Source organism: Anabrus simplex, chromosome 9, assembly GCF_040414725.1.
Source record: "Anabrus simplex isolate iqAnaSimp1 chromosome 9, ASM4041472v1, whole genome shotgun sequence".
Classification (NCBI taxonomy): Eukaryota; Metazoa; Arthropoda; class Insecta; order Orthoptera; family Tettigoniidae; genus Anabrus; species Anabrus simplex.
Genome location: NC_090273.1, coordinates 11,216,842 through 11,326,893, shown reverse-complemented (window position 1 = coordinate 11,326,893; position 110,052 = coordinate 11,216,842). Strand labels below are relative to the sequence as shown.

General features: G+C 40.7%; 2 protein-coding genes across 4 annotated transcripts in view; one reads left to right on the top strand and one right to left on the bottom strand.

Annotated features, from left to right (window-relative positions):
• Window positions 1–2,720, bottom strand: part of LOC136881031 (uncharacterized) — a 5,218-nt gene extending 2,498 nt beyond the window's left edge. The window contains exons 1-2 of the mRNA XM_067153629.2: window positions 2,492–2,720; window positions 1,537–1,758 (exon numbers count right to left, since the gene is read on the bottom strand). Coding sequence (XP_067009730.2) covers window positions 1,537–1,758; window positions 2,492–2,647 — 378 coding nt within the window. The 5' untranslated portion in view covers window positions 2,648–2,720. The remainder of the gene's footprint in view (window positions 1–1,536; window positions 1,759–2,491) is intronic.
• A 35,238-nt stretch (window positions 2,721–37,958) lies between these two features.
• On the top strand, window positions 37,959–86,536 carry LOC136881054 (mitochondrial basic amino acids transporter). 3 transcript variants are annotated; one of them, XM_067153655.2, is made up of 6 exons: window positions 37,960–38,533; window positions 57,578–57,747; window positions 64,245–64,288; window positions 80,436–80,519; window positions 83,129–83,380; window positions 84,049–86,536. In XM_067153655.2, the coding sequence occupies exons 2-6, from the start codon at window positions 57,714–57,716 to the stop codon at window positions 84,919–84,921; spliced, it is 1,287 nt and encodes a 428-aa protein (XP_067009756.1). In that variant the 5' UTR covers window positions 37,960–38,533; window positions 57,578–57,713; the 3' UTR covers window positions 84,922–86,536. The 3 variants fall into 3 exon arrangements, with proteins under 3 accessions (XP_067009758.1, XP_067009756.1, XP_067009757.1); XM_067153657.2 differs by lacking the exon at window positions 83,129–83,380 and having other exon boundaries at window positions 37,959–38,533; XM_067153656.2 differs by lacking the exon at window positions 57,578–57,747 and having other exon boundaries at window positions 37,962–38,533.
• Window positions 86,537–110,052: the final 23,516 nt, after the last annotated feature.

The window sequence follows — 110,052 nt, the reverse complement described above, 5'->3', positions numbered from 1 at the left end:
GTGTGAATGGAAGAATTTACGACGGAGGTGTAATTGAACAAACAGTATTTTACAATAAACTGAAAAATAAATCTTTATATATTCCTGGTCTGCAACGGCTGAATAATTCAGGTAAAATCCTCAACTATGTGTTTGTAGGCGACGAAGCATTTGCCTTGACTTCAACTTTTTTAAGCCCTTTTAATCAAAGAGAGTCAACAAATGAGCGTACAACATTCAATTATCGTTTATCAAGAGCAAGGCGCACTGCAGAAAATGCGTTTGGCATATTTGCATCGAGATTTAGAATTTTTCAAAACAGTATTAATTTGAAACTTGAAAATATAGAAATGGTCGCTATGACGTGCTGCGTGCTTCGTAACTTTTATTGAGAAGAAAATGTTCTACCACCCTACACACCAATCGGAAGCTTGGACTCTGAAGACTCTGTAAGGAATACACGCCAGAGAACAAATGAATAAGAGATCACCGAGGCTTATCCTGTGCGGAATGGAGCGAGGCCATGACAGCTAATGTGTGCGCCGTCCGCTCCGTGCCGGGAAGGTCCCAGGACAACACCCTCTGTCGGCGTTGCCACAGAGAGCACGAAACTCTTGCCCATGTCCTGGGTGCCTGTCCTCACGGGGAGGTATTGAGAAATTCCCGCCATCATACAATACGACACATGATCGCGATCTCGCTGAGGGATCACGGTTTCACGGTGCACGAAGAGGTCTCTGGCCTAGCTACCGGCGGGAGTAACAGGCGTATTGACATGATAGCCTTTCAACCAGCTAGCAAGCAAGGACTAATCTAGATCCCACAATACGCTTCGAGTCGCACGTTGGCCAGGCCAAAGAGGTGGACGCCGAGAAGAATTCGATTTACCAGCCAATCGTGAACTACTATAAAGATAAATATCACCTAGACAGTATTTCCGTCCATGGACTCAAGATCGGAGCTCGAGGCACAATCCCTAAATCTCTTGTACAGGTATGTGATTCTCTCGGTCTCAACCGGACACGACTTCACGACAGCGCTATCGCCGCAATACGAGGTTCAGTAACCATACTCCGCAACCATCTATATAACATTTGAAGAACCATACATCATGCCATATTCCAAATTCGTTCCAAACTTATTCCTGAGCCTTGTGGTGGGTATTTCTATCTGACATACTAGCAAACTTAGAAGACAAAATACTGTGTAGTTGTTATACTTTGTCCTTGTGGTAGCCTCCTCATGGGGGAAGTTGTATTAATAATAATAATAAATTAGGCTCACAATCATTAGTGTTAAGAACAGGTGATGCTGATCTAGCTGATATAGAAAGAGGACATTACAAAAGTAGTTCCAGGGATGCAAAGAAGACTAGAGAAGAGTTTTTGGCTTATTTCGATAATGAAGGCAGCGTTCCCTGGCAGAGCAGAATGTGTAATGTAAATAATAGATAAATATCTTCAATAGTGAAGACAGTTTTTACCGACAGATTGGACTAGGCCTATGTGAAATGCAGTAATAAACTTATTCAAAAAAGTATTCTGTTACAACACGTACCTCAAAAATTGTTTCTTCAACATTGGAGATTGGTATTCGAGGGGTGTCTTGGTCATCAACAAACTCCAGTAGGTTGTAGTACCACAAGGTAGGTACATACACGTCTTCTGTGTTGCTACCTGCCTTCAGTGAGTCCTTGACCTTCTTCTTTTCTTTGCGGTAGGAACTACGTAATGAATTGACTTTCTTTGTCACTGAAGCTCTGTCGGCGCTTGGTTCTATCTGTAAAGTTAAAATGGGGAAGAAATGTTAGTAGTGACCACCAGCCCACGGAACTGACCTGATTAGAAAAACCGTCTTATAATGAATTAACGGATGTACTATTTTACTTCAATATGTGCCGCACATTTTATGCAACTGAAAATGTGTAACAAAACTAAATTTAATTTATATTTTATATCTTTCTTTCTTAATCTGCTCACCCTCCAGGGCTGGTTTTTCCCTCGGACTCAGCGAGGGATCCCACCTCTACCACCTCAAGGGCAGTGTCCTTGGGTCGGGGATACAACTGGGGGGAATGACCAGTACCTCGCCCAGGCGGCCTCACCTGCTATGCTGAACAGGCGCCTTGGTGGGGATGGGAAGATTGGAAGGGATAGACAAGGAAGAGGGAAGGAAGCGGCCGTGGCCTTGAGTTAAGTACCATCCCGGCATTTGCCTGGAGAAGAAGTGGGAAACCACGGAAAACCACTTCCAGGATGGCTGAGGTGGGAATCGAACCCACCTCTACTCAGTTGACTTCCCGAGGCTGAGTGGACCCCGTTCCAGCCCTCGTACCAAATTTCGTGGCAGAGTCGGGAATCGAAACCGGGCCTCCAGGGGTGGCAGCTAATCACACTAACCACTACATCACAGAGGCGGACTATTGTATATACACCATTTCTAAAACTGAATATTACAAAAATGCATTTGACTGTTCATTCTGAATATATAACATGGAAAGAATCCTACTTACCTCTTTTAATTTGTCTATCATTTTGTCGTATGCAGCATTCTTTTTATTCCTGTCATAATATTCCTTGGATTTTAGTTTCCAAAGAGATGGCAGAGACTTGTACAACTCGATAAATTCCGCAATAAACTGTTTTGAACAATTTCTTACATCTGACATTATTGTTTAGGCTACACCTACCCGCACTGGAAAGTACTTCGTGTTTTAAGGCGCGGCGTGAGCTAACCTGTCACTTCACTGCACAACATACTGCAACGTTTACGCAAGCCGCGCTTCTTGGCTTGCATGAGCTGCCGTCTTCCCGTACAAGCTTTCCGCTGCAAACCGGTTTGCACAAGTATGCTCCAAGTAAAGCATGCGCGTGTGGACGGCCCTGAGGCAGTGTTGCCAACTTAGTTTTTTCCCCTCTAAATCTAGCTTTTTTCATCCAACGTGCATCATGCGATGTGGCGTTGTGGTTCCCCATTTATGAACGCAGACTTTCTCTCTCTGTGTTTAATGTTTAATTTAATATGTTAATATTATAAAAATGTACCGGTAGTTAATGTGTTCATAAACCTGTGTTGTATTATAACGAAGACTCTACATAAAGGGGCTTTTCAGCCTCAGTGACATGTAAATCATCAATAAATTAAAATTCAAATTTAAAAAAGAATATCTCTCTCCCTATGTTCCCTTCTTGTATGATGTGGTAGCAATCTCGTAGTCATGATACAGACGCACCACTGATCCAGCGGGAATATGGAATGTGCCTTTATGATGTAATATTATGACATCCCTTCTCATCCTTTAACTTTACTATCGTCCAATAACCTCATAAAACTACCTTACTTATGCCTGGATCCTCGATTTCATCCATCCTATCCGACCGCCCTTGATCAACCCTTGTTCTTTTCCGACCACGACGGACGTAAAAGAAACTGTAAAAAGAAAAGAAAATTGGGTTGGCAACACTGCCCTGAAGAAGTGGACAGAGAAGTTTATCTTCTAGGGATACGATGGGCTGGACTGTATACGAATATGATATTTCAGACTCTAATTTCACTCCAACAATCGTGTTTCTTTCATATTTTGCTGTCTCTGTGTCTCTGTTTTCAGAGAGACCTTCCTTTGTTTACTGTGCGAATTATCTTTTCGACATATTCGAAAGGAACATAGGTAGTCTTCACTTACATCATTAAAAAAGACTCATAAAGAGGCTTGACATCAATACTTTCCTCGGAAGACATTTGCACGACTGTAATTCATCCTCCAGATTTTCAGTAATGGTGGCGTCTTCAAGTATCTTGATCAAACTGAAAACAGTTTGGAATTTATATTTCTTTCACGTGATGAAGGCGTTAATTTAATGTGGTGTAAAAAAACTCTAACACCTTATTTGTGTCAATTCTCATTGTGTAAGGTACAAACACAAACGCACAATCTCAAGAAGACACTAATTACAAATCACACAACATACACGTAAACAACAGTGAGACAGTATGCTATTATAGGCAGGGATTCCGGATCCGCGGTATGCTGGTCTTTGGTCCAATGGATGCCGAATTCGCTTTCTGGCCGGGTCGGGGATTTTAGCTTTCATTAGTTAATTCTTATGGCTCGGGGGCAGGGTGTTTGTGCTGCCTTCAACATTATAATTCATCTTGGGTAGGGCCCTCATCCTTAGAGACGCGCAGGTCACCTATACAGGCATCTTCGGAGGCCAAACGCCTGTAAGGTGGTGGTGACCATTGTTTCAAGAGGAAGTACAACTATGGAACCATCATCCATATACCACTAATCAGAGAAGAAAAATGGAAGAGATCCGACACTTCGAAAAATGAAGATATCGGCCAAAGAAAGACAAGGGCCTCGAAGGATGTGAAAATGAAAGACTCCCTAGGCCTCCACACGTAATACCGTCTGCGTCGAAAAAGAACAAGTCGGCGAAGGGTCGTCGGATAGGATAGGTGAAAGCGACGAGCCTGGCACAAGTAAGTGGAAGCAATGCCAAGACTCAGCTAAGGGCTTTGTGGTCGCCAACCCACGCTCCCTGGGGCCCCTTTTAGTCGCCTCTTACGACAGGCAGGGGTTACCGTGGGTGATATTCTACCGCTCCCACCCAGAAGGGTATTAAAACCTGTAACTGCTTATGTGCAGCGAGCGAGTCAGTAAGGGCAGCTAGAATTTGCGTTATTGCCATGTTGTGGACCATTTATACCTGTTTGATATAAATACCTGCCAGCTGACAGATTCAAAGAGGCTGTCACATATCAAATGACTGCTTGTACGTCATGTACGACAGATGGTCCAAGCCTCCCCTTGCGAGTTGTGTGCATAGGACGTGTCCCATTGATCAGCAGTGTGTGTGTATGCTCGTGACGGAGATGCTGCAGTCAGCTGCTTGCCACATAACTTTAGAGCTGGGGTCTTCAAATAGCGGACTCTAGTCCGGATCCGGATCCCGATGTCTTTTCACTCAATCAGACATCAATGATCTACATTATGAAGGGCTTATTTCCAAAGTGACGCAACTCTACTTTTTTCGGATTTCAATCTGAACGTGGGGATGTATTCCCACAATAGTTCTTTGTCATGTGGAAACGTATTTATTTCCACAGTGACGCTACTCCCCGCTGTTTTTATTTCCATAGTGCCGCAACTCCACCCGACCAGCGCCTCCTAGAGAACAAGGCCTGGCAATACGATTCGTAACGTCACGCGACTGGGCACAGCGCGAGTGGATAGTATGTATGTTTAGTCCGTCAGCGATTCCGCTGGTGGGATCCCCAACAGCTCTGCCATCAGCTGTCATAGATGGCCTAGGCATCACTGAAGAGGCGTACTAGGGAAATGAGGAGTGAGGTAGTTTCCCGTTGCCTTCCTCACGAGTGGATAGTAGATGAAACTAATTCCTTACAATACGCTGGTTAAATTACATTCTACGAATATTCTTTCCCGTAGGCGCGCATATCCGAAGCGAAATTAGTAATATACCGTAATAATTAGGAAGGGCAATTAAAAATGCAAAAAATAATACAGTTTTTTAAGAGTCTTATAATACTGAACACTTTATTAATATGCTTATATGACACTTTCTTTCGTATATTTGAGAGTAAAAATGATCAGTTCCTTTTACAAAACTCGCCATAAGACCTCTCCGTGTCGGTGCGACGTAAAGCCGCTAGCAAAAAAAAACAACAACTTTTACAAAACTGAACTTGCTGATGAAAGATCAAAAACATGTAAGTACAGCAAAAGGTATTAAATAAAAATAATAACCTACCTTACTTACAGTAGGAGAGCCTCTGTGGCTCAGACGGCAGCGCGTCGACCTCTCACCGCTGGATACTGTGGTTCAAATCCCGGTCACTCCATGTGAGATTTGTGCTGGACAAAGCAAAGGGGGGACAGGTTTTTCTCCGGGTACTCCGGTTTTCCCTGTCATCTTTCATTCCAGCAACACTCTCCATTATCATTTCATAGCATCTATCAGCCATTAATAAATCACTTTGGGAGTGGCGACCCCATCGTACTAATAGCCTATATCTGCTTCATTCATTCCATCCCTGACCCAGTCAAAGACTGGAAAACAGGTTGTAGGTTTTCATTTTTTTTCATTCACTTACAGTAGCAGTCCAGGAAATACAAGCTGTAATGCTCAGTGTTGTCGGTCATGAAAACAGGTAAACATTTTTTTTTTTTTACAGTAGAAGCCTAACATAAATTAAGGGGGTGAAGAGCTCACAAAATTTGGCTGTTATTCAAAGAGAATGATTACAGTACATGCCAACAATAGTTTGTTCATCAAGTCATCAAAATTATATTCGCATTCCCTAGTGTATATAAATGTACTCATATGATTTTGAACCCTGATTCAGATAACCAGAACAGGGGAAAAATTGAAGTTACTCTGGAAATAAAACAACTTATTAAAATATATGAACTTAAATTTGAAAAGTAGCATGCCAATTCTGATAACATTTGAACTGACCTTCACCCAGACATTTTCTGAAATTGTTTTCAATTTAGCTTCACCAGGTTGCTTAAAACTGAAATGGACATGAGGTGAACATGACATAAGAAAATATAAAAGGAAATCTCTATGAACATTAATTGTTAAAATCCTAAAAAAACATATTAAGAACTTGCATCCCTGCCATTACATTAATAAAAATGTAGCAGAACACACATTGAACTATTCATGTCATGCTTTATGAACCAGCTGCATTGTATAGATATGACACACATGAGATCAATTAATTAATTAATCCCCAATTTTTCACAGATGCATGTTACATTCATTACATGCAACAACAAAAGCTGGAAGAAGTACTTTCTCCAAGAGAAAATTCATAACCAAAGTGTGAATAGGCTATAATGCTGGAAGAGGAAATTCATAATTGAATTCACAATTACCGGTACTCAAACAGGAATGTTTACTACTGAAGGAACTTACAGTGATTAACCCTGAATTCAGAGTTTACACATTCCCTTTCCGGGGTATTTGTGGATCGCAGAGGTGAAAGAAGGTGCCAGGATGAATGGGTCTAACTACAATGTCAAGAATAGAATTTAAAACTTAAAGTGAAGGTTATATTTTTAGACACCAAAATTGACAGTTTTTACAAGTAGCAAACGTTAAATAAGATTGGTAAAATATACAAGATTCAGAATCTTAACACCTTGGGCTTTAAGCCCCTAGCTTTACATTTCCTGAGTTACATGCTCAAGTTTACAAAAATCACAAACTTACTCAAGGGCAGAAATCCCACTAATTCATGGAGCACTTGCTCTGAAAATTACAACACCTAGCCTTCCAGAGGCATTCTGAAATCTCACTTTGAAAAAGAGCTAACAGGCTCTCAGTTTCTCCTAGCCTATTCAAGGCAATATTAGAAAATTACAATCACTCGCCATCAAGACACAACTTACAAATTTGAAACAAGGGTATCTCGTACCCAACCTATTGGGCCTTTGCGGAAAAGAACAGGTTAAGTAAATGGACCGAAACACAAATTGAATGGAGCTGTGCACTTGCACTCCTAGATATGAACTCTTAAAACCTAAAGGGCACTAGGCTGATGAAGCAGAGGATATTCCCAAACTACTGAGGTGACTCATATAGAAATAACTTTAATACATGGCAGAAACGAAAGATCACAAAAATGTGGCAGTTGAAGATTTTATGAAGTTATTACATTAGCCGGCAGAAAGTTACATTTTTAGAAAAGAAGGTTACATGGTTAACAATTTCGGACCTTTCCCTCGGGTTAAACTGTGGAGCTAGCAAGAAATAAAGATGTTATGTGGCCATTACCTTATAGAAGTTCTGGCAGCTGACGAAGAGGCCTCCCGCCTCCTGCTTGACACACACACTCAGTAAGATGACGATCAATTGGCCAAGAGACGTGAAAATCCGCAGTTTATAAACCCTCGGGGAAAGTTCGAGACCATTCAAGATTAAACTAGCCACCCCCTCTCATTTTATTGGGTAATTTAAAAATTACACTCAAAATCGAAGAAAAAGACTGTGATTGGTAGAAAATTAATTGCAGAAATTAGGGATTGGCTGGATTCAAACTGGTGGAAAGAAAAGATAAATATTGCCAACCCAAAAATAAATGAACATCAATTAGTAAAAAAAACCTTATGAATACAAAACTTCTTTAAATCAAAAGTTCTTTCACTTTGCACCAGGGTGCATGATCATAGTTTTTAGCAGTGACATCTATGGAAGAATGTCCAAACTTCTTGATGAATGGCAAACAAAACAAGTAGAAATACAGTCAGTTCAGGAAACTTCACAATAACAAAATTACGGTACATCATATTTTAGTGGTGACATCTTCTGAGTAAATTTATAAGTTAGTCTAGATTCAATTTCACTGTTTCACCAGTAGAGGAGTTCTTTTAGGCGCTAGATTTAAATGCACGGCATTAGGGTGTACCTCCTGGTACAGAATTCATAGAGGTTCATCAACTCAGTAATTAATAATAGCAATGTACTGAAAACATGAGAAAGCCTCAGCTTACCACAGAAAAAAGAAAAGGATGTTTAATGATTTTGTAGGATATGTGCCACCAAGGTAATGAACCGTATTTGTTAAATGACAGAATACCTGTTTAACATAAAAGGTGCCCTCTCAAATGTAACATCACTCCCTGAAAAATGACACCTGGCAATAAATACGATAAAATAAAAGTGCTCTTGTGTTATTACTGTATTCTCTTCTAAAGAAACTACTATGGAAAACAGAGCTACTAAATTTGGCAATATGTCAAGAAGTACATCTGGTACTGTAGATACAGAGTCCTTGTTGCCCAAAATATTAAAGAATAGCTAAATAAACTTCTAAATATTGTCACATTATCAACATAATAAATAATATGGCATGTACAAAATTAAAATACAACCCCCTCAGCTTACATACTCAAGTATTCCACAAGCATACCACAAGTTCAATAATACCATACCCATACCAGGTAGGAATTAAACCCACCCCAGCATAAGCAATTCTTGTATTGGATGATAATATTGTTGCAAAACAAGGAGCACAATTACCACAGTTTTGAGTGATGGAACACTTGTGTTGCCACAGGTGCTCAAACACTTGTTACCAATTCAAACAATAATATTGCTATTCTTAAATTAACAAAGGCAACCAAACATTGCACTGAGAGATTTAGTAGTCAGTATTACTTTTTATCATAAGTAGTAAAAGTACCGTATGAAGTATATGAGATGAAGTTATAACAATTTTGTGTTGTCATTAACACAAGAACTGAAAAATCTTGTAAGACCTAAATTGCCTGCCATGAGACACAAAGCTAGCAAATAACAACACACCAATATAAATGCAAGTTTTTCTAGTTTAGAAAATACTCTATTTACTACTATCAGTGTGGGATAGGCTTTTTCTTGATTAAAATGAAGTAAACACACTGTTCCTTTTCAATGCAGTTCCAGTCTTGTTTTACAGATATTGAACTTAATTTTTCTTTAAATTCCTAAAAAAAAAAAAAAAAAAAAAAAAAAAAAAAAAAAAAAAAAAAAAAACAGTACTGATATGAGCTTTATAGGTCTCTGAATTTTGAGCAAGAGCCTTGGCCAAACTTTCATTGTCTACTCGACAACGTCTATCATCTGGAGCTTCTCGGTGGGCAGATGTGGTATGAGACAAGTACTCTGGGCAGTTTGGAAACTGACAAGGAACAGCTCCTAAAACGTTTAGACCAAATTAGAATGTATTCACCTAGATATAAATGCTCTCATCTATTAATTCATGGGACCACTTACTTCACAGGACCATATCATGTCTTAGATATATCTGGTTGATTTTCATGTAAGGAGACAGAGAATGTCATTGAGTCAATGTAATTTACAATAATTATACAGAACCTAACATAATTGCAATAAACACAATAACATTGCTGTCTAGCCTGAACTAAAGATATTAACCCACACTAAGAGGTTTATTCCCTCATGCAATATAATAAATAGAACTGCCTCACTTACAGTTAAGGGTTTAGCACAGTAGGAGTACATGAAAGCCAATACCTTACATGCCTTCATAATTTTGGCCCTATAAGTTTTCCCAGAATATCACTATACCCACAACAGTAGTCCTATAAAGTAAGGTGAAAACTCAGCACATCCCAAACTAAATGTAATAACTCGTAAATTCAATACAACAAATGCTTAAATCAGTAAGATATAAATCACCCCACAAAAATCTAGTATTTCATTTATAAATAGCAAAGATATAAGAGACCTATCCACAAACTTTTCACAAGCCTTGGATGAGATAAAGGTGCAGTCAATAATTTCCCATTTCTCTCATCATACATGCTGGTCGTCCATTCAACCTCATGAGTTTTGAAATGGAGGTCGCACACCTACAACACAGGGCTCCATTTCAAGGACCATTCCACAACTTAAGTCATTGAATGATCAAAATCAGATATAATATACTAATAACTAAGACTTACCTTTGCATTTTTGGAAGGAACAAAATCATCGTCAGATGGAAACGAGAAAACACTCACTTTAGGGCCAGTGCGATAATTGCCCTTACAAATTGGAACACTGCATTTCTGAGGCATCGTTATTCATAATTTGAAAAACAGTGATTGCAATTCACAACAACACACCATTAAAAATAAACTCAGTTCTAACCTCACGTGGCAGCCATGCCGGCACTTTAAACACAATTTATTAATATTAACAATTTATAAGTACTAACACCTTTAACTGAACTTACACTAATAGGAATATTAAGCGAGTGTTAACACACAAGACTCGATTAAGATTAATATGATCGATGAAAAACGCACATAACAGCGAAACGCATCCAAATACACCAAACGGCAACAAGGTAACTGAGTTACTGGCATGCCCAGTTGGACATACGTTATCAGCTACTCTCATTCGTGTTGCCAGGCCTTGTTCTCTAGGAGGTGCTGACCCGAGCAATAGCCTGGGCACGCACATCACATGACTGCAGTTTAGAATTGTGTAGACCTAATTCTTGTGTATTACTTTCGGTTTTCAGTAATTAACAGCTATTTTCATTCTGTTAGGGTGTTGTAGAAAAAAATTTGTGCATCTAAGTAGTATTGTAGTGTAGTAGTAGCTTGTATTAATTACCTTGTTGTTGTGTGATCTTTGTGAACTATCCAAGGCAATATTTCTTTCCTTTCATTCTTATTTTACACAGAATAAGTTATTTTATTTCTTTTTCTTCACATCATTCCGTAAATAATGGCTAAGGAGTGCAAATTTAGCAACTGTGGGTGTGGCCAGGCATTAAGGAGTATGAGGGAGGAGTTGGAGAGTTTGAGGGAGATAATAAGGATTCTCTCAGAGGACAGGAAGGAAAGTAGGCCTCCCTCAAATAATGTACAGGATACAGTAGGTGTAAAGGAGGGAGGGGAAGGAAATGGGGGAATTGTAGAAGACAGGTGGTCTAGTGTTTTAAGGGGAAGGAGATTGCAGGATAAGGGCTCTATTCAGGACCAGAATTCAGGACAGATGTCTGCGAGAAATCGGTACGAGTCACTGCAGATGGAACAACCGAAGGAAACTGTTGCTGAGATGCATGAAAGTAGGAGGAAGGGAAAAGGTAGGAAAGGAAAATGTAGTGTAGTGGAAAGGAAAAGACAGGTGGAACAGGGTCATGGGAGGGAGAAAAGGGAGAAGGAAGTACAGTAGATTCTGCAGCAGTGAAAGAAGGCAGGGCTGACCAGGAGGGGAGGGGATCAAAAGAGGTGGGTAGGGTTGAGGCTCTGGTCATGGGGGAGTCCATTGTTAGACATGTGGGGAAAGTGTGTGGAGGAAAGGAAACCAGGGTAGAGTGTTATCCAGGAATTAGGTTGAGGCAGATGTTGAGGAAAGTAGAAGAGAGGGAGGAGGGAATGGAGAAGGTGGTAGTGTTTCATGTTGGTACTACCAACGTAAGGCAAGAAGGTATAAGTACCAACATAGCTGGGGATGTGTGGGATCTGGTAAATGCAGCACGGATGAAGTTTAAGGAAGCGGAGATTGTTATCAGTGGAATACTATGTAGGAGGGATACTGACTGGAAGGTGATTGGGGATTTAAATGAGACTATGGAGTGGGTATGTGGGGAAACTGGGGGTGAGATTTCTAGATACTAATAGGCGTAGGTAGGAGACAGGGATCTGTGCTTAGATGGCCTTCACTTAAACCGCAGTGGTACATGTAAGTTAGTAAACTTGTTTAGAAGGGTTATAGGCAGGTACATTCAGGGAAATGGGGTGGCCTAGGGAGCGGTGTTAAGCGAACAGGGAACTGGAAATCAAGTAGTGATGACATAAAAATGTTTAGTGCTCAACTGTAGAAGCATTGTAAACAAAGGAATCAAATTAAGTAATTTAATAGATATATACTTACCAGATATTGTAATAGGAGTTGAATCATGGCTGAGAAATGATATAATGGATGCCGAAATATTCTCACGGAACTGGAGTGTGTATCGTAGATATAGGATAGGAATGGTAGGAGGGGGAGTATTCATTCTGGTGAAAGCAGATATCTTGGATTCTGGAGGTCAAATGGACTGTATCGCGATTGACCTGTCTAAAGCATTTGATAGGGTGGATCGTGGGAGACTACTGGCAAAAATGAGTGCAATTGGACTAGACAAAAGAGTGACTGAATGGGTTGCTATATTTCTAGAAAATAGATCTCAGAGAATTAGAGTAGTTGAAGCTTTACCTGACCCTGTAATAATTAAGAGGGGAATTCCTCAAGGCAGTATTATCGGACCTTTATGTTTTCTTATATATATAAATGATATGAGTAAAGGAGTGGAATCGGAGGTAAGGCTTTTTGTGGATGATGTTATTCTCTATAGAGTGATAAATAAGTTACAAAATTGTGAGCAACTGCAACGTGATCTCAAAAATGTTGTGAGATGGACAGCAGGCAATGGTATGTTGATAAACGGGGTTAAAAGTCAGGTTGTGAGTTTTACAACTAGGAAAAGTCCTCTCAGTTTTAATTACTGCGTTGATGGGGTGAAAGTTCCTTTTGGGGATCATTGTAAGTATCTAGGTGTTAATATAAGGAAAGATCTTCATTGGGGTACTCACATAAATGGGATTGTAAATAAAGGGTACAGATCTCTGCACATGGTTATGAGAGTGTTTAGGGGTTGTAGTAAGGATGTAAAGGAGAGGGCATATAAGTCTCTGGTAAGACCCCAACTAGAGTATGGTTCCAGTGTATGGGACCCTCACCAGGATTACCTGATTCAAGAACTGGAAAAAATCCAAAGAAAAGCAGCTCGATTTGTTCTGGGCGATTTCCGACAAAAGAGTAGCGTTACAAAAATGTTGCAATGTTTGGGTTGGGAAGAATTGAGAGAAAGAAGAAGAGCTGCTCGACTAAGTGGTATGTTTACAAGTGATGAAAATCATTTTTCGTCCGTATTGAAAGTTTCATAAACTGTATATAGGATAATATTTTTTGTTTATTTCCACCTATTCAATACATTACAAGATGTTGGCATGTTTTAAAGTAAATGCCAACATCTTGTAATGTATTGAATAGGTGGAAATAAACAAAAAATATTATCCTATATACAGTTTAAGTGGTATGTTCCGGGCTGTCAGCGGAGAGATGGCGTGGAATGATATTAGTAGACGAATAAGTTTGAATGGCGTTTATAAAAGTAGGAAAGATCACAATATGAAGATAAAGTTGGAATTCAAGAGGACAAACTGGGGCAAATATTCATTTATAGGAAGGGGAGTTAGGGATTGGAATAACTTACCAAGAGAGATGTTCAATAAATTTCCAATTTCTTTGAAATCATTTAGGAAAAGGCTAGGAAAACAACAAATAGGGAATCTGCCACCTGGGTGACTGCCCTAAATCCAGATCAGTATTGATTGATTGATTGATTGAAAGAAGAATTTGTAAGCTACAGAAAAGTTAAGGATGAAAAACATGAAATTCTGGGTGTAAGGATCATCTCTATAGATAATAGGCAACTTGATGTCTTTGGAGTGTACAGTCCGGGAAAGGGCAGCGCTGATGCTGATTCAGAATTATTTGATAAGATAATCAGCTATTTTGGAAATGATACGGAAAGGAATGTGATAGTAGCAGGTGATCTCAATTTACCAAATGTCAATTGGGAAGGTAATGCAAACAACATGAAGCATGAACAACAAATGGCAAATAAGTTAATATGGGAAGGGCAGCTGATTCAGAAAGTGATGGAACCAACTGGAGGGAAGAATATTCTGGATGTGGTGCTGGTGAAACCAGATGAGCTCTGTAGAGAAACCAAAGTAATAGATGGTATTAGTGATCACGAAGCTGTTTTTGTGGTAATTAAAAATAAATGAGAAAGAAAGGAAGATATAAAATTAGGACTATTAGGCAGTACCATATGGCTGACAAAACAAGCATGAGTGTTTTTTTAAATAAGTAACTATGATCAGTGGAAAATGGTAAATCAATATGTAAACAGACTCTGAGTTGGGTTTAAGCAATTATTGAGGAATGTGAAAATATGTTTGTACCTTTAAAGGAGGTAAGGAATGGTAAAGATCTACAGTACTATATTATAACAGAGAATAAAGAGACTAAGAAGGAGGTGCAGGTTGGAAAGAAATAGAGTTAGAAATGGCTGTGGAAGTAAGGAAAAATTGAAGGATCTTACTAGGAAACTGAATCTAGCAAAGAAGTCAGCTAAGGGTAACATGATGGCAGGCATAATTGGGGCCATACAAAATTTAGTGAAAAATGGAAGAGTATGTATAGGTACTTTAAGGCTGAAACAGGTTCCAAGATGAACATTCCAGGAATCATTAATGAACAAGGAGAGTGTGTATACGAGGATCTTGAAAAGGCAGAAGTATTCAGTCAGCAGTATGTAAAGATTGTTGGTTACAAGGATAACATCCAGATAGAGGAGGTGACTAATACTAAAGAAGTATTCAAATTTACCTATGACAACAATGACATTTACAGTAAGATACAAAAGTTGAAAACTAGAAAAGCAGCTGGAATTGATGAGATTTCTGGGGATATACTAAAGGCAATGGGTTGGGATATAGTACCATATCTGAAGTACTTATTTGATTATTGTTTGGTTGAAGGAGCTATGCCAAATGAAAGGAGAGTTGCTATAGTAGCCCCTGTGTATAAAGGAAAGGGTGATAGACATAAAGCTGAAAATTACAGGCCAGTCAGTTTGACATGCATTGTATGTAAGCTTTGGGAAAGCATTCTTTCTGATTATATTAGACATGTTTGCAAAATTAATGACTGGTTCATAGAAGGCAGTTTGGGTTTAGGAAAGGTTATTCGACTGAAGCCCAACTTGCAGGATTCCAGCAAGATAACTTATAGCAGATATCTTGGATTCAGGGATTCAGGAGGTCAAATGGACTGTATCGTGTTTGACCTGTCTAAAGCATTTGATAGGGTGGATCATGGGAGACTACTGGCAAAAATGAGTGCAATTGGACTTGACAAAAGAGTGACTGAATGGGTGGCTCTGTTTCTGGAAAATAGAACTCAGAGAATTAGAGTAGGTGAAGCTTTATCTGTCCCTGTAATAATTAAGAGGGAAATTCCTCAAGGCAGTATTATCGGACCTTTATATGTTTTCTTACATATATCAATGATATGTGTAAAGAAGTGGAATCAGATTTAAAGCTTTTTGCAGATGATGTTATTCTGTACAGAGTAATAAATAGGTTACGAGATTTTGATCAATTGCAAAATGACCTCGATAATGTTGTGAGATGGACGGTGGGCAATGGTATGATGATAAACGGGATGATAAACTTGCACAAATTTTGTACGTGTATGCTGACAATATTAAAGACAACACATGTGCTTGAAAGTATGTTTATGAATTTTGTGAAAAATATTTTCAGATCCTATGTAGATTTGCCACACATGCACTACCTGAAAGCTAGAAGTTCTAAATCTTTACTCTTCACACTTATTTCCTTCTTATAAATAAATTTAACATAGTAGCATTATATGTATATTTGTTTGTTTGTTTGTTTGTTTGTTTGTTTGTTTGTTTGTTTGTTTGTTTGTTTGTTTGTTTGTTTGTTTGTTTGCTTGCTTGCTTGTTTGTTTGTTGGGTATTCAGCCCAAAGGCTGGTTTGATCCTCCACAGCTCCACCATTAGCTGTCAGAGATAGCCTGGGCATCACTGAAGAGGTTTACTAGGGAAATGAGGAGTGATGCAGTTTCCTGTTGCTTTCCTCATCGAACATATCAGTCTGCCAAGCCCACTGCAATCCATACATCAACTGACCGAGCGACATTTTTTAACCATTCATAACAAGGAGTGTCTGCATAAGGAATGGTATTAAAGTACTAACATCGCTCATACCTCAGTCAGTTTCATGTTCATGTTGTCAAAGCCAAGGATAAGACTGAGACAAATCACTGAACGTTAACAGATTTATTCTAGCCCATACCAGAAGACATAGTGCACTGTAAATGCTAGGTTTTGCCAGCAAAGGCAAATAGTGGCACTACATTCTAAACACTCAAATTTTGAACTTGGTACGGACAGAATAAATGCTGCCTCTTGACAATCTTCCATTCCATACTTTCTTTTCAACACTGAATGAATGAATGAATGAATGAATGAATGAATGAATGAATGAATGAATGAACGAACGAACGAACGAACGAACGAATCAATCAATCAATCAATCAATCAATCAATCAATCAATCAATCAATCAATCAATCAATCAATCAATCAATCAATCAATCAATCAATCAATCAATCAATCAATCAATCAATCAATCAATCAATCAATCAATCAATTATCACTGATCTGCATGCAGGGCTCAGAGGCAGATTCCCTATCAGCTATTTAAATGATTTCGAAGAATTTGGAGGTTTATCGAACATTTCTCGTGTTACGTGGATTTGCCCCAATTTGTCCTCTCGACCGTTCGTTCATCTGCTGTGATCGCGGATATCAAAGTCCTTAGTGTCAACACGTATACATCTTGACAACGTACTTTACACGATACACAATATCGTGTGTCCAAGAATTGAAGGAGGAAGATAAGGCTCCAAGTGGGAGTGGATTGTTGAATCCGCTACTGCATTAATTTTCATGACTGATGACAGGTTGTAAACTCGCAGAATACCAGATACTGGTCGGTAAACAATTTCTATATCATAAACGAGGCGCCTTTTCACGATAAAAGCAATGGGAGTATGGTATGCTGTGTCTGCAAGTCGTATTGTGGGTCCCATGTTTTTTGAAGAACAGTAAACACTGATGCGTATTTGCGAATTTTACACACAGTTGACTCCCCATGAACGCTCGTACGCTATCTTTCAACAGTCTGGAACAACCTGCCGCACACTTCACGCGAATCAATCTCACAAATTCATGAAAGATCCGCCGAAGAAGAGACTGTCAGCAAATAATTGTGGACGCCTCGATCGTTCGTTCAGCATAGCAGGTGAGGCCGCCTGGGTGTGGTACTGGTCTTCCTTTCCAGTTGTATCCCCCGACTCAAAGTCTGACGCTCCAGGACAATACCCTTGAGGCGGTAGAGGTGGGATCCCTCGTTGAGTCCGAGGGATAAACCAACCCTGGTGGATAAACGGATTAAGAAATAAAGAACTAAATAATAATACGATCTAGAACATAACTCACTCAGGAGGAAACTAAAAGACCACCCGGGTTTTCAAGAAAGGCCAAAGTTGAAGATGGGAAAGACGTGGGCAAAGAACAAAGCCCAGAGAAGACAGTGGTCCATAGCAGGCCGATGCGAACAAACAATAATAAAAATAATAATACGTTGATAGCAACGGTCGCTCATCTTCTTTAGGTGTGGTCTAAAACATCGAGGTGGAGTCGTAAAAGTATTCTCATAATTCCTGTGTATCTGTTCCGGTTAGTAGAAACTAAAAGAGCAAGGTACCACACCGGTTAAAAATAAAACTACGCGCTAGCATTCCAAGTTTGGACTACGGTGGGATTTGAACCCAGTCCGACGATATTCGCTGCCCTGTCCAGCGCTTTCATTTAACAAGTACAGCAGAGCTAATACGATCAGTTAGCATCTGTTTGTGAGGCAAACTCGGACTACTAATTGGTGTACTGTATGGACCATCGCTGCTCCATCCCTAGGGCTGCTATTACATTGTCAAGGAAAGTTAACTTTTATTTATTTATTTATTTATTTATTTATTTATTTATTTATTTATTTATTTATTTATTATACATGCCGGCCCCGCAGTGTAGGGGTACCGTGCCTGCTTCTTACCCGGAGGTCCCGGGTTCTATTCCCGGCCAGGCCAGCGACTTTTACGTGGATCTAAGGGCTGGTTAACTCAGATTACGTGATTGCAACTGAGGAGCTATTTGACGGTGAGATAGCGGGCCCGGTCAAGAGAGCCAAGAATAACGGCCGAAAGGATTCGTCGTGCCTACCACACGACAACTCGTAATCTGCAGGCCTTCGGGCTGAGCAGCGGTCGCTTGGCAGGCCAAGGCCTTTCGGGGCTGTTGCACCATGCGGCTATTTATTATACATGTTATATGGTTATATTAAATGAAAGGAAAGAACAACTTAATATTAAATTAACTTCAATGGAAGCCCTTGAAAAAAGAAAGTCTTTGCTATATGAACTAATAATATACCGTACTTGTCTTCAGTAGCATGATATAAAGAATCGAAAACAATATTACACATATTCAGTAACATAAGCACATAATTTAACAAGGTACTTACTGACAATTTTAAACCGGGCGAGTTGGCCGTGTGGTTAGGGGCGCATGCCTGTGAGCTTGCATCCGGGAGATAGTGGGTTCGAATCCTACCGGCAGCCCTGAAGATGGTTTTCCGTGGTTTTCCACTTTCACACCAGGCAAGTGCTGGGGCTGTACCTTAATTAAGGCCACAGCTGCTTTCTTCTCACTCCCAGGCCTTTCCTATCCCATCGTCACCATAAGAATTATCTGTGTCGGTGTGACGTAAAGCAAACTGCAAATTGAAAAAAAAATCAACTTGTATTATTTCTATAACATGATGGTAGTGATGTTATGGAAGATGATAACGGTGCGGTAGATGGTATCAGTAGAAACAAGGAAGGGGACTAAAGCTATGAGATGGCCCTATTAGGAAAGAGTTCCTGGAGGAACGGTAGATTATCACAGCCAATGTGTGGTGTGGCCCCGTCTTGCTAAAATACTTGCTGCTCAAAATTCAAACCTCTGAACTCAACAAAAATCCTGTAAATTGGCAATCAAGCGCATAAGGACGTGCCGGTAAACAGTGATAGTCTCACCAGTATCATTTTCAATGAAATTCGGACTTCATATTGCTGTTCATACGGCGACTTTTTCCCTGCAGGTACTCTTCAGGCTTCTCCCACACAACAAATCTGATGTTTTGCTTGTTTACATGGCACTCATGTGCCAGTGCTGGGTTCATCCTCATAGAGACAGGCCTGTGCACGGACATCGGACCGACACTCTCACTGCTTGTGCTGATGTGGGGTCTTGCTGAATGTCCCTCGTTATGATCCTTCACGGACCCTGTTTGGCGGAAGACTTCCAACCAACACAGGATAGTTCTCTTTGGTGCTGCAGGTCTCGGGAAATTGTACTGGAAAGCGGTTGTCACGAATTTCCGGGAAGACCCACCATTGTGTCCTGTCCCTTACCTTCAGAAATAGCTGCCGGTGTGGATCAGTGGTACACTGTCGGCCTCTGGATCCCAAGAAAGCGGGTTCAAACCCGGCAGGAGTAGTCGGATTTTTGAAGGGCGGAAAAAAGTCCATTCGACATTTCATATTGTACGATGTCGGCATGTAAAAGATCTCTGCTGACATACTGTATTTGGTGTTTACCCGACAAAATTCATTAAATCTCGGTTTACTCGGTCTGCCATCTAGTGGGCCTAGAGTAAAACGGAACGTCGAAATTGACGAGCTCACAGCCAGATGGCGTCAAATTGAAATGTCTACACTCGGTAGCTGAGGCCATACGATGATTATTATTATTATTATTTACTTCAGAAATAGTATTCGACGCCCCATACGCGTTCCAGGATGGTATACTGGGGAATGTCGCAGTCACCCATCTCTCCTATGATAAATAAATAAATAAATAAATAAATAAATAAATAAATAAATAAATAAATAAATAAATAAATCCACAGACCGTAAGTTACCTCATGTTGTTAAAAACATGAACTCAGTTTCAAGTACCTTCGTTTAGAAACATCTAGGATATTCATGTGACACCCCATTGAAGGTTCTGGGACCGACTGATAGGCCTAAGCAAAACTTTAGTTTGGCTGTAACTTGTGCCAATGGGAACGCAAAAATCCTGCACCAGACAAAGGATTCCAACATACAGAGTGGGACTTGTTCAAATGAAGGATATTCGCAAACAACAGTTTCCTCTTAGAATATGGCTACTTCTCCATCAGATAGCTTCTCAGTTGTGATCACGTAGCGGAGTGGACCTCGAACCAACCGTCAGATCCAATTAAACATCCCTGACCTGGTCGGAAATTGAACCTGGGGCCTACGTTTAATAAGCAGGCACGCTAGCGTTCCACCGCAGTATTATCATGCAGTGTTCAATTTATAACCAGTGGCAGTTCATGCCATTTTACTCTGGCAGGGCTGTGCCGCCTTCTCTTTTCCCTCACTGATCACGATATTTTCACATTAATAATAATACTATTATTATTATTATTATTATTATTATTATTATTATTATTATTATTATTATTATTATTATAACACGCAGTTACCTATATATGGCAGATGCCGCCCACCCTCATCGGAGGGTCTGCCTTACAAGGGCTGCAATCGGCTAGTAATAGTAATAGCCACACGAAATTATAATAATAATAATTATTATTATTAACACCGAGCTCGATAGCTGCAGTCGCTTAAGGGCGACCAGTATCCAGTAATCGGGAGATAGTGGGTTCGAGTCCCACTGTCGGCAGCCCTGAAGATGGTTTTCTGTGGTTTCCCATTTTCACACCAGGCAAGTGCCGGGGCTGTACCTTAATTAAGGCCACGGCCAATTCCTTCCACTTCCTAGGCCTTTCCTATCCCATCGTCGCCATAAGACCTATCTGTGTCGGTGCGACGTAAAGCAAATAGCAAATAATAATAATAATAATAATAATAATAATAATAATAATAATAATAATAATAATAATAATAATAATAATAATTCGATTACACTTGCTGAATAGAAATATGCACTACAACATTAATTAATTAACTACACTACAATGGCATTTGTGCACACACATTAACAGACTAACAGCGAATGCAATGTCGACTAGTATGGCACTGCACTGTTTCACAATCACAAGTAATAACAACAACATCAACGGAAACAAATAAATATTGCACTCCCGAATTTCTCTCTCCGTGCTCAAATTTTAAAGCATGACAATGTATTTAACAATTTGACCACCCTACAAATCGTACCGTCATCTTATGGTTACATTTTGAATATTTTAGTTTCTTTATAGAACTGAATTGTTTAAATAGCACAATGGAATTAATTGTTTTGTAAAATGTTTCGGAATTAAAACCTAATAACAACGCGGGAGAAAATGCTTTGGTGCATGTAAAGTGGTTGGCGTGTTGCTGAGGGCTCCGCCGTTCAGCGCTTACACCCGCCGGCACTGTTCCTTCCCCTGACAAGCCCATATCGTCCTTCCAGGCTCCTCCCGCACCCCGCATACTTGCTGAGTCTAGCTACCTACTGAGGGCTCTCCTCCCACAGTCCACGCGCCTCAAGTCTTATAGGATACTTGCTGGACAGCAGCCAATCTAAACGTGTCATATTGCTAATCTTCTTCTTGGCCTTTTTATGACTGGGGGTCATCTGAAAATTTGCGTTACGGAAGTTAGCGTTATGGAAATGTAACCCTCGCGACCATGCAGGCTAAGTCTAATGGCTGATGGTCAGCCGTTGGTCGATGGCCATGCCCGGGAGACAGATTTATGATCATTTGCTTTGCGCAAAGAGAAAGGTAGTTTCTTCTTCTCAATTTATTGGGTTCGGCACACGACGTGGATTTGGACAAACTATACGACAGGGTGCCTTTCCTGACGCGATAATAATAATAATCTAAATATATAAAGCGCTAACATGTATTGAACCCTTTAGGTCCTTATTGAGGGATACCTACCTTCTTTACCTATCAGCAAAGTTCATGAGATCTGTCTCTTGGGTCGTTTCGGGTTCTTCGTCACTTGCTGAGGTAAAGGTAGGGTTCATTAATTCTAATCTATCTACTGGAATGAAAGGTCTGTTTAAAAAAATTCCTATTTATTCAGGAAATTCTGAAGCAATCTATCACTGGTATCATAGAAGTCAATTGTGTCCCCTGGACACCACAATCATTTTTACATAAATGTCAGAACACTGGTGTGAGATTTTAACGTAATTGCCTGATGGGCATTCTTACTAGAAACCACTGTCTCAATTATTTATCATTTAAGAAAGGAAAATCTGGAAATCCTTAAATTCGGCTTCCATGTGAGACCACATGTACCATCATAGTGATTCGTTATGGTCCAGCCCTCGTAACACGAATTCTGGACTCTGGTTATAATTAAGGCCGTCCAATCGGTGTGTGCCACACAGTGGTTCTACGGCATGGACCCTTAATTGAATCGATGTGACCTGCGTCTATGTCATGGACCGACATCTAATCTTCTAAGTTACTTTAAAGTCATTGTGGATGATGACCGCAAGGAAATGATGCTACAATGGCATATGGCCCTAATCTAAGTCACTGAGGTTGATGACCCCCTGACCATCCAAGTTTCTAGGCTGAAGGCTAAACACAATTAAGTTACATCGGTTGATGACCAAAGTTTCCACTTTACTATCCCCAGCACATTCACTGCTCAATCAATCAAAGTTCAATAATTACAACAATAGCAATGCTCACAAACTTTGTGGCAGTAAAATCCATTTCCTTCGGATATGTCCCTTTAATCTTTACTTTTTATTTTTAATATTCCCCAGACAACAAACTAAAATTTCCAGAATGCATCTCCAAGTTATTCGCTTGATTAAAGTTATTTCAAATGCGGTTTCACTGAATTTAATAATTTAATAAATTTAAATGATTTAACGAATATTAACAAACAACAAATTTTATCTCCGCGGACTCTGGTTTCCTCACAAATTTCTACGCAGCTGTGATGTAAATTCAATATTGCGATGTTTATCTGGCTGGAAAAGAATTTGTTACATCATTCATGTCCAGCTATATATCTCATCTCGTGATATCATGCTTAAAAATCTAATCTAATCCTAACCGTTTAACACTTGGATATCCTAATAATCTACGTACAAACCAAACAACTCGCCATATAATTACGATGTCATATCTCGTCATTACCATTATGAATTTTGCACACCCCTCACAGACAAATCGATCATCACGACCATCGCTCTATATTTTGGACAACCCTGAAATTGGGTTACTCTGTTCCTTATACTCAAAGTTCATGGTTTCAAATGTTCATTACGTCCCCAATTACAGTATTTCACAATACTTAGATCATTACCGGCTATGAATTTTCAACTAAATCCAGCATTTTAACATATCCCCTGGCCGAGAATACAGTACAATCTCAACTCCACTCCTATTCCCGTTATTATCCCCGCTGTCCGCTTAGGTCTCTCACCCCATGTTCGCTTGGCAGTTACAGGAACCACCTGGTTTATTCACAGATGACTAACTTCTCAAAATGCTCCCTTTAAACTCTGCCGACATGATTCAACAAATACGATATTCTAACCAACAAAATGCACAGATATGCTTCAAGATGCCCACACTAATTATACGCGTCGCCAATTATACCGCTATGGATTTCTATGAATTTCTTTCCATTCCCAACATTATAAAATATTCCTCGGGCTATCATATCCCGGCTTCAATGACAGGACTCTAACCTGATTCGCACATCTCATCTCAACTCATATAAAACACTCCTCGGGCTCTGTATCCCGGCTTCAATGACAGGTCCAACCTGATTCACAAAACTAACCTCTGTTTCCCAGCTCCACAATTATCATCGACAAAGAACTGGAATAAAATCCTCACTAGAAATACCGACGTATAATATCGCACAATGCATTAATCATGAATAACTTCGCATAAATGATATCGTATTTAATAACTTGATTTTTACGAGAAATGACTGAAACATTCTACTAGATCTTTTATTGTCAGTCAGACACAGATGGGCATTAAATAAAAACGTTTCTCTCCGTGACCAAATTCATCACCCTAGGTTCTTATCCGACAGCGCGCTTCCACTCGATTGAAAATGAGTGACCATGGATTATTATTATTAACGTCAAATTGCAGTCAGAAGAATTTTACGTCGAATGAACATCTTACTTTGCCATCACAAAATATAGGCAGTACACTCACACGGATGACGATCTACATTGGACGTGATATCACTTCCGAACCCTATTCAATAACTTTTTACAACATTATATGGCACTCGCAAGACTTCAAAAATTTATCCAAGTGGAAAATAAAACAAATGACTCTTTTAGTCGTACTCTCACATTTACAAAACTTAGTAGGGCGACCACTGCGTCGTATATCCCCATGCAAATACACTTTTAGAAATCACGATACGAGATATAAGAGGTAGTAAGATGGAAAGTCACATTACCTTATGTAGTCACACCATTGTTCGTCATAGGGCTCACCTGCGACCCTGGCATTTTATTTAGCCATTTTTACATTCATGGCTGTACATATCATTGTGTTTCTTCAGGTTTCCTGGAATAAAGCATAAAAAAAAAGAAAATACCCTTCACTTGATTGCTTGAACGCACACGATGGATTATAATTACTCCCGCACACGAATTACTTAATCACATTAGAATATTTCAGTACTTTGACCGTCCTATCTGATACACTTATTTCTCTCAAGAAAACTATCTCCCCATGGAGTCAAGACTTAGCCACACTGGCTAAAATCCGCAGTCGAACTCAGTCTACTTTCGTTGGCTTGATTTCGCAGAGCAGCTCAACAATTTTCGTCCGCTTTGTATCACAAATGCCGGAGAAGGAAGCTTCGTCATGGCGTCCCTTCATATTTATAGCAGTTACCCCCTCTCTTCGGATCTCTCACTTTGCCGCCAAGAAAATTTCTCTAAATTTTCTGACTTACCTAAACTGTAATTTCAAGAGTTTTGAAAGTGACTACATGCTTGCTACATTTCTGACGGTAGTGTTCATGGACATTTAAAAATTTTACGGGTTCGATTTGTGAGATGATTGACCTCCTTTGATAGGCACTATATTTTTTTGACTTGGCGTGGTCACGCCGTGTACACGCGCTTTGAAATAGTTCATAAAGATGACTTGAGATTCTTCCGCCGTCGACACGTGTGGTTGACGTCACGTACCCCAGAGCGTGGGACCGAAGGTAATCACCCCCTCGTCACGTGTCAAATCCATGCTATCAAGAATCCAACTTTTAATTTAATTGTTATATAATGCATAATGTTCTTAGGGCACAAAGGTCATGGGTTCATATTTCCCCCAAGACACGAATTCCTTTCGCACAGTGACAAGGAATTTCCTTTAAATACTCCAGATGGCGAAATTTCTAATTTTGACGTCTGATGAAACATGACCTTTGAATGTAAATTCCTTTCTTCTTTCTTATGCAGTTGTTCATCTTCTGGTGTACGGATACTGGTTGATGCCTTCAGCTTCCTGGTAGTTCTTGGTTGCTTGGAGAGTTCGGGGTTGCGGAGTAGATATCCAGTGAATTGTAGTTGACTTATTGGAAGTTAGGTGGTTTGTCCTTCCAACTTCTCGACGAACTTGCATTCACATCGAAATGCGAAGTTTCTGGGTTCAAATCCCTGTCCTCATTACTATCGTTGTCACTGACTTTCTTCATTTTTGCAGGTGGTTTACCGTTCTTCTTCTTCATCATTCTCCTCATCTCCTTCATTTTAGCAGCTGGCTGACCCTTCTTCTTCATCATCATCCTCATCTTCACTTTAGCAGCTGGCTTACTCTTCTTCTTCATCATCATCCCCAGGTTCTTCATTTTAGCAGCTGCTTTACACATCTTCTTCGCATTTGCTTTAGCCTTTCTTGACGGACTATAATCCTCATCACTGGCATCGTCGTCTGAATTTTCGTCCCTCTCATCACTGCTGCTTTTCTTAGGCCTCTTCTTCTTATTGGCACCAAATCGTTTAGGTTTTGCTTTTCCCTCTTCAGACCCATGCCATAGATCCGAATGTCTGGATTTGTAATTATTCCACCTTCTATCGGCTTCATTTCCATAACGGCGTCTGCGTCTTTGGCAAGAATTTTCTCGACATCGACCCTGGTTCCTCCTACATGGATCACGGCGTCTATTCCACTTTCCGTACAGGTAGCTAGGCTGTTCCACGTTCTTACTATCCTGGTTTAGTATGGTTTCAAACCCTTGCCCATTATTCTCTTGTATGACTGCCTGCGAAACATCCCTATCCGGTCTACTCTCTTCGATATGGTTTGCGCCATTCACTTGGTTTTCCACATGCTTAGTTACTTGTGGCGCTGATTTAGGAGACTCCATGTTAGTAAAATATTCAAGTAGACGGGCGAATATAACCTCCACTGTTTCTAACTTCTTGTTCGAGTCTTTCGCATCCGCCTTTATATTTTCACTTGGTTCCTTCAAGTCTGCCTGTACCTCCTCAATACTCCTAGGCGTTTCTTCCTGAGTCGTACCTAAATTTCTTATATCCTCTTCAACCTCTGTCTTCAGATTGGCCCTAGGCTCAGCTTGATCTGACATCAACTGCTTATGTAGATCTCTACTTCCGTTGACGTGCCTATCGAGGTCTCCTCTAATTATGTCCTGATTTTCATTAAGAACACGATGTAGCTCGCGAGTTTCTATAAACTGCTGATTTATTTCATGTTTAAAGTCACCAATGTCCTTCCTAATATCAACGCTAGCTTCCTTACAACTATCCTGCGTGTCCTGCACTTTAATGTCAACATTTTGAACAACTTCCTTCATACCTTTTAATTCTACATCTGCACTGTCTAATTTATTGTCCATTGTTCCTACGACTTCCTTCATACCTTTTAATTCGACATCCGCACTATCTAATTTATTGTCCACTGTCTCTAGCTTATTATCCAACCTTACACCCATAGATTTAATACTCTCACTTAAGTCCTTGATCATTTGGTACAACGGCCCTTGGGCCAATTCTCCCTCCTGCATAAACATACTGTATTTAACAGAAAACGATAGGTCATCGGTGAGCCCGAGACTTCAACGGCGTATAATACGACTACAACGATAAACATCACAACATCCTCCTATCTAACACATCACACTGTTAATGCAATATTCTCTAAAATTTTATTTAATGAAATGTGAAATTCAATGTTCACTCGATCAAAGTGATCAGCCAAAACACTCAAACCAGTATTCAAAAATTTGGGAAATTACACTAACACACTTAAATTATACCTTTCATTCAGTAGATAAATTATTCTCATAGTGGTATCTCCTAGCCTTACTCATCGGGCGTTTATCTATTTCTTCGAGTTCACTCTCAACTCTGGCGCACGATTTTATCATCCATAATGTGGCATAGCCTCAACATTATTTCTCTTTTCCTCTAGTACATGATTTTTCCAAAATATCGTTATCGTTATCGTGACTTAGGTTCCCTCATCGTTATCGTGACTTATGCCCCATCGTTGGTGCGACATTTTACTGAACCCTTTAGGTCCTTATTGAGGGATACCTACCTTCTTTACCTATCAGCAAAGTTCATGAGATCTGTCTCTTGGGTCGTTTCGGGTTCTTCGTCACTTGCTGAGGTAAAGGTAGGGTTCATTAATTCTAATCTATCTACTGGAATGAAAGGTCTGTTTAAAAAAAATCCTATTTATTCAGGAAATTCTGAAGCAATCTATCACTGGTATCATAGAAGTCAATTGTGTCCCCTGGACACCACAATCATTTTTACATAAATGTCAGAACACTGGTGTGAGATTTTAACGTAATTGCCTGATGGGCATTCTTACTAGAAACCACTGTCTCAATTATTTATCATTTAAGAAAGGAAAATCTGGAAATCCTTAAATTCGGCTTCCATGTGAGACCACATGTACCATCATAGTGATTCGTTATGGTCCAGCCCTCGTAACACGAATTCTGGACTCTGGTTATAATTAAGGCCGTCCAATCGATGTGTGCCACACAGTGGTTCTACGGCATGGACCCTTAATTGAATCGATGTGACCTGCGTCTATGTCATGGACCGACATCTAATCTTCTAAGTTACTTTAAAGTCATTGTGGATGATGACCGCAAGGAAATGATGCTACAATGGCATATGGCCCTAATCTAAGTCACTGAGGTTGATGACCCCCTGACCATCCAAGTTTCTAGGCTGAAGGCTAAACACAATTAAGTTACATCGGTTGATGACCAAAGTTTCCACTTTACTATCCCCAGCACATTCACTGCTCAATCAATCAAAGTTCAATAATTACAACAATAGCAATGCTCACAAACTTTGTGGCAGTAAAATCCATTTCCTTCGGATATGTCCCTTTAATCTTTACTTTTTATTTTTAATATTCCCCAGACAACAAACTAAAATTTCCAGAATGCATCTCCAAGTTATTCGCTTGATTAAAGTTATTTCAAATGCGGTTTCACTGAATTTAATAATTTAATAAATTTAAATGATTTAACGAATATTAACAAACAACAAATTTTATCTCCGCGGACTCTGGTTTCCTCACAAATTTCTACGCAGCTGTGATGTAAATTCAATATTGCGATGTTTATCTGGCTGGAAAAGAATTTGTTACATCATTCATGTCCAGCTATATATCTCATCTCGTGATATCATGCTTAAAAATCTAATCTAATCCTAACCGTTTAACACTTGGATATCCTAATAATCTACGTACAAATCAAACAACTCGCCATATAATTACGATGTCATATCTCGTCATTACCATTATGAATTTTGCACACCCCTCACAGACAAATCGATCATCACGACCATCGCTCTATATTTTGGACAACCCTGAAATTGGGTTACTCTGTTCCTTATACTCAAAGTTCATGGTTTCAAATGTTCATTACGTCCCCAATTACAGTATTTCACAATACTTAGATCATTACCGGCTATGAATTTTCAACTAAATCCAGCATTTTAACATATCCCCTGGCCGAGAATACAGTACAATCTCAACTCCACTCCTATTCCCGTTATTATCCCCGCTGTCCGCTTAGGTCTCTCACCCCATGTTCGCTTGGCAGTTACAGGAACCACCTGGTTTATTCACAGATGACTAACTTCTCAAAATGCTCCCTTTAAACTCTGCCGACATGATTCAACAAATACGATATTCTAACCAACAAAATGCACAGATATGCTTCAAGATGCCCACACTAATTATACGCGTCGCCAATTATACCGCTATGGATTTCTATGAATTTCTTTCCATTCCCAACATTATAAAATATTCCTCGGGCTATCATATCCCGGCTTCAATGACAGGACTCTAACCTGATTCGCACATCTCATCTCAACTCATATAAAACACTCCTCGGGCTCTGTATCCCGGCTTCAATGACAGGTCCAACCTGATTCACAAAACTAACCTCTGTTTCCCAGCTCCACAATTATCATCGACAAAGAACTGGAATAAAATCCTCACTAGAAATACCGACGTATAATATCGCACAATGCATTAATCATGAATAACTTCGCATAAATGATATCGTATTTAATAACTTGATTTTTACGAGAAATGACTGAAACATTCTACTAGATCTTTTATTGTCAGTCAGACACAGTTTAAAATGGGCATTAAATAAAAACGTTTCTCTCCGTGACCAAATTCATCACCCTAGGTTCTTATCCGACAGCGCGCTTCCACTCGATTGAAAATGAGTGACCATGGATTATTATTATTAACGTCAAATTGCAGTCAGAAGAATTTTACGTCGAATGAACATCTTACTTTGACATCACAAAATATAGGCAGTACACTCACACGGATGACGATCTACATTGGACGTGATATCACTTCCGAACCCTATTCAATAACTTTTTACAACATTATATGGCACTCGCAAGACTTCAAAAATTTATCCAAGTGGAAAATAAAACAAATGACTCGTTTAGTCGTTCTCTCACATTTACAAAACTTAGTAGGGCGACCACTGCGTCGTATATCCCCATGCAAATACACTTTTAGAAATCACGATACGAGATATAAGAGGTAGTAAGATGGAAAGTCACATTACCTTATGTAGTCACACCATTGTTCGTCATAGGGCTCACCTGCGACCCTGGCATTTTATTTAGCCATTTTTACATTCATGGCTGTACATATCATTGTGTTTCTTCAGGTTTCCTGGAATAAAGCATAAAAAAAAAGAAAATACCCTTCACTTGATTGCTTGAACGCACACGATGGATTATAATTACTCCCGCACACGAATTACTTAATCACATTAGAATATTTCAGTACTTTGACCGTCCTATCTGATACACTTATTTCTCTCAAGAAAACTATCTCCCCATGGAGTCAAGACTTAGCCACACTGGCTAAAATCCGCAGTCGAACTCAGTCTACTTTCGTTGGTTTGATTTCGCAGAGCAGCTCAACAATTTTCGTCCGCTTTGTATCACAAATGCCGGAGAAGGAAGCTTCGTCATGGCGTCCCTTCATATTTATAGCAGTTACCCCCTCTCTTCGGATCTCTCCCTTTGCCGCCAAGAAAATTTCTCTAAATTTTCTGACTTACCTAAACTGTAATTTCAAGAGTTTTGAAAGTGACTACATGCTTGCTACATTTCTGACGGTAGTGTTCATGGACATTTAAAAATTTTACGGGTTCGATTTGTGAGATGATTGACCTCCTTTGATAGGCACTATATTTTTTTGACTTGGCGTGGTCACGCCGTGTACACGCGCTTTGAAATAGTTCATAAAGATGACTTGAGATTCTTCCGCCGTCGACACGTGTGGTTGACGTCACGTACCCCAGAGCGTGGGACCGAAGGTAATCACCCCCTCGTCACGTGTCAAATCCATGCTATCAAGAATCCAACTTTTAATTTAATTGTTATATAATGCATAATGTTCTTAGGGCACAAAGGTCATGGGTTCAGTATATTTCACAAAACTCAAGTTGTTATACCAGAGGGCGTTAAAATGTGCGGTTTGTACCAAAATCTTCCAAATCGCCTGAATAGTACAGGAAAAATCTTAGCATTTCTTGAAAAGTCAAACGGAAATATATTTATTTTATGTAATTAATTTAATTACAAAGTCGCGCCATGATTGGACAGTTTGTCGCTAGGCGACAGCGCCTTACTCAGTATCATGATAGTCCGGTAAGAAATATAGAAGGATGGGAACACGCCGCCATGTTTTATGAAGTCCTAGGAGGGAATTCATTGCCTATTATTTGGAAACAGCGATCCAACATGCCGTGTTCGAGATGTACTTTCACGTAAGTATGCAACTCATTGCCTGGTATTGAAAACAGCATGAATTGATATGTCCTGCATTCAAGTAAATTATGACATACATTTTCATTACACCATTATTTGTTCATTTCTTCATCATTAGATTTTTTCAACGATATAATTATAATTCTTATCATGCTATTCTCTTTTTAATATGAAAAACTCAGTCATTTCATTTTATTTTTCAGAATTTTGAGAAAATTTACAAAAATGCCACCGAAAAGGAACACAAGCGAGACTCGCGTAGCAATGAAATCATGCAAATAAATATTTAGGCCTATGTAAGCAAGTAGAAATAGGTCAGCCTCTGTGGTGTAGTGGTTAGTGTGATTAGCTGCCGCCCTCGGAGTCCCGGGTTCGATTTCCGGCTCTGCCACGAAATTTGAAAAGTGGTATGAGGGCTGGAACGGGGTCCACTCAGCCTCGGGAGGTCAAACGAGTAGAGGTGGGTTCGATTCCCACCTCAGCCATCCTGGAAGTAGTTTTCCGTGGTTTCCCTAGTTCTCCTTCAGGCAAATGCCGGGATGGTAGGTAGCTTAAGGCCACGGCCGCTTCCTTCCCTCTTCCTTGTCCATCCCTTCCGAACTTCTCATCTCCCCACAAGGCCCCTGTTGAGCATAGCAGGTGAGGCCGCCTGGGAGAGGTACTGGTCATTCTCCGCAGTTTTATCCCCCGACCCAATGTTTCACGCTTCAGGACACTGCCCTTGAGGCGGTAGAGGTGGTATCTCTCACTGACTTCGAGCGAAAAACCAACCCTGGAGGGTAAACAGATAAAGATAGAAAGACATGGAAATAGTTTGATCAAATAACAGACGTAGGAATCTAGAAAACAGAGCATATTTATAGTAATTATTTCTTTGTTTTGTAGGTGAAATTACAAGTAAATGAAATAAGAAAAAATGTAAATAAAACAATCAAAAATAACGGAGGAAAATGTTAATAAAAATTACATATAGTCTAATTAAATTTAAAACAAATTTTATTTACTGAGGCGTAGCAGCGCACACCGGGTATTTCCTGTGGCTATTGTGGGAGTTTTTGTAGTGGAGAATAGTGTTGTGAGGACAGTACAAGCATCCAGTCCCCGAGTCAGGGGAAATCACCGGGAATGGAACCCGGGGCCCACTGAACCGAAGGTGACTACGTTGAGAGCTGGACACTGGATGGAGTGATAACAGAAGAAGATGAATCAGTTGAAGCAATTCCCATGATACAATATGAGACTGGTACGACAATTTATTGGTGCTTCTGATGATCTGGCAACGTCTGTAAGTTCATTGTTCGGGTTCGTGCACGGGACATACTACGATTAACGAGTGTCTCGCAAGAATTAAGCGTAGTAGGGTCATGCCATTAATATATCTAGTGTTGTAAAGGGGAGTTAGGGATTGGAAAAAAATAACTTACCAAGGTAGATGTTCAATGAATTTCCAGTTTTTTTTGTGATCATTTAAGAAAAGGCTAGGAGAACAACAGATAGGGAATCTGCCACCTGGGCGACTGCTCTAAATGCAGATCAGTAGTGATTGATTGATTGATTGATTGATTGATTGATTGATTGATTGATTGATTGATTGATTGATTGGTGGCTCAGTCGGTTGGGGCGCTGGTCTTCTGACCCCAACTTGGCAGGTTCGATCGTGGCTCAGTCCGGTGGTACTTGAAGGTGCTCAAATACGTGAGCCTCGTGTCACTAGATTTACTGGCACGTAAAAGAACTCATGCGGGACAACCTTCCGTCACCTCGGCGTCTACGAGAAACTGTGAAAGTAGTTAGTGGAACGTAAAGCAAATAACATTATTAGAACAACAATATCTTGGCATACAGTATACATAGCATTATTTGAACCTGTTTTGTCTCCCACTTCATACGCCACTACCGAGAGCGTTTTGCTGTAATGCGTGAAATATGAACTGACGATCTGCAGCACCCGTCGTTGACGAGACAATCACCACCTACTCTCCGCCAAAATTCAGGAAGACTGTTTTACTCGGGGCGAAGCAGTAATCCCATCTGAGATCAGTGGGAGCAGAACAGACAAATTACATCACAACAATGGTCAATGTAATGTTATTGTTGATCAGTTTTATAGATTATAGATATCAATCAATCAATCAATCAATCAATCAATCAATCAATCAATCAATCAATCAATCAATCAATCAATCAATCAATCAATCAATCAATCAATCAATCAATCAATCAATCAATCAATCAATCAATCAATCAATCAATCAATCAATCAATCAATCAATCAATCAATCAATCAATCAATCAATCAATCAATCAATCAATCAATCAATCAATCAATCAATCAATCAATCAATCAATCAATCAATCAATCAATAACTACTGATCTGCATTTAGGGCAGTCACCCAGGTGGCAGATTCCCTATCTGTTGTTTTTCTAGCTTTTTCATGATCACAAAGAAACTGGAAATTTATTGAGCATCTCCCTTGGTAAGTTATTCCAATCCCTAACTCCCCTTCCTATAAACGAATATTTGCCCCAATTTGTCCTCTTGAATTCCCGCTCTATCTTCATGTTGTGATCTTTCCTACTTTTAAAGACACCATCCAAACTTATTCGTCTACTGCTGTCATTCCACTCCATCTCTCCCCTGACAGCTCGAAACATACCACTTAAATCGAGCAGCTCGTCTCCCAAGTCTTTCCAGCCCAAACCTTGCAACATTTTTGTAACGCTACTCCTCTGTCGCAAATCACCCAGAAAAAATCGAACTGCTTTTCTTAGGATTTTTTCCAGTTCTTGAATCAAGTAATCCTGGTGAGGGTCTCATACACTGGAGCCATACTCTAGTTGGGGTCTTACCAGAGACTTATATGCCCTCTCCTTTACATCCTTACTACAACCCCTAAATACCCTCATAACCATGTGCAAAGATCTGTACCCTTTATTAACAATCATATTATGTGATTACCCCAATGAAGATCTTTCATTATATTAACGCCTAGGTACTTACAATGATCCCCAAAAAAGAACTTTCAACCCATCAACGCAGTAATTAAAACTTGGAGGACTTTTCCTAGTTGTGAAACTCACAACCTGACTTTTAACCCCGTTTATCATCATATCATTGCCTACTGTCCATTTCACAACACTATCGAGGTCATTTTGCAGTTGCTCACAAGCTTGTAACTTATTTATTACTCTGTACAGAATAACAACATCTGCAAACAGCCGTATCTCTGATTCCACTTCTTTACACATATCATTGATATATATAAGAACACATAAAGATCTAATAATACTGCTTTGAGGAATTCCCCTCTTAATTATTACAGAGAAATTAAAGCTTCGCCTACTGTAATTCTCTGAGTTTTATTTTCTAGAAATATAGCCACCCATTCAGTCACTCCTTTGTCAAGTCCAATTGCACTAATTTTTGCCAGTAGTCTCCCATGATCTATCCTATCGAATGCCTTAGATAGGTAAATCGCAATACAGTCCATTTGACCTCCTGAATCCAGGATATCTGCCATATCTTGCTGGAATCCTACAAATTGAGCTTCAGTGGAATAACCTTTCCTAAACCCAAACTGTCTTCTGTCAAACCAGTTATTAATTTCGCAAACATGTCTAATATACTCAGAAAGAATGCTTTCCCAAAGCTTATATTCAATACATGTCAAACTGACTGCCCTGTAACTTTCAGCTTTATGTCTATCACACTTTCCTTTATATACAGGAGCTACTATAGCAACTCTCCATTCATTTGGTAAAGTTCCTTCTTGCAAACAATAATCAAACAAGTGCTTCAGATATTGTACTATATCCCAACCCATTGTCTTTAGTATATCACTCGAAATCTTATCAATTCCAGATGCTTTTCTAGTTTTCAACTTTTGTATCTTACTGTAAATGTCATTGTTGTCATAGGTAAATTTGAATACTTCTTTAGTATTACTCACCTACTCTATCTGGACATTGTCCTTGTAACCAACAATCTTTACATACTGCTGACTGAATACTCCTGCCTTTTGAAGATCCTCGCATACACACTCCCCTTGTTCATTAATGATTCCTGGAATATCCTTTTTGGAATCTGTTTCTGCCTTAAAGTACCTATACATACTCTTCCATTTTTCACTAAATTTTGTATGGCCGCCAATTATGCTTGCCATCATGTTATCGTCCGCCTCTGTGGTGTAGTGGTTAGCGTGATTAGCTGCCACCCCCGGAGGTCCGGGTTCGATTCACGGCTCTGCCACGAAATTTGAAAAGTGGTACGAGGGCTGGAACGAGGTCCACTCAGCCTCGGGAGGTCAACTGAGTAGAGGTGGGTTCGATTCCCACCTCAGCCATCCTGGAAGTGGTTTTCCGTGGTTTCCCACTTCTCCTCCAGGCAAATGCCGGGATGGTACCTAACATAAGGCCACGGCCGCTTCCTTCCCTCTTCCTTGTCTATTCCTTCCAATCTTCCCCATCCCCCGCAAGGCCCCTCTTCAGCATAGCAGGTGAGGCCGCCTGGGCAAGATACTGGTCATTCTCCCCAGTTGTATCCACCGACCAAGAGTCTGAAGCTCCAAGACACTGCCCTTGAGGCGGTAGAGGTGGGATCCCTCGCTCAGTCCGAGGGAAACACCGAACCTGGAGGGTAAACAGATGATGATGATGATGATGATGATGATCATGTTATCCTTAGCTGACTTCTTTGCTAGATTCAATTTCCTAGTAAGTTCCTTCAATTTCTCCTTACTTCCACAGCCATTTCTAACTCTATTTCTTTCCAACCTGCACCTCCTTCTTAGTCTCTTTATTCTCTGTTATAAGATAGTACTGTAGATCTTTACCATTTCTTACCACCTTTAAAGGTACAAACCTATTTTCACATTTCTCAACAATTGCTTTAAACCTATCCCAGAGCCTGTTAATATTTTTATTTACCTTTTTCCACTGATCATAGTTACTTTTTCTCATGACTCTGTGATATTAGAGCATCTAATGTAAAGGTCCGTCCTTCTTTCTTGACTCCCTGCCGGGCTGAGTGGCTCAGGCGGTTGAGGCGCTGGCCTTCTGACCCTAACTTGGCAGGTTCGACGCTGGCTCAGTCCGGTGGTATTCGAAGCTGCTCGAATAGGTCAGCCCCGTGTCGGTAGATTTACTGGCACGTGAAAGAACTCCTGCCGGACACAATTCCGGCACCTCTGCGGCTCCGAAAACAGACAAAGTAGATAGTGGAGCGTACAAGCAATGATCTTATTATTTATTCTGACTCCCTCTTGTCTTATTTTCGTTCCTTTACGAGTTTTGCTCACTTTTTATAATCATCTTCACAATTTTCCATGTCGATGCGGACCAATGGCCGCTGGTTTTACAAAAACCTTCGCCAGTTAACATGACTGAACAATATTTCCATGTTAACAATGGTCGGCCTTCATATGGGCGAGTTGGCCGCGAGGTTACGGGCGCGCGACTGTAAGTTTGCATTCGGCGGATAGAGGGTTCGAACCCCACAGTCGGCAGCCCTGAAGATGGTTTTCCGTGGTTCCCCATTTTCACACTAGGCAAATGCTGGGGCTGTACCTTAATTAAGGCCACGGTCGTTTCCTTCCCACTCCTAGATCTTTGCTCTCCCATAGCCGCCATAAGACCTATAAGATTTATATCCTAGACTGTAGTGTTTTTACATACCGATTTTAATTAACTTTTGTTCATTCAATTTCTCGTGATTTGGCGTTGATATGGACTTAACAAAAAACCCGAAATTCACGAATATCTCTGTTATCGTAGCCGGTACGGTAAAAATGTATAAGACAAAAATGATAGGAAATGTAATTATATATAACTTTAGTTATGTAGTATGTATCGATAGGTCCACAAATAACATCGATATCTGAGAATAAAATGTGAGGCCTTCCCTGAAACTGCCATTTCACTCAGCGTGATTAGATTATAATGCCTCCTCCAAATTGACATATCGATTTTGATAAATTCTCTTCAGCCAGTTTCTCGTGACGCTCTTACATACATACATACATACATACATACATACATACATACAGACAGACAGACAGACAGACAGACAGACATGATGAAAGATTAAACAGCGCATTTACTTGTTACTGTTGACAAGACCGATACAGAAATATCATTCTTTTCAAATTCTAAGCAATGTACAGACCTTTCGGGGTCAAGTATGAAGTCGCATAGGCTATGTATGTGGCTGGTGTGAGTCAACAGGACACTCTAGAAGGCGCCAGAACTATGCTAATCTAATTATTGTATTAGAAACGTGAGCTAACAAGGTTGGTGTTTAATTGGTCCCCACTGAGCAGAGTGTTTGTTGCTATCTGTGCTGTACAGAGTTCAGGCTGTATCACAGCAAATTGATCGAGTGCCAACCTTTTTGGAAACTGCGATAACACGCGTTGATCTTTACCAAGGTTATGGAGACCTCGTACAGGGTGAGTGAAACTTCTCCAGCCAGTGAAGACGGGTCGTGCTTTCTCTGGGCAGGCAAAGAACAGCTCATTGCAGACGGACCGCACTCCAATCCTGGTAACAGCAACACAGAAGAAGAAGACGCCGAAAAGGAAACAACCACCTTTTGGTCCATATTCAACCTGACTTCATTTATACAAGATAAACTGACTAAGAAGGGAAAAGGCTATATTCCGCTTAAAGAACGCAAGAAGAACACGACGCTCGATTGAACAGCACAGCAATGCATTTCTACAAGTCAGATTTCTTGTAAATAATTATAAAAATATTTACGTAAATTATTTTTTTTAGAATCATCACTGATATACCTTTGCTGGAAGAGACTCGCCAAGTAAGATATTAGGTTTACATTTTTTAAAATTGTAATATATTTAGCGACACAGAGCGACTGTAGGAGTGAAGAGGGAAGCCATCAACTTGTGGACAGCAGCATCAACAAGACCGAGAAGAATACCTTCAAGTTGGAATATCTTGAAGTTGGCTGGTGGCGTGGAAAATGAGGTAAGCAACTTAAAATTCTTATTTAATTAGCGATTCAGTATCGTTGTTAAAAATGCAATATCTGACAGAGTTAATTTTAAGTTGATTTGTTGAGATTTCTCTTAAGAGCTTGGGATATTATGATGTATTCATTCTGCGGACATATTCTTCTTCCACCGCGGGTGTACTTGACCAGGATGCCCGACGGATGTATTCACTATTGCGTGCGTTAGTGTAGTGTGTCACCGAGTAAAATCCCAGGCCCGACCGGGGATCGAACCCGGGACCCTCTGAAACGAAGGCCACAATGGCCATAAAGCCAAGGAGACGGATGGATTCGGTACCGTTCTTAGAGTGCAGTTCTTGCCAGGAAGTTCAGTTTAAGTTCATTTGTTGATGTTTCATTTATCCGCTTGTCATAACCCCGCGAATATATTGCTTGAATAAATCCTGTCTGACAATGAAGTGGCTCTGACCTTGAAAAACATCCTTCTATTGACGTGAGAAACAAGACGGCATTTCTGACATATTCTGAGTCGACCGCGCGAGTTAGCCGTGCGCGTAGAGGCACGCGGCTGTGAGCTTGCAGCCGGGAGATAGTAGGCTCGAATCCCACTATCGGCAGCCCTGAAAATGGTTTTCCGTGGTTTCCCATTTTCACACCAGGCAAATGCTGGGGCTGTACCTTAATTAAGGCCACGGCCGCTTCCTTCCAACTCCTAGGCCTTTCCTACCCCATCGTCGCCATAAGACCTATCTGTGTCGGCGCGACGTAAAGCCCCTAGCAAAAAAAAAAAGTTCTGAGTCGTGCACTCTCTTGCGCCTAAAAGCGGGTACGTGTAAAGCATATTTCTTATAACTGCAAAACTACTGGAAATATTTTAACCAAACTTCATATTTACCATCCCCCTGGCCAAAGGTAGCTTTTAAGGTCCATAGCATTTCATATACCTGGAGTGGACTGGCGCTTTATACGAAACCGAAGCAGTGATTTTGCTCTCCCACAAAATATAACAGACCAACCTGGATGGGAATCCATTTCTAAAACGTTTTACTCATGTGCACTCTTTGATAGGATGATTAATAAGGAAGATATTTGATTACTTCTGAAAAAAAAAAAGACCACTACAACATGAATTAAGGAAAGGAAGGATATGGAAAGGTTAAGCATCTTGGAAGACCAGCTGTTAGAAAGGAATACGTTTAGGAACACACTGCAGAATTTGGAAGGTGTTCAAGCCGCAGGAAGAACTAGGAAGACCGGAAGAGCCTGGACAGATGAACAACGGAAGCAGGCCAGCGAACGCATGAAGGAGTATTGGACACAGAGAAAACTCTGCACGAAGAGAAAGAAATAAAGTTGTAGCGTGATCCTTAGTGGTGCATTCGCTTGTAAAAAAAAAAAAAAAGGAAGATATCATTAACGGACGGTTTTACAGGCTAAGTCCCGTGGACATAGCCCAAAATGTGTTGCACGTGGAGCAGATTCTTTATTTATATAAATAATATCGTAACGACGGTGTGTCTGTGCATTGACTATTATAGCGAAATTTTCATTGCTATCCGTTTCAGGTGTAGTAATGACCATCTGCATATTTTTTAGCTTTGGTGTTTGTCTGTTTGTCTGAGTTCTTATAACTTGAAAACTACTAAATGTATTTCTACGAAACTTAATATTTAGAATCCACTTGTCGTTGGGTAGGTTTTAGGGCCAATATTGCTTCTAAATCCTTGAAGTGACTGGGGGTTTGTACGAAACCGAGAGCTTGATTTTACACTCCCACAAAATATACATGACCAACCTTAATAGAAAATTACCAGCCTTAATGGAAATCAATTTCTAAAAAGTTTTTTTTCTCATGTGCACCTTTTCGATACGAGGATAACAAGGGAGTTATCATTAATGGACTGTTTTACAGGCTGTCATGTCCTTTCAAGTTCTGTTAAATGGTTTAATTAAAGAGCCATTTTAGTCTTTTCGATAGAACAGATAATAAAGAGAGGTTATCGTCAACATTGGTTTTACGAGTCTTCAGCCACTGCGCTACACCAGGTTTCAGATGAACAACCGAGAAATAGGGAGAATTACGCACAGCTTCGGACCAGGACTGTGTCGTTCAATAAACTCTGTGATCCACCCCATTATGCCTCCACTTTGTTCAGCTTGATCGTACTTCACGTTCTTTTGTAGAAGAATATCAGTTTAACTTGCCGTATTAAACGTTTCAATATAGGCATGTAACTTCGCAGAAATTGATGAAGGTAGCGCGAAATCGGTTACCAATTTTCGTGCGAAGAACGGGTATATAGGCTGGTAAGCCCTAAAACAGTTCAAATAGTGAAAATAGGCACCATTGTGTGATATAAGCCCTGCTAACGGAGGGTGTTATCAACATTCGATGTAAGCAAGAGTTTCATGTTCTATGATCATACGTTCTGTTCCTGTGTATCTTCCAGTTGTATAAAATGAGTTCTAACGTGGGAATAACGAGTTTGCTGACTCATGTCATGTGCCCTCAAAGTGGCTCTGTGATCCCAGCTTGGCAAGTTCCATCCTGGCTCAGTCCGCTGGTATTTGAAGGTGCTCAAATACGTCAGCCTCGTGTCGGCAGATTTACTGACACGTAAAACAACTCATGCAGGACTAAATTCCGGCACCTCGGCGTCTCCGAAAATCTTAAAAATGTAGTTAGTGGGACGTAAAGCGAATAACATTATTATTATTATTATTGTTACACACTGTACAGCGCTGCAGCAAAACTACCTACCACACATAAATTAATAGGCCTATAAATGCTTTTGTAGTCCTCAATTACAAAAAGAAAAAAATGAACTCGAAATTTTCCAGAATTCTCCTTATTGTTAGTTAATGTTGAGAAACGAGAGAATAATTCTGTCGGCCACATCAGATAGAATATAGTCAATTAACAGAAATCTGGATTGTTTGAAACCTGTCAAAAGACATTAAATATGCAATTATACTCCAAATAGGCACCAACACCTGAAATAGGCACAGCCAACGAATTCTTCCTAAAAAGAGGCTGAAACGGATTTATATATTAAAAGCCTACGTTTCTGTACACAGTAATAAAATAACCAAACTCGCATCTCGAACTCATAACTTATTGTTACAGGATTTGTTCAAACTTGAATGTCTATTCACTGAAATTAAAGCATTACACTGTTCGATGTTCATCGCATATACTGTGGCTTAGTACAAGACGAACAGGTGAGTTTTGTCTTCCAATCCTTCACCCGGCGACATACGGAGCGCCTCTTCTTCCGAGCTAGTGCCTCATGGAAGTGATGGAACCAACGAGAGGGAAGAATATCCTGGACGTGGTGCTGGTAAAACCAGATGAGCTCTATAGAGAAACCGAAGTAATAGATGGCATTAGTGACCACGAAGCTGTTTTCGTGGTAGTTAAAAATAAATGTGATAGAAAGGAAGGTCTTAAAAGTAGCACTATTAGGCAGTACCATATGGCTGATAAAACAGACATGAGAGAGAAAGTAACTATAATCCTTAATAATAATTTCATGTGGCTATTTCTAGCCTGGTGCAGCCCTTGTAAGGCAGACCCTCCGATGAGGGTGGGCGGCATCTGCCGTGTGTAGGTAGCTGCGTGTTACTGTGTTGGAGGATAGTGTTCTGTGTGGGGTGTGAGTTGTAGGGATGTTGGGGACAGCACAAACACCCAGCCCCAGAGCCACTGGAATTAACCAATGGAGGTTAAAATCCCCGACCCGGCCGGGAATCGAACCCGGAACCCTCTGAACCGAAGGCCAGTACGCTGACCATTCAGCCAACGAGTCGGACACTATGATCGGTGCGAAACGGTAAATACAAATGCAAACAGACTCTGGGATGGGTTTAAAGCAATTGTTGAGGAATGTGAAAACAGGATTATACCTTTAAGGGTGGTAAGGAATGGTAAAGACCCACCTTATTATAATAGAGAGATAAAGAGACTAAGAAGGAGGTGCAGATTGGAAAGAAATAGAGTTAGACATGGCTGTGGAAGTAAGGAGAAATTGAAGGAACTTACTAGGAAATTGAATCTTGCAATGAAGTCAGCTAAGGATAACATGATGGCAAGCATAATTGGCAGTCATACAAATTTTAGTGAAAAATGGAAGGGTATGTATAGGTACTTTAAGGAAGAAGCAGGTTCCAAGAACGACATTCCAGGAATCATCAATGAAAAAGGGGAGTGTGTACGTGAGGATCTTCAAAATGCAGAAGTATTCAGTCAGCAGTATGTAAAGATTGTTGGTTACAAGGATGATGTCCAGATAGAGGAGGTGACTAAAGAACTAATATTTACATACGATCACAATGACATTTACAATAACATAAAAAAGTTGAAAACTAGAAAAGCAGCTGGAATTGACAAGATTTCTGGAAATATATTAAAAACAATGGGTTGGAATATAGTACCATATGTGAAATATTTATTTGATTTTGTTTGCATGAAGGAGCTATACCAAATGAATGGAGAGTTGCTATAGTATCCCCTGTGTATAAAGGAAAGGGTGATATACATAAAGCTGAAAATTATAGGCCAGTAAGTTTGACGTGTGTTACACGTAAGACTTGCGAAGACATTTTTTCTCATTATATTAGACATGTTTGCGAAATTAATAACTGGTTCGATAGAAGGTAGTTCAGGTTTAGGAAAGGTTACTCCACTGAAGCTCAACTTGTAGGATTCCAGCAAGATATAGAAGATATTTTGGATTCAGGAGGTCAAATGGACTGTATGGCGATTGACCTGTCTAAAGCATTTGGCAAAAATGAGAGCAATTGGACTAGACAAAAGAGTGACTGAATGGGTTGCTATATTTCTAGAAAATAGATCTCAGAGAATTAGAGTAGGTGAAGCTTTATCTGAACTTGTAATAATTAAGAGGGGAATTCCTCAAGGCAGTATTATTATTAGACCTTTATGTGTTCTTATATATGTAAATGATATGAGTAAAGAAATGCAGTCAGAGATAAGGATTTTTGCGGATGATGTTATTCTGTATAGAGTATTAAATGAGTTACAAGATTGTGAGCAACTGCTAAATACCTTGATAGTGTTGTGAGATGGACAGCAGGCAATGGTATGATGATACACGGGGTTAAAAGTCAGGTTGTGATTTTCACACATAGTAAAAGTCTTGTCAGTTTTAATTACTGCGTTGATGGGGGTGAAAGTTCGTTATGGGGATCACTGGAAGTACCTAGGTGTTAATATAAGGAAAGATATTCATTGGGGTAATCACATAAATGTGATTGTAAATAAAGGGTACAGATCTCTGCACATGGTTATGAGGGTGTTTAGGGGTTGTAGTAAGGATGTGAAGGAGAGGGCATATAAGTCTCTGGTAAGACCCCAACTAGAGTATGGTTCCAGTGTATGGGACCCTCAACAGGATTACTTGATTCAAGAACTGGAAAAAAATCCAAAGAAATGGAGCTCGATTTGTTCTGGGCGATTTCCGACAAAAGAGTAGCGTTACAAAAATGTTGCAAAGTTTGGGTTTGGAAGATTTGGGAAAAAGAAGACGAGCTGCTCGACTAAGTGGTATGTTCCGATCTGTCAGCGGTAAGATGGTGTGGAATGACATTAGTAGACGAATAAGTTTGAGTGGTGTCTTTAAAAGTAGGAAAATTCACAATATGAAGATAAAGTTGAAATTCAAGAGGACAAACTAGGCAAATATTCGTTTATAGGAAGGGGAGTTGGGATTGGAATAACTTATCAAGAGAGATGTTCAATAAATTTCCAATTTCTTTGCAATCAATTAAGGCTAGGAAAATAACAGATAGGGAATCTGGCACCTGGGCGACTGTCCAAAATGTAGATCAGTATTGATTGATTGATTGATTTATTTATTGATTGATTGATTACTGACCTAAAAATGTTAGAAATATGCAATCATTTATGACCTAAAATGTATTAAGACATGAGAATAAATGTGACTTTTTGCTCACATTTTCGAAATCTTGTTGCTGTTTAAATCAACATTATATTGAAAATAAACTTTTAAACATTCAATAATAATAAATAAGTAATAATATTAATTTTGTTATTACATTTTGAATTTATTGAATTTCTCATTCCAGAGGTAACTCTCGACTCTGCGCAGAACAAAATAAATGTCAGATTTTGATGGTCGATCAGAAAGAATTTCAATAGAAAATTGCATATATTTTAAAGTTTTCAAACAGCTTCTGTTTTCACGCAACATTGACTCGTAACGGGAAAAGAGACCGCTCAACATCGCAGAGTGTTACTGGGCTATGTTTGAAATACGTCTAAGAGTTCGATTGAGGCTCACTATTGTGTCTCTTTCTATACAGCTAACCCTTCTAATGCACATAAATATGTGTTTCTAAGGAAAATAATTGTAAGCAATTACAGACAACAATTAAGAGATGTGGAAAGTGCGTACCAGCATAGCACATGAAGCACTATGTTCAAAACACTGGTACCCGCCGTCATACTGAACCCCGGATGCGCTGATGCGGAAGACAGTGATCAGCCAATGACGTTACAGGTCCGCTTGTATTCTCTGGGGTCATTCTAATGTTCTTATCAGGGTTAAAGTGAATGGCGCAAGAAGTCGTACAGAAAGAGGAGAGAATTATATCTAAAGAGGATGTGCGCTTCCAGTGCCAGATTTGTAATATTTGGGCCCCCTGCCAAACTTAATTAAAGAGCCCCCTACACTGGAAGAATTTTGTTAACGGAAATATCAAGTAACTAGGCCTATATGTGTTTTATTTAATTATTCAGTGTTTATGTTAATATTTAAAATTCATATTAGGATTTCTCTGTACATTAGACAATATTAACAAATAACAGCACCGGGGTTAGGGGCGTGCGGCTGTGAGCTTGCATCCGGGAGTTACTGGGTTCGAATCCCACTGTCGGCAGCCCTGAAGATGGTTTCCCGTGGTTTCCCATTTTCACTCGAGGCAAATGCTGGGGCCCTACCTTAATTAAGGCCACAGCCGGTTCTTTACAACTCCTAGTCCTTTCCTGTCCCATCGTCGCCATAAGATCTATCTGTGTCAATGCGACGTAAAATAACCTGGCACTAAAAGGAAACACCATCTATACTGATTTTAGAAGACATCAAAAATTCGTTTATTTTCTTGTTGTACGTTTTGATAGCAGCTCCACTTGTGTCAACAAATGCTACATGAAATGTTATAGAAGAGGAACGGAAAAGACGTGGAGAAGTCCACTTCACAACCAGAATGGTCGACATACGTAGCTTGTCGTCCAGGAAAAATAAGCCGGAATTATCCCAAATGATCGATATAATCTTCGTCCGGACAAGTTGGCAGTCGGAAACAATCGAAGCTAACGAAAAGCCGTTAATATTAACCCGCTAGAAAATCTTGAAGCGTTTGCTGCCTCAGCCGACATCTGTCTGGTGCCGTGGCAGGGCGTCTGTTCTTAGCCGGAGCTCCAGGGTTGCTTCCCGGCCCGCCCGCAGGAAGGGTGAAACAGAGTTCACTTGTGGTGGTGGTCATAACACAAGGATCACTCCCTTGGTATCACGAGCAAGAGAACAAGAGTTCATCACGGGAGATCGGATAGGTAGCACATGTATATGGCAGACTCAGCTATAGGAGCCGTGGTCGCTAACGCACCCCCAGCCACTGTACGTCACATTACTCAGCAACCTTTCGTGCTTAAAACATTTATTATTTGTGAATCCTAACAACGGTTTTGTACGGTAGCTTTCTAGTTAGGAGCACATCTGGAGCTACATGAGGGTCACTTGTCGACTGAGTAGGTACGTTCTCTATTCATCTACATCACATGCTTCAGGATTTGTCAGTTTCTGGATACAACTTCTCAGCCCATTTACAGTATTCTCGAAAACGTTTCTACAGAGATAAAAATTATCGATGATGATGATTGTATTCTATTATTCTCGAATGTTCGCGTGGTTCCAGTATAAAGCAGCCTTATCGCTGACTGCGTCAACATATTCACGTTGCGTTTCTACGGGGCAAACTGGAGAATGGTTCGGGTGATCCAGATTCTGACAAGCACCGCGGTCAGAGGCATCATTTTTACGGGCTTTACGTCGCACCGGCACAGATAAGTCTTATGGCGACGATGGGATAGGAAAGGCCTAGGAGTTGGAAGGAAGAGGCCGTGGCCTTAATTAAGGTACAGCCCCAGCATTGCCCTGGTGTGAAAATGGGGAAACCACGGAAAACCATCTTCAGGGCTGCCGACAGTGGGATTCGAACCCACGATCTCCCGGATGCAAGCTCACAGCCGTGCGCCTGTACGCGCACGGCCAACTGGCCCGGTAAATGCAGATCATTGATGACTGATTGATTGACACAGTGATCGCGTCGACTTCATAGGTGCGAAGACTTATATGGGGCGGACAGTGCTGTGTTGTTCGTACGTCAACGGGCTATCTAAGGTCATTTCTAAATGCTTGGGTATGCTGCAACAAACTCCGAAACCAGTTATTACTCACTCAGTCCGGACTAAGATATGGGCGGTTCAGTGGAACTGTTAGTGGTCAACATATGACTTGCGTTTATTTCACAACGCGAGCTGCTGCGCCAGTGAAGAGTCAACTCGACACTGGTTGCCATGTCGCGTGGCTCACCGGCTGGAAGAAGCGGCCTTGCTCTTCAACATCACAGGTCGGGGAGCGATTATCTTCTCATGCCACTACAGTCGTGCTGGGCCTTGGCTTACCAAGCAATCACTGATCAGCCCAAAGGCCTGCAGATTACGAGGTGTCGCGTGGTCAGCGTAACATTTACCCTCGGCTCTTATAATTCGCTTTCATGACCGGAACCGCTAAGTCACCGTCAGATAACTCCTCAATCATTGTTCTCAATTGTTCTCGGACCAGTACTGAAATGCAGGTGAAAATCCCTGACTTGGCCTAGAATCGAAACAGGGACCAGCCCACTACAATCACAGAAGACAGTCTCGATGAGGAAGTTTCGTTGCCACATCGACAGGTAATCTCTACGAGGACTAGTCATTTCTTTGGTTTTACTTTCATCATTACGTATTCCACGCAACAAAAAATCACCTTAATCGTAATCATGAATATTTGACACTCCAGACCACTGTTTCCGAATATTATTATCGTTATTTCAAATGGTATTTAGTTTAAAAGTACTGCAGATACAATCATCAGTCCACATGCTTTGTCGATCCTCACATAGCAGGTTATGTAGGTTAAGAAATAGCAAAATCCGATCGAAATACAACAGTGAGGCATATTAGGTATGATGAAGTGTGAGCTTCTGACTGACCCTACACTTTCACAGCCGTGTACCATACCTCAGCACCCTCCGGAGAGGCCTGGTGCAGGTCTTTCGAGTTGACCCGCACGTCTGTGAGGATGGGATCCTACCTGAAGACGGCACAAACACCCATCCCCGAGCCATAGGAATTAACCAAATAAAGTTAAATTCTCCAACCCGACAGGCGATCGAATTATGGGCTCCTTGGACCATACGGCAGTATGCTAACATGCAGTCGAGACTTCGGTAGAAGCTACATTTCGCTCTGGTGACAGATGCAGCAAAGATACTGCATTCACTAAGACATAGCAGCAGTCGGAGGTAGACGATAGAACTAAAAAATATGGGACACTTTCACAAGCACCTCAATTAGATAAAAAAATAAAATAGTAAATGGTCCGTGATATTAGCAACAGATTATTCGTATACATATAATACATTGATAAAGGCCATGTCCGCCTCTGTGGTGTAGTGATTAGTGCGATTAGATGCCACCCCCGGAGCCCCGGGTTCGATTCCCAGCTCTGCCATGAAATTTGAAAAGTGGTACGAGGGCTGGAACGGGGTCCACTCAGCCTCGGGAGGTCAACTGAGTAGAGGTGTGTTCGATTCCCACCTCAGCCATCCTGGAAGTGGTTTTCCGTGGTTTCCCACTTCTCCTCCAGGCAAATGCCGGGATGGTACCTAACTTAAGGCCACGGCCGCTTCCTTCCCTCTTCCTTGTCTGTCCCTTCCAATCTTCCCATCCTCCCGCGAGGCCCCTGTTGAGCATAGCAGGTGAGGCCGCCTGGGCGAGGTACTGGTCATCCTCCCCAGTTGTATCCCCGACCCAGAGACTGAAGCTCCAGGACACTGCCCTTGAGGCGGTAGAGGTGGGATCCCTCGCTGAGTCCGAGGGAAAAACCGACTCTGGAGGGTAAACTGATAAAGGTGAAGAAGAAGAAGAACAAGCGCGTTATGGTATGCCGCAATTCGTAAATCAGAATTCATCCATTCTGATGTCATCATGCCGTCTGTTTGCTAAAAATATATTTATTTTTAATAGCACTTCTATATAGAGCGGTTGTCTTGTGAGCTCATACGTTAGCCTCGAAGGAGCGTTCTTTTTATGCCAAGCAAAGAACTTTTTTAAGATGCATGTCCTTCACTCTTTCTAGTGTAGCTAGGTTATCCCTCGATAGGTGTTATCAGATAATGTCTGAGGCGTATGTCATGATGGGGTCTGTTTGTACGTAGACTTTTTCTTTTAGCAGCATGTAAGTTATTAGGAACTCTCTGTCATCTGGTGAATATATTTGGAAGTTGGTAAAGGTTAGAGAATCAAAGAGTATCTAGCAGGGTATAGTATTCTTCCGTGACCAGAGGAAGTGTGTACTCTCTGGCTTGACAGGTAGTAATCAAACATGGCTGCATGCAATGGCATTACTAAAAATGAAAATCACATAACATATCAGAATATTAATGAAAGTGTAAGTCGCTTAGCAACCTGCGAGTTAGGGTGAGCCTACGGCTGCAATTATTGGAGATGTCATTTTATGATTTTATGTTATGATTACCGGTACTCAAAGTTGGCGGAGTTAGAGACCTATCAATATCTCATGATTGATCGACAGGTAATTCCGGAGAGATTAAAACAAAAATGAAGCAAATAGGTCCAGTAGAACGGATGGGAGGATTTGCCAAAGCTGTTTTCTGTAAAATATACAGTTCGATTCAGCAGCCCCTTCCAATATCGTTTGCTGCAGTCCAACTAACGTACACATGGTTATAGAGGTTCTATTTCCGTGCAAAGTACTGTATGATACCGTACTAATGTTCACTGAGCACATTTTACACACGATTCTGAATGTTATATCATCCGTTCGCAAAACATGACGCCTTGAAATCATGTAGCAACGTCCTTTTACCATGTAAATATGTTAATGTGTCGTGCCTCGTGACCGGGTGTAACGAAGAGGGGAATCAATGCATAAAACTAGGTAACAGTGCAGTAATTAATGGGTTAAACACCGAACAGGATTGCGTATGTAATCTGCTCTCGTCGTACTATCAGCGTGTTTCCAACAGTGTAGCGTAGGGGATGTGGTTAGGCGTTTGTCTAGCAATCGACGGAATCCTGCATCGTTCGAATATTTTTGCATCCGCATGATATTTGAATACGTAAACACAGGGCCACGTTTGCCACATTCAAACAGTAGAATAACGCTGTTATTCATCTTGTGACCTGCACATACTCCGTTGGTTAGGTCCTGAATGTACTGCAATCTCTGCTGTCATTCAGCATGTTTTCCACAGAGGAATACGTTGACATGCTCCTGATTTATAGGGAAGCAAGACAATACACGTGCGAGGCACCACGTCTGAACTAGGAACGGTATCCCGACAGGCGATACCCGGCTGCTACGACATACCGCCGTGTTGAAAGACGCTTCAGCCGCAAGACGATCTATTGGACACCGGGCTCGAATGTGCATAAACCAAAACGGTCATCACATCGAGCATTTGCTGCGATAAAACATTGTCAGGGCAGTTGTGTTCCTATTATTTACGGTCTGTATGTATCCGGCCTGCTAACTAATCGGCCCTTCTTAGGGCCACAAACACATTCATTCACACACAATTTGCATGAAAGCGTGTATTGAACTTACATTGCGTGCGGTACGTATTAAACAAATATTTGAAAAATTTGTCACCTTCGCCCCGGACTCGAGCCTCCCACGTGACATGCAAACCCGCTCCGCCACGTCTTTACTAGCTACACTACGGTTGCGTACGGCGCACTGGGCAGCTTATAGCAGGTAGGCCTATTAGATTTACTGCGGTCACAATATCAATTTAGTGTTTCGCCAGCGTGTCAGGTTCATATGATTTAGAAGGCACACGCATGTCTTCCAGTGTTTAGTACGAGTATAACATTACGGCGTCCTATCATGGTGAGTCGGTAAACACCAAGATATCCGGTTGTGTTGTCTGAGCATACCGGCGGGACAGATGTTTTCAGGAGGGAATTAATATTGTGAGTTGCATAAAACTATATTGGAAGGGGCGGCTGAATCACGCTGTATAGATTTTGGTAATATTAGCACATTTGTTTAATTATATTGAGTAATCCAATCTGAGGCCGCCTGGGCGAGGTACTGGTCATCCTCCCCAGTTTCATCTCCCGACCCAGAGTCTGAAGCTCCAAGACACTGTCCTTGAGGCGATAGAAGTGGGATCCCTCGCCGAGTCCGACGGAAAAAACGACCCTGGAGGGTAAACAGATAAAGAAGAAGAAGAGTAATCCAATCGACTGAATAATAATAATAATAATAATAATAATAATAATAATAATAATAATAATAATAATAATAATAATAATAATAATAATAATAATAATAATAATAATTATTATTATTGTGTCCGCCTCTGTGGTGTAGTGGTTAGCGTGATTAGCTGCCACCCCCGGAGGTCCGGGTTCGATTCCCAGCTCTGCCACGAAATTTGAAAAGTGGCACGAGGGCTGGAACGGGGTCCATTCAGCCTCGGTAGGTCAACTGAGTAGAGGTGGGTTCAATTCCCACCTCAGCCATCCTGGAAGTGGTTTTCCGTGGTTTCCTCACTTCTCTTCCAGGCAAATGCCGGGATGGTACCTTACTTAAGGCCACGGCCGCTTCCTTCCCTCTTTCTTGTCTATCCCTTCCAATCTTCCCATTCCCAACCAAGACACCTGTTCAGTATAGCAGGTGAGGCCGCCTGGGCGAGGTACTGGTCATTCACCCCAGTTATATCCCCCCGATCCGATGTCTGAAGCTCCAGGACACTGCCCTTGAGGCGGTAGAGGTGGGATCCCTCGCTGAGTCCGAGGGAAAAACCGAACCTGGGGGGTAAACAGATGATGATGATGTGCATCCCTTACTTTTGCCGAAACTCATTTTAACGTCTCAATAAACTCAAAAAGACAGTGTAAAACTTCCCTTTGGAAAAATCCAATGGCCATAAATATGTATTTCAATAAATGAAATTCAAATTCGAAAGACAGAGGTAGGATTCAGTGCATCAAAAAGATGGGGAAACCCGTTTGCTAGAGGTATGACGAGGTGAGGATTCTTTCATAAAAGAGCCTTCTATATGTTTCTCACTCATGACCATCCATCAAAACTTCACATCACAGCCTGCACACATTTTGTATCGCTAATTTCAGATGACCCCCAGCCATAAGACATATTCATGTAAAAATCTCACATTTACTTCCAACGTGGTACATTGATTAATTATATACCGGATGAGTCAGCCACGCCTGACGTTTCTGCTTTTAGGCATCCCAACGAACGTCAGTGGGGGTGATGGTCGATTTTCCTTTGCCGTTCACCAAGCTACAGTCGCCTTTAAAGCACTTTCTGCGTCATCACTGCACGACTTTTGCAAAAACATCTATGCGACAGGTATTTGCACAATACATCAAACTGTCATACGGTTATGTCAAATGTAAGTGTCAATTACAAGCTTTCGATTGGTTATGAAACTATCGCTAAAAGCGATGGCATACTGTGTGCGAGTTCGTGAAGCGGGACGTAGTTTTACGCCAAGTACGCTTTCTGATAACTTGCACACAACAGTTAACGTGGTGCAGTGGACTAACCACAGACGTGTTCATGCATGTTGCGTTGGTAGGTGGGTTCGAGTCCAACGAGCGATAAATATTTTTATTCATATTTTAAATTTGAGAATCAAATAATAGGCCATTCGTGCCACATTCGACCAATAGCACGCATGTTGAATGTGTAGTGGCCTGACACTTTGTGTAGTTTAGCAGTCCTGGTCATTTCTTCGCTATGTATTCAACAGATGAGTATGTTGCCATGTTCCTCATCTACGGTGAAGCTCCGAAAACCGTAAAAATAGTTAGTGGGACGTAAAGCAAATATCATTTTTATCTACGGTGAAGCAAGACAGAACGCACAGGAAGCACGGGGCCTGCACCAGGAAAAAAATCCACACATACAACAACCAAACCCAAATACGTTTTGGAGGGTGGAGTGATGTTTGCGTGTAACTTCGTCACTTTCTCGAACAGGTCCTGTTAGAGAGACACCAGTTACGTCCGGTGAAATTGCTGAGATGGTTTTGGACACTTTCCGGGAGAATCCTCACACGAGTGCCCGGGCAGTAGCACAACAGGCCAACATCAACCAGTCGTCTGTTATAAGGATATTGCATTCCAGCTTTTTCGTCCGTTTCACCTGCAACTACATCAAGAACTCCTCGGACGATATTTCGAAACTCGTGTTGATACTGACGCATATGGCAAATGATCGAGCGTTTGTATCTCACATTTTATTTTGGGACGAGGCACGACTTCATAATAATGGCTCTGTGAATCGTCATAATGTGCACTACTGGAGTAATGCAGGCAGCATTTCAGGTACGATGGTGAGTAAATGTCTGGTGTGGTATACTGGGTGGTTACCTAATTGGACCATATTTCTTTGAGGATCATATGATAGGAGCCCGGTGCCTACAGTTTCTTCAAGACCAACTACCATTGCTGCTAGAGGATGTGCCCCTGGGTGAGCATGTAATCATGTGGTATCAACACGACGGAGCTCCCCCTCACAGTCAGCAAATATTCGCTACTAGCTGGATGTTGCACATCCCGGTCGATGGTTTGGAAGGGGAGGACCTGTCACCTGGCCTGCTAGATCGCCTAGCTATGACGCCACGACGGTCTAGTGAGTAGGTTTTGAGAAAGCCTACTAGATGAACTACTACTTCCGCTTCACACATGTTTTCTATCAGTATGCCATCGTTTTTAGCGTTCATTTCATACCCTACTGAAAGCTCATAATTGGCGCGTACTTTTTACATAACCGTATGACAGTTTGATGCATTGTCTAAATGCCTGTCGCATACGGTACATGTTTTTGCAACGGTATTGGTGCAGTGAGTGATTAAAGGCGATTGTTGCTTGGTATACGGCAAAGGAGAATAACTGTATCTTATTCTGTACTCGTTGGTTTTAATGGGGGGGGGGGGGGGGGAGCATAAATTGGGAACAGTGGCGGTAGAGCAAGGAAGATAACATAATAATTAGGTGGGGGCAGGCGTGCGAGGAGCTTATAGTCATTTAGCTTGCACACGGGGCTATTTGGAGCCGAGGTTAACGATTTAGTTTGTGGTGAACATCTGACAACCAGAGCCATCTGATAGCTCTTTCACAAAGGCTCTGTAATTACCGCTGTACTATCACGATGAGGTGAACGACCACCTTTGTTCATATTAACACCTTTTGCTGTATCCGACTCGTGCCACACTCTCATGTTTCTAAAGCCGTAAAACCCGGCACCGTCAAACATAGGATTGAACGTATCCTCGTTACGTGTGCAATCACTAGAGACTTTCAGATGAAAACTGTGTATATTCGGTTAACCATTTATCTCTAGGCTGACCAATTTTTACAGGGAGGAAAATGCTAACGGTTTTCATGAATATACAGTATGTGCAGAATATGTTCTCTTTAACTATGAACCGGCACAAACATGCCAAGACAAATTGTATTTTATTATCCAACTGAACTCACTCCAATTTAGAGGAACTTCCACTTATCCCAAGCAGTGTTTCCAACACCTGAAAATGAGCAGTAGCTAAAACTGTTTGCCAAAATGGCCAGAAATGGCTAAATATATGAAGATACTCACAAATAGTCGCTATATGCATAGCGTAAGTGTAAGACAGTGTAAGTTCACGCATACACAAAACTTTTAAGTTTAACAGTTGAGGGAGAAGGAGAAAAAATCATAAACGTAACGGTACAGTGATCCCTCCTCTGAAGCACTTTGTGTAGCCGTTTATTTTGTAAGCTTCACTTCTTTCAAGAAATAGAAGAACTTCCAACGGGACTTCATATGAAAGCACTTTTCCATACGGCTTAGCCAAAAGCTGACACTCTTGTTTCGTCTTGTGCGATGAATGCACGCTCGACTTCTACATTTCAATGAAGCAAAGTTTGGGCCGAAAGAGCAAACGGGACCAATTCTAAATAGGCAGTTTTTACTGCAGCATCTTTATGCTTATCAAATTCTAGCCTGAATTCAGTCGTGGAGGACCTATTTTTCGTGCGTCGACCTCCTTTTGCCACTACTTGCACCATATGTTATGAGCCTGCGTGTAACTGTACTTGCGGAAGTGTAAAGTGTTGAATGTGAGGAGAGGAACTTTAGGGACGACACAAACACCCAGTCCCCAGGCCAGGGATGTAAATCATTCACAATTAAAAACCCTTGACCCGGCCGGGAATCGAACCCGGGGCCGCCGGGTGACAGGCGGACGCGTTGCCCCCTACACCACGGGGCCGGACAGGACCTATTTACCCACTTAAGAATATTCGTCCACTGACTTCCAGACCTAAGTATGTGGCATGTTCTTTAACTGTTTTTAAGCATTCACACCTAGCAGTGACATTTTTCAGAGGACTTCGAAGTTGTTAAGCAGTCATTAGAACTACTTGTTAATGTACACACTTTCTATTATATTCTCCTTGGTATCTTCTCCTTCTTCTTCTTTACCCTCCAGAGTCGGTTTTTCCCTCGGACTCAGATAGGGATCCCACCTCTACCGCCTCAAGGGCAGTGTCCTGCAGCTTCAGACTCTGGGTCGGGGGATACAACCGGGGAGAACGACCAGTACATCGCCCAGGTGGCCTCACCTGCTGTGCTGAACAGGGGCCTTGTGGGGGGATGGAAGATTGGAAGGGATAGACAAGGAAAAGGGAAGGAAGCGGCCGTGGCCTTAAGTTAGGTACCATCCCGGTATTTGCCTGGAGGAGAAGTGGAAAATCACGGAAAAACACTTCCAGGATGGCTGATGTGGGAATCGAAGCCGCCTCTACTCAGTTGACCTCAGGAGACTGAGTGGACCCCGTTCCAGCCCTCGAACCACTTTTCAAAATTCGTGACAGAGCCGGAAATCGAACCCGGCAGAGAGACACACAGGCATCTAGTTTATGTCAACTCAACAATTAACGATTAATGAAACCCTGCTTAAAAAGTAAAATACTATTGTTGACACTTATAAGACAATGTCACAATTGAGGTCCAAGTTAATTTGTAGGGAAGATTATTCCGGCGGGGAAGTTAAGTCATTACTAGATCAACTCCTTCCAAACCTTCACATTTAAAGTGAAATCTACACTAAAGTGCTGTTCAAATGCTGTTTAGGGGCCGATGACCTTCGATGTTGGGCCCCTTAAAACAACAAGCATCATCATCGTCATCATCATCATCATCATCATCATCATCAAATGCTGCAATAAATTATCTGGAAAAGTTTATGACTTCAGTGATAATAATTTTTTAAGATACTAGAGGTTTTGCATTTGAAAGATGTTACATTTTCTGGTTTTGAAAGAATGATTCATTCTTTGAAATTGACTGAAATTTCTGCAGCTTTTTATTTCGATAGCTTTTATGAAGAAATTTTTTCCCATAACATTGAATTACATGATGTGGGAGCTAACTATCCCTGTATTGATAGCGATAGTGATCGGAGTTGTAATGTGAACTCTTACTGGCATTTAAAAAATCTGGCAACCCTAGGCCACTCTGTTATAACGAAAGGCGGTATTTAAGTCCGAAGAAAACCAGCTGCTGTGGATTCGAAGAACTGATATAGATCTTATCTGACTCTCCTTCGTGTTCAATTGTCTCAAAACAATGCGTTTTCTTCTGTCTGCTGAACGCTAGACAGTGTAGTGTAGTATGCATTCGTGCGTGCAGTCACCCAAATGTAAGTGGAGACCAACGAGGGTAGACTGTTGGAGAGCAGTTAGTTGGAACAAGTTTATGAAAGACTGCCAAAGTGTTGGGCGCATCGAGACCAACATCATCCAAAGAGCCGATGGCATACACAACTAGTGTTAAAACATCATCAGGGAAGAAAAATGGTGCACGACAACCAATAGTCAGTGATGGGGATCGACGAATAAGAGGATCGTCACAAGGATCAGTAGAGCTAATGTGACATCAGAACTCAGTGAGCATCTCGAACAATGTGGTTCTGCAATCACAGTCCACAGCGAACTGCACAAACTGAACGTCTTCGGATAAGTGTCAATCACCAAACCTCACCACCAAGGACCTATGGTGACACATTGACCAGCGATGATTTAGAAGGGAATAATATGATCATTTCCAACAACAGGTTAGGTTCATGTACGGCAAACGCCCTAGAAGCTTATGCGTCGTACTGCCGATGGTGCGGGCTAAATTTGATGATATTCCGTTGGTCCTCTTAAAGGACGAATTACGGTCAAGGAATTTGTGGCCTTCAGGTGACCAAGTGCATCCTGTTGTACAGATGTTGTTCCCTAACAGGTCCCACTACTAGGTCTGTTGAAGAGTGTTTTGTCGAACACCTCCCTTGCACCGCCAAATGAGCCGACTTGAACATTATCGAACGTCTGTGGGAACAGGTAATCTGGTACAGATGTCCTCTCAGTCAACGCTAACGGAACTAGAAGCTGCACTGCATGACGAATAGTACCAGTACCAGATTCCTCTGAATCAATCACGACATCCACTTTTGGAGGAATACGACAGCTAAAGATGGCCCAATGACAGTTCTTTAAGGTGATTCCGTTATTTTGATAACCATCCGCTATCTTATTCTAAGTACGTTTCTCTTTATGTCCATCAGAATAGTTTAACTGTACTACTGCATAACAGATGTCGTGTAAATTAAAATGGATTCATTGAAAAAGGAAGGTGAAGTTGATCGTTGCATTTTTCTTCCAGCTTTGGAGAACAACTGTTACGTGTCGCTCCTGTGTGGAGTGCGTGCCGCGCCACCTTGCCCAAAGTATCAACCGTAGTCCGTTACTCGGAAGAGACACCGTGGTGAGACCCCGCAGCAATCCGCACCCTTCACGACATGGCACTCGACTTCTTTGCAGGATGTGTTGGAGGTACGTTGGCTAATTTTATTGCAATCTACTGAACAAAGTGCACAGTCATAGACCGAAATTTAACATTTTGGGAAAATGAAAATTGATACTTAGCGCGTACGCATGTTACAATTGTGACTGCACAAAATAGAGTTGGCCACTAGAAAAATATATCCTTGTTCTGGTCCATAGTCTCATTGACTCCTTGGAGTGAGGGATGCCGTTATGTAGTACTTCGCCATCGTGTTGAACAAGGTTGCCTGCAGTGTTGGAACGTGTCCGGCAACCAATGAGGGGGCGTGTTCAGGCGCATGATGGACGCTTTGAGGACTTGTACTAGAACTCAGCATCCCTGCGACATGGCGTGTTCCAAGTAAAATCCCCTACACACGACAGAATCTTCTGGGTAGTTGGGACATTAAATCGGGTGCTGCTCTCTAGTTGACCCTATCTAGCACTAGGCTAGGAAAACACAGGTCAACATGGCTCCTTCATTTTCTAAGTTTAAAAAGTAGGATTGTCAGTCGATACGAAAGAGGAAATATTGGGCTAAAAAGTAGTTATTACAGAGAAGCAAAAATTAATCGTACAAATATTATTAAAGAACTAACCATTCGATTTTAGGAACTGGATAATGACACTTTCAATGAAATGCTCTGTAAAGTTAGGAGATAAAGATATAGAGCAAGTAAGTGCTTTCAAACATTTGGGAAGCACAATAACGGAAGATAATTGTGAGATGCAAACAGGAGGTAAAAACTCGTATCGCAATTGCCAAGGAGGCACTTAATAAGAAGAGGAGGCTTCTTTGTGGGAGCTGAGACATGGACGTGGAGGAAAGAGGACATTTGGTGGAGGATGGAGGAGATAGAGCAGCTGACGAGGTGCCGAGAAGAGTGAGGGAAGAGAGAGAAGAGGTGATTGTTTACTGATGGATGCTAGGGAAGGAAGAAGAGGAAGCAGAAGATTCCAGATGATTGATAGCATAAGAATAGAATCCAATTATGAGAAAAGGAAGAGGGTAGCAGGAGTCAGGATTGCATGGAGACGTGCCCTAGGGCAGAACACTACTGATGATGATCCGCCCGGAACATCCTGTACAAATCTGGATGTTAGTCTGTTTATCTTTCTTTCACGCAATTACTTAAACGATCGAGCTCAAATTTGGCAAGTTTATTGCTGTACTTTGATTAAAAAATCTACTATTTACTATCAAGTTGTCTCTTAAGGGGGCCTTGCAGGTAAAGAAAATGTGAAGTCAGATGAAAGTGAGTGCCTGCGACCATTACAAGTGAGATGGAGCTTATCAAGTGCGGTTAGAAATCAGTTTGTATGCAACTCTAACAGTTTTCTAGGAGTAATTTCCCTGCTTGGGCTGATGTTATATTCGATGAGTGGTTTGAGTCATGCAGCCATCAGCTTGTATTCGGGAGATAGTGGTTCAAGTCCCATTGTCGGGAGCCCTGAAGATGGTTCTCCGTCGTTTGCCATTTTCCACCAGACAAACGCTGGAGCTGTACCTTAATTAACGCCACGGCTGGTTCCTTGCCACTCCTAAACCTATCCTGCCTGTGTCGGTGCGACTTAAAGGAAAGTGAAAAAATAAAGTTAAGATAAAAAGTAAATTAAAGGAAGTCGAGTAGCGATATGAGACTCAGCTAGGGTCTGTGCTGGGCTGCAACGTGGACTGTGTTAGGCTTTGGTGTCTTACGTAATATCATCTCTTGAACCAGTGCTCCTTTGTCGTCATCTTGGCTACCAGCTGACAGAACAACGTCCTTTAACGTGAGTAATGGTGGTGGTGGTGATTATTGTTTTAAGAGGAAGTAAAACTATGCAACCATCCTCTATATAGCACTAACCAGAGAGAAAAATGGAGGGGTCCGACACTTCGAAAAATGAAGGTATCGGCCAAAGGAAGACAAAGGCCACGAAGGGCATGAAAATGAAAGACTCCCTAGGCCTCCATACGTAATGCCGTCGGGGTCGGAAAAGAACAAGAGTTGATCAAGGGAGGTCGGATAGGACAATGAAATGAAATGTCGTATGGCTTTTAGTGCCGGGATATCCTCAGTTCGCCAGGTGCAGGTCTTTCTATTTGACACCCGTAGGCGACCTGCGCGTCGTGATGAGGATGAAATGAGGATGAAGACAACACACACACCCAGCCCCCGTGTCATTGGAATTAACCAATTACGGTTAAAATCCCCGACCCGGCCTGGAATCGAACCCGGGACCCTCTACACCGAAGGCCAGTACGCTGACCGTTCAGCCAACGAGTCGGACTCGGATAGGACAGATGAAAGTGAGGAGCCTGGCACAAGTAAGCGGAAGCAATGCCAGTAACAGCGAAAGGCCCCGTGGTCGCCAACCCACGCTCCCAAGTTCAGAGCCCCTGCGGCCCCTTTTAGTCGCCTCTTACGACAGGCAAGGGATACCGTGGGTGTTATTCTACCGCCCCCCGCCCACAGGGGGTTCCGTCAACGTGAAATGAACAACTGTTTAAATAGATCCAGGACACGATTGCAGAAATTAGGAGGAGGGGGTGTTGGCTGTTTTAAGCGTGTGTCGACAGGTGTGGCACAAGTGGTTACTTGTTCCCAGGGCAGTGGGCTCGATCCCGGATGAAACTGTGGAGGAGTTTAAACATTACAGATTCGTTAATACTAACTTCCAGCTAGTGATTTAGTAGGTGTATTTTTTGTGGATGTTCACCTTCCTTAAAGATCTACATACACTCGTATAAATATGGTCGCTCTCCACTTCACACACGCAGGCATACGGGGACTGGATGAGTGGCAGCATTACGTACAAATACAAGAACATCCACTGTCTGTGTAGCCTCTACTGTTGGTTTCTGAGCACCGGAGTTAAATTTTGATGAGGGTATCTTCCCCCTCTCAGGCAAGGCATCTCAGCATCTGGTCAGTACAGATTTCCATGAGGGCTTCTTTCTCCAGGATCGGGCGAAATTTGCTGCCGATCTTCGTTCCTTGAGCTGAGATGTTGAGTTCAACTTCTGAGAAAATATCTGCGGAGGGTATGGCTATCCTGCCTAGATCTGGTGAATGACTTCTAGTTTGTTTGTGTCAATGAATTCCATTAAAAAAAAGCTCTAATGGGGGCATTCTTCTGCAGTGTGCTCGTTAATATTTGCAAAGCAAAAATTACTGTGCAAAACTCTGACCACATTCAAATCATTCAATTCTTGCAATCCAGAATCAGCTGGCAAGTCTGTGAATGGTCTCTGTTCGTCATCAGCTATCACAGACAGTCTAGCCGGGTTGAGTGGCTGGTCTTCTGACCGCAACTTGGCAGGTTCGATCCTGGCTCAGTTCGGTGGTATTTGAAGGTGCACACATACGTCAGCCTCGTGTTGGTATATTTACTGGCACGTAAAAGAACTCCTGTGGGACTAAATTCCGGCACCTCGGCGTATCCGAAAACCGTAAAAGTAGCTAGTGGGACGTAAGGCCAATAACATTCTTCTTCTTCTTCTCCTTCTTCTTATTACAGTCTACGCGTAACAAAGCCGTGTAATGCTGAGACAAGGAGTTTCTCATTGCCTTCGTCACTGGTGCTGTGTCTGCCAAGGACACTGGAAAGCACAATCATAGCATTGAAAACAGGGAGTGCCTACATAACGAATGTCATTACTCGTATCGCTCGTACCTCAGTCATGTTCAGATCGTCAAAGCCAAGGATGAGACTGAACAACTTTATTCCAGCCCCAGCAACTCCGTACGTTGAATCATCAGCGAAGTTCGTGTACGCAGTCCACTATGAAAACGATAACGGCTGAGTTATGACTGTCCGCAAAATATTTTATTATTTATCGTGGAACGCCTTACATTTAGCTGTTTTGAATCGTTAATAATAATAATAATAATAATAATAATAATAATAATAATAATAATAATAATAATAATAATAATAATAATAATAACCTGCAAATTTCCACTACATTTGTGTTGTTTAAACTAAATAAAGTGATTCAACGCTGACGCCATGCCGCGTAGATCTCTTCTACTCGCTACGCTGATATGATCAATTTGAAAATCTAATTCTTCTCTTCCTCTCACATAAGGAATGATGGCAAATTTGTAATGGGTATAAAGTATTTTGCAAGTGTATGAGGTTTCACTGAACATACGTATTTTGAACATGCATTGTTTTGGACCCATGCTCACGCGCTAAGTGAGAAAAAGACAATCTGTTGGAAATATGCCCTGAAAATGTTCACAAATAACTGACGTCCCACTCATTTCTCAGAACTATACCATGTTATGAACTTGTAAATTTCGTCACTACCTGGTGAGTTGGTCGTGCGGTCAGGGGCGCGCAGCTATCAGCTTGCATCCGGGAGATAGTGGGTTCGAACCCCACTGTCGGCAGCCCTGATGATGGTTTTCCGTGGTTACCCATTTTCACACGAGGCGAATGCCAAGGCCTTTCCTATCCCATTGTCGCCATGAGACCTATCTGTGATGGTGCGACGTAAAACAAGTCGTAAAAAATAAAAATACAATTCTTGTCACTGTTTCCTGTATAAAACCTAATCATTATATTGTCGTATTGTCACCATTTCACGTGTCAAACTTGCTCAGTTATGTGGACTTGCGGACATTATTGTCATCACCGCTTTTCTTTTCTTTTGAACATTCTTTTACTTACTCCCTTTCCTTCCATGTACAGCCTGGCTTCTGAGTTATCTCTCTTGAGATTCCAACAATAGTCAGCAAGGATTTTGATGATCCGGCATCCTTGATGTCTATTATCGACCTCCCTTAAATCTTTATGGAACCTTTCACCCTGTTGTTCATTTAAAAAGCTCAGATTGTCATGTGAACTTTCAGACTGTAAGCATTTTACACAACACAACTTTCTATCAAGAAAATAAATGAAAATATTGATATCATCCATATAATTTGTTGATCTGAACAAAACTACCGTATAAATAAGTCAGCATCAAAGAGTCGGTACCTGCTCGGAGTGTTCAGGACAGAGGGTGATGCATTCATCGCAGACTAATGTAATAAATGTCTATTTATCGTATGGCTTTTAGTGCCGAGACTGTTCTTGTTTACTTGACGCTCATGGGCGACTTTTGCGTCAAGATATGAGATGATGATGAGGCTGTGACAGGGTGAAACCCAGTGTTGGCACGTAGCCTACTACTGTGGGGTCTGCTCAAAGCTTTATGTCTCCATCGGACGGATGTGCCCTCACTCCATCTGAACACTTGGAACTGATTTAGACACGCGATCTAATGATTAGAAATTATATACCATCGCCTTTTCTACTCCACCGGCCAACATTCCGGGACCACGGCTTGGACACCAAACGTTAATACGTGCTTGCTTGTGTTCCAAGATAAGGAGCAACAATATGCTGGTCAAATGGTGGTGGTGGTTTTAAAAACAACCATCCTCTATTAACACTAATCAGACCGAGCTCGATAGCTGCAGTCGCTTAATTGCCGCCAGTATCCAGTATTCGGGAGATAGTGGGTTCGAACCCCACTGTCGGCAGCCCTGAAGGTGGTTTCCCATTTTCACACCAGGAAAATGCTGGGGCTGTACCTAATTTAGGCCACGGCCGCTTCCTTCCCACTCTTAGCCCTTTCTTCTCCCACCGTCGCCATAAGACCTGTCTGTGTCGGTACGACGTAAAGCAACTTGCAAAAAAAAAAAAAAAAAAAAAAAAAAAAATCAGAGGGGAAAAAGGAAGGGATCCGATACCCACAAAAAATGAATCGGCCAAAGAAAGATAAGGGCCACGAAAGACACGAAAATTAAACGCTCCCTTAGGCCTCCACATGTAATACCTTCTAGGTGGTGATTATTATTGTTTTTAGAGGAGGTACAACTGGCAACCATCCTCTATTAACTCTAATTAAAGCAAAAAATCCAAAGGGGCCCGACACTTCGAAAAATGAAGGTATCGACCGAGGAAAGATAAAGGCCACGAAGACCGTGACAGTGAAAGACTCCCCAGGTCTCGTGAAGCTAATATCGTCAGGTTCGGGAAAGAACAAGAGTTGACCAAGGAAGGTCGGATAGGATACACTCAGCTAAAGGCCCCGTGTTCACCAATCCACGCTCTCAATTCAAGAGCCCCTGAGACCCCTTTTGAGAAGCAGGGAAAGCCGTGGAAGTTTTTCTACCGCCACCCACAGCGGGAAGTTTACTTGAAGATATCCAGTTTCGCAGTAACACTTAGCGTAATTAGCTGCCGTCCTTGAGGGCCCGGGTTCGATTCCCGTTACTGCCAGAAATGTAAGATTGGCGAGAAGGCTGGTATGTGATTGAATATGTACTTACAGCTCACCTCCATTGGCGGTAAAAACCTGCCCCACCTCGGGATAATGACACGAAGTCACTTTACTTGAAGATTACTCTGACTAATAGTCCGATGTTCGGTGACAGTTCGTTGCCGAGTGACTCCACTGACTGCAGCTTATTGGAGAGCCTGAAGTGGTTCAGTACTTTCTGACTCTTGTTTCTCTTTATTTCCAGGCTGTGCTGGCATATTGGTAGGACACCCCTTGGACACAATAAAGGTAAGTGACCCTCAGAGTATGTCCAGAATTCGAAGTTAGACTTTCATGGTGTTGGTGGTTATTATTGTTTTAAGAGGAAGTACAACTAGGCAACCATCCTCTTTATAACACTAACCAGAGGGCAAAAATGGAAGGGATCCGACACCTTCGAAAAATGAAGATATCGGCCGAAGAAAGACAAGGGCCACGAGGAGAGTGAACATGAAAGTCTCCCCAGGTCTCGTGAAGCTAATACCGTCGAGGTCGGAAAAGAACAAGAATTGAGCAGGGGAGGTCAGATAGAATAGATGAAAGTCACAAGTAAGTGGAAGGAATGCCAGGACTCAAATAAAGACCCCGTGGTCGCCAACGCACGCTCCCAAGTTGAGGCCCTAGGGACCCTTTTATTCACCTCATACAACCGGGAGGGAGATAGGACAGTGTGAATTCATTACTAGGCCTCGGATGATCAAATAAGCAAGCCAATATGACCTCAAAAGTGACAAAATACGAAATAGGAAGAAAAAATGACAAAATATGACCGAAAATTATGAATATAATATGGCCATTAAAAATAATTTATACATCGTAATGGCAATTTCTTTGATACATATTTGTTAACTAAATTCTTTATTCTTACATTCATATTAATTTTCTGAATATACAGTACATCTTTAGCAGTTATTCACAGCCTATTGTCCTCGATTCACTTATCAAACATTTGTGAATACATACCTATCAAGATCACACAACATGTGATTGTTGTACTGAAAGTTCAACACTTCTCACAATTTCAATACCTGCATGAATTTCTAAGCTAGCAGCTTCTAAGCGAGTAATTGCACTCGATATAATTCCAAAGGTCGACTTAATATACAGTATGTCATACTTTCTGACTAACCGTTGGAAAACAATTCCTGCGCAATCTTGATGCAAAATGCAAACTCGTGTCCTCATCCCGAGGTGCTGCAGTTCTTTTCAGACATACCCCCGATGGAGGTGAGCTGCATGCATCACTTGAACCACATACCAGCCCTCCTGCCATTCTTAAATTTCTGGCAGTACCGGGAATCGAACCCGGGCCCCCGTAATCTTCATAGAAGAGGCAGAGTATTCCACTTGTATTAACTGCAGATGTGATACCGAGAAGCAGTTTTGTGAATGCTACTTTGCATTCGATAAGTTGAAGATGATTTTGTACAGCTACAGCTATCGTCAAACCGCCGAAATATGACGCTTCTACCAAAATAGCTGAGCATATGACCTTATGAGAAAAATAGCCAAAGTATGCATTTATATGACAAATAAATATCACCTAATTGTGACGATAATCACCTAATTTGCACCAAAATCCAATCAGGGAAGAAAGTGCAGACAAAGAAAAAATACGACTTTTCCTAAACATCCGAGCCCTATATCATTACTAATTCTGAGTGCTATTTTAAATGTAACCGTCGTACCCTTCGTTACCGGATTAGTTTACAGAAGTGACGTCACTGAGGGACACAGCACAGTTAGAGTAATGTCATTGTTGGACTCAGGACTTTGTAGACTATCACTTTCAACCCTCTCATTCTTCAGTGATCTTTCCTCCAAGTCTTTGATCGTGATCTTTATTGTCTTACCGATCCAAAGGAGCTAATGACCACGCAACTACCATCGCCACTGAACACTATCTCCAGGACAGCGATGCTCCTTTTGATGGATTACGCAATGAAAACTTAAATTCGTAAATATCTCCATTATTATAGCTCGAGCAGTGAAAATTCATCTGACAAAGCTTTGAAATTAGATATCTGACAAATATGGGGGTGTTGTGTAAAGAAAAGTGTTATGTAACAAACTGTTACCTAGCAACAGTGCCTTGCATAGGTCATGGCCATTCACAGCCTGCAGCTTGCATCGTGTCACTCACGCATTTTATTGAAAGACGTATTTATGATCATTTCGTTAGTCCTGGAGGGTGGGGATCCTTTACTCCCATGCCTTTAGTCCTAATATTCAGTTTGTCCCAGAGAACTTCCGCTGTAAGTCTTGATGCAGGCAAGCGGCGACTTCCACTGCTTTCGATAGATGAACCTTTTTCTCTTCCCTTTCTCGCGCTAAGTTTAACCTTGCCAGGCTGAGTGGCTCAGACGGTCGAAGCGCTGGTCTTCTGACCCCAACTTGGGAGGTTCGATCCTGGCTCAGTCTGGTAGTATTTGAAGGTGCTCAGATACGTCAGCCTCGTGTCGGTATATTTTACTGGTACGTAAAAGAAATCCTGCGGGACTAAATTCCGGCACCTCGGCGTCTGCGAAAACCATAAAAGTAGCTAGCCGAACGTAAAGCCAATAATATTATTAACTTGTACCTTTCCAAATTCTCGTAGCGCTCCTTGTTTTACCTCAGCTAGAAAGTGAATCCATATTCAGGAGTTTTCTTAGATAATGCAATTCTCCTTAAGAATGTCTTTTAATTTTCCTTCATCTCCGAAATTCTCATTTTGGCTAAGGTTTCTGCTGTTGAGGGTTGATACTGAACGGATAGGAGAGAGTTCGTGATTTGTATGTCTTGAGGTAGAGCCTGAATGCCATTTCCATTTCTCTCGCCCTTTCCTCTATGGCAGCTTTCTCGTCATCGTTTCGAGTTAGAATTTCGCCAGAATTTTAAACTGAACTGAACCTGATCTGTTCAAGTTTTCTCTAAGAAGAGTTTCAGGTCTGGTATCTCCGATGTTTCATTAAGGGTCTCTAGTTTCTATACTTTCTTCAAAGAAAATTACGTAAAATTACGTTAATAATAATAATAATAATAATAATAATAATAATAATAATAATAATAATAATAATAATAATAATAATAATAATAATAATAATAATAATAATTGCCTGGAAACTCATGTCTCGAGAAGTTAGTTCAGTTGGTTGTGCGGTCAGGAGTGCCCTGGAGGTTACAGTCACTTATCAATGACTTCATATTTTGTGTTTACTATTCCTTCAATCTCTGGGGACCAAAGTTCAGTCTGGATTTTGCTATCAGTCTCTACACAGTTGTGCAGAGTTGCAAGTCACATGTCACGCTACCGAGAAGATAGACTACGCCGTGAATTACAGAACAGGATAAAGTTGTATTGGCTGTAAAGCAAAAGTCACGTGATTTAAAGAAATAGGATGTCTCGCGTGGACATGTCTAATCAGTTCACAGAGAAAATATTATAAATATGGTTGCAGAATAAAGTCCGTCAAGTGGAATATCTAAAGAGAGCATAATTCTTGTGACATGTGTCCTAGGTAATCTGATCCTCTCACTTGATCCCACTTCTAGAGTTGGTCCTGACGTCACGTAACGTTAGTATTCAGCAATCACAAACACGCAAAGAAAAAAAAAAAGAAAGGCTACATTATTGACGTCATTCTCCTGCAAATAATATTTTTTTCCGCAATGAAAAGAGTGAAATCTAAACAGATTGGTCCATCTTGAAGCTGAATTTGCGCGTTAATTTGTGAAGCACAAGACTGTTTATTGAGAAAGTCTGTGGAACCCACCAAGCGTAGACTTCACATTAATTTATTTTAATCGGCAGATTTAGAAAATAATAAATCACATACATATTTCATTGGACATCCAATGCAGATAAGCCAGGACTGTAGCATTTACCTTTGTCTTTCTTTGACGCAGCGCGATGTGCTGCTTGTACCTACGAGAATGACCATCAGTTTATATACTTCAATGTCCGACACTACATGAATTGAATAATAATAATAATAATAATAATAATAATAATAATAATAATAATAATAATAATAATAATAATAATAACAGGAATAGTGTTACAGGAAAAGGCAGGAATGATGGAAACAGAAAACCAGATACGCCGCAATGTATATAACAAAAAATCAATCTCAGTCGCTGCAAAACTCAGACATGACAACTCTGTGATAAAGCCAGGACGTTTGTATACGATCAAATGCATTTCCTTGAACAGGAGGGAGCTAACTAGAAAACAGAGGAAAAAGAGAGCACAATCTTGAGGAAAATACAAGGGCCTAGGGAAGTGGGACAAGAATTTCAACTGCGGCCAAGTTCGGAAATATACAAAAAGACAGAGAGAAAACCACAACATTATTGATTTTGTTTCTACGGACACATCAAAAGAATGCCGACAGAGAGAACAGCTAAGATGATTCTAGAATACATGGAGAACAGGAAGACACTTGTGGTGGTGATTATTGTTTTAAGAGGAAATACAACTAGACAACCATCCTCTAGCCTATATAACACTAATCTGAGAGAAAAAATGAAAGGGATCCGACACTTCAAAAAATGAAGACATCGGCCAAAGAAAGACAAGGGCCACGAAGGGCATGAAAATGAAAGATTTTCTAGGCGTCGTAAACCTAATACTAGTGATGGGATAATCGAATATTTTAATAATCGAATAACTTCCATCCGATTATTTAGATAATCTAATAAAATAATCGAATGAGTTTCAAATACAGTTGTATCGCATAGAATACTCGGGTGCGTCATGAATCAGTTTTTCGGTTTAAGCAACTCTTATGAAAAATGCAAATACGCCTTTTACCAAACGTATCTACAAATGTTGAAACTAAATGAGTGAATTAACTGTCTCACTTTTCATTTGATTATTCACTATTCAATAGCCTCATTCATTCTAATGCAGTTCGGAATGAATAATCGAAAAGATAATCGAATGGGAAATATAATCGATTAATTGATTAATTGAAATAATTGAATACGCGATTATTTTGTATCCGATTATCCCATCACTACCTAATACCGTCGGGGTCAGAAAAGAACAAGAGTTGACCAAGGGAGGTCGGATAGGATAGATGAAAGTGAGGAGCCTGGCACAAGTAAGTGCAAGCAACGCCAGGACTCAGCTAGGGCCCCCGTGGTCACCAACCCACGCTCCCAAGTTGAGAGACACTAAGATGGTGGTGGTGATTATTGTTTTAAGAGAAAGTCCCACGGGCCTCTTTCAGTCCCTCTTATGACAGGCAGGAGATACCATGGGTGTTATTCTACCGCTCCCACCCACAGAGAGACCTTTCGTATAATCTCAACCCGGATATTTCAAGGGGGACTATTTTACCTCCAGAATATTTTACCCGGGAGGAAACCATCATCGGTATATGATTCATTCATTCATCATTCATTCGTACAGGGAGAGCTGCATGTCCTCGGGAGTTAGTTACGGCTGTAGTATCCCGTTGCTTTCAGCCGTGTAGCAGGTTCCTTCGACAGATACCCATACCTCGCCTATCTGCTTCATTACGACGCACAAGCCCCCCTAACGCGGTAAGGTTCACGGGGGATCATATAAGTCACATTTCAAGTCGTATAAAATTATAAACATGATTGATTTTCAAAGCGATGCAGAGTATCACTGCTTAGTTCATCAACCCATAAACATAACCGGCAGCCTATTTGCACTCAGACTTCGATTTCCAAGGGCTGACAATTTAGAAGACCTTCAATTCCTTTGAACAGCATCAACGAACAAAGTAAGGAGTTTGGTCTTAAAATAAACATTTTGAAAACTAATATCATGGTAATAAGAAAACATAAAATTTCCAACGCTTTTATTAAGCTGGACAGAAGTATCACAACGCTGAAGGCCACGGCATGAAGGAGGAGGTGTTCTGTCGTAATATCCTCAAAAAAAAAAAAGAAAAGAAATACAACAGCCTATTCTGTCACAGATTAGAAGCGGCTGTAGCAGATCATCCTGAACGTGGAATTTCCGACAGTACTTGGATATCCACGATAGGGGAAGAATTACTCCATGATGTCCGGCTCCATGGCTAAATGGTTAGCGTGCTGGCGTTTGTCACGGGGGTGCCGGGTTCGATTCCCAGCACGCTCCGGAATTATAAGCTTGATTGGTTAATTTCGCTGGCACGGGTGCTGGGTGTATGTGTTGTCTTCATCACCATTTCATCCTCATTACGATGCGCAGGTCGCCTACGGGCATCAAATCAAAAGACCTGTACCTGGTGAACCGAACATGTCCTCGGACACTCCCGGCACTAAAGGCCACTAGAAGAAGAAGAAGAAGTAGAAGAAGAAGATTTTTAAACAGCAATATTAGCTGTTCACCTGGAGCAATTTCCCTTTTTTTTTCTCGATAGAACCAGGAATATCTTGTTTGGTATGTTAACCAGTATAAATGCATCATAATTAATTAATTAATTAATTAATTAAAAAGAGGCATTGCTATTGTCGCAACAAATGCCTATATTCTATATTGTTCGCGGAAGAGACTTAACTTGCTCCTGTTGTACGCAGACACATGGTTTATTAAATATGATAGAGTAAGTTGTCGGAAAGTCGATAGTTAAGTCGTTTTCTTTAACGAAATATGAGTGAACCTGGCACAGAAATCACAAGAGGGTACTTCACTGTACAGTCTGAACTCAGTGAAAGCTGAACACCTCGGCAAAGTTGCCTCATAATGAGCTCAAATATCACCAGAACACGTAGTTTACAGTGCAATTGTCAAAGTTCAGCGACCGCCCTCTTTTTCAAATGTTTCTATTCAATAAATACGATCATAGGATAACGAGGAAAAGGGGAAAAGATAGTATTTGTTATATACATATCAAATATACCAATTCTACTACAATATACTACTACTACTACTACTAATACACACCTGGTCAACGGTCTCAAATGGGAACAGGAGTTTCATTTCCCAACGACAGAGGGAGCCGGAGAACAATCAACCTGATCTTATTTCGGAATTTAATTCCTACCCCTATAACACACGCATGAAAAGTCGCTGAAAGAAAGCACTACCCCAGGTGATAGCTCGGGAAATGAATCCACCATTTGGGACTAAGCGTTCTGGGGAGTTGTGGTGGTGATTATTGTTTTAAGAGGAAGTAGAACTGGCTGAGCTTCCTCTATGTAACAGTTATGGGATCCGACACTTCGAAAAATGAAGGTATCGGCCAAATAATGATAAGGACAACGAAGGGCGTGAAAATGAAAGAATCCCTAGGCTTCCATACGTAATACCGCCGGGGTCAGAAAGGAACGAGAGCTGACCACGGGAGGTCGGATAGGACGGATGAAAGTGAGCAACCTGGCACTAGTAAGTGGAAGAAATGCCCGGACTCACCTATTGGCTCTGTGGTCGCGAACCAACGGTCCTAAATTCAGAGCACATGAGGCCTCTTTTTGTCGCCTCTTACTACAGGCAGTGTTACTGTGGGTGTTATTCTACCGCCCCCATCTACAGGGGGAGATTCTGGGGACTCCCATCATCTCCAATAAGGATGAGTCAGAGCATCCTTGGAAAAAGAAGAATTTTTTTTGCAGCTACTCTAAACGTAAATTCTTTACTAGATAAGCATAATTAGAATTACACCTGAATAATATTAATTTCAGATCTTAGCAGTACAATATACCAGATTTTTCGATGAGAATATTATCACAGGCACGAAGAATTAATAGAATGTTTGAGGGTGAACCAGCAATTAAGGTTACAAAAGGAATGCCACCCCTGGGTACTGCTTTCTATGTTCATAAAATAGTACTGGACAATATGACATAAAACAAATTTAGAACTAACACAAATAGAATGAGACTAATTCATCTCTGTACAACTATTTAATTGAGGTAAATTCGATTTTCTTTAAAAATCTTCCAAAGAAACCTAAAACATGGATATCTTCAAACCCTACATTTCGTGGATTTCAACTTGACTATATCAACTTGGCTATATCTCCAAGAAACACGAAAGAAATCATGAATGTCAAGGCAATAAGAAGTGGGGAATTTGTCTCTGAATACTACCTCCCTAAAATTGTAGAGTTGATGGTTGAAATCATCACAATATACTACAAAACACTATATAGCTATTCAAATGAAGTGAGTGGTGTACCAGCCGATTTTAACAATTAAAATGTGCTAAGGAAGAATGTGTTGGGAAGCATATAAACAAATGAAAAATAACTTAGCAGCCAGAGAGATGGATGCTAAATAATTACGTTTCTTAGAGTATTTTGCTGTGTTTATAAAGATAATACCTCACCGTTAAAATATCGCATAGAACCGTTAAATACACATAAAACTTATAATTTTAATAGTAGATCAAACCAAAAATGCTTATATATACATTGTATGTATAAGAGGAACTCGGTATCAGTAAGTAACTTCCAATTCAGCGCCTTAATATTTCATGTGTTTAAATTCCATGAATTCCATGTTCCCGACTGTTATGAGAATTTCCTTATGTAGACTCCCTAATAAGTGACAGAAGACTCAAGTCTTTGCTTTGCACAAAGAATGAGACACTGTGATAGTACATATATCACACCCCCGAATTATATGTAGAAGTTAGAGATATTATTGTCAGTATTCGATTTATTATTATTATTATTATTATTATCAGTATTATTATTATTATTATTATCAGTATTTCATTTGTATGTTTTGTCATTTATATTGGTAAGCTGGAAGATATCCACATATGTAGGTATGAGTAATTTGTTTTGCACGAGTGGGAAAACATTGCTGTAATAACTCTGGTAATTTGAATGAGTCATCTGGCTACCCCAGTGTCTGTTATGATGTACTTGTGTCAGGAAATTCCATTACTCGTGTATATATCCCAGCCTGATAAGATAAGCTTGTTGTTGTACCAGGAAAGTTTGGTGATTCATGAAAACTCCCCAGAGTTTGTTATTGTCTTGGGAGGAAGAAGTAGTTCAGGGCTTGGTCTTAATTTGAGATCACTCATGATTGGCTGGCAAGCACCAATCCAGACGTCTCATCTGAGAGGAGGGGGATGTTGATGTCTATAAAGGTGGATGATACGGCGGCAACCTAGAGATTAGGACATTGTAAGGAGACATTGTAAAGGTGATTGTAGAGGTAAAGGAACGAGAAGGAAGATAACTACAACTACAACTGACGCACTGTACGGGAAGGAAGTGGTGCTGATACACGGTACTGGAGTGACACGGCAGCAATGAACTGGACTTCAAACGTTCGTGGAGCGTAGTCGTGTTATGTTCGTGGAAAGCGGCTGATTGTGGAGAGTGCTTGCGCATTAAGTATTGTAGCACTTGTGGCGGCCTAGCATTATATGTTGGTGAAAGCTATCTCAGACTTTCCATAAATTTGTGTTGAGGATCGACAGACGTGTGTATATATCTTTACAACAAGTGTTAAAGTATGTGAACACAGTAGTACAAGGTACAGTATCTGTGTGATGTGATAACTGCCGATTATGAGAATCGGTAAATCGAATTGATATAGAGACAGTGAAGGGTATTTATCTTCATACATGTACATTGTTCATCGGACTATTTACAAATGGTAACTTAGTTCTCGCTTTCGTTTTCCCACGGTTTTCATTATTGTTGTTGTTGTAAATATGGGGTCTTCCAGCAATATTTTATGTGTATATTATATGTATAATCTTGTATGTTGATGAGGTGCTCATGCACGGAATTTGTTCAGAATATAGTTAGCTATTTTAGAATCAGTGTTATTGATAAACCTAGGTGCAGTTCCTACCTAATTAGTCGTTTTCAGGAGGTTGGGTAAGGCCTGCAGCAGATGTACCAGTACGCAGCATTATGTACACGCCCTGGGATATAAAGTTTATCATGCTCTTATCTAAATTCGAGGGATCCATTCTGGTGAACTCTGGCGCCCATACTACGGACATTTCGGTTAATTATGCTTATTAATTTTATTAAGTTTTTGAGTAATTTTATTTATATATTTTATTCATGATTTTATTTATTATTATCATCAACTTATTACAATTGGCGCCCAACGTGGGGCTGAATGATTGGTACATCTGTTAGGCTTATAAGCGTAGGTGCACTTGTCAGGTGTGGTTGGAATTCTGCGAACTATGTCAGTGAAGTGTTTTATATGTACGTGATATGTATGTTGGAGTATGAAGAAATGTTGTAGCGAGTCGAGTATTATAAGACTGAGAAGTAGAGAGGTTGTTAAAGTTGTTGGTACTATGAATCAGGATAAGAGAAATCAAAAGAATTCCACCACATTGAGTTTATCTAATTTAAGTGAGAATAGCGAAATGGCTGATAGTAGGAAAGATCAATCGGCAACGATAGGTGAGGAACCGAGTAACCCGTCTCAAACTCAGAATGTAGGGGATCAAGGGGCGACCTTAACTCTTAGTATGCTTCAATCACTATTTAATCAGTTCAGTAAAGAGTTGAAGGGTGAATTTAACAGTAAGAGTGACGTATTGTCCAGTAAAATCGATAATAATAATGTTGAATTGTCCAGTAAAATCGATAATAATAATGTTGAACTGTCCAGTAAAATCGATAATAATAATATTGAATTGTCCAGTAAGATTGATAGTCAGAGTAAAGAGTTGAAGAGTGAACTGAGTTTTTTAAGTAATGAAATATACAGTATTAATAGTGAATTAAATTCAGTTAGTACGGAATTGTCCAGTAAGATTGAGAATCAAAGTAAGGAGTTAAATTTAGTGAGTGTTGAATTGTCTAGTAAAATTGATAGTTTAAGTAGTGCTGTGAATGGTAGAATAGATGAATTGAACCAGAAGTTTGACCATCAAAGCAGAGAAATTCAGGAAGTCAATAATAAGGTTGAATCTCAATGCTTGGAATTGACTGAGAAAATTGAATGCCGATTTAATGTAGTTAGGAAAGAATTTGTTGAAAACAGCAAGGAATGTGATAAAAGAATAAAAATAGTGGAAGATAAAGTCGAAGAAATAGACAGAATGAAAACCAGTCAGAATGTTTTAGTGAAGCGAATAGATGAGAAGAATGAGAAATTGGAGAAAGACCTTAAGTCAGTAAAAGATGACCTCAAGTCAGTAGAAGGAAATGCCAGAATGGTAGTGGAAGAAGGAATTAAATCATGTCATGTGAAATTAAGGCAGGAGATCAGTCAAATCCAATTAGGTAGCAGCATATGTAATAGGTACGTATCTTGTACGAAGGACTCTGAATTGCCCAAGTTTAATGGTCGGCAGTTTAATCCGATGGAATTCTTGAAAACAGTGGAGAAACGGTTTTCCAAGAATCTTGACGATGGTTTGATTGATTGGAGTATGGTTGATGAGCTGTTGGATGTTGCATTTGTTGGAGAAGCGAGATCCTGGTTTCAAGTTTATAGACAGGGTATTTCGAGTTTGGAGGAATTTAGGGAGAAATTTAGTTCTAAATTTTGGAGTGAAGCTATTCAGGGAAGGGAAAGAGATCGCGTGCTATTTGGCAAATATAGACCTCAGGAAGGTGTGTCTATGACGGAATATTTCTTAGCGCATGTTCTGATCAGCCAGAATATTGAAGGTCTAGCATCGGAGAGAGATACAGTCCGCCAGATGTTGAGACATTTTCCTGAGAAGGTCGGATTAGCTGCATGTATGCAGAATATTGTTACGATCAAGGAATTAGAGCAGCTGTTAGAGAGGTTTGATGCTTTGGAAGGGCAGGGGAGGACTAGGCAAAGTGAAGGTAGAAATTACGGGGATAATGGGAGACAAGGTAATCAGGTAGCGGGAGATAGGAATAATCAGAATTTCAGTCATTATAGGCAAGGGAATCAGGGTGGTAATTCCGGAAGGGGAAACAGACAGTCTAATCAGGGAGTTAATCACCATGAATATTATGGCAGAAGACCTAATCAAGGGGAATCAGAAAGTAGGGGGGGTACGGATCAAAGACCTCCAGATCAAGTGCAGAGACATGATAATAGTGAACAGTCCACGTCAAGTAATTTAAACCGGAATCGGACTTCTTAGTTGGGTCAGATAGGCAGTCCGATACCGAAATTCCTATTCACGCGATGAAACAGGTAAGTTACGAGGTAGACGTGAAAGAGGAATTATTGTATGACCATGTGTTTTGTGATCAGGGAGATTTTGAGAATAGGGGGCGTGATGAAAGTAAGAAAGATGTGTCGGATGTCTTACTTTGTGCTAGTGGTGATGGTAATAGCGGTGTTGCGATCGATAATCTTGTGGAAGTTTCTGAAATTGAAAGTGAAGTTTTTTGTGAAGTTGATGAAGGTTGTTTTGTGAGTGAAGAGTGTTTACGGAATATACATCATGAGGATGTTTGTGTTAATTTAAGTGTACGTGAGGAGAGTAAAGTTAGGTCCATTATGTGTGAAAATGGTGACTTTGAGATTAATGAAACTTCTGATAAGAGAGTCGAAAGTAGCAGTGTTGTTGGCATGAAGGTGGTGCAAGTAGGAGCTGATATGGAAGGTGGTGAAGATGGATTAATTGTTGGGTCATTAAGTAGTAATGACAGCAATTTCAAAGTGTATTATGGTAAGAATTTCAATAATAGAGTGAGCGTGTGTGAGAATGGAAGTGTGCGTGAGATGAAAGAAAGTCTTTTCAAGCGAGTGCGTAATGTTTTATTTAAGTCTGAGAGTTGTGTGAAAGATTTGAATGACTTGCTGAGTGATAGCGATGTGGAATGTGTGAAAAAGTATGTGATCTGTTTGCTTGCATTAATTATGGTTTTGTGGAAGAGTAAACGTAGTGAGATTCCCGCGCATTTCAGAAAGAGGGATTTCCTTTTTATGAATGTTCCGAATGAAAGTTTGTATGATTCTTGTGTGACTGGATGGTATGAATGTTTGTGTGTGAGATAGAGTGTATTCTAGACGTAGTTAGTTTTTATTACGGTACGCATTCCTCGCTTATCGATGCTGATGTTAAGTTTGTGTATAGTTTTTCATTTATATTAGGGTCCGTATACTGTGGACAGTAGAATAGGCAAGTGTGCTTATCAGCTTCTAACTTCTGACGACTAGGTCCTTGGGACATTTAATATCTATAGCCTTCGCAGATATAAGAGATAGGATCTGCACCTTGGATGTATATATTATCAATTATGAGTTATGTGTACAGTAGCAAGAAGGGGTTGTGTTCAATGGTATATGAAACAATCGGAGTTGTGTGTATTTAGCCATATTATTATTATTATTATTGTTGTTTGGACAAATTGTATTTCGTGTGTGCGAATACAATGCAGTAGACGCAATGTATATATCATTATTACAGTAAATTAAGTGTTCAGTTATGTCATTATAAGGTTATGTATGAAGTTCTGTTTTATGGTGAATCATAATATATGATATCATCGATTCACCAAGGGGGCGTTATGTGATAGTACATATATCACACCCCCGAATTATATGTAGAAGTTAGAGATATTATTGTCAGTATTCGATTTATTATTATTATTATTATTATTATCAGTATTATTATTATCAGTATTTCATTTGTATGTTTTGTCATTTATATTGGTAAGCTGGAAGATATCCACATATGTAGGTATGAGTAATTTGTTTTGCACGAGTGGGAAAACATTGCTGTAATAACTCTGGTAATTTGAATGAGTCATCTGGCTACCCCAGTGTCTGTTATGATGTACTTGTGTCAGGAAATTCCATTACTCGTGTATATATCCCAGCCTGATAAGATAAGCTTGTTGTTGTACCAGGAAAGTTTGGTGATTCATGAAAACTCCCCAGAGTTTGTTATTGTCTTGGGAGGAAGAAGTAGTTCAGGGCTTGGTCTTAATTTGAGATCACTCATGATTGGCTGGCAAGCACCAATCCAGACGTCTCATCTGAGAGGAGGGGGATGTTGATGTCTATAAAGGTGGATGATACGGCGGCAACCTAGAGATTAGGACATTGTAAGGAGACATTGTAAAGGTGATTGTAGAGGTAAAGGAACGAGAAGGAAGATAACTACAACTACAACTGACGCACTGTACGGGAAGGAAGTGGTGCTGATACACGGTACTGGAGTGACACGGCAGCAATGAACTGGACTTCAAACGTTCGTGGAGCGTAGTCGTGTTATGTTCGTGGAAAGCGGCTGATTGTGGAGAGTGCTTGCGCATTAAGTATTGTAGCACTTGTGGCGGCCTAGCATTATATGTTGGTGAAAGCTATCTCAGACTTTCCATAAATTTGTGTTGAGGATCGACAGACGTGTGTATATATCTTTACAACAAGTGTTAAAGTATGTGAACACAGTAGTACAATGTACAGTATCTGTGTGATGTGATAACTGCCGATTATGAGAATCGGTAAATCGAATTGATATAGAGACAGTGAAGGGTATTTATCTTCATACATGTACATTGTTCATCGGACTATTTACAAATGGTAACTTAGTTCTCGCTTTCGTTTTCCCACGGTTTTCATTATTGTTGTTGTTGTAAATATGGGGTCTTCCAGCAATATTTTATGTGTATATTATATGTATAATCTTGTATGTTGATGAGGTGCTCATGCACGGAATTTGTTCAGAATATAGTTAGCTATTTTAGAATCAGTGTTATTGATAAACCTAGGTGCAGTTCCTACCTAATTAGTCGTTTTCAGGAGGTTGGGTAAGGCCTGCAGCAGATGTACCAGTACGCAGCATTATGTACACGCCCTGGGATATAAAGTTTATCATGCTCTTATCTAAATTCGAGGGATCCATTCTGGTGAACTCTGGCGCCCATACTACGGACATTTCGGTTAATTATGCTTATTAATTTTATTAAGTTTTTGAGTAATTTTATTTATATATTTTATTCATGATTTTATTTATTATTATCATCAACTTATTACAACACAAACAGAAGGCTGGATTTCAGTTGTAAATGTGTCGTTATTGATCATCCCAAGCGTCTTGGTCGCTCGTAACTCTGCTTTTCTGTATACCGGATTCGTAAAACTTTTACAGTTTTATGGGGGCACTTTTCAGGAGAGAGAAAAGCCGATCATCTTTGTGTCTATCGTCTGTTTTAAGATGTTCCAGACATGACTTGATAGAAACATAAAAAATGAAATATCTGACTGAAACTTTTTAATATGCATTGCTACAATTATATTAAAAACTGTCAGCAGTATAATTTATTGTTATCAGCTATTTAAAGTACCTTACGTTTATCATTCTTTTGTGTTATACAACGGGAACTGTACTAGTTGGTACCCCTTTAGAAAACGAATGCCACAACAAAGTGTAGCGGAAGTGAATCATTTACCTCAAGATGCATAGAATAATGGCATTACCTTCGTCATGGAATAAGGAAGAAGTACCCTTTTCATTTGTTTTTTTAATGAACACTGATATTGTTTCTTTTCCCTTGTAAGTTCTGTGTAGAATAAAGTAAACAAATAGTTACGGGACTAGCCCAGTGTGTTTCTTGTAGATAATTTAAATAAATAGCCAGAAAGATTTTAAAAACATAATATATTTTTACTCTTCCAGACTTTGCATCAATCATAAAAATGCATTTCTAAAGAAAGAATGAACAAAAATACTTTAGACGAAAAAGGGATTTGAACCTATTGCTTAGCATTGTAGATGATATTTAATATTTTTGACTTTCTTACTTTCAAAAATAAAAAATACTAAATCACTTCTTATATAGGGTTTTTGTCTTGTTTTACATTAAGTATACAAAATTGAAGAGTGGTGGTGGGAAGGGGGGATAGAATAACACCCGCGGTATCTCCTGCCTGTCGTAAGAGGCGATTAAAAGGGGCTCCAGAGGCTCTCAACTTGAGAGCGTGCGCTGGAGACCACGTGGCCCTTGGCTGAGTCCTGGCATTGCTTTCACTTACTTGTGCTAGGCTCCTCACTTTCGTCAATCCTATCCGACCTCCCTTGGTCAATTCTTGTTCTTTTACGTCCCCGATGGTATTAGAGCACTAGGGGCCCTAGTAAGTCTTTCATTTTCACGCCCTTCGTGGTCCTTGTCTTTCATTGGTCGATACCTTCATTTTTCGAAATGTCCGATCCCTTCCCTTTTTCCTCTCCGATTAGTGTTACGTAGAAGATGGTTGCCTAGTTGTACTTCCCTTTAAAACAATAATCACCACCTATGTTAATGTGAAATCAAATAAATATTAGGACTGTATGGAAACAAATGCAGTCTGTCACTATCTAGGAAAGTTCTTCCTTATAAAACAATTTTTCTTCGGATGGCAGAAATTCAAACATCCTCTTCATCATTTTTTCTGGAAATAGTAGATACTTTGCTAGATCGATAAGCCATTGAGTTAAACTTGGAACAACTTTTCCCCGTTCTTTTCTTAGATGAAATGTATTTTTACCACCCTGAAACTTTCCGCAATGGTAACATTTCATGAATATATTTCCTTGTTTCAGGTCCACCTGCAGACACAGGACTTCAGGAATCCTGTTTACCGTGGAACGTTCCACTGTTTTCAGACGATCCTGCAGAAAGAGTCCGTAAGTGCGCTTCTTACATTACAGAGCGAAAACAAGTCATTATGCCATGCCCTATAGAACAGTGGCGAGGTTGGTGGAGACGTTCAAACGGGTTAGAGTATCAACTGCCAATTTGCCTCGCCCAGGCCGTCCGGTGTCCATGGACATGGCGTGGCATGGCAAGCACACCTAATGCTTTCCGCAGCTCTACATGGTACTGGCGTACATTTCTGCCGCGGAGAACTGATATTTTAATATACGATTGTTGCTCCTGCTTGTTGACTTCCGTGTAGCGACGCTCCCACTCACACACTGAACTTGGGGGCATGCTTAGACCCACACTGTTGTTTACATATACCATCTAGTGGCATCATACGCAAGTACATACCGTACGTTTACAAATGCATATCTTAGATTTTCCGTGTTATCCCCTGTTTGCGAGGAAAAAAAAATAGTTGCCATGACTTATGATTCGACACTCGTATTATTAGCAAAACTACAAACCTGAGTCCCTCTGCTGTTTAGCTCTTTTCTTCATACCTCTCCAATCGGCGACAACGTGTTGTCATAAACGGTATGACTATGGACTGCAAGACGAAGCAACTAGGTGTTCCACAGGGATCTGTGCTAGGACCTCTTCTGTTTACTCTATATATCAATGATATATCTTCTCAGTTCAGCAACTGTAAGTGTCATTTATATGCAGATGATCTAAAATAAATTATCACGGTAAAGCTGTTGATATTGAGTTTGGAATTCATCAGACGAATTCTATTTTAAATCTGGTTAGCTCCTATTCTAATAAGAACTGTTTATTAATTAATCCTAAAATGGCCCAAGCTATTATAATATGGCAACAAAGGCAGCTAAATATCCTAAATAAGAAGTTATTGCCTTCAGTTTTGCTTTGTGGTTTAGCTATACCATTTCAGAAGTCGGTAAAAATCTAGGGATTATCATAAGTGACACACTAGACTGGAGTGAGCACATAACAAGCATCTGTGGGAAAATTCACTCGTCACTTCACCCCCTCAAAACTCGCCAATCACTTCTTCCACTAAGCATGAAAATTAAACTTATCCAGACCCTCATATTTCCCATACTCAATTATTGTGATATTGCAAAGAGAGAGGCCAGCATGGAACTAACATTGAAATTACGGAGGGCAATGAACTCATGCATTTGGTTTATATTTTCAATTACATTTTCAACTCATATCTCCCCTATTATGAAATTCTCTTCTGGTTAAAAATCGATAAACTACGATATCTTCACATTGCAACTCTCATATTTCGTCTCTTGAATGAATCTAAACCCCAGTATTTATCCTCAAAATTTAATTTACTCTTTTCCTCTCATGAGCATAAGGCACGATCAACTACTACTCTCTCAATTCCTGTGCATCGCTCATCATCATTTAACCGCTCCTTTCAAAAGTCTGGTGCAAGGCTATGAAATTCCCTCCCATTCAGTGCTAGGAATTGCACTTCTTTAGGTTCTTTCAAGCGGTCTTGCCGAGATTATCTATTAAATTAATGTATAACCAGCTTGTATGATGGCAGTATGAATGGAAGGATGAATGAGGTTAGGATTTACATTTTGTTATTTTATTTCATTATTCTGTTTTATGAAGTTTATTTTAGATGTTATGTGGTTATTGTAAGAGAGGGCCGTGAGCCTTCGAAGGCATGAAATTGATAAATAAATAAATAAATAAATAAATAAATAAATAAATAAATAAATAAATAAATAAATAAATAAATAAATAAATAAATAAATAAATAAATAAAGTTCATAGCCCGCAAATTCGAGTACCTAGCAGCGTCATGAAGTTCACCCAGTGTTATCTTTATAGAGCTCTCAATCTTCTGCATTTTATAACAAATCAGGACATAGTGGTGCCCAGTTGCTTTGGTTGGACGTTAAATGCATCCTGAATATAAGTCTATCCCAACACATATTTAATGAATCGTAAAAATAAAGTACCCTTCACGTTTTGCAGAACAAGGTTTATTGACGAGGGGGGTTACGGGCGAAAATTGGTGATTATTGCTTTAAGAGGAAGTACAACCGGGCAACTATCCTGTATTACCACTGACCAGAGTGAAAAATGGAGGGGGTTGGGCACTTCAAGAAATGAACATATCGATAAAAGAAAGGGAAGGACCAATGTAACTACTACTAAATGTTTACATTCGTCCCCTGAATGGGGAAGCGGGCCTCCTAGACGGTGACGCCGCAGCTCAGGCCAGGAGATTTGTATCGGGCAAGGAGATGTGTGTCCGTGGCTTGTACTAGGAACTGTCTCGGTATTGGAGAATGGAAAATACGGAAAACCATTCACAGGACAGCCGACGGTGGGGTCCAGCTCTTCTCCGCAGAGGCGTACAACCATGATAAAAGCTAAGCGAATAAAAGTTGACCAAGGGAAGTCAGGTAGGAAAAATGAAAGTGAGAAACCTGTCACAAGTGGGTGAAGCAAATCCGGGCTCCGCTATGGGCCCCGAGGTCACCAGCCTACACGCCCAGGAGTGCTACCCCGTTTACTGCTATTAAGACAGACTAGAGATACAATGGACAACTTGCCATTATATAATTGGCCTCTCGTCCACTCACACTCTGTGTTACAGGTGGGCGGTCTGTACCGAGGGATGTCCTCGCCCATGGTCGGTGTAGCCTTCATCAACGCCATCGTGTTCGGAGTGTACGGCAATACTCAGCGCCGTATGAATGACCCGGACGCTCTCTCATCGCACTTCATTGCCGGCATCACAGCGGGAGTGGCGCAGAGCTTCGTGAGTAGTCCAATGGAGCTCGCCAAAACCCGCCTACAGATTCAGCGAGGGGACATGTACCGCAGTTGTCTGCATTGTATCCTACAGGTACAGCACTCTGCTATCCTTTATAGTATTTTCCCCTTAGTTATTTGCAAAATCAAAGCTATTCGTTTTAATTTTTTTCAATCTAAGAAATGTCTTTACAGTAAATTCATTACCACCTGCTCAAAATTCATCTGGAAGTTTACCAGGTGATGGCCAATTGAAAACCCTCGAGTTCTTCCTTCTTACATAGCTATCCCAGAACAAAATATTGGTGGTTATTGTTTGAGTTATATTCTTCCCCTAACCCTGTATTTTATTAGCCTGATGGCCGTGTGCAGCATACTGTACCTGAGGAGAGTCTGTTCACAAGGCGCTATTTTCGCAGTAAGAAAGTTGCGGAAAAATGCATAAAACGTATAATAAAAGGCTCACGGAACCTACCATAATCGGGTATGGTACAAATTTTAAGGAATTACATCTTTTTTGGTCTGGATTGATCATGGCAATCGATAGTATTCAACTGCTGCGAGGCGTGTGGAAGAAATACTAATTTTTATTTTGGAGTGAAAATAGCAACTTTGAACAGACCCTCCTCACTTGTAGTCGCATGTTATTTCTCTTTATTTCCATTAGAACTATCGCCCGTCTAGAGGTTGCCTCTTGAATAACTCGTAACGTGCTTTTAAAATGAAATGTGAAGGAGGCATTAACGCATTTCTATGTTACAGATCGCACGCACGGACGGTGTGCGTGGAGTGTACCGAGGACTGGGAATCACTATGTTCCGGGACGCCCCGGGGATGGGCGTCTACTTTCTGAGTTACGAGCTGATGACCCGCAGTTCTAGCGCTGAGCCCATTACCACCACTCACGTGATGGTAGCCGGCGGTGTGGCGGGCTCCATATCCTGGGTGTCAACATTCCCCTTCGACGTGCTCAAGTCGCGACTGCAAGTAGATGGCATGTACGGCCCAGCTAAGTACAGCGGCGCTCTGGACTGCTTCAGGCAGAGCGTCAAAAGTGAAGGATACGGCTTCATCGTGCGAGGGCTTACCTCCACACTTATACGAGCTTTTCCCGTGAATGCTGCAACATTCGCAGGGGTCACCTGGGTGTTTCGTCTCGCAGGAGTTGGCAGCAGTGAGAAAGAGTCCAGTTACTACGTGGCTACCTCCAACGAAGAGGAGCCATCCAATATCAATCTGTACCATCCCCTGCCCGGACGCGATACTTGGAGCTTGGCAGGATCGAAATTGTGGGGAAACTGGGAAAATAAAGCCCTAACAGGACTCTTCCACTGGAGAAAGTTGATGATAAATAGCATAGAGGGCAGTTTCTTGGCCGATTATCATCGAAATGCGCTGGCCACGAAGTTTTCTCAGCCGGAGACGAAATCACAACCTTTGTCGATAGACTGTATCTGTTCTGAAGACACCGATTTAGAAGATGACACAGAGTGTGAGGATAATACACGAGAACAAGTACTGGACATTCCGAATCAGTCTCTTCAGGATCACACGATCGAACTGATAACCGACGGTGCAGTGGACACAAGTATTCTCAAAGAGAACTACAGAATTAGTAAGCAAGAAAATGGTTGAGCTTATTCATTATATCAAATAATTGTTAACTGAGCAACGGGTGTTCGTGTGGAAATTGAGCTTCACACTACACGACAGATTGCTGGAGTAGGTACTGCTGTCACATGACTTGCTAACGCCAAGGAGCCATTCATGCATTACATAACGCATACACTTCCACCGAATTGCTAACAAATAAGCCGGCACGTACTTAAAATCGTAACGTTGATGGTAACTCTTGGAAGGTATTCTTGAGAGACTATTTCTTTCAATCTCAATAATATTGATCTCGGGGTTAGCTGACTCTAATCCTTCTGACCCTGCTAATTTGCTCATTTTCCGTTACTCTAAATTCTTCTTCTTCTTCATGAAATGTTGTGTAGGGCTCCTTGTGATTTTCGTCCAGAACTCTAAATTAACTAAGAACACACGTGGCATTTTCCGTAGTTTGTATGACCGACCGACTTTAGTTGTTTTGCTGGGATTACTGTAGAATAACAAAGAATGTGCAATTTCCATGACAAAGGGTAACATTGCAATGAAGTGCGCAATCAGTGTAGGCTCTGTCCCTTTTTTGTCCTCGTTCCTATTGCTTGTGTAGTCTTAATTTCATTTGATTCTATCCTATAACTATTTATTTCAAATTTGGAGCAAGAAGTATGGCAAATTACAAATGAAATTCACATTTCATGGCCACATAGTATACTGTATAGTACATAAAACGATTAAATATAGAGCAATGCTTTAAAATAAATACATTTCACAATTTTTGTCCTAAAATGATGTTATCTGGCTTAGTCATAAATAGACATCTGAAACAAACTCTTGTTAATATCATCATAGCACTCACATTTGGTATGAACATAGCTAACACTAACTTCATTTACTTCTCCCAAGGAACTTAAATAACCACGCTGTTCAAAGCCTACTGAAATCAGATGGGTATAAACTCCAGAGGTTTGACAAATCAGATTCTCATGGCTCTCATGTGAATGAGCATTCTACAGTATTCAAGACGTACTCATTCAGAAAATATTTCGTAGTTCATGAGATGAAAAATGAAATTAAACTTGTTCACATCTATTACAAATTAAGAACGGAGTAAAATCAAGTTAATCTTGAGCTGATTTTAATATATTTATGACAACTCAGAATTGTTTTACCAGTTTCAGTATTCATTCTCCTAGGATATCTTAAATTATTGGAGTATTTCTGCAGAAATGGAATATAGCTCATTTTGATCAGCCTGAGTTTTCAATAAATATCTCTAATGGTGTTTGTACACGTGCATTTTAAATGCTGCAATCTAGAGCCTGTAAAAGGTGGAAAAACCTAATCAGAAATAATTTGCCAATGCAAACTCCACCTTTTCCCGAAATGTGGAATCCTACCCGCCCAGATCTTATTTTAATAGCCTACTTTCACAGTCTTCGATTATTTTAATTTAATACTCTTACAGAATGTTTACAGAATTTTCCTTTTAGGCTTTAAACTAAGTTTAAAGAATGCAAATTATAACCGTTACCGGTATGTAATGCTTGAATGGGTATAAAGTGGGTGTCATTTCCATATTTTGTAGAAATTTATATATTTCATTTTGTATTGCTGAGGGTAATAAACTGTTAGAACACTGTTATTAGTCGCCATTATAGGCATATTTCTTTATACAGCCTTTGCCTATGATCCCAAGCCTGCCTGTGTTCCTAATCTTAACTCCCAACATAAAATGTGTACATTGGATAAAATTAAATTTCATTTTCGTCTGCCTAGAATTGAAGGTGACTCCAAGGATCAACAAAACTAAACACAGGGGTACTACATTATAAAATAAGTTATTTAGAATTAGATAATCTTCAAGTTTAATTTATTTATTTACTTTTTGTTTACCGCGACATATATTACGTATATCAACTTAACTATACAGATATGTCATAAAATGACACTCAGTAAAGCCCAGTGGGAGTCTTAATATAACATATAAATTGTCCATCTACGGTATAACCAAGGGGCTTTATTATTTTCCAGGGGCCACTACCGTCGTCATGGATTCGTTAACGGGGTCGCATGCTTAAATGTAATATTCTATCGTTTATATCATATCCTATATGTACGAATCATTATGCATTATAACATAGTAAATTATAATCATAAACTATATTGAACAAGTTAAATCTATTTAATGTAACTTTATTATTATATAATGGTGAAACCAATCAAGTATCTAGGTAAGTACATTCAATGTCAATGCTAGAACCAGGCGTGACAGATGTGCTGTAGTAGCAATTCGAAGTAAAATATTGGTGGTTCGCGATCTCGTTACGCATTTCTCATGCTTCATTCTAGAAAACACTTGTTCGCATATAAATGTGTGTGTATATGCTGCCAAAAGGTTGACGAGAGTCGAATTGCATGCCCATAAATACCGGGACACTTTGCCCTAGGAAGATGTATGCGGTAAAGGGACGCTATTTAACTTACTTTCCAAGTCCAAAGAACAATAAAAATCAACACATTCCATTTGAAAATTCTCACGTCTCTTTCATGTACACTGTATTGGAAAAGGGAGAAGAAAATATATTGAAACTAGCGAGATTCTCTTTGAAGCCTAGGAATATAGAGGTGGAATCATTACTTAACTCTGAAAAACGTCGTATGTTCCTTCGAACATTACACATTTTCAGGTCTTGAATACTGTATTGCACCTGTCTCGGGGTGGGCACAGTGCTGAATATAAAATTTAATTTCGCAAATAAATATTTAGATGGAAATCTTATGGATGAAGAACTTAGGAAATCAAATCCGGGCATCGACGTCCTATCCTCCCTACTTTTAACTGGCACAATGGCTACGCTCAAGAGCATACGGGTCAATGGTGCTGTTCGTAAGTAAAGTGGGCACGTAATCTAAATATATTCAAAGTAGGGTGCTATAGTGAGAAAAATAAGAATGACTTATTGCCAATTGAAAACATAACTTTAATAACTGATAGAGTCACATGAAAATATATTTACACACGAGAAATGCCATATTGTTGCCTGCGTGGCACTTTATAAACACAAAATTTAATTATATGGGAAATGCCGTAAATGTCTCTTGTCAGTATCACTTCTGAATATCATTCTGGCATTCGCAAATCGTGCCTTTGCTGGCAGGACCTAGTGTTTACAATGCACCATGTCTTCTGGTATAGGCTAGAGCAATTTTGTTACTTTCATAGATCTCTCTCTGTCTTATACTTGTCTTTGACAATATGAAAATGACCGAGGTATGAGCGATGCTAGTAATGCCAATCCTTATGCAGCCTGTCCCTACTATGAATGGTGTGAAAATGTTGCTCATAGGGTCGGTTGGTGTATGCATTTCAGTGGGCTTGGCAGACTGATATGTAATAGGAACTCTGGCTCGGTGAGGAAAGCAACAGGAAACTACCTCACTCCTTATTTCCCTAGTACGCCTCTTCAGTGATGCCTAGGCATCTATGACAGCTGATGACAGAGCTGTTGAGGATCCCACCAGTGGCTTCGCTGACGGACTGAACATACATACATTCCCAAATCAACTTATTAACACTGCACACATATACATTACACTTCGTAATCAATAAGGATCTGTCCCTTAACCTAACTTTCGGTACCCGCAGGTATCCGCTATATTATTATCTAACAACACAGAAATTATATGAAAAGGATGGCATTCTCGTGAGAAAAACAATATTATTTTACAATATCGTAGTATTATGACATGTTATGAAATAGAGTTTCGCATATTTACCCAATCATGAAAATTATGTCGTCGCTTGTCGCTAATCTATGTAAATAAAAAATAATCGCTAAATGTGTTGCTAAGCGCAAAACTCGGGAACGGCTGGACCAATTCGGCTAATTCTTGATTTTCAAATATTAGTCAAAGTCCGAGTAAGGTTTCTACGAAGAGAAAAACTGGAAAAAGTGCCAGGAAAAACGTAAAAGCCCCATTTCTCTTTTTCCATTCAAACTGTTCGTCTCTCTTTCCTTCTCCCACATATGCGCTTAGCGCTGTCCTCTTCTAATCCAGCGCGTTTGCCAAATGACCGCAAATCTGAATGTTATTGGTTAAAATGGGTGAATATCGGATTATGAACAACATTTCAAGCCGCATTTGATGCCGTTAACGAAAAGAAGGTTTACAAAATAATTGAGTGTGAAAATGTTAATATAATGGAATGTTGCTTCCAATGCAAATCTTCATTGCATAGAACTTATCATGTCATAACTCCTATTTCATATTCACAATATTTGTAACTTTTTCACTGCTGGTAAAGGAACATTTCAGCTCAACATAGATACGTTTGTTTTTAAATTTAAATGATAAGAAATGCACTATTTGTGTTCCTTTTCAGTCATGTTCAGAGATTTTTATGTGCAGGCACGAAAACGCCAGTCGCTAGCCAACTTTTTTGCTGTTGAATTTGCATGGGGACTCAAAGCGAGGCAAATGGTCTTCAGATATGGAAGTTATTTTTAAAACAAACCCCAAGTTCTTATCTCGCTTAGTTCTCAGTTTGTGACAGGAAGAATGTCTCCTTGGGTTTTGGTTTCGCGCGTGAGGATGGCTGGCTGGCTGCCTCGACTGCCGGTACGGATCTCCCAAACATACGCTCTCCAGACAGTCGCATGAAGTGTCGTGTTTTGTTACAGTTGGAGACCTTTGTCTACCCTGATTGTTTTTAAATCTTCGCTTCTCAACAAACAAGTTCATCGATTTCCTTGGTTGATAGGTTTATTTTGTGTGTGCTTCCATATTCAGTATACTCATTTCAAGACTCATGCCGCCTATAAAACGCGGGCGGAGCAACTTCGGTCGAAGAACTTACAAGCCAAGCTAATTTTCAGTCTAATCGGATTGCACAACAACTTGAAGAGCGAAATGAAGCTAAAAGGATTTGAATATCACAAACCCGTGCAGCGCATCGTTCAGCTAATAATTTTGCAAGATTGAATCGAGCTGCTTTCAATTACGATGTTTCAATTGACTACAGTGCCTTCCAATGCGTTGCTATTGGATCTATTAACCAAGTTTGCCGAAATTGTAAGGCAATGAAAGACAAAAATGAAGCCGCTGGATTGTGTTGCGCAAATGGCAAAGTGAAATTAGTGCCATTGATTCCACCACCAGATCCAATGTACTCATTGGTTTCAGGAACAGGAACAGATACCATACATTTCCTTACAAATATCCAAAAATATGACAACTGCTTACAAATGACTCCTTTTGGGGCAGAAAATGTACTTCGGGACAATTTCATGCCAAGGTTTTGCAGCAATGTAAATTGATAGTGTGGGATGAAAGCACCATGGCACATAAAAAGTCTTTGGAGGCATTAGACCGAACCATGCAAGATCTGCGGAACAATCAAAACCGATTTGGTGGAGTGATGATTTTGTTTGCAGGAGATTTTCGTCAAACATTGCCAGTGATTCCACGGTCAACGCCAGCTGATGAACTTAATGCATGTTTAAAGTCATCAGTTTTGTAGAAACACGTCAAGATACTAAAGCCAGAATATGCGTTTCGAGTTGCAAAATGATCCATCTGGAGAGATATTTTCAAAACAACTAATTGACATTGGTAATGGCAAATTCCCTTCAGACGTTCTGACTGGCTGTATTAATTTTCCTGACAATTTTTATCAGTTTACTGAATCCAAAACCGAACTCTTTAAAAAAGGTGTTCTCAAACGTTGCTCAAAATTACAGAGATCATATTCGGTTGAGCGAACGAGCTATTGGCTGCCAAAAACATGGATGTAAATTAATTAAATTTCAATATTCAAAATGAAATTGCCGGTGATTTGAGGACATATAGATCAGTTGATTCCGCTACTAACCAAGATGATGTCGTCAACTATCCACTCGAATTTTTGAACTCGCTTGATTTGCCAGGATTGTCACCTCACATTCTTCAGTTAAAGGTCGGATCAGTGGTGATAATGTTGCGAAATATCAACCAACCGTGTCTTTGTAATGGCACACGGATAGCGGTGAAAACATTACTGAACAACGTGATTGAAGCAACCATTCTAACGGGGAAGTATAAAGGAGAAGACGTTTTGATACCACGCATCCCTATGATTCCGACTGACATACCATTTCAGTTTAAACGACTGCAGTTTCCAGTGCGGTTTGCTTTGGCTATGACCATAAATAAATCCCAGGAACAGTCATTGAGTGTTTGCGGCATTAATCTTGAAAACCCTTGTTTGCTAGTTGCTTTACGTCGCACCGACACAGATAGGTCTTATGGCGACGATGGGGTAGGAAAGGCCTAGGAGTGGGAAGGAAGCGGCCGTGGCCTTAATTAAGGTACAGCCCCAGCATTTTCCTGGTGTGAAAATGGGAAACCACAGAAAACCATTTTCAGGGCTGCCGACAGTGGGGTTCGAACCTACTATCTCCCGAATACTGGATACTGGCCGCACTTAAGCGACTGCAGCTATCGAGCTCGGTAAAACCCTTGTTTCTCGCATGGCCAATTGTACAATATGTTGCCTGTTCCCATGTTGGAATACCATCAACTTTGTTTGTTTACGCGCCAAGTAATAAAAAAAAAATATCGCGTACCTTAAAAGGTTTACAATGAAAAATATCTTCATAGTGTTGATTGGAATCAGTGTTTTCTATGATAGACATTTCCTACGAAGAAAGAGGAATAACTTTTGCCACATTATCTTCACGCCATTAACTTATCAAATTACTTGATTTGCAAAGGGGGATAATTATGGCTCTGTGAGGGTTTTGAAGACCTGCTGAACAGTACCCATCTACGTTACAGTCTATCAGGGTTATTTCTGGATAGTGATATGCTGTGACCTATTTGAGCATTTCCTTATTCAAAATCAAGATATTAATATTGCAGGTAATGAAAACACGTTTTTCCTGTAGTTTGTTACTAACTTTTGGTAGCAGTAGAAAATTAACTCATTTGATGTTGATAATGTAGTCATTTGCAATATTCTGATTTTTGTGTGCAGTACAGACTGAATTTAAGTTCGTTCCATTGCCATTTATTTCTGTCAGAACGACGTCTGACGGGTCAACTAGTACGCTATTAAAGTCTACTTTTTCTCATTATACATCACACTATCGTATATACGCATTTCTCCGGGGCAATACCTTATATTAATATTTTACAAAGCGGACACACGACGCTGGTATCCTGTAAATCACCATAAATCACCATACACTGATATAATACAGAGATATAAACACATGTAAGAATGCAGCAATCATCTGTAAACACATCAACACAAGATATAATATACCGTACGCACTTTAATGACTTCTGAAACTGTGACCCCTTTCAGGTCTCCTCATGTCGATCCAAGGACGTCGATACCATCCGGGTATCGAACCGTGCTAGTTTGACTTCGAGGTGCTACCGGAAATCCCTACTACGATCTCATTTGACTATACAATTTGGAGGATTACTTCACCTATCGGATCATGACACATACAACGTCGATGGTAACAAATTATTGGCATGCGAAAATGAGGGAAACATTCGTATGTGACTCTTGTGAGCATTTGACAGATATAACGGGACTAGCTTCGAGGGCCTGGCGCTTTACCCCCTTTCCTTCATTCTGAAGGCCAAAAATCTCTCTATAAGAAAACCTGTCTTTGTCAGCTGGGAGAATACTTGCACTCACAACCAGATATAAATACGTGATTCTCATTTCATTTCTCTCGTACTCTCGATGCAAATAATCATTTATGGATACCTTCAACTATCATTTTACCTCAATGCTTCAACCATATTCAGTATTGGTTCACTTCATCATTGTTGTTATTATCATATTCTTAATCTGCGTCTTAAACATTTTCACACATACCTCTTCGCCCTTCCTTTCACACACGTGTACCTCGAATCCACGTTATTTACACAACGAGAAGATTCTGAATCGACAGGTATTTACTTAAGATCACGATCATTCGCGTAACTATCTAGATCATTGTTCGCACCTCGAATCATCATACCGGGCGAGATGGCCGTGCTGTTAGGAGCGTGCAGCTGTGAGCTCACATCCGGGAGATAGTGGGTTCGAACCCCACTGTCAGCAGCCCTGAAGATGGTTTTCCGTGGTTTTCCATTTTCACACCAGACAAATGCTGGGGCTGTACCTTAATTCAAGCCACGGCTGCTTCCTTCCTATTCCTAGGCCTTTCCTGTCCCATCGCCGCCATAAGACCTATCTGTGTCGGTGCGACGTAAAGCAAATAGCAAAAAAAAAAAAAAAACAACAACAACCGAATCATCATCTCCCTCTCCCAGTTGTCAGCATCTTTAAGGTTAAAAAGGAAGTAGCTGTACACATGCATTAAAGTCGTGAATCATTTGAGTAATATACTGTATATTTGAAAAAAAGAGTCCACCTATCTCAGCTTATTGAACTTGGAATGGATATTGAAGTCCGCCCTTACGAATGCTTCACTCAAACCTTACACACTATGGGGCCTTATACACTAATTCATGCAAAAATCTACGGAATACATTTGTGATTAACGAATAATCACAGACGACAAAAAATAAAATTAAACTAATAATTAAACTTTACCCCATTGAAACACGCATATTGCGTCACCTACACGTTATCACAGATATCAAAATGTATGCTGAAACATTTTATTTTCAAAATTAAGTTTTACATATTAATGCGACACTTAGGATTTTCATGCTTAGGAATATCATAGAATGTACTTATCATTGCTGTGTGCAACCGTGCTATTATATGAGGATACCCAAATGAATTTAGATCTCCAGCACTGACTCCTCGTTAGCAGAGAGTCCTAGGTGCATCTTCTTCGGTGTTGAACCCATGGTGTCTTGATCTGCAATCTCCTACTGTTGGAAGTTCTACGTGGGCCTTGACTGGAATAACGCAGGCGCACCGGCGCGTTCTGGTAGAGTAGAATCCTGGGTTCTACGAGCACTCACACACATGTGAACAAGTGGGGAATTGGTTATTGAAGACTGTCTATATGTCTTGGAATAAAATGATTTGATAGAACAACTCATAGACTCGAATGGACTACCCGAGTAGCGGTTGCTGTCCCTGAAGATCACTAATCGATTCCCCTTCATTTTAAAGAGACACAGTTATTGGCTTTACTTGTTCCTACATGAGCGTCACTTGTTCACTTATGGAGCATTTCCTGGCTAATCTAACAACTTTTACTTGTTAGCACTGTTGTCTCCTACACTGCACATGCATTAATCACGGTACAATAATTATTGGTACTCTGTAGTCAATAACTCACTACATCGTGACGATTACTGGAATATTACCCGTTCTTTGAAACTTATTCACGTGAGCCGCCACTGATATTGATTATCTGCCTTCCCTTAATACATATTGGGATTAGAATCGCATATATCCACACACCACAATTATTATTTCACACAAGAAAAATGTGATTGTATTATGAACGTATATCAGACAAACGAAGAGTAGATCTCCGTGTATCGAGCAACACTAATTAACACTGGATATCAAATGAGTAGCACTGGTCAGCAATGAACGAATGAGTAACACTGTTTGACACACTGGATACTGGACGAATGAGTAACTAAGTCCTATCCTGGTCTCCTTATATAAGAAATACGGGTCGCCGACTAGGGAGAGGCTAAGCTCCGCTCACAGGGGACCAATCGCTGCGCTAATAATGATCCCTCAGGGTCGTATAAATCTTCATTTTGCAGATCATGACCTCCTCTTTTCACTGATCTACTTTCATTTAAATCGCATCGATGAATCTCTGGTAATCTCACAAGCTTTCTCTTGGATCTCAGCGCGCGAAGTAGTTGAGGCCTGGGACTCCTATATTTCTGTCATGATAAGCGCTCCCGACAGATGGTTTCCATTACGCACATCTGTCTAATGTGCGTCATTATTTAAATCGCATCGATGAATCTCTGGTAATCTCACAAGCTTTCTCTTGGATCTCAGCGCGCGAAGTAGTTGAGGCCTGGGACTCCTATATTTCTGTCATGATAAGCGCTCCCGACAGATGGTTTCCATTACGCACATCTGTCTAATGTGCGTCATTAGTACTGAGCTCGTTAAGTAATACCTTTCCTTACCTTATCAAATATTATAAATTATGCTCATTTCAGTGAGTCATTATTTGTAAATTTCTAAGGCTTGTATCGAAATGTTATTAATGTTATCACTTGACGCGCGGAATTTGTGAGTTCGAATGCAGGGAAATCGCTGAGAATATCAATTTCTCAAGTTAGAACCCTGTAAAGTTTACTCCGCCTCCTGACATAGGCAGTATTTGAGTGTGGCGTGCTGTTTCCTTCCTGCTTGCACGCTAGAGAGCGTAATTTCAAGGTTTCGCTGTACTGAGAGCTCTCTCCCTTGGTACGTGCAATTAGAGCTTCACCCTTCGAGCTACTGTAGTGCAGCGCCGCTCGTATCTCGGACCGGGCATAAGATGCTTGTTACGATCAAATATGTTGTAAAATGACGCGGAAAACGGTCTATATGACTTGCTGGGCCTCATGACATGCCTGTTAGCACGGTATTGAACGGTTAGAGTATGTGCGAAGTTGTTTGCTTTCAGTTGTGATTTCCAAAGTCGTAATTTTATTTCGAAGGCCTTGACGTGATGAAACATAGAAGTGATTCAGTTTAGTTCACTCAAATGAGTTGTAATATTAGCAAGGAATAGGTTTTCCTTTCTCCTTCATAAATGTTTGTATTTCTTCTTTAACATCCAATACTCTCTTTAATATTTTACCTATACTCTCTATAATATTTTACCTCGACTGAACTACTTGACTCCATTATAAAAAACACTTTCACTTCTGAGTTGAAACTCTTGTGTCGCAGACTTTGTGAACGAAAAACATTCACAACTTAAAGGGCAATTTTCGAGGCATTATTTGAATTCAGTTATTTGACACAGACATTTTCTTGGTATAGTAAGCAATTTATTTATCTATCGTATGACTTTTGGTGTCGGGAGTGTCCGAGGATATGTTCGGCTCGCCTGGTGCAGGTCTTTCTATTTGATTCCCATGGGCGACCTGCGCGTCTGGGTGTGGGGGGGGAGTGATGATACGGTGAAACCCGGTGTCGGCACATAGCCTTCTCCTGTCGAATAACACCAAGGGGTTTGGTCAAAGCTTAACGTCGCCATCCGACGGACAAATCAACATCAACAACGTCATATGGTCTCACTCCGTATGAGCACTGCAGAGAAATCTAGAACTGAAACAAGGTTTTTTCATTAAAAATTGTATACCACCACCTCTCCTGCCCTGCCGGTTGGCTTTAGTAATATTAATTTGACAATCAAAATATAATTTTGTAGTTTTATCGTGGTGGTGATTATTATTTTAAGGGGAAGTACAGATGTGTTAGCGGTAATCTGAAGGAAAAAAGCGAAGTAGTCCGAGGTCATATTGTCAAAGCCAAGACTGAGTCTGAAACTTGTTCTAACCCATTCCAGAAGATACAGTGCTCTGTAAACATTATGGCTCATCACTAGAGCCCGGATTTCCATGCACTATCATATCTCAAAATATGAATGCATTCATGCACTATCATATGGCAAAACATGCACAATAAACTGGAAAATATGCCCTATCAAAATTCAGTTCTTTTGAAACATTGTACAACAACTACAGTAATTTCTCCAAATCGTCTTGATTTAAGCTCATTCGTTTGTCTGTCAGCGTATTCTTAAACACAGAAAACGAAAAGTGACAGGTGCATACTTAAATGAAGACATTTGTGAGAAAGTTAGGTCAGATTGTACGTCTTTTGTATTTTCACCACAGTACGTCTTATGCAGTATAAGCTTACCGAATTCAAAGTTAGGATTTGAACGGACCACTTTGTTCGACCTATCTCTAGCTGCCGCAGTTACTTCTCCATGCGATGATTGCAGACACTTTTGAATGTCTTCAATAATGGTAACGATTGACTGCTGCGATAACAAAGATATGTGACGAGTGAGAGTTCCGGGTAGGAAATTCCAGGATAATAACGGAAGAGGGTTCAGTGCAAAACCAATGTTTGTTAGCTGCATTCTCAGTAACGCGGCGTCACAGAAGTGTGATACAACAAATGAGCCGTCAATGAGTAATGCACAGTTTATAGCAATGTATAACTGGGACACGTTATTCCTACGAATTACAGAGATCGATGTGGGGACTTTCGGGTTACGTCAATTTTTACTCAAGCAACAGATAAGAAAGTGCGTGGTTAATTGGATTATAGGACATCTGCTGTATGTACTAACTTTGGTTGTAACATACGATGCCAGGAATACATTATCTCCGTCTCTCAGCAAATTCTGCACACTAACATTCATAAATGGCACTATGATGTAAGTTAACATTATATATGCGCCAAAGTCAGAAAACTCATGTTGTTGTTTGTCCAACCCTTGTCCCGTTTCGCTACGGGGTCGGGTATGAGGTGAGATGAATTTGTCGTGGCGGTTTTTTATGACCGGATGCCCTTCCTGACGTCAACCTCATCAGAGGAGTTAATGGGAGATGAAATGAATGACGTGATATATGATAGTAGGGAGAGGGTGAAACCCGGTGCCGGCACATAGCCTACTCCTGTCGAATAGCACCAAGGGGTCTGCTCAAGGCTTAACGTCCCCATCCGACGGACGAATCACCATCAACAGCGTCATATGCCCTCACTCCATATGAGCACTGCGGAGAGGTTTGGAATTTAATCCAGGCTTTTGGCACGCAATCTAGTGATTAGAAATTGTATACCACCACCTCCCCTACCCTGCCGGCCAACATTCAGATGGTGAAAATTTTTTCGACCAACGGGACTCGAACCGGCTAACCTCGGTGTTAGACCGTCTTAGACTTCAGCGCCTTAACGATCATGGCCATATTATGCAATATTAAACGCCCACATATTCGCTATTAAAACCAAAATCTTCACAATATGCATTATGCATGAATTTTCTCCTAAAAAGGCCGAAAATGCAAGCATGCAGGGAAAAAGAACGCTTATTTGGAATCGTTAAGCCATAAAACGAATATTTGCAAAGTCTGCGAAGTTGAACCAGCTTATTTAAAAACATGCATTTCCTTGGAAATCTGGGCTCTACTCATCACGGTCATCAGGCAGGGATGCGGGCAAAGAACGAGGTACAGACGACATTGTGTAGATATTAGGACAAGTCTTAAGATCTGCAAAGGGAGAATACATCAGCACATTAATACAGGCTACTGTCATCAAGAGGTAATAAATAAAATTATGTGATAAACGAGCTACGTAATGTGATTACAAGTAGTACAATGGAACATAATGAACACAGTTCAAATTTAGACTTGCGAATGAATCATTTAACAGAATGGTGTTTATTGTCAAAATAGATAATAGCTGCAACGTATTACACTGCCGTTAATTGGGAAGAATTGCTTTTAAATTATTCAACATCAGGCTTTTCAGGTCCCATCATATTACTGTAATCTTCTGTTTGATACCTGCAGGGGTCAATTCTGTACGCGAATTCACTTTATTGAATAAATTATTATTATTATTATTATTATTATTATTATTATTATTATTATTATTATTATTATTATTTAATAATAATAATAATTAGCCTGCCTAGTGTCCATGATCGTTGAGGCGCCAAGCCTATACTGTATGTTCTTACACCGTGATTAGCTGTTAGAGTCCCATAATTGAAAAAAATCAATACCAGAAATTTTTTTGCTATTTGTTTTACGTCGCACCGACACAGATAAGTCTCATGGCGACGATGGGATAAGAAAGGCATAGGAATGGGAAGGAAGCGGCTGTGGCCTTAATTAAAGTACAGCCCCAGCATTTGCCTGGTGTGAAAATGGGAAACCACGGAAAACCATCTTCAGGGCTGCCGACAGTGGGGTTTGAACCCACTATCTGCTGAATGCAAGCTCACAGCTGCGCGACCCTAACCGCACGGCCAACTCGCCCGGTCTACCACAATTTTAGCCTGCAGGGTAGGAAAAGGTGGGGATACACAATTTCTCATCACTAGATTGCGTGCCAAAAGTCTGGATTCAGTTCAGAACCTATGCGCAGTGTTCATGAGGAATGAGGGCATATGAAGCTGCCGATGGCGTTCGTCGGATTGTGACGTTAAGCATTCACAGGAAAAGTCTCTCCCTACCTCACTATCATCACCCGACATGTAGGTCACCCACGTGCGTCAAGTGGAAAGACCTGCATCAAGCGAGCCAAACATGTCTTCGGACACTCCCGACACTAAAATCCATACTCTAAATAATAATAAAATGGAAAATCACGGAAAACCTTCTTCAAGGTTGTCGACAGAGGGATGCGAACCCACTATCTCCCTAAGTGAATCTGACAGCCACACAGCCACTTGCTTGGTCTACATGCACTCTGAATGACTGTGTATTGTTCTCTTCTAAAGTTTGCAAGATGTCAGTTTATCGTATGCATGGACTCAGTGAATGCAGATCTCCAAATGGACCTGACCGTAAATGTTAATGATGTCATGCTGACTAGCCATTCCCGATATAGACTTCATCAACCAGTGGAAAGTACGACTAGAAAAATTAGGATTACGGCTCAACCCGACAAATACTGAATACATGGAGTGCGTCGCCCAGACAGATATCGTAGTTGATGGTATCCCACTGGTGAAGTCTTCCAATTGTACAATAGTTATCTCTGCTCCCGACGGTGGACGCCCGAATTAATGCTGGATGGTCGAAATAGCGTACTTTATAACCAGAAGATTTCTTTGAACCTCAAATGTATCGCGCGACATCCGTCCAGTCACCCTCTATGAGGCGGAATGTTGACTGTGACGATGCGACATGAGCAGATTCTTCAGGTAATGAGGATGAGAATGCTTGGACCACTTAAGCAATAAAGGCGTTAGGAATACCCTCAAGATCGCCCCAATATCGACCAAACTGAGAGAAGCGAGACCGCTCGTATGGACATGTAAGCAGAGCTGATAGAGAACGGACTGTCGGCAGGAGGATGTGCAAAATGCAGCCAGGGTGAAATGGAGCAGCTTCACGGGAATAACACCAGTGAAGAAGAAGATCGTTCCCATTTCTTAATGTTTTCGATGTCTCCTTTCCTGATTCTGATCTAATGGCATCTTAGTTTTTTGATTTTCTGAAAATGCACATTGGATGTAGGTAACAAATTGTGTGTGAGTCGATATTCTGTTTCCACTCTAACTTCGTAGACTTCCGTTTCCATTCAATTACCCTGAATAGATCCACCGAGGTATTTAAAGGGTATCTTGTTTCAGTGCGCTTGTTTATTGCAGGTTCTCTAGAGTGATGCCTGGAGACCGACTTTTAACAGTTCCATTTGTATTTGGGCTGTTGGGATGTCGGCATTTAAGACTGCTAAGTCGTTTGCAAAAAAAAAAAAAAAAAAAGAAAAATATATATTATTATTTTATTTTTTCGTTTAGGGCCATTAGAGACAACGTCAAGTAAATGTAAGGCATTTCTAGAAGCCTTGCTTGCATTCTTTCTCTGGCCGCCTCTCTTTCCTGTCCAGCCGCTCTTCTGCTTGTGCTCATCGTGGAAGCCCTTAAAGTTGTTTTATTATTATTATTATTATTATTATTATTATTATTATTATTATTATTATTATTATTATTATTTAGAGTATGGATTTTAGTGTCGGGAGTGTCCGACGACATGTTTGGCTCGCTTGATGCAGGTCTTTCCACTTGACGCACGTGGGTGACCTACATGTCGGGTGATGATAGTGAGGTAGGGAGAGACTTTTCCTGTGAATGCTTAACGTCACAATCCGACGAACGCCATCAGCAGCTTCATATGCCCTCATTCCACATGAACACTGCGCATGGGTTTCGTTTTACCAATCTCCTTTACGTCACACCGAGACAGATAGGTCTTATGGCGACTGTGGGATGGCAATGGGCTAGGAGTGGGTAGGAAGCAGGCGTGACCTTCATTAAGGTACAGCCTGGTATGAAAATATAGAGTGGTTGGACGATGGAAAGACCGCAGGCTACCAACGAAAGAATGCAGTAATTCTGGGCTGCCAAAATGACTTCCAAAAATGTGACCTCCAATAGGACGGGTGATTATCAATGGAATATCAAAGATAATTTTTCTCCATGATTACCTGTCATTGACTTGCTTGATTAGATCATGCCCTCTTCTTCCATACGTACCAGTAATATCTTGGTGACCTCCTCATCGCGTCCTTGTGCCTTAATTTTGCTTTGGATGCTGATCTTTGCCATATTTTCTAAGTATTTAAGTTGACGGACCAGAGTGTCTCTTTTAATTTTAAGCTCTTTTAGGACGAGTTGTTTGTGCGTTGACCGGTCCATCCTTCTCCTGCAAAACATTTCGGTTGGATTGATCTTATTCTTCTCCATGTTTACTCGCATCCACACATTAGCAGGGGAACTACTAGACAGTCTTATGTCAGTAGCGTAACGGTTAGCTGCCGTCCTCAGAGTCTCGGAGTCGATTCCTGGTACTGTCAGGGAAAAGGGCTGGTATGTGGTTTGCCGGGCTGAGTGGCTCAGACGGTTAAGGCGCTGGCCTTCTAACCCCAACTTGGCAGGTTCGATCCTGGCTCAGTCCGGTGGTATTTGAAGGTGCTCAAATACGACAGCCCCGTGTCGGTAGATTTACTGGCACGTAAAAGAACTCCTGCGGGACTAAATTCCGGCACCTCGGCGTCTCCGAAGACCTTAAAAAGTAGTTAGTGGGACGTAAAGCAAATAACATTAATTATTTATGAGGTTAAAATAGTACATGCAGCTAACCCCCATTGGGGGAGTGCCTCAAAAGAGCTGCAATACGAATTTACCCGGTTGAATAATCGGCGAAGTGGCTTCGGTTCAGAGGACCCCGGGTTCAATTCTCGGCCGGGTCGGAGATTTTAACCATAAATGGGTAATTTCCTTGGGTCGGGGATTGTCGCCAACATCCATGCAAATCATACGCAAACATCATACTATACTCCACCACAATAACACGCAGTTTCCTATACACCGCCCACCCCGGTCGGAGGCCTGCTCTCGGCTGGCAATAGTCACACGAAATTATTAGGGGAGAGTCCTACAGTATCGGCCATCTTAATTTTTACCTTATACAAAATGAGATGCTATATGGTATGATATTTTAATACACTAATCTTGTACTTCATTATGCGCTTTTACAACGTCACGGTGTGATTTTCATAAAATCTTATGCAAAATTTCTAATATTTAAAAATACAACAAAGCTTAATATCCAAAAATCTGCTTCCAGTACCGGTCAGTTACTATTTTCTAAGATATATATGCCTTATAAATTACGAACATCGAACAACTACGCAATGAACTCGAAACTACAGAATTATTAGTACTGACATCCACTAACTTCAAGTTTAGCTTACTTTTTGCAATAATCACAAATGAAATACAAAATATTTCTTTGGTCTACACATCCAACATGCGCCCAGTCTTTGCATTTCGTACACTGCACCCTTTCTTCCTCAAATAGCTCAAAACAAATAATGCATACTGTGCTTTCTTCCATTTCCTTACTAATATTTTACATAATAATCATAATAAAACTGCTTTTCGCCAGTTTTGTTTTCCTTGCTGAACTTTTAAATGCTCGGTCAAAGCGAATGCTAATTGTAAACATTCTTTCCTGCTCAGGGGCATGACGTTATTATCTACATCCTTCATATAAATAACCAACTGATTTTCCTTATCGCAATCAAAGGTCTTCCCACCTGATCCACAGCCACAACAAAGCTAGATGACCTCCTAACGTACTTCTTAGCACTCAAAAAGCCTCAGCAGCGTGCTTTACTGTAATTTTTTAAATAAATAATTTCGTTTAGTGCCATCTTCATCCCGTCTTTGGTCCACTTTCCTTTTATTTTACCCCTTTTTCGGTCATTTCACCCTGAAAATTTATTTCTTTAAAAGTCCTAATGACCGGTACTGGAAGACATATGGTTGGCCGGTACTGTACGACACTCACGTGAAGAAATTTTTCCGTGATTATCAGCGATAGCATCCTTAAAGTTTACAGTATATACTGTATATAATATAAATATTAAAACAAAATCAACAGTTTTCTTGGAAATTGAGTACCCGGGGCTTGAAAGTAACTTTTCGCGCGCGCTCGTAAGCCAGCCAACGTACAACACTCGCATCTCACACAAGACTGAACGCCCAAAGTATGACATGCGAGAATGTAGCATGCCACCTGTAAGCTGTTGCCGGTAGTGTAGGACTCTCCCCTATTATTACATTATACTAGTCTCAGTTTCAGGTTCTTGGAAATATGTTGGCCTTTGTTGCTAGTTTTACCGGCAAGTAAAGGAACTCCTGCGCCTCGGCGTCTCTGAAAATGAAAAAGTAGTTAATGAGATATAAAACCATTATTATTATTATTATTATTATTATTATGATTATTATTATTACAGTGACACACAGCCAGACATGACTTACGCAAATTAAACTATTTTCAAAACTACTAACAGAGCTCAAATTGATAAAATACTTAATATAGAAAGAAGAATAATTAGAACACGTATAAATCAACAATGAAAATCCAGTCATGTCATGTGACTGGGTCAGGAATTGAATGAATGCACCCCCATCAAGCAAGGAGGATAGGAACTGTGCCGGCTGCCGAAGCCTGTCGCACTCCTCTGGAGCAATGATTAATGAATGGTTAATGAAATGAAATGATATTGGAGAGTGTTGCTGGAATGAAAGATGACAGGAAAAACCGGAGTACCCGGAGAAAAACCTCTCCCGTCTCCGCTTTGTCCAGCACAAATCTCACATCACATGTGAGAATACAAACTAAAGTTAATAAAAGGGTAAAAGGTAGAGTGTTCTCAATTGAAGAGGATGAAGAAAAATTGGAAGCATAGAAAAGTTAAGTTTCTTCGTATAATTGACTTGAATTACAATTACGAAGTACACTGACATTCCAGCATGGTTATAATTTATGTCACAAAATTTATTCTCAGATGCTCTACCCCATCACTGTAAAACAAAAATTAATTTCCTCTGGCATTCATTTGCACAGCCATTTCAAGTCACTTTGAAGTATACCTCTCACTAAGTGTTTACAAACTGAGGGATGTCGGACGATCTTTTAAATTTTTCTTTAAGATTTCTTTTCTTTCATCTTTAATATCGCTCCCTGTTCGAATGGTCAGCGTCAAGGCTTTCGGTTCAGAAAGCCCCTGGTTCGATTCCCGGCCAGGCCTAGGATTTTAAGTGTATATGGTTAATTTCCAAGTTTCGGGGACTGGGTGTTTGTCGTTACATTTCTCTTCATCTACACGGAACGCCCCACACTAGCAACGAACACGCGACAGTGAACATTTCCCTCCACATATTGCCCGCGGCAGGAATTGAGAAAAAAAAGACTAGGAATAATAGGACCTAGTAATAATAATTTTACTATTTGCTTTACGTCGCACCGACACAGATAGGTCTTATGGCGATCATAGGGTAGGAAAGGCCTAGGAGTTGGAAGGAAGAGCACGTGGCCTTTGAGGTACAGCCCCAGCATTTGCCTGCTGTGAAAATGGGAAATCACGGAGAAACATCTTCAGTGCAGCCGACAGTGGATTTCGAAGTCACTATCTTCCGCATGCCTGCTCACAGCTGTGCGCCCTTAACCGCACGGCCAACTCGCCCGGTAATAATAACAATAACAATTATTATTTTATTATTATTGGAGATTCCATGGTGTTAATTGAATAGTTGTAATTGGGGTTTCATTCTAGTTTAAGGCCGACATAAATGCTCCGAAGGAAAGAAGAAGAAGAAGGTGTTGGTGTAAATGATGTGCTGCGTATGCATGGTCATAATCGTGGGTAAACACTCGAGACAAAAGAGGCCTTCAGACATAGAGAAACAAAAAATTGAATCGCTATTCTAAGCTTCTCTCAGGAATATTATTACCATTACCTTTTATGAATATGTACCTGCGAATGACGCAAAAACGGGAGATTATCATATTAAGTTGAAGACAGATCGTTATGTTGGTGTAGGTCCCCACTTCACATTAACATTCTAATGAAGAATGTGGAGGTTATGGAAGGTGAGTGAGCAAGTGTCTAGCTTTATGGCCTGTAGCCTCTCCAGCGTTGTAGTAGCTTTCATGTATAATAACCACGACCGTACGAAAATATACTGTAGAACTCATCAACCCAATAAATTAAAAGGACATAAAATAAAGTACATAACCTTTAGAGGACCTTCAATTTCTCTTGAACAGAGTTAAGGAAGTAAGCAAACTCTCAGGAAAGAAATAATGGGAGTCAGGAAATAGGAAATGTCGAATGCTGTTATCATCACCCTGAGTGTCGTATTTCATTCTGGCTAACACAGGAATGGGACCCAGACGTAAAAATCACAACCAGTGTGACCGTGATCTCCGAGTAGATACTTAATGGCGTGTGTGCCTTTGAGCTGTGGATGCATCACAGGCGGTGCTCAAAGCATCAGTCTCATACAAGATAGTGCGTTGTAGTGGAGGTCTGTTTTACGGGCGGATACCCCTCCTGACGTCAATCCCGATGTTGTAGTGCTATACAGTATATTGTTATGGCAGAAAAGAGGGGTCAGCGAGGTCATATAAAACCTCAAAGTGAGTGGACCGAGCAAGTGGCTGCGAGGTTCCATTCGGGAGATAGTGGGTTCAAACCCCACTGTCGGTAGCCCGAAAGATTGTTTTCCGTGGTTGCCCATTACCACACCAGGCAAATACTGGGATTGTACCTTAATTAATTAAGGCTATGGCCGCTTCCTTCCCAGTCCTAGCCCTTTCCTGATCCATCGTCGCCATAAGACGTGGTGCGACGTAAAGCAACTTGTAAAAAAACAAAAAAAAACATTTAAAATATTTACATGAATGAAATGTGTTAACATTCTCTATTTAAAATTATTAACGATGATATTAAGAGTTACAACAGAAGGTTGACTGTCGTCTGACGAACATGAATGATACATTCAACTCACGTAATTATTGAACAAGTACAAGTTGCAAATGGCCGAGCCGTTAACTGGGCACACAAGAAGTTTTAATAAACTAGAACCTGACTTTAAATAATACCAAGCATAGAGCTGGTCGTTCTTGCTGCAAAAGTCGTGCGTGACCTACTTATAAAGGTTTTTCCAGAATAGGCAATGAATTACGTTACACGGCTGCACTTCAGTAAAATAACAATAACGAAATCCCACTAAGTAAGTTACACTCTTTAAAAAAGGGTCGATGAAGCTTCTCACACAGCTTGGGGACGAGCAGACTTACAACAGCTTTTTACTACGCGTTGAGGAGACAAACACAGTTCATTGTAATTCATTTCCGAACGAGATTTACTTGTGCTAGACTCCTTACTTCCCTCTTTCCAACCCCACCTCCCTTGGTCAATTCTGTTCTTTTCCGATCCCGACGGGATTAGATTTGCTGGCTTACGGAGTCTTTCATTCCCATGCCCTTCCTGATCTTTCCCTCTCATTCTTCGAAATGTCAGAACTCTTTCATTTTGCCTCTGACTAATGTTGTGGAGATGGTTGCCCTGTCATACTTCCTCCTAAAACAATAATCTAGATCAGGATTAAGAGGAGGGCTAAATAGTCGTGTTTCCTCTTGAAATAATAATCACCACCACTATTACTGGCAACAGAGAATGGTTGCCCAGTTGTACGTCCTTTCAAAGTGATCATCACCACTATCGTTAGTCTTAATAGAGGATGGTTGCACATCCTCTTAAAACAATCATCACCACTATCGTTAGTGTTAGTAGAGGATGGTTGGCCAATTGTACTTCCTCCTAAAACAATAATCAACACCACCTTAGACAAACCTACACTCGCCATATCACTGCTATTTTGATATATTTTCTCGACCGATGCATTTTTCACACGTGGCAGTTTCAGTCGAGAATCCCAAGTTTTAAGCAATGAGTGGCTGGATATTCGTTACGTCGACTCTCCTGTATTGCCAGAAGAACTGTTTCTAGATGTGCGACTGATTTACCTCTCAGCGTGCTTGCTTCATACAGTCAGACTTTCGGTTTGGCCAACAAACATTAAGCACCACTTTTGGGGTCATTCCTGGCTAATTTAGTCATTCTACAATGCAGTTAGAAGGTACGAAAAGTAGAATAACTAGCAATAACATTCGAAGATCTGAAAATATTGTAGAATCAGTAACGAAAGTACTGCTGGCCCTTTAGTTCTCGGATTTCTTTAACAAATCAAAATGAGAACTATCTTCCAGAATGGTGGTTCTAAACTTTTCCATCGTGTAAACGCTGCAAACCCCTTGCCCCCCCTCAGAAACACTCAACATTGGGGTAAGAAATGTTTTAAAAACTAAAACGTGAAATACCATGCGTCAACAAAGTCTAACTTCTCATTCAAATACAAAGAGAAATTTCAATAAATAAATACATTCCACCCACATTACACGATTCTGTAATGACTAAGGGAACTAGCTAGAAGGTCCAGTGACATCGGGTTACAACTTCCCGCCGAACCACCAACTGTGCCCTCTTGTTCTCAACTGTGGGGCGTGGGATAGTAACCCTAGCTGAGTCTGGCGTTGTTTCCACTTCTCTGATCAACTCGTATTCTTTTCCGACCCTGGCGGTTACCGAGTGCTAGGGAGTCTTCATTTCCACGCCCTTCATGGCCCTTCTCTTTCTTTTCCCCTTCTAATAGGTGTTAATAGAGGACAATAATCACCTGCATCTTGTATAACAACCTTTAGTCAATCACTTGCTTACATCAGATATGCATTAAATAAATACTGTACTGCAATTACAAAACAATTGAACCTTATATCGAAGACACTAACCATAATACACACATGAAGTGTGCGTGTCTCTTTCGCACAGATTACAACAACGTCAACAGGAACATTTCAATCTCCTTTTAAGAGCCACTATTCAATATCCTGCGCTTTTGCACTTCACAATACAAGTAAAAGAAACTTGGCAACAGTCTTCTTCTTCTTAATCTGTTTACTCTCCAAGGTCGGTTTTTTTCCTTGGACTCAGCGGGATTCCCACCTCTACCACCTCAAGGGCAGTGTCCTGGAACTTCAGACTCTGGGTCGGGGGATACAACTGGGGAGGACGACCAGTACCTCGCCCAGGCGGCCTCACCTGCTATTCTGATCAGGAAGCGGCCGTGGCCTTAAGTTAGGTACCATCCCGGCATTCGCCTGAAGGAGAAGTGGGAAACCACGGAAAACCACTTGGAGAATGGCTGAGACCCACCTGTACTCAGTTGAGCTCACGAGGCTGAGTGGACCCCGGGACTGGCAGCTAATCACTACACCACACTTGGCAACAGTACGGATCATTTTCGATCGGATTTGAAGAACTGCGGGCGTCTGAAGGACACTGGTACTTGTGCCCTGCTGCGCTCCTCTGCCAGTCTTTTTAAAAAAATGCTATTTGTTCGGGGCGTCGACCTAGAAAGATCTTTTGTCCCTACTTGCACCATATGTGAGGAACCTGCGTGCATTTTGTAAATGGCGGAAGTGTAAAGTGTTAAAAGTGAGGAAAGGAACGTAAAGGACGTCACAAACACCCAGTCCCCAGGCCATGGATATTAATCATTTACATTTAAAAACCCCTCACCCGGCCGGGAATTGAACCCGGGACCGCCGGGTGACAGGCGGACGAGTTGCCCCCTACACCGCGGGGCCAGCCTCTGCCAGTCTTACTAACGGTTGCTTTGTTTAATTTAATCAAGTAATTCCCCGCTGTTCTCGTTATGTCCAAACCATTGTAGCCTGCGTCTTCCTAAAAGCTCGGTAACAGGTATTTTGATGCTAGCTTCCTTCCTGTTTGCTACATTTCTAATCTTGTCCTTCCTGGTCCTTTGGTTCATTGTTTTGATGAATTTCATTTCTGTTGATTCGATTTTACTATTAGCCTTGATATTCAGGGTACATGTTTCGAGTCCACAGGTGAGATATGGAATGACGTAGGTATAAAACATGGTCAATTTTGCTTCCTGGGGTATTGTATCATCCTAGAGTACATTTCTCACTTGAAAATAAAATTGAGAAGTTTTCCGAGCCCAATTAAGTATTTCTTACTTCCAAGGTACCGGTACTTGAAGTTAACTTGTAGTACGGTAATTGCAATAGTATATTTGAGTTCCAGCGACACAACTTTCTTCTTATTCCATCGTGTGTTCCAGTTCCTTTGATCATTGCAATAGTATATTTGAGTTCCAGAGACACAGCTTTCTACTTATTCCAACGTGTGTTCCAGTTCCTTTGATCATTGCAATAGTATATTTGAGTTCCAGCGACACAGCTTTCTACTTATTCCAACGTGTGTTCCAGTTCCTTTGATCATTGCAATAGTATATTTGAGTTCCAGCGACACAGCTTTCTACTTATTCCAACGTGTGTTCCAGTTCCTTTGATCATTGCAATAGTATATTTGAGTTCCAGCGACACAGCTTTCTACTTATTCCACCGTGTGTTCCAGTTCCTTTGACCATTGCAATAGTATATTTGACTTCCAGCGACACAACTTTCCACTTATTCCAACGTATGTTCCAGTTCCTTTGATCATTGCAATAGTATATTTGAGTTCCAGCGACACAGCTTTCTACTTATTCCACCGTGTGTTCCAGTTCCTTTGATCATTGCAATAGTATATTTGAGTTCCAGCGACACAGCTTTCTACTTATTCCAACGTATCTTAGAGTTAAGTACGAGTGCTCAATGCTTTTTGGTAAAATACCAGTTCTCTCAGGCTGCAAACTGTTTCAAAAACATCTCACAATATGGATATTAATATGTTTACACAACTAAGATGAAACATAATTAGTTATAAGCAACATGAACAATAATTTTTTCTACGTAGTGTCTTTCAGCGCTTCTGGCAGCTCTACACTAAGAACCTTGAGCCAGCTCACATGGCGTGTTCAAGTGTGGGGTCTCGAAGATCTCGTGCGAGTAATTAAAAGTTAAGGTAGAAACTATAGTTATGATACGTCTGTTGCTACTTAGCCTGTTTCGTACTTGTTATAGGAGTACAAAAGTACAGGATGACACCACTCTTCAGTTTTCACGTTGAAAATACAGCCGCAAGTACAGCGT

What these genes read in the sequence shown, in the direction of transcription:
- LOC136881054 (XM_067153655.2), top strand. Translation starts at nt 57,714, where the DNA reads ATGGCACTCGACTTCTTTGCAGGATGTGTTGGAG. An exon ending in CGATCCTGCAGAAAGAGTCC is followed by an intron (nt 80,520 to 83,128) that starts GTAAGTGCGCTT and finishes TCTGTGTTACAG; the next exon opens with GTGGGCGGTCTGTACCGAGG. An exon ending in GTCTGCATTGTATCCTACAG is followed by an intron (nt 83,381 to 84,048) that starts GTACAGCACTCT and finishes TCTATGTTACAG; the next exon opens with ATCGCACGCACGGACGGTGT.